Source organism: Rhamphochromis sp. 'chilingali', assembly GCF_963969265.1.
Source record: "Rhamphochromis sp. 'chilingali' genome assembly, chromosome: 4".
NCBI classification, from domain to species: domain Eukaryota; kingdom Metazoa; phylum Chordata; class Actinopteri; order Cichliformes; family Cichlidae; genus Rhamphochromis; species Rhamphochromis sp. 'chilingali'.
The window spans coordinates 28,269,254-28,413,432 of NC_137948.1; the positions used below are offsets into that span (position 1 = coordinate 28,269,254).

Below are 144,179 nucleotides of genomic sequence, written 5' to 3' on the forward strand. Positions count from 1 at the left end.
GTGGCCAAATAGACAATCGGGTACATTCTTAAAAGGAAGGAATGCACCAGCCTGCTCAGCAACACCGAAAGGCCTAAAAGACCACAGAAGACAATTAAAGTGGAGGAGTGCTGAATTCTTTCCTTAGTTAAAAAAAATTCATTCACCACAAGACAACACTTGTAAGGAGTTGAGTCATAATATTGCAAAACTCAACAAATTAAGAGATGTCCTTATGAATGTAAATAGAGAGGGTTTACAACAACCACTGGTGACAATTATCACCAGGAAGGCCAGATGTCTGAAAATATCTAAAAGAGGCTTTGCAGTTCTGGGTGGAAATAAATCTATGGGCAGATGAAACCAAGATGAACGTTTACCAGAATGACTGGAAGAGAAAAGTATGGAGAAATAAAGGAACACTCGTGTTTATTAATGACCTGACTGCTGATAGACGGGATCCTCCAGGACAAAATGCCCTGATGTTGTCAGGCATGGATAGAACCAGGTAGGGGTGAAACTACTGAGTATTATCTTGAATTACTGCAAGGATTTACATCAAAAATGATGAGGCTGCCACAAATTTTTTTCATTTTTATTTTTGGTTTGCCTGAGAATTCGGCCTATTCCTAACACATTACACTGTCCATATCAGTATAGGTATCCAGCATGATTTGAGATCTGAAGTTTTTAATGTGTTCCTTTAATTTTCTTTGAGTAGTGTTTGCCCAATTCCTGACTTTTTTTTGGCACCTGTCACATTTTTCAGAGCAAACAAATTTTAATATTATAGGAAAATAACATGCAAAATAAGAAAATGTCGTTTTTAAATGATGATTTCATTTATTAAAGGAGAAAAGCTATCGAAACCTACCTGACCCTTTCTAAAAACGTGATTGCCCTGTAACCTTAATAACTGTTTGTGCTACCTTTGGTAGCAAGAACTGCAATCAGCTATTTGCAATAACTGACAGCGAGCAGTAATGGCCTTTTTAAAGTCGCGCAAAAGAATTTCAATCAGATGCCAGTACAGGTTTTGGAGTGGGAACGCTTTGAGGTGTTTGGGTTTTTGTTTGTTTGTTTTCTGGAGCCCTTTGTCCTTAAGTAGCAAAGCAGCTCCAGACCATCACACTATCACCACCATGTTTGACTGTGGGTGGTGTTATTTTTATGAAATGCTGTGTTAGTTTCACATTAGATGTAGCGGGACTCAAGCCTCAAGCAAAAAAGTGCAGAAAAAAGTAGTCCACAGAATATTTCCCCAAATGTCTTGGGAATCATCAAGGTGTTTTTCTGGTAAATGGTGATCTATCACATGGATGCCATTTTTGTTTATTCTCTTTCTTATTGCTGAATCATGAACTCTGACCTGAACTGAGGTGAGGCCAGCAGTTCTTTAGATGTTCTGGTTCTTTTGTGACCTGATGAGTTGTTGATGCGCTCTTGGAGTGATTTTGGTCCTGGGAAGGCTCGCCAACGTTACAAGTTTTCTCCATTTGTGGAAAATGATCTCACCGTGGTTTAGTGGAATCTGAAAGTCTTAAATGGCTATGTTGGGGGAGGGAAATTACTTTTTATATCATACAACACAGTGAATCTAATCACTGCAGCTAGAAATTATTACTTTAGGTTCAGTTATGCCATATTTATTTATACTATTAGTTTCAGGTATCAAAGTTAAGATAAAGCATTTTAATCACTGTCGATTGTAAATGTATAATTCACTTGTTTGTGGGAGCAGTTTCAGTAAAGTGCATTTGTGCTCAAGACAGTTTTATCTGGCCCCGGGTCTCAAGTTGCGGTGGTTCAGTTTTTCTCACCTACAGGCAAATCTGGAGAAATCCTGCATATTTAAACTCAAGGCATCGTAAAAGCGGATCTTTTACTGTTGTTTCAGGTTAGCTCTTGTTATGATATTCTGAAAAAACTGGAACGAGTTTGCCAAGAATGTGTCAAAAAATGGGTTTGGTAATCTTTGGTGCTATGAATATTCTTGCAACGGATGAGCCAAAACTAAACAATGAAACCAATTCCACAGCACAGAATACAAAGTGGTCTTTATTTTGCGTGAAAGACAGTTCATCAACCTTACATCACAGCTGCTTACAAAATCACGATTTTACAAAAAAGCCAAATTGAGAAGTGCGTGTCAAACATGCAACGATGAATTATTTTAACAGCGTAAGTGACACATACAGCTGGCTTGCTGTACATAAACAATTGCATTCTCATGATTTGTCACATGTAAAAACAGCATCAATGTGCAATCAAACTGTGCTTCATCTCTTATGAATTAGTTGATATTCATGGTGACATGAGTTTTGCAGAAGAACTTTTACTCAGTTTGCTTGTGGTTATTAAGAAAATTGCATCACTGAAGTACAAAATGTCTTTAGTAAATTTGCATTTCATTATTAATTATTAATTTTTAAAAAAAGCCACCATGAATGTTTCTTTAAGGCTGCAACCAAAAGCTTTTTTCCATCAATATTCAATATTTCTTTTACTGGCTCATTGTTTGTGGAAAAAGGCACATCACTGATCCCTGAAGCCAAAGTGAACATATTCAAAGATCATGTTTGGTCTGACCAAACCTCTTAAGTTTACGGGGAAAGGATGGTACTACACTTTGTGTCTACACAAGATAAAAAAACAAAGTGAAAGTATCACCTGTCTGAACAAATCCATCTTTGTAGTTCCGGTTGTCTGGCAAATTAAACTAACCACATCCTGAAATGTCTAACACTTTGCACCGTGGACTGCCTATGAGGTTAATCGGCCCAGTCAAGAAGCCATGAAAAGAGTAGTGAAATAAAAAAGTTCAAGTATGTCTAACGTGTTAAAATATGGCTCAAAAGACAGCATTGTGCGGATTGCTGAGCACTTCCCATGCAGGCTATTAAACCTGTTTCCCCATCAAAGATTTTCACAAGCAAGAGAAAGAAATAGACCTTTAGAAAAGAAAAAAAAACCCCAGAAAATTAAAAATGTAATTCTGAGCTTTCTAACCCACATACATTTAACTTACAGGATGCTCTTGAATTTGCTACATAATAATTTACCCACCAGGTTCAGGTGGTGCTTTCATTCAGGCTTTGCACAACGCATCAGGTACCGATCCAGTGAATGACATCACTCACACAACAATGGAGACAAATACAAATGTAAATAGAGACGAAAACAAAAAAGACAGACCATCTTCGTGCTTAGACACTTAAGTTACAATAGGCTCCTCATGTATGAGATATTGTTGCTGGTGGACAATCAGCCCGTCTATGGTTTCATGATTACACAAACGCAGAAGGTCAAACTTCCTATCAAACTGACTCACAACAGTGTTCCCTGAAATGTGCAGTGTAAACAGCAAAAAGGCGTCTACGTGTAACACACTCAGCCCGGAAATTCAAGCTGTTATTACTTGTAGACATCTGTAGGTTTTATGTCATGTTGGTATGTGAAAAATAACCTTCCTTTTGGTTAAAGGGCCTGCTGCTGGGGTAAAAGTGAATGCCAGACTTAAATAACTACTCAACACTGAATAAACTTAATAATGCCAAGGTGGTGAAGCATCACTGACATTTGCATCGTGTCTGCCCTCCAAGCAATATGAACGTTAGAAGAGATATTGAGTTGCAAAGTGTACATTTAAATAAAAAAAAAAAAATTCTAGCACTCCCAAAGCCTTTCTTCTAGTTTTCTGACATTAACGAGAAAAATACATCTCTTTGGTCAGCATCGACACAATACAGGGGATTTGTTTCTTTGCATGAAACCCCGGAGAATTGGAGGCAGACTCAAACTCTACTGCCACCTTGTGGTTCACTCGGGTCATGATGTGCAGGATCTCCAGTTCTTTTCCGTACTTGCTGATCATGTCGCACACCGACTGGATGAACCAGGACCCAGTCTGAGTATTCCTCCATGAGTAGTAACCTGTGTGTAGATGAGTCATGGAATATGCTTTGTTCAAATACAATATTTCTTAAAGGAAACAATATGCAAGCATGCAAAAACACAGACAAGAAAAAGGAAAGGCCCTTATTTTAACCTGGGGCAGTGGAGAAGGCGTAGAGGAAGTCTGCTTCCACAGGGATCTTAACACCATCAGTTCCGCTGTCTGTTTCAATGCCTGGATCCAGATTTGTACCTCTGCAAGCCTATTCAATGTCAACACATGCACAAAAAAAGAAGCAGTGTTCGTTTACAGGTTTGCAGGTTAGAGGAAGTGGACTAGAAGAGAAACCACCACGGTACCTGGATGAAGAAGAGCTTGGGTTTTCCCGCCAGTGATTTACAGCGATCGCCTCGAAAAAGTGAAGTTAGGTGTTTGAGCGCTACTGAGCCGTCCGTGCCGAAGAACAAGTCTTCATCCCCGTGACTCAAAAGAATGCAGACAAAAGAGGCCGAGTTGCTGTGATCTTCCTTGGATGCTTAAAAAAACAAAGAGATGGATAAATGAATACACGTATAGCTGATACATAACAAAAGCATGTGAAAAGAGTCAGTAGCATGAGGCTTATTTTTAATTTTACGAGTAGCAGTGGGAGGTTTAAATCATTCTCACCAGCAGTTAAAACGTTCATTATCTGATCAACTGTCTGGTCATTGTACAGCTTCACATGATAACCTAAATTTTTAAATACTCTCATGGCGTTGCCTGCATCCACGTCAGTACCGTTTCGCTGATTCATGCCTGGAACACACAAAACCACAATTCTGGTTACTTCAACATGAAAACCATGTGCAAGACAAATCAACATTTCCTCCTTCTGAGTGTACAAACAAACAAACAATATAAATGGAGCGCATTTTGATTTAGCTTTTCCACACGACAGCCGGGCATGAGAAACCTGACTGGATGTAGCAGGAGGGAGGTGTACTGCAGCTAAACAGCAGCATCTTCAATTTCTTCTTTTAACACGCTTCTAAGTGTTGTACAAAACCACATTATCGGTCCGTTTTATATTGGATTCTGTTGGTACAAGGGTTTTTTTGCCACTGGCAGGTCAGCATTAGCAGCATGTGCTGTTCGGTGTGCTAGACTCAAGCGAAGCAGGAGCGAGTCTGCATGGATCTACCCAATGACTTTGGTGTTAACAGGCGCACCTATTCTTACTAATGCATGATCTCCGCCCATCTTGAGCAGCAATGAGCCAGAAAATAACAAAACCTACACAGCTGTAAAGAAACGAGAAAAAAAAAAAGACTGCTTTACAGTCACACTGTCAGGGCTTATTCGTCATGAGGCACCTGAACAGAAAAAGAGCTTTGTTATTGTTCAGGTAACTCCTGCTCCTTTCCGCTAACTAAACGACGAAGTACAGGATCAACCACTACTGATGTTTACTTGACTCGACGTGTTTGCTCTGAGAACATCGAGATGCATGTTGAATACGCAGTCGTGTGTGCCCTTTTAGTCCTGCCAGACAAGTTTTCAAAAACACAAATCTGATGGAATATTAAGACCATCACAGGACGTTTGTAAAGACAGATGTAGAAGCTGACTGAGACTGGGGGGTTTGGGGGCACTTCTGATTTTTAGAGGGCAAAAAAAAAGAAAAAAAAGAGATATTCCCATTTCAGTAGATACAAATAACACATGGCTATACTGACAAAGATAAATGAAAAGCTGCCATTTGATGTTTATTTTGATGTTTATTCATTGCTATCACGTAAGGGACCTGAGACCTGTATATCCATCAGTATAGTCAGGTGTACATCTTGGGCTTTCTGGCTTTCTTTTCAAAATGATGGGCAAAACTTTGATTCAGTGTCCTCTATGGTTGGCAATAGGAGTTACTAATTCCTGAGTACTTCACTTTTGCTCAGAATTGTAGGAGATTCAGACTTATCGCAGTGTGAGGGATGAGATATTAGAGCAAGATGAAAGGTCAGAGAAGGACACACCAGCTTTCGAGGAGCCTGAACTCGAGCGCAATGATGGCACCAACCATCCGTTACAGTTTTAGGGCTCTGAACAATTTCAGAGAACATAATCAGCTAAAAGTTTGATTTCTTAAACTATTTAATATGTGCCGATTAATGATATATTTGCTAGAAGTGCATTAAAATGTATTGTTCCTTTCTCTGTCATTTACATTCCAACCCCACTGAAATGAGGTTAAACCTTTTTTCTTTGTTAAAACAAGAACATGAAAACAGGACAACACAGCCCACAACCACCAAGCCTGGAGGCCCTCTGATTACCTCAAACAGTAAAACAGCAAACAGGTTTTTGGAGAGACAAAAAAGAAAAAGTTAGAGAACACAAACCAGAGGGAAAGGTTAATCTCTGAAAGTAAATGGAAAAAAAGCCAGTATCACGCAACCAGTATAATCATCTGAGCCTCAGAAAATGATAAAGAACTCTGTGCCAACACCCAAAAGCAACAATATTTAAAACAACTTCATTCCTAATAAAATCTACATTTTGAATATTCTCAAACAAAATACTCCACAGCAAATGTTGAACAGGAAGAGGAACTGATCAGTGCCAGTCATCTTATAGATCACACCCATGCCTTGCGTGCCTGATCATACTTTGAGTCATGTGTCTGAACTTGCTGATGAGCCAGCTGACAGTAAAATGTGCTGGCAGCTCCCAAAACCTACTGTCATCAAATGCAAGGATACTTAACACGTAAACTGCAACAGATCCAACCAGAACATCTAATAAACCTGCAGTAAATGGAGGAAATAGGAATCCACAGCATTAAGGTTAAACCTTCCACACCTATAAACTCTCAAAAGGTGTAGAAGTGAGATGAATCACCTGGTTTCTGTCCTACATAGAGAATAGAGGAGAAGAGAAGCCACACTTTAGCACTGCCTCCACAGTGTGGGCCATTACTGCATAGAGTTCAAGCCTCAACGCAGTGATGCGACACGTTACCAAGGGAGAGCTTAGCATTGCAAATAAGCCCTAACAAACACTTGTCAACAGGCAGATGAAACGTGAGCCTTTAGCCTCAACACACACTCATACAACAAGGTGGCATCACCTCACATTTAATACTCAAAGAAGTCCCCTCCTCCAGCTTTCTACCATGCACACCCCTGTGTCAAAGGCGTCTAGTAAAAATGGGGGGCTGGATGTATTGTCATTAGAAACACTAGTATGGGAATGACATGGGCATATTTGACACCTAATTAAAGTTTTAACAAAGAAAATTTGAGACAATGGATCCATTACCCAAAGTTAACCTTTACCATTAGTCTGGATTCACTTCCCTATGTAAATAGTTAACTCGGTGCACCACCCATACCTGTTTTTATTTACTAAGCATGAAGAAAACAAAGCAAATACATTTTCTAATGTGTTAATACAGCAACTGGTTTCAACAGTTGTGCAAACATTGTCCTCTATATCAGCTTTGGTCTCTGTATCACTAGTTTATTACTTCACGTAAGGGCCCTAACTTGGCTGAACAACAAAGTGCAACAAGAGCAAAACTGAGCTAATAAATAACCTGTAACCCACATAGTGGTTGCTTTTTTGTCCAGATCCATAAAATATCTTGCACTGAACTGGTTGTAATATAAATTGCTAAAGCCCTGAACTCCAGCAGCGCAATTCCCGCACACACATCCCAACACTTTAACACGTTTTAAGACCTTCATGTCAAATGTACAGCCATACTGGAGTGGTTTATGCATTCTCTTAGGAAGGGAAAGGTCACTGGTTTGATTCCAGTCGAAGACACAAATCCCTTCGGGGTTGCGTCAAGTGTAAAAACTCTGCCAAATCAAACATGCGGAGCTCCCTGCTAAAGTCACCCTTTGTGACAAGGGAGCTCTAGGTCAATTTTTATGTCTAAAGTGCATAATGGAGTTCAGTAGATCCAAGTTAAATTATGAACTGTATGCATGCAGCAGAACCCTGATGAGCTCTTTTGCATGCATAGTTCCAAAATTAAAGCCTTAATTTCTTCACCCAACTCATCTATATTATGCAGTGCTGGTCAAATCATCGCACATTTCACCTAAAGAGAAATGGATCATCAGTTTGTCTAATGTTACACACGTTAAATGTCACAGACCTGCTGTATATACCAAGTGTAGCTCTACAGCTTCTCACATATGTGACATTTTATCACCTTTCGATTTGCGCTTGAAACTGAATCAGGAAGATTAATTTTAGATGTTACTTACAGCTGTTTCGTTTCGAGTTTAAATTTCAGAAACTAACAGACCGCCCAAATGCTCACCTGTACTCCTGTCAAAGTTCTTGTTGTTGATGATGATACACTGGCCAATTCTGGGGAAATCGAGGCGGTATCTGAAGCTGTGTGACTGGGGCTTGGCATCCACGTCCATGGGGACAGAAGCAGACGAAGAGCCCGCTGATCTGACGGACAAGCCAACATTTAGTTTAGAAGTTTAATGTGTGATTAGAAACTCAGCAAATAATGCACGTCAGAGAGATGCTGCTGTAAATAAAGAAAGAAGCATGCAAAGATTGGACTACAGTTGCAGCTCCGTTATATCAAACGATCAAATAGCACAATGTTAAAGTACAGCAGAGCGTTAATACAGCAATAAAAAAGGAGGAGAAGAAGAAGAAGAAGAAGAAGACAAAACGAGCGGCTGTGATCTTTGAGGTCAAGGACGACAAACGGTTTCACTCTTACCATGAACCGTCAACAGGATATGAACACAATAGATCGCAACACATAAAGATTGCTAACTAGCTTAATCCAGTGACTCACTGTTTTCCGTTGCCTGGCTTTGCGTCTGTATCGTCCACTCCAGGTCCGGATCCGTTTTCCGACATTTTTCACAGGCAAGTAATTAAACGCTAACCAAACAAATTCACGCTCTCTATGTGACAAAGAGAAGGCCTCAAAAATGCCCAGTCGTGCTCTGGCAGCGGATGTTCTCCCTTTACTGCTGCTGTGTGGTCCTGAGGGACTCTCTGCTGACTGGTAAACAAAAGATGCTGATGTCACTCAGAGATGCGCTCGTTTTACGTTCAGGGGCGTGCCGAGACGAGAACAGCTACAAACGTCCACGAAACGACTTCTCCAGACGCAAACAACATACGTTTGATCACTGAATTTAACTAACAATCGACCCAAGGCGTTTCACAATAACAGAAATATAATTTAATTCGGGTTCTTACATTTTATTTTTATTTTAACTCGTGTAATACAATCACTGGCTACTTTGTTGAGTACACCCATTCAACCACAATTTTACATAAATATCAGCCAATCACATGGTAGATGCATTCGAGCGTAGACACCAGAGATGTCAATCTCATTTTATATCGTGGGCCACATCCAGCCCACTATGATCTAAACTCAATCAGACCGTCAGTGTAAAAACGTTTAGTTACACATTTACGGTGCAAATTAGTTTTTCTATGCCAAAGTTTTTCATCTTTAGTAACTGAAAAGAAATCTATCAGCACATTCTCGGGGTTTACATTGTAAATGTGTAAAGTTACAGAAACATTTTGGTAGCTTGCTGTCCCGTATTTATGAAATAAATCTTTTTATGTTAATTCATATAAAATGTTTTTTCTTGTGGACCCATTTTAAATGAAAATATTGCAAATACATTTCAGAAACTGCTGACTTACTGGGATTTTTCCAAGCAGTCATCTTTAGGGCTTACAGAGAGCCCAATCCAAGAAAGAACCTTTGAAATGTGGTGAAACAGATTTGAATCACTGGATGCGCAGCCAACTCATCTGCAGCAACTGTGTGATGTTATCATGTCAATATGGTCCACAATGTCACCTCTAAAGGAATGTTTCCAGCACCTTGCTGAATCTATGCCACAAGTAATTAATGCACCTCTAAAGGCAAAAGGACCCAACCCTGTATGAGTAAGGTGTCCCTAATATAGTGTCCAGTGTGTGAACATTTGAAAGTATAGTTTCATCTTTAAAATGAATTAAACCTTTGCACATCCAGGAGTACTTGTTTATAAAAGACCCAAGTTCCACCTTTAACTAGACGTGGAGCTTATTTACACAGACACTACATTATTAAATGTTGGTATGTTGTTTTCAAGGGGTACAGCAATTCAAACAGGTTGAAATAAAAAGTAGTCATCTGCTTTGAAATTACACATATACATTATATTAGTAAAACCGCTTTGTTGAGAGTTGATAAAATTAATACCAAAGATAAGCAGTTCATCTCAATTCAGACTTTAATCCAGCCACAATCTCTAAAACAGGGGTGCTCAATCCCAGTCCTCGAGAGCTACTGTCCTGCAGCTTTTAGATGCATCCTTGTTCCGACACAGCTGAATCAAATGAATGGCTTGTTATCAGGCCTTTTCCAAACTTGATGGCATGCTGAAGAGGTAATCAAACATTTGATTCAGCTGTGTTGGAGTAGGGATGCATCTAAAAGCTGCAGGACAGTAGCTCTCGAGGACTGGGATTGAGCACCCCTGCTCTAAAACAATCCTTTTAAAAACTCCATCAAAAGGACAGAAAAAGGTGAAAAGTTTCCTTAGAATTGTAATTCATTTCATATTTTATTGAACATGGTTTAGGAAAAGTTTCCAGAACAAGCTCACACAAATATCTCAATAGCCAACATCAAAATCTGACCAACTGAGCTTTGGACAGTTGTAGACGAGGACAGTCAGAAAAAAAGGAGGTAAAAAAAAAAAAAAAAAACCACACTAGCTGGAACAAAGTGATGAAACTGGTGGAAACCGACAGAAAAAAAAAAACTAGAAACATAAAGATGAAATGACAGAACCACACAATTCAAACGAACACAGAAACAGAAATGTTACATGTAATAAAAACAACAGAGGACACAAATCTGTACACCTATTCTATAAAGAAGTGTTTTTAAATAGCTCGCAGAGCCTCGGTGAAGATGACGGTGGCAGAACACAAATAAAGACGAATATTTCAAACTGAAAGCTAACTTGGTTGCTAAAGAGCTACATGTTGTAACACGGTGCCCTCGATTCAGAAAATGAAACTATGTTCATATGGAGTAAACAATGATAATGAAACACAAAAAACCCCAAAACAAAACTTTAAAAGTGCATCACTCTTTTTATATTCTTCATCAACACAACTACTTATGATCACAGTTATTTCACTATTTGGTGTATTCACACGGAAATCATTTTCTAGCGCTGTTTTTGTCATCTTTGTTGGTAGAGCTTATTTTAAGTACACTTTAATATGACATTGATTAAAACTTTCTATCACCTGCACAGTCCACCACCTCGAGACAAACAACAGCAAAGACCGAGACAAAAGTCGGTTTGTGCAGCTTTAGTGTTCTTGCTCAACGCTACCCCCGCATTTCAATTTGTGCCTCTTGTAGGAGCAGAGGCACTGTTATTGCTATTTTAAAAAAACAAAAAAGAAAATCTAAACTCACAGCACACAAATATTTGTAATCAAGATTAAAGCTATGCTCGCCAAGTCTGAAGTTAACCACAAAGGCCAAACCACTCGCTTCAAATGCCCTCAGTTTGCAAATCCTCGAGTTAGCAGTAAACTCCACGCAGCGCCGTGACAACTCAGCGCACAGATCTGCTGATTTAAATTTAGTCACAAACTCACGTGGATGGCCTCGACATCTACTGTGAAACCAGGAGTGAAACTTTTAAAGCTAAATTAGAAAAATACATCTGAAATTTATCAGCTTTGAGAAGTGGGGCAGTTTTCCCCAATGCAAATGTCACAAACGCAAATGTCATAGCTGTTGTTTCAATTCTTGAGCAAAGACGCCCCCCCCCCCAAAAAAGAGTGTTTTCTGAGGTTAAGTGACTGTGACCACAGACAACCTAAAAATGCATCTGCAACAGTAACTGCCATTTCAGTAGTACTCTACTACTCCTGTAGTATGAAATGAACGATGTATGAAGCCATATTCAGGTTTTATATGAGTAACTCCACCAATAAGCGGGACAGCACAGTTATAATAAATACTTCTGGATCTTTGCGGTGTACTTACAGGGCATAGGAGGAGTATTAGAATGGGGGAAAATAAGACAGTTCAAACCATTTTTTTAAAAGTCTTAGTATATAGCTATATTATACCTCCATAGTTGTTGTTTCAGGGGTTGAAGCAGCACCACAAATCACTATAAATCCAAAGGCAAATTCTGCATTAGAGGCCGACTGATATATCAGCTATTTGCCGATTTGTCAGTATTGGCATTTAGAATGACCTATAAATGAGAATGAAATGCAGAACACAGAAACACAAGGAATATTCTGATTGTTGATGTTACGCTTTGTCCACTTCCCTGTTGGCTACACTGTGTTTGAAACACAACAGAAACACAACCAGATGCTCTGAGCATAGTCAGGCAGAGCGTAAACGAGTAGATAAATAAATACATGTAACAAATGTTAAGGAAATGTGTTTATGTGCCCAAAAAGAAAATTAAAAGGTCACTGTGTCAAATTTAGGCCAGTATATCAGTCTTAGAAATCCTATATCAGTCTGGCTCTGTATCTCTGTATCGAATGTATGTTCATTTATCTCCAAAATGCCAAAAGCTAAGCTTGTGGCCTGAAAATGGTAACGTGGATATTACTGTGGGAATTATAAAAGGATGCGATTTAACTTTGACTTGCTGTGGTTTTGTGCTGAGGAGGCTTTGGAGTATTTGGAAAACAAACAGGAATGTGGCAGAAAAACATACATTAATCATGTTAGGTAGTACCTCAACCTATCAGAGCAAGCCTTTCATATCGAAAGGTACCATCTGGGTCAATAACCCTTCCAACAATAGCACATCCAAAGAAACTGCAGAATGACATTTTCAGAAAGAGCTGCTGCAAACTGCAACCTGAAGGCTGGATCAGAAAACCCTGGACTGGGAAGAAGCTGTGGACCAAAACCAAGCTAAACTTCAGGGTTTGAGAGGCAGTGGGAGGAACACCAACCAGCTGCAGGGTGACTACAATGCCACACAGGCAATCGTGTGTACTTAAACGCGAAGTCCAGCCGACCTTGATCCTGCTGAACGGAGGGGCTGAAGGAGGTTGGTCAGATGACGGGCTAGGCTGATGTCAAACTGGATTTCCTAATTAATGTGATAGGAAAAAGGGGTCCCTCTAACGATCGTGTCATTTGTACACCTCAGTGGGGAAATTGTTCAGCTGTGCTCAGAAGACGTCAGGGCACATATCCCAGTTCCCTTGCTCCTTAGCTTCCCAGTAACCCCCCTTGTAGATGTGCAACGTTTCTCCGGACACAGGATCATCTATCTTCTCAAACCACAGTGCTTGGTAGGTGTCTGGTTGGGCACCTATTGAAAAAGAAAAGAACGTTTCAATTTAGAAGCTACAGTAAAGGTTAACCCGCCCCCACTCAGCCAGGATTACATATCATGCTTAAATTAAGCCGATATGCATTCAGAGTTCTGCCCATGAGAAACAAATAAATGTTAGCATTACCTTGATCTTCAGATGCATCCTATACAAACAAAATGCAGGGGGCTCTTTCTGTATAACCACTTGGAGAGGACCAGGCTCACAAATAACACACTAGCTGCTTCAGAGTCAGAGGATGCTGGTCAATCACAGACAAACTGCCACTCTACAATGTTGTGAGGCCTCTACAGCTGTATACAGCTACTCTAAGAGGGTCTAAGAGATGGGACAACAGTCGAAATGAATGTTACTTGCTTTTGGCTGGAGCTCCATAAGGGCCTTCCCTGCCTTCCACTAAGAGAGCAAATTGTAAAGAGGAAAATGGTGGAAGTTGGATGTTTTTCTGGTCATTAGGATTCAACTACATTACTAGAAAATGTGATATACTGGTGCTATGCATTAAATCATGATCAGAATACTTGCTTATATAAGGGAAGAGTGACGGTCCATAAGGGGCTATTAAAAGAAAAAGAAAAACAAAAAAAGGATGATTCTTCTTTGGAAGTTGAGACATAACAGAACTGCTGTGATTTGAAAATGACAGTGAGTGAAAACGAAATGGACTACTTGCATGCAACAGGTGTATGAGGGGGGGAATCCTCAGTGTCAGCTGAGCAAAACCCAGCACAAACATAAAGACACATCCAAAATCCACATAAAAAAGATTTCTTCAAATTTTAAAAGTGCCATGTGTCGCATCTAAGGCATTATTTTCTGCTCAAAAATTTAACAAAAGCCCAACAGACTAATCGTAACAAAGAAATAAGTTGATTTGTGTAATAAACTGATTGTGCTTTAAGAACTGATAGGTCATTTAGATTTGACCTGATTAGGTGGTTCTATAGAGGGTTAGATTATAGATCTTCTCTTTGCTGGTCTAAAATGTGAACATGAGTTAACAATGAGTGAAAATCTCTTTACACTTATAGTTTTGTTCATTATAACCAGGAAGTGAAAATCACTGGAACATCCAAAATGACACATATGAGCTGTGAAGTCACTGATAGCAGCAAACGCACCCAGCAACCACCCCGTGGACATAAACGGTACTTGCTCAGTAAAAAAGCCACACAAAGCACCTTTAAAAGTACACTTTGTATAAAACTGTAAAATGATACTTGCTTTCATCAGAAATCTCACTTGAAGCAGGAGCAGGCTCTTTTGCATCAGCTAAATGAAACAGAAAGGAACGGGGGAGGGGGGGGGGGGACATATTAATATAAATAAGCTGTTATTAAGAGAGGAGGATGCTGAGCACCTTAATACTGAACGCACAAACATTTCGTGTGTGCACTTTTGATTGTGCGGTCTGAAGTTCACACCAAAGGTGAGAAGAGACTAAGCTGAGTACTTGCTTTTCAAAGGCGAGTCATTGATCGAAGCCTCAGTGACAGCTTAGCATTAAGAGAGGAGGGGGGGTAAAAAAAAGGAAAGACAAGAAACACCAAGACAGACAAAAATGGATAAAAGATGAATGGACACAACATCAGACAGAAATATAAGACAAATACAAACAAAACAAAACAAAAAAAATCAAACCCATGCTAAACACAAACTCGCTCTCCGTCGTCCTACCTTCCTCAGGTGAGCTGGCTGCTTTCACAGCTTCTCTCTCTCTTTCTCGACGGGTGCTGCGTTGTTTTTCTTCTAGACGCTGTTTCTCTGCGTTGGCCTCGTCCCAGTGGCCTTCCTCCATTAACCGCTGGTCAGGTCGCCGCCGACTGTCTGTTGGCGCAACTCCCTCTTCGGGTTCATTGAGAGTCAGAGCCAAAGAGGAGAAGTAGTACATGTTCTCTGCTCCCTCCCTGCAAATTCAACAATATAAAAACATTAAAAGTAAAGAGCAGCAGTATTTACAACAGCTCCGCTCCAAATGTTTGAGAACACGTTCACACTTCTGAACGTCGCCAGGCTTTAAGACTAAAACACTTACGGTAACGGGTTCTTTCTCCAGATTTCTTTGGCTTTGAGTGTCTGATAGACAGTCCTCTGTTTGCCTTCAGTGCCATTTTCACCTTTACTGCTCTGCATAATTTTGGAAAACTCCATTTTCTCATCCCACGTTCCTGACAGGACATAATGCGCTTTTCCATCCTTATCTGTTACTACTCCTGTTACCTAGAAGGAGACATTAATTAATTAAGATATGTTAATTGCAGGCTGTAGAGGAGAGAAAATAATAAAACCATTGCCATTAAAGGCTTCCTATAAGTTTCCTGGGAAAATGACGGCTCATATGCAGAAGGAAAGAGGATGAGGATGACTCAACAGAATCAACTTATGTACTAGTGGATGTAATAACATCATCTTGAAAGGAAAATACTGCCTGAGGAAACCTCACTCAAATTATCTTATTTAAACAAACACAAAAAAAGAAAAAGGAAAAAAAGGAGCCAACCTTTCTCGGTACATCTCTGGAGAAATAACTGTAGGGAGCGAACTTGAGGTGGCAGCGATCTCCTGTCTTGTGGTTCACCACATCTATCTCTCCCGACTGGCACAGGACAAAATAAAGAAAGAAAATGTTCTGCGTGTTTTGTTCTCTAGCAGATTAAAATCAAAACATCATATGAAAACATCTAATGTTTTCATAATGTTTAAGCTAAAACATTTTGGCATTACCTGATCGATCCACAATTTCCCAACAATAATGTTGTGAACTGTTGTGGTCACTTTTTTCCAAGAATAGTGATTGTTGCTCTTTTCAAATATACACTGAATAGAACCTGGAGAGAGAAAAGGGAATGATGTTGCAAGTGATGGAAACGTATCCCATATATCCCATGAACTAAAGTGAAAAAATGAAATTCTACACTGAAATAGTGAATTACAGTAGTGTAAGACAGACGGTGTTCACTGGATAAAAACATCAGGCTTAGCAGGTGTATTGTTCTCGCATGCTGTGTCTTTGTTTGCAGCTATACAAACACACACACGCACTCACCCAAAGGCATGATAGAGAGATATTTCCCTCTAAACTTGCTGGCTAGTGTTATCTCCTGTCTGAGGGTCCAGCCCTTTTCAGAGAAGGCGTGGTGGGCTGCGGCAGGTGGGTGGTGACTGACCTAAGAAGAGGTAACAAAGAGAGAGAAGAGTCAGGAAGCTTAACATATGGTCACTGTAGTTATACAATGGCTTTGAGTGCATTAAGAAAACAAACATGACTAGGACAAAATACTACATGAGTAAATAAAGCATGTTTGCAATGGAAACAGGTAAAACCTGAATCAAAACGATTATAATTTGTGAAAAAACAATGCAATGTAGACCATTTCTGTGTTTTACAATGTGTGTTGTTTTTTTTTTAACTACCTGTTCACAAAGAGAGCGATAACCGCACTCTCTGTGCCGATCGAGCTCAAAGGTTTCTCCGAGCAGAGGGTTGAAGGGCTTTCCTGTGCGGTGGACTGTGGTGGAGTAGGAAGACACTGTGAAGGCTGCCACATAACACATCTGCTCTAGAGAGCTATGACTCTTTGCAGCCTTATCAAGGAGTTCGTAGTACTCCAGGTCTTCAGACAGACGTTGCAACATTGACAGGGGCTCATTAAAATTCACCTAAAAATTCACAGAGACACATCTCATCACTTCTGATTATTTTTAAATGGAAAAGTCACATTGACGCTGTTGTGTGCACAGATTTCTTACAGGCATCGGTATTTTTGAGAGCTCCTTTCCAATACAATTCTTCATGATGCTCCACAGATTGAGGTAATAGTTTGGTTTGTCCGGGATACGAGTTCGCCTTTGCCTAACTGGCTCCAGCTCCAGCGGCTGTGGAGACTCTGGGTTTGATGCCAAAGAAAGTTCATCAAACTGATGGAAGATAAAGAAAATATCAGCAGGAGTTAGGTGGCTTTGATATGGTAATGCAGTTAATACAAAAATAATTAGATATAAAAATTTAACGCACATTTACCGACTGATCATCCGTCCCAGTCTCACTGCTGATCCCACTGATGTTGCTGCCAGATCTCCTGTAGAAGAGGATAAGAGTCAAGTATAAAACAAAACACATGTGGAGGAAAAGAAACGTCTGACAATAGAAAATATCAGTTTGTACCTGTGATATTTGGGGTCAGCGGGGACAGTAATAAACTCTGCTGGCTCCTCCATAGCATCAAAGAACTCATTGTCATCATCCTCGTCACTGGCATCGGCTTTCCCTGAAACACCCCCTGAAATGAAGAAAGAGTTGGAAGACTGAATAACTTAACGGTTCGACAGACCTCAGCAGATCGGTAACGAAGGTGGCAGAGTAAGAATTTCCGATGATGAAAAGACTCTCACCTTTGTTTCCTAAGGCAGGATTACTGAATGAAGGGGGGAGAACTGTTGCTCCTCTGAAAGCTCTTTCTAGGTGGTTGTGCTGTTTGGCTAGCTGCTCCAGAGTCTCCTCCAGACGTATCCTCTGTTCTCTTTCAGTCTGTAAGGCCTTCTGCCAGCGCTTACTGTGGCTCTGAGCCATGGAAAGGAAGTCTCTACATGCCTAGAGGATCACGCAAAAAAATAGACATCATCAGTAACACACTCAGGGGGAGAGCTGTTTGCTCAACTTTTATTAACGCTTGATTGACTTACGTTGATCATGGCATTGGATGTGATTCGGAACAGCGTGGCTCTCTCTGTGACTTGTTTGACCTTTTCTCCCATGTCCACTGCGACACGAAGTCCTTCAAGTTCTGATAAAGACCTAAAATTGTGAAATAAAGATTTTAATGGGTAAGCGTAATTAAAAAAAAAAAAAAAAAGATTAGTTAATGGATAATAGTCTGTTAGTAAGTACTACCTTTGGAGAGCAGACCCATGCTTGACAATGAGATCATTGCAGGTGGCAAGATCCTCCACTTTGCTGTTAAGTGTGCGTAATGTAGACTGGATTTCTGTGTTACGGCAGTCTCCACCCTGTCCTGAGTTTGGCGAGACTGCAGGGAAATCGTCACCTGAGTCATCTAAGGAAGAAAACAGAGAGTGTCATTAGTCAACACAAACACAATTCAGTGAAAGAGTTTGCTTCTGGGTGCTTTGTAAGCTTTCTCTATGGAGTCCCCTGCATTGTCCTCTGGTAAGAGTCCCTCTTACCAGATTCCGCCTGCATTTGGACAGCCTTCGCCTTTGCAAGTTCCAAAGCAGTGATCCATCGCTGGCGCTCTACTTCGGAGCTGGCCTTCAGGTGATAGGTCTGTGCCCCTCCATTAGAAATCACAAAATTGCACGAATCTTCCACAGCAATGTTGGCTGTGGCCAAGTTAATGGTGCCTCTGCATGTGTGACCCATCTCAGCCTGAGTCCTGAAGACAGAGACGACAACAGCAGTCAAATCTGCAGTTTGCAAATCACTTACATTTATAGATGTGTACTGCTCAGATGGCTTTGTGGTGTTATTGTGGTTCTGTTGCTGTCCTGTAAAAAGGCCTTTATTACAAGGCATACTTATAATAAAATTTTAATGCATGGATCCTCTTTAAGCTATACTTTTGCAATTTCTTTTTGAGCTTGGAATAGAGTAAATTCATTGCAAATTATTATAGCTTCAGTATTCTTCATATAACTTACCTGTAGTAAGAGAGCAAGCCATTGCTGAGAACAAACCAGCGTCTTTGGTAACCTTTTATGTAGTTTGTCCATTTGAAGAGCCAACCCTTGTATGTGTCTCCAGGGGTCGGAGTAGGGGACTTTGGCTCTGACATCACAACAGCCTGTGCTTTCACTGAGTGATGTTACAGGCTGTGGAGAGAAAAACATTTACAGGTGCATTACTGTAAAGTTTGTGTCATGCACATCACATTTGATACATGATGTGCATGATACAAGCTCACTATAAAGACATCACACTTACAGTAAATCAAGACACATTGTAACTACATCCTAAAGTTTATACCATCTTATAACCATATAATTCATCAATCTTTGGCTATATAAGACACAATGCGTTACGGGTAACGGAAGCAGATTCAACCTGCGCCACTAAGATCGGCTGCAATCACTTATGTTTATGTTTACCGAGTCATCAGAATTAAACCTACATAGCCACGCTTGTCAAAGGTAAAAAAAAATATGACTCAACACTGGCACTAGCTCTGGCTCCGTGAAACTTTTAGGCTTGTCGTGGCACCTTCCAGTGAAAACAAAACGAGCTGAGGGACGCTGACACGACTCCAATAACCTGCTTCGCTACAGTTTTATCGCGTTTGAAGGAAACTAATAAACATCCAGAAAACACAGCTCAGCGCCGATAACAGTGAGCTCAACCGTTCCCTTGGTCTCGTAGGATTACATGGAAGTGTCAAATTAACAGCATGGATACTGATAGTGAACTTACCCCGATTACCACATCAAAGCTACTTAAAACTCTGCCCGCTGTCACTAAGCTTGCGGTTAGCTAAACAACAGGAAGCTTTGGAAAAGCTGACACGCCGCAGACGTTGACAATTATCGTTTTAAACCGTGCAGCCCTCTCACTATGCATCCATCCGATGCATAACTTAATGTAATATAGCTGCAAGACTCACCGATGGGCGGGCATATCGAGCTTGATGATGCGACGTTAGCTCGCTAGTTTTTGCTTCGCTAACCACTTTGCTACAGGTTGTGCAACAAAATAGGGTTCGACCAGCATCTAAACCGTGCGCTTTAGTTCCGCCAGTCAATCTAAACGCCTCTCGGCAGTTGATGTAAATGGTTGTACGCCCTGTGAAGATCCAGATATTGTTTTCTTATTTTCAATGTAATACAATCCATCAAGCCTTTATTTGTCACATGCAATGTTACACATACATGTTACCTGCAGTGAAAATGAAAAAAAAAAAAAAAAAACGACTCAAAGTTATTTGGTAAGACTCTATAGTTGAAAATTAACCATCCCATAAATTATCTTCACTACTTAATAACTTAAAAAACAACAACAACAACAACAAAACGGTTTGCTGACGTTTTTGATCATGAGAAAAAACTTTATTTATCCCTTGTTTGAAAAATAATTTTATCACATAATGCAAAAAATAATTACTATTATACTATAATTGTCGTAGTGTATGAATGTCTGTATCTATGTATACTATCTTTGCTATTGTAGAATTCTCCCATACGTTTCAGTTCAGGGGTCTTTGTCTCTCTAATAATGTCTGTGGTTCTCCACAGACAAAAAAGAAGCAGGCTATATCAGTGTAAAGAAAACATGCTTAATGTCCATACTCATTCTCATACTAATTCAAAGAAGGTATGTATATTTATAAATACCTTTACATCTGAATCAACTGGCTATGCCCCATTAGTATTGTTCTGGTTTACAGTGTAAAGCAATATGAATGGTATTATGCATGTAAAATAAGTTCATTTATCTACTTTTCCTTTAAAAAAAAATCCAAACTACATTGTTGTATGTATAGCATGACTTTCAGCCCAGTTTATATGAGAACTTACAGATTATGTATTAACGTATAACTAAGAGTTTAGTCCTCCAGGTTGGAGCCTTTTTTGCTTTCAGAACTACTTTAATTCTTTGTAGCATAGATTGAGCAAAGTGCTTAAAACATTCCTCAGAGTTTGGTCCATATTGACATGACCGCATCTTCATTGCTGCAGATCCACTTTGTGAATCTCCTACTACACCACTATTCCAAAGATGTGATCTTGCATCTAGATCACAGTAGATCAGCATTTTCTGAAGTACTCATGCCAGCCCGTCTTGTACCAACACCAGTGCCACTGAAATCACCCTTCATCCTTATTCTGGTGCTCATTTTCAAATTCAGGAAGTTATCTTAAGTATGTCTACACCATCTGATTGGTTTATTAGACATTTTTTATTAACAAGTATTTGAAAAGAAGTGGCCAGTGAGTTTATATTGTTATATTTTGGGTAATTAGTCAATGTGTGCACCCATAATGCACTTATGTTTGCATTAATTCCTGTCATGTAGTTTCCATTAAAAATATTGAAATTAAATGCACCTGCTATATTTGCCAGGGCACAATTACAGACCCTACTCAAACAGCTTTCATGAAACTAAAAGGCATTTTAAACACACAGTGCTCAATTCAATATATCCAGGTTTTTATATAGCACTAGTTCACAGGTACAGTAATCTTTTTTGTGGTAAAGTAAATAACCTACAATATTAGAGAAATAATTTTGTTGTTTTATGACTTAATATAGCTGTGATCTGAATTAATCATGTAAATTCCAAACACAAGGAAAAACCAAACACTTCCTCTGAATTGTACTGATTTTATTGAACAATTCTTCAACACAACAATGCAGCTTCTATAAACTAGGACATTAAATCGTAGACATTAATTAAAAGATGTGTATGTGTGTGGTGTATTTTATCTATGTACTTGAATGTTTCTACGTTAATTATACACAATTATAATACACTTATTTCATGCTTATTTAGTAATGGTGTTTGCATTCATACTCTTTCCACTCCCACTAAGCACAATATATGGCGTTTTCTGGGATTTTTGCTTCTCCTGCAGTAAAGCCACAGTTCCCAGAGGAGTATCGCTGCTGCTCATCTTCTTCAGCAACGCCTCTTCCTCCAGCTTTTTCATCCTCCTCTCGGTCTTCATTTTTCCAGACCCCTTTCCATGGAATCGATGGGAGAGCTGCCTAAAAGCTTCTTTTGGAGTGAGTTTCCGCCCAGACTCGTCCACGTACTCAATCTTGACGTCAGGCTTGTAGCCATCCTTCTCCTTGAAGTCTTGCGTGAAGCCTCTGTATTCTTCCCTGCGGCTGTACTTGTCATCAAAGCCCATCTTGTCCTCGATGCAGTAGTCGCCATTGGGCAGGGCACCCTTTGGCGCTTTGACACGTGCTACTTTCTGCATTTGAGTCTCCAACAGACCCTTATTTTTGCACAGCAACAGGGCAGCAGCGAGGCCGGAGTTGACGATGGGCTCCTCGTCCAAAATGGTGGCAGAGGCTGTGGCGAAATCTGGTTGTTTTTGTTCCTCATCCAGGTTAACTGTGCTCCATCCAACATTCTCATCCATGTCAGAGTCTGAACCTCCAGCATCATCTTTTTCCTCCTCCTGTTCAAAGTCCATAATGTCTTCCTGGTCCTCTCTGTTGCCTGACAGTCCGTATGTTGGGATATCACCCAGGGTTCTGCAAAACTCTGAGGTAGCATTGAAAACAATGTTGTTCTTCTTGTCAGGATCGTCTTCATTGTCATCTTTAACAAGCTTCTTAACCTGCTCTGCCACCTTCGCCCCAGAGTCTTTCAGGAGCTGCATTTGCTTCAGCTTCCTCTGCTTCTCCAACTGCTTCTGCAGCTCCTGCTCTGCCTCATCCTCCTCAATTACAGCTGGCTCAGGAGGGGTAAATTCCTCATCGTCGCTTATGTCCATTTCTGCCATCCTGATGTCGTCAGACAGTAGGGGGATTTCATGCGTCACCACCTTCTCCTCTTTCTTTACTTCTTGGTCTTCATCATCCTCCTGTTTGCGGCCTCGGCCACGTGTCCTGGAGCCAAAGTCAGAGCTGCGGGTGTCATCGAGGTGAAGGTCATCTGCAGTGGATGTCTTCTCCTTCTTCCTGATCTTCTTCACTCTACGTTTTGTCTTTTTAAAGCCCACCATTTCCTGTGGTGTGTAGTACTCCGAGGCGATAGAGAGCGCAGGCATTTCCAAGGACTGGGCCTGATTTCGCAGCATTTCTTTCATGGCCTGGAGCTCGCGCTCTCGCTCTCCATCTGCAAAACCACCTGTATTCAACCGGAAGCTCTTTTTCTTCTCACCTTCAATTTCCTCATCATACTTTGACAGAACAGAGCGAGATTTAAATGAAACCATGTCGTCAACGCTCTCCTCTTCTTCGTAAGGTTTGTAATCTGGCTTTTTCTTTTTTAATTCCACATTCTTTTCTGCCTTTTCCTTGTCCACCAGTCCCACATTTACCAGCACATCTTCCTCCTCTTCCAAAACACCTTTGTCTTCAAGGGTCAGGATGACAGTCTGGCCCTCAGAGAAAGACTCTACTTTGTGCTGCACTATGAGTCCCTTTAAATCTCGAGATGTGTACGCATCCTGTTTAATCTGAGCAAATTCCTCCTCTACCAGATTGCTGACACCAAACTCTTCATCCATCTCTTCCAGAAGTTTGGCTCTTTTTTCTGCCATTTCTTTTTCTTTTGCCAGCTTTCTGCTTCTCTCGACCCAGGAGGATGTGTCATCCAGCCAGTCATCCTCAGCTAGGGTTTTGACTTTCCCCAGTTTCTGATTGAGTATGCGTTTTTCCTTCAAAGCTGCAAGCTTCTCTCTCATCTCTTTCTGCTGCTGGATGACCACGGGGTTGATGGTCTCTGCAACCATGGGTTCCTCTTTGGTCCCAAGCTCTTTCTTGTTCTCATTCAGTTCCAGAGGCTTCAGACCCAACTTTGCCCTGAGTTTGTTTGTTTCCTCGATGCTGAGAGATGCATCTCCGCTCGCAGATTGAGGCTGCACTTCAGTATTGCTTTCCTCATATCCCGCATCTACTTTCTCCTTCTTCACTCGTGGTTCCCCGCTGCTCCTTTCACCCTTCCCACGGCTCTCCCGTCTGCCTCTTTCCCTGGACCTGGAGCGCTTTCTTTTCTCCTTGTCTCGGTCCGAAGTGTCTCTGTCGCGCTCCTTGTGGCGATGTTTCTTATGTTCACGACGGCGCTCCTCTGTGTCCTTATCGCGGCTCTTTTCCTTATGTTTCTTAGACGAACCCATCGTTTATCTGAAAATTACAACAACAACAATAAAAAATGCAAGCAGTGAAAAATAAAACCGCTAGCTTTGACAATTTTAAGATTTGATTGATGACGGGAAAGCGGTTAGCTTTCCCTTGCTAACTAGCTTACATAAGCTATGAAAACTAAGTCATTAACCGAAGCCACAACTTACGTAGTTTGAAGGCAAAGATTGAAATTTGCGTTCAAAATCCAATCTCGGTAAGGGACTAGAATGGTCGGCTGTATGTTTTCTTCAGGCCAGTGTAAATAACCTCACACCACGTTCGTGTAAGTTTAAGAACAAAAAACAGCGTACGACAGTGTTGCTGTTTCCTGAAAACGCACTTCCTGCGATCGTCAGCCAGAGGCTGACGCCGCCTGCCGTGCGGGAGTGTATATGTTATGTCACGCTAGGGATGCGTCTCGGAAACGTTGCTAATAATTAAATGGATTTCACCGGACGAAGAGAGAATCTGTGAAGCTCTTTCTGGCGTATATGAAGAACAACGACGGGCAACAACATCTCTGTCCGTTTCTGGCTCTGAACGGTGACACCACCGTTTCTTATCTTGGAACGTAAGCTAGCTACCTTAGCAAGTGCAGTCCTAACAAAATGACCAAAAGCCATCACTTAACATGATACGTTTTGGTACAGCTACGTTGATGCTAATGTGCGGTGGCACAGAAGTTATTCAGACCTTAAGTTATCCACATAAATGACCGAATTCGCAGCTTTTAAGTGTATTTCAGCTGTCGTTACGCGAGATATTTGTGAGACCGAACTTTTACCTATACATTTAAAGTTAGCTGCACTGCGAGCAGCTGCTACGGCGAGCCTGGGAGCTGGTTAGTACTAGCCAGCTCCATCGGCAAGCTTGACAACTTTAGCCACTCGCTAGCAACACTAGTTTTCTCATTCTTTTGTAGACCAGCGTAAACGTTAAACACCGGGTTAGCTGGTACGGGTTAGTCGGGGTTGCCATGGCGATTGCGGGACGGAACTAGGTCACAAGTGTTGTGCTAGTGAAGTTTAGCAAATATGATGTGTACGCTGATACTAGGGTTTGTGTTTATAGCCAACACCAGCTGCTGCAATACTCGTCGCTGGACTTCTTGTTGGTAATATTATAAATTCTCCTGCGGAGTACAGGAATGAAGCTCGCGCTAGAAGCCGCCGCGCGCTGGGGGGAGTATGTCATAGCTTAGCTTTCCCCGGGAATCCGAGCGGGCCACATACAATAACCAAACGGTAGCTAGCGCTCAGAGACAGGGTACCGAAACAGACGGCACGTTTATGTGATCAGCGCAGAGGTACTGATGCTTTCGAGCTTTAAAATAAAGCCGCTAATTAAACTCTGTTGGTAAGAACTGATGCATATTTAGCTTTACCGTTAACTGTGACTGTCCATCATGTGAAGCGTTGATGAAGTTTTATTCAGAGCCTGTTTAATCAACCGTACGTTGTTATTAATAGCTAAATACGATTAGCCAAGTGACCTTAGTCATAAAGTTAAATTATGAACAAGGTCAAGTTCGTTTTAATGAGATGCGTAATGCCCTGTCTGTCATTGAAGAAATTGATTTAATTCAGTCCGTGGTTCAGTGTGGTGTCTTTCTGTTGTGGATTCCAGCAAGCTTTTAAGAAGCGTTTGCTTAACCACACGGGGTGTCATTTTGATATAGTTGTGTGTTACTTTTTTTGCTTACTTATTTTGAGTGCTTTTTCTGTGCTGACCAGTATGACAATTTTTGTGAATTTCAGCAAGCTGTAGGAGGGTAGCATGGCAACTGGAGGTACACCTTTTGATGACAGTGCAGAAGAGCTGCACAACTGGACTGTAAGCAATTGCAGTCTTGAAGATAGGCTGAACAACATGGTAAGGGCTGGCCCAATGCTGAATGTCAGAATGGTAGAAGCCCCATAATTTCATTGTACATGTACAATGACAATAAAGGACTTTTCTCTTTTTGAAGTACAGCTCATTATCTTTTTTTTCTACCAAGTGATATAAACGCTATGGTAACTCCCATTTATAGCCGTCTATCCTACTTTCTTTTGTATGCTATTTACACTGTGTATTTTAGTTTTGTTTTGATAGTATTATGTAATTAATTGTCAATCAATTTCCCTACGGGATTAATAAAGCTTCTCTCATTCTGATTCTGATCAGTTTCATGTCCATTTTGGAACTATGTTAAACTGCACTCTCCTTTAAAATAAATACATTTCATTGATTTTACCTTGAATAATAATTAACCTCAAATGTTGTTTTTTGTGTGTGCTTTCCTAAGGATTGGGGTGTACAGCAGAAGAAAGCCAACCGATCATCAGAGAAAAACAAGAAAAAGCTGTCAGCTGCGGTGGTGGAAAGCCGCCTCACTAATGATATTTCGCCAGAGTCCACTCCTGGGGCAGGTCGCAGGAGAGCACGCACTCCTCATTCCTTCCCCCATATGAAGTACACGACCCAAATGTCTGTACCGGACCAGGCTGAACTAGACAAACTCCGGCAGAGGATCAATTTTACAGACCTGGATGAGGTAAAATGCTTTGCTTTTTGTTAATGGGTATTACTGTGATAGATTACTAAAAAGTGGCTTGCATGACTTACTGTTAGTGATATGACACCTATGTCCCGTCTCAGGTGGTGGTGTTGTATAAAAATGTTGACTGGCTTCATTTGTTGCTTTTGATTTCTGTTCAAAGAGCTGTTGTGCAGTAACACAATACAGAATTCATAATCTGACAGTGTTTCCTGTGACTGGATGAATATGGCTGCTGTCTTTTAGGAAAAACAATTACAGGAATGCACATGCATGCCACAGGAATCGAGTAAGGCTTACAAGTCATACTGGCTCATGAGAGCAGGTTGCAGACATATCATTGGTATAAATTTCAACTGGGAAATGACACAAAAAAATGTTATAGCTTGGCTACCAGAGTCAGGGACAGTTTATTTTTCAGCTTCGGGTGTCCCAGCCTTCGCATTTCTTTGTTTCACTTAAAAAATTTGGTTGCTTTTGTTGCCGGTTGGGAACAAAAATATTCAGTAGTCAGATTCATTAAAACATCAGGTTTATTAACTAATTTATATGGTAATGATCTCAGAAGTCCCAGTATCTGTCAGGCTACACTTATCATACCGTCAAACTAAAAAGTTAGTGATTAAATCTGCTGTGGCACTTCAGCAGTCGCTGCGGGAAGTGATAGCAGAATATTTTTCATAGTTTGATACAGAGTTGTTTGACTGACCTTGTTCTGTTGCACCAGTGTGGGTGGCAGAATGACAGAGCGGCACACAAGCGTGGGAGATGAATTTGGGGATTGTAAATGGAGAAAGCAAAAGAGAAGATTGTTAATATATAACTATTTGTTTGGCTCTTCATTAGTGGAGAAAGCTAGAAGTTGAGGAGAGTGTTTAAAAAAAAAAAAAAAAAAGGCAGTTAGATAAATATATAAATAAAATTACATACCTTTACAATATTCATTTATCCTTTGTCAGATGTTTGCTTTAAAGAAACAAAATTCTGAACATTTACTTCACTTGCAGTTTGTGAAATAAAAAAATAAAAAATACCCAAAACTTTGAGTGGTGATTTGTCTGATTTGTGATGACTTTTCTTACTCAGAGGAGCATCGGCAGTGACTCCCAGGGGCGCGTCACAGCTGCCAACAACCAGCGCCAGTTAGCTGTCGAGAACAAGAAGCCCTATAACTTCCTACCTCTGCATGTAAACACTAACAAAAGCAAGGAGCTGCTCCCCCCCTCCTCCTCTGCCCCGGCTACTCCAGTGATCACCAAGGAAACTAAGAAGCAGAGCCAAGGACTCAGAGACACATTAACTCCTGTCGTTCCTACGAAGGAACCTCCGAGGCTCGGTCATGGCAGCACAGACAGATTGCCCTCGTCGCACAGGGAACATGGCAGAGGAGAGCCGAGAATAGACAGCAGCCAGGTAATGTTTTGTTGTTACTAATTTGATCTGTTGTTTGATGTCCGCTTGATGTCTTGGAGTTTTGATGATTGAGTGGAGAGCAGTTTGCAGACATATCAATCCATTAAGTAGATAGGAATTTTAATGATTGAAAACTCTGACCAGCCTATGGTGCTATGAGGAAAATAAGACTTTTTAAAGCAGTTAGAGGAGATCTATTTGGGAACTTGAATCTTTAACAGTGTGTTAAACATGTTTGCACATCATTGAAACCTTGTATTGATCAAAACAGGACAAAAATGACATGTGAAGTATTGAAACTGCTAACTTGCTTGTTATTTTTAAATGCAACACTATGTTTGAAGTGGATGCAACCAATATCATTTGAATAATTCATAAGTTGGAAAAACTTCAGCAAAAAAAACTTTGGAACATCTAAAAATAAGTTAATATCAGTTTGCAGTGGCTGAGTGGATGCTTAGTTGCTATGAATGCCTACTTTAAAAGTTTAAGAATGTTACTCAATGTAAAATTGCAAAAAAGGGGTTATATTGTTATCTGTGGTATATAATATTAACATTCAGATGCTGCAAAGAAATGTTTGCAAGCAAGGAACAAGGCCTAAAACTAGCTACACGTGGTGAATAGCAATTATAGTTAGTTTATGGGGCAGGTACAAGACCTCCAGCAAAGACAGAGTGTGGACTGTTGAAGTGTTGCAGGTAAATGGCACTTACCAAAAACACACACATTTATGTTTATAGTTAATTTGACTGAGATGCAATGAAAATTTTTGATCTTTTCTTGATATTTATATTTTATGCAAGTGAAATAACCTATCCATACATATATGTGTCGTCGTCCGTGTGTTACTGCACTCAACTCTGAGAAACGAGAACTAGGATGAAAGTGAGGGAGAGCCAGTGCAGCTGAAACGAGGCTGTATTTAGGGCACTTTATAAATATGCCACCCTCTGTGCCCAGTGTTTCCGCCCAACCCCCTTTCTTGCCCTTGTTTAGCCCAGTCTGAGCCTTCCTTACAGATGCTTGCTCACCTATCCTACAGTCTTTCTCAGTCTACTCTTTATTTTCAATCTGAAACCCACACCCTTACACCACCCTCCTCTTTTTCTTTGGTCTCAGGTGGTGAGCAAATTGGTACAGATCCGCGAGTATATCAGTAAGGCCAGCTCCATGCGGGATGACCTGGTGGAAAAAAATGACGTGCCGGCCAACGTGGAGCGTCTTTCTCATCTCATCGACCACCTCAAGGAGCAGGAGAAGTCCTATTTACGGTTCCTGCAGAAAATGCTGGTAAATTTGATATTTGTTTCTCCAGCTCCACCCGAATATCTTTTAGAATCTGCTTCATGCTTTTAACATCATTTGGAAATTATTAATTTTATTTATTTATTTATTTATTTATTTATTTATTTATTTATTTATTTTCTTTTACAAATTTGGCTTCTTCATAACTACAGTAGTTTGTTGTCTTTGGGCTATTCCACACGCTATTTAATAAATAGTTTAATCATATTTTAAGCTATAATATGCTATAAAAACTGTAACTACCATTTTTTATTGTTCTGTGATTTTTTTTTATTATTATTAATTTTTTGTGTAGTTTTATTTAATATTTTCTCTGAGAAATTAAAATTTCTAGAAAGATACATTTTAGTCTTAAGCCTTGTAGTCTACCAATTAATTATCATCACCATCTATTGCAGTCGAGAGGGAGTATATAGGCATGCCAGTTCTTGATTTTATCCTTTTTTACAATCACTGATTGTTCTCTCTGCTGCTTTTATAGGCACAGGAGAATGAGGAAGATGATGTGGGGACGCTGGACTCTGCAGTTGGCTCAGGTTCAGTGGCAGAGAGCACTTCTCTTAACACAGAAGTTCGATCTTCAGATGCTTCAAATGCAACAGTATGTACAGCTGTTATATACATATGTGCAGTACGTACACACTCTGTTTTGTCTTTGAGTTCTGTGATGAGAAAATGGAAACTAAACATTTTGTCCCTCCTCTGGCTTTTATCTTGTCTTATTTATTTCTTCTAACCTTCTTGTTCAGTAGCAGTACAGTATTGTTAACATGGCTTTTGGTAAAATAATGCTGACTGTCTGTGGGTTTGCATTGTTAGGGAGGAAGGCCAGAAGCCATGCGTGCTGACCAGAAAGAAGAATTGGAGAATCTGCGTAAGCAGCACGAGTTGCTGAAGAAGATGCTGGAGCAGCAGGAGCAGCTCAGGGCCCTGCAGGGCCGACAGGAAGCTCTAATGGCCATGCAGTACAGTGCAGAGCAGGCACTCGCTGTGATTGAAGACACTGGTGAGATATACAGTAAAAAGTGACAGGCATAATCACTGTGTACAGACTATTAGTGTGTAGGGTTAGAATGATCATTCACATCACATCGTTGTGTAAATTGGTCTTAGAGGAAAAATTTAAAACGATTTGTCTCACAAACGGTCGGTTATGCATTCCTGACATCTTAGATGGAATATTCTCAGGAAATATTTATTCAGCAGAGCTAATGTATTTACAAACATTAATCAGTATTCTCTGGTAAAGGTGTTAAGAGTTGAAATTTATATTCAGTGACTGACACAAATAAATCTGTTTTTTTTTTTTCTTTTTTTTTTTTTCTCTTAATTTCTTTGTTGTTATTAGTTGTCACAGAAACCACAGGCAGCGTTTCTGGTCTGAGCATCACCTCAGAACTCAATGATGAGTTAAACGATTTGATCCAGCGGTTCCACAACCAGCTTCATGACTCTCAGGTATGGTAGAAACTGTAAATTTACTCTCTCATGTCCATAAATCATATGATTTTATCCCCTCTGTTTGAGCCATCAGTCTACAGACTTTAGATTTACATTAGATTCATATCAGTTCCATCAGAGCCAGTCATGTCAGACTATTTGTTTAGTACGGTCTGGGAGTAAATCTGTAATGCTGGTGTGAATGGCGTTAGTCTGCCACTCATTTGACAACCCATGTCAAATCTTGAAAAATCCTCCCTGTAGACTAAAGCGGTGCCAGATAACCGGCGTCAGGCAGAGAGTCTTTCCCTCTCCAGAGAGGTGTGCTGGTCTAGGACTCCGCAGCCTGTTGGCCCCCCTCAACACAGGCCGCTCCTCCACTCTGCCTCTGGCCCACACACTGGTCTAGACACTGGAGCAACAGCTGCCAGCGCCAAACTCACCAAACTCCAGGAACTTCAAGACAAAAAGCAGACCATGGACAAGATCCTGCAGGAGCTGCATTCACTCAGAGACCAGACACTCAATAATAACTCACGTATGAGTATTTTTAAGGCATTCTTTTCAACCATTACATGGCTTTTATTCTTCTAAAGTTGTTGATGAATTGCGTGTGGATTCACTTAGGTCGCGGCTTGTCAGCACAGTACAGTCTGAGTATGGGGGGATCTTCAGAGTTTCCATCCACTCTGACCTCTGGGGCCTCAGCCTCAACTTCCTTTCATCCTTCAATTACACAACAGCAGGACAGCTCCAACTCAGCAGATAAGCTCAGGTGCGTACGCAAACAAAGACACAGCTTGAATAGGCAGGTCAAATATCAACAGCAGGTTGCTGTACAGGGAGTGGGGATATAGTATAACATTGACGTCACAAAACCTTCCACACGGCCTCCTGTTGACAAGTTTCATCCTTTTCTAAAGTGCTCTTGAACAAGACACTAGACCTCCTCGTTTATGGCAGTCTTTATTTTCTTTTTTCTATACTTTAGCCTTTGAAAAGGAAGAGAAATGTGAAAATATTTTCCTGGCCTGTCACTTAATTTTTAATGATTAAACCTAGCATATACTCACATTTCATTCACTTCCTGCAGGAAGCTGAAGGAGGTCCACAAGCGCTTGAATGAACTGCGAGAGTTGGTCCAGTACTACGAGCAGACTTCTGATATGATGGTAGACGCAGTAAATGAAAACGTGAAAGATGACGATGATGAGGAGGAGGACGAGGAAGATGAGACGGAGGATGGCTCGATGTTTGAGGCCATGTTTGACTCGGAGCAGGAGAACCGCCAGCCTGTAACTAACATCAGGTGGGTAACTTAATGAATAAAATGTTTTTTGAATTTCTTAATCTTTGTTAACAAGTTCAGTATCTTTTGTTAAAATGGTTATTATTGTCACTGGTTCCAAGTTGCAATATGATAGCATTAGTAATTAGGTGATTGTGTGTAAGTAATTCTACACCGCAACGGTCACTGCACCTTATCTGTTTAGGAACCCACAGCGCGGTGGGAACTGGGCAGACCTGAACAGCCTGACCAACGGGCGCAGCCCCAGGAGTGGCGCCACAAACAACCGGGACGGCAGGCTCAACACTGAATGTGAGATCAACAACCGGTCAGCAGCAAACCTTCGAAGCCTCAACATCCCCTCAGCTATAGGTACACACTGCACAGACTGACACACACTTGATGGTGTTAGTGTTATTTTATAAATAAGAATATGTGAGTTGAATAACAGAGTTAGTCATAATAGGCTTATATAAGCTTATACTGCACTTAATTTTTTAATTTTAGTTTCAGTCCAAGACGGTGTAGTTGGAGTACGGCACCTGAATTACATAACAGATTGAGCTAGCCACTAGGGAAAATATGACATGGGAAGGACTTGCGGGGCTATCTACCATTTGGGGTTTAAACTTTCAAAATAAAAGCAACAAGGTTGACTGCTGCTAAACTGCTGTAGAAAAAATTGTAAAAATTGCTCACCAACCATTCTCTCAGACTGTAGTACAGTCTGAGAGTAAGTTTGTAATGCTGGTGTGAAAGTCTGCCGCTTGTTTGACAACCCATGTCAAATCTTGTCAAATCCTTCCTGTAGACTAAAGCGGTGCCAGATAACCGGCGTCAGGCTGCAGAAAAATTTGTAAAAATTAGGCACCAAGCATTCGTGAGAGTCTTTAACCCTCTCAGGCTAAAATTAAACTTTTTGTTGCTAATGCACAACCAAGTCCTGCAGTGGTACTTCTGAGTAAAAAAAAAACCAACTCATAAAATATGTATGTGGGGTAATCAGGTTGTTAGTTTTTAACTGTTGCAAATCAGCAACGCCTGCCTCGAGAGGGTTAAAATACCTGATGGCATGTCCAAATAAAATCCTATGTATGAGAAACTCATTATATGTGTTGTCTTCTGCTGTGTTTTGACCATTGTATAAAATAATGTTAACCTTCATTTTTTATTTCTTTGACTTGAACAGCCACTTAAAGTCAAAGTCAGACCAATGTTTTGTCTTGTTTTTCTGTGATCTGTAAGTGATACTCCTGTAACTTTGCTTTGATTTAGACTGCCAGTACAACAGAGACATCCCCTATAATTTGTTGAAGGATGAAGATGGTCTTGATAATGAGCGAGGGGCGCAGGCTGTGGCTCCAGACAGCGAGGCATCGGAGTCTAGTCGGAGGAGCAGCCTTGGGAATGAAGCTGGTTTTGGTCAGAAGGTCCATCGACAGACTGCGAAGCAAAAACTGTGGCAGCTGCAGGAGCTGGTGGCCATGGTTCAAGTGAGAAAGATGAGAGAACAATGCTCAAAGTTCTGTGGTCATGAGTTGGGTGTAGCTTAACAAAGTAAAAAGATTTTTTTAAAATCCAAACTACCTGTAAACAGCAAAGACACTCCAGATTAAACTGTCATTAAATAAACCCAGCAACAACCACTGTAAACCATCATGAGGCTCTGATTCTGTAAATGTGTGTAAAATTAATCATTTTATCCCACTACTGAGGAATCTGTTGCTTACATGCACTTTATTGGTACTTATGGGACTTATGTTTAGGTTCACTATTGAAATACGAAGCGACTTAACAGATTACAGAGTGTTCCAAGCTTTAAATGCTAACCCTACCAGCTGTAGCTGAACCACTGATACTGTGCCAAAGCTTTTAGGTGGAATTCAGTAAGAGTACTTAGACATGAGTAGACATGTAGAAATGTTTTGGATTTTTGGAGACAAATTCAACAACCATTACTTTTACTTATGTTTTAAATAAACATAAGACATTAGTTTGTTGGAATATGAGAAAACAAAAATGAAAAAACAAACACACCTGCAACTGCAAGAAAAATAGGAAAAGACTCTTAAAGACGCTTAAAGCAGTCAGTTGAACTGTTCCCTTAGATCATAAACGACTGACTATTTTAGTGAAGAAGCACTGATCCAATCTGTGTGTATCCAGAGTGATGACACAGATGGAACAACAGCTAATGAGGATGAAGCTTTACGCCAGCAGCCAAATAACACCAGGGCTTCTGTGCCGGGGACATTAGGAGCAGGATCAAAACAGAGTCCCAGAGAAATTACCCTCTCCAGCAAAGCCAGGTACAGAACTGTAAAAATATTCTTTTTGAAAACCCTTTATTTGACTTTGAAGTTGCATCACATCAGTCCCACCTTATTCTTCTGACAGAGAAAAGCTGTATGAGGAGAAGCTACGTCAGCAGAAGCAGGAGCTGAAGATGCTTCATGAAGAGCGTCAGAAGCTCATTGAAATCCAAGGCAAGATCCAGGACTTGCAGTGGGCTTGCCCTGACCTTCAGGTACTTGACTCATATTAATACACATACATGCAGCTATATGTAGGACTGGTGGCAAAGGGAACAGTCTCAGTGTATAAAAACTGACATGTTAATGCTTTAAGAATGTAGTAAGTAATGCTTTTTATTTCTGATTCTTAGTACTTGAAATTGAATTTTGTGGATTCAGTTCATGTCCACCTGTGTTGTTGTTTACACACAAGTGACTGGAGGCAGCTCAGTTATGGCAAAGCCAACCAATGGCACAAACAAACTTGAAATTTCTAAAAATAACTAAGAAAAATGTACATAACATAAGGTTAGTAGATAAAGTTTGTAACATTAAAACATTGATCTCTTGTTTATACTCATACTTCAGAAGTCTTTTTTTTTTTTTGCTTTGTTATATGACAAATTGAATTTTAATCCAGTGTAACTGTAACCACAGATTTTATTCCAACACAGTTGGCCATGTCATGTTGCCATTGTGCTTAGAAGTCAGGTGTTACGAGCTGTTTTCAGATGTAAACAGTATTTCTGCTGGTTTTCCTTCCAGTCATCTGTGTCCAGCACGGTGAGTCAGCAGGGTTTGCTGAGGAAGGTTCCACTTGCAGTTTCCACTCCTGCAACCGCCCCGGCTCCTCCATCGTCTGGAGCCAAAACAAACTCAGCCGTACTCAAAGCCACAGCCCCAGAAGCAGCTACTTCTTCAGTCACTGACAACGAGGTGACAGACTCCACCATAGACGACAAAACACCTGCTAGCTAACTATTTAAACCAACTCTTGTGATATATCAAACACACTTTACACTTTGAGAATAATCCACATCCACTGATCGTTTCTGTTCTTGCTTTGAAATGGCAGCTTTGGTCAGAAATGCGTCGCCATCAAATTTTGCGCGAAGAACTGAGACAGCGAAGAAAGCACTTAGAGTCATTGATGGCTGAACACCAGAGGCGTAGTGGTCTTGGAGACTCTGCCTGCCAGATTGAAGATGAAGAGGGCATCGCTACACCCTCACAGCCTGTCAGCAGGGATGAAAGGTAGGAGAGATTCTGTTCTAGGGGTCTGTCTCATGAGGAGATAATTTTTTTGAAGATGAATAGCAGCGAAAGTGTGTAACGCATGCTCTCTTTTTCGGATGCAGAGCATTTCCTCTGCTAGGTTGTCATTTGTCATTGTTTCACAAACGTTTTGAACCATTGTTCATGATTTGTTATTAGAACAATGGCCACCTGGGGTTCCTCTCCATGCCACCTGGATGATGACGATGATGATGACGACGATGATGATGAGGAGGAGGAATATCGCTCTGAGATGGGCGCAGAGGAAGAAGAAGAGCAGGAAGAATGTACAGATAGCACCTCTGATGATGACATTCATCTCTACTCACCAAGCAGGAACCTGTGCTCCTACAGTAACAGGAAGAATCAAGGAAGGTCAGACAAAGTGGCAAAGGAAGGATTTATGTCACTGTGTAGTGATCAATAATTTACATGCTTTTTTTTTTTTTGTGTCTGCAGCAATCTGAAGCCTCCGGCAGCCTTTTCCAGTGACAGTGGTGGGCTTCTTCATAACAAGACTAAGGCCAAGCAGCAGTCAAGAAGTTTGAACCAGTCTGGAAGCCAGCAGGGGGGCACACGGCGACAAGAAAACCTGCGCTGGGCCTCGGAGCTCTCCTTCACAGAGGGCTCGTATCACTGGCAGGAACAGGTCAGCCAGCTACAGAGACAGTTGGACTACAGCACCAGCATGTGTCAGACACTCCTGCAGGACCAGCAGGTTAGTGCACTCGGCACATACATGCACAGATGCTGAAATGCTCTTTGGTTGAAGTTTGTGTCCAGTGTTTGGATTAAAACCGCTGTCAACAAGTGAAAAGCATTCTTTTTGTGTCTCACCTGTTTCCACAGACACTATCATACATGCTACAAACTCTGCTGACAGGTCAGTACAGCATGTTGCCCAACAACCTGTCATCACCACAGGTTCAGCTCATCATGCACCAGTTACACCAGTGCTACACCCAGCTGGCCTGGCAACAGAACAATATCCAGAGGTGATAACAGCAACTTCAATATGTATTTTTCACTTTATGTCTATGAAGTACAGAAACTACATGATGTCACTTTTCTTTCAGACTAAAGCAGGTCCTCAATGACCTTCTTCATCAGCAGCAGCCTATGCCTTCCTCTTCATCAGCAGGTTGGCAAACCCAGAAGCAGGGATCATCCCAGGAATCCAGCTCCGGCCCTCCAGCCTCTCCTGGTTTCTTCCTCCCCTTCTCCTCTACCCTGCATCCTTCAGCCAACAACATGACATCCCCGTTTCCTCCCAGTATGATATGAAAATTTATCAGCTTTTGAGTTTAATTCTCTAAATAATTTTTGAATTTTTGTGTAATAGAAACAACAGAGAGGGCAAATATTTTTGAGTCTGAAAAGAGAGGAAGTTTGCAAGCAAGCAAGGAAGCAATTTATTTATATAGCACTTTCAGAACAACTCCCAGCTGAACACAAAGTGCTGTACACTTGACATGCCAGAAATGATACACTTAACAAGTAAAAAATAAATAAATAAAAATAAGATGATAATTAAAATGACATTTAAAATAATAAAATTAGCACAAATAGCAAAAAAATAAAATAGTATAAAATGATAATTAGAATTACATTTAAAACAATAAAATCAGGGTCATACTGTGTCATATGCCAAGGAGGAAAAATGGGTTTCAAGACTTGTTTTTAAAGTGGACAGTGAAGGGGCCAAGTTTGCATAAGGATTTTCACTTTTTAACCAGAATTATTGATTATGATGTACTATAAAAGCCAAATTTTACACTTGGCCAGAAATCCTATTTTCCACTCTAAAATTAAAAGTATAACCTACAGTGACTGCTCTGGCATAAACACTATTGAAAAAATGTTATTATTGGTGTGAATTACACATTTTCAATCGGTGCATTTGATTTAGAAATGGTTAATATATTCAAAGGGGACCTTCAGTAGGTGTGAAATGTAAAAAAATCTCACTGTCTGACTTAATTGCCTAATTGCCATCTTAATCTAAGTTGTTTTTTTTTTCTTTCTGTCTGAAGGCTTTAATTTATATCCCCTGTTCCCTGGTTCCATGAGTGACTTTCCTCAAGGTGCAGTAGGTCAGGCTACTCCTGAACATCAGAAGCAGCAGTCAGATCCCAACACTTCAATCAAAACAGAATACTTGAGTTTCCCTCCACCGCTGCAGCGTTCTCCTCTTAACACTTCTACAGAGAGAGGGTATGTCAATCAATGTTGCCTGAAAACTCATTTGTGTTTCTTTATGGAACATTATTATCAATACCTTCTTTTTTTCCCTGCCTTAGGGCGGCAGGTTGGCTTAACACCTCCTACTCAAACAATATCACTCGCCATCAACTGTCTAACGCTGAGGCCCGAGAGTCTCCCTCCTCCTCTCCCATTTTTGCCAACCACCAATCAAGACATCGTGACTTTGACAAGGGGTCGCAGGAAAGCTTAAGCAGCATGCCCGAGCCGGTCGATCCCACCACCATAACAAAGACTTTTAAAACCGGGCGCAAGGCCTCCGCACAAGCCAACCTGGCCTCCCGAAGCAAGACTCCCAAAAGCCGCCGCAGGAGGAGCAAAGGGCAGGGCAAGAACAGTGAAGGTATTAAAAGTGGAATGCTGCACCCTGCTGAGAGGCCAATTGAATATTTTATGCAGGAAGCTCCTTTTAAAAGCTGTTGAATTCAGTTCCATTGTATTGTGAGTTTATCTTCAGGGGCATTTTTCTGCATTTCCTTACCTAAGTGTCAAATTATTGATATGAGAAACATTATCAGTATGTGTCTTTTCATTTGTTGGTGGCTCCCTCAGGTCATGAGAGCGACAGTGTTGGCAGCACTGCAGACTCTGTCCAGGAGAGTGCAGACACGTGCCACCAGAAGGAGCACAATCAGAGTCTTTTAGACAAACTTACTCAAGAAAAGCTGGACAGCAAGGCTAAGCTTGGGAGCAAACGGAACGACCTCTCCTCTGGTATGGCTGAAGCTGCTTGTAGTAAAATCAATGCACCCTCCTTTTCCTCTGTTATTTCTGTGTGTGTGTGTGTTTTCTTTTATTTATGATCCACATTATTTTATTGTAGAATGTTTATTCTTTCTCTTTCATAATAACACCCTGTCTTTTTATTTTAATATATATGTAATTGACTTGGCACATTCTTCATGACCACAGATTTCATTTTAATTTTGGGTTAATTTCCTTTTTTTTTTTTTTTGTCAATTTTAATTTATCTTACTCACAGCCTATGCTTGGAGAACACCCTTCCTCTCTAACAGAATTGCATGCACTGAAGCACCAGGTAAAGTCACCATGCAGATCTTAGCATTACTTAACTATCCCATGCATGGGCTTTTTTGTTTTCTTCTCCTTTTTGGCTTAACTAAACATGTGTGCAGGATAAATCTTTAGCTGTGAAAATAGTCAGTAGTTTTTTGTATGGTATTTTCTGTTGTTTGTGGCAGTTTGCAAATATCTGTCTGTAATGGTGTCACATCTTTAAATTTCAGATGCAAGCAGTGACTTCTCACTGTTTGAAACGCTGAGGGAGACCATTTACTCTGAAGTAGCTACTTTGATATCCCAGAATGAGTCCCGGCCACACTTTCTCATTGAGCTCTTCCACGAACTGCAGCTGCTCAACACGGACTACTTGCGCCAGAGGGCACTGTATTCCCTACAGGTAGGCTCAAAATTTTCACAACATGTTCAACTGCTGTTTAAATCCAATGTCCTGGGTTCACATAATAAGATTTTTGGGTGATTTTTATTTTTTTTATTTTTTATTTTTTTCCCATCTGGCTGGAAAGAGGATTCGGTGTGAGAATGTGGCACTGAACATCTGTAAATACAGTCTGTCAAGTATTAAAGATAACTTTGATCACTGACTTGATTTTTACAATCGTCTGAAAATATCTGGGAACACCTCTTTGAAAGAGGTTTGAAAGTATCTCTGCTTTTTGTTGAGACTAGAGCTACAGCTGACGATGGCTACAGATCATCCATCCATCCATCCGCTTCCGCTTATCCTTTTCAGGGTCGCGGGGGGCACTGGAGCCTATCCCAGCTGTCATAGGGCGAGAGGCAGGGTACACCCTGGACAGGTCGCCAGTCTGTCGCAGGGCTAACACACAGGGACAGACAACCATTCGCACTTACATTCACTCGCACATTCACACCTAGTGACAATTTGGATTATCCAATTAACCTATCCCCACAAGCTGCATGTCTTTGGACGGTGGGAGGAAGCCGGAGTACCCGGAGGGAACCCACGCAGACACGGGGAGAACATGCAAACTCCACACAGAAAGACCCCGGCCTGATGTTGGAATTGAACTCAGGACCTTCTTGCTGTGCGGCAACAGTGCTAACCACCGTGCCAGCGTGCTGCCTGGCTACAGATCATTTAAAAAACAAAAAAACTAATTTTGAAAAAACATGGCTACAGATCATATTTTTCAAAATTAGTTTTTTTTATTTTTTCTTTATTTTTTTAAATTTTAATCATGTGATTTTGGCTTCTGATGATTATGAAACTGAAATAATGGAAATAAAACTTTTTTTTCACTGTAATAATTCATGTATAGTGAGTCTAGGCTGTCAGTCTGTGGTTGACCTTAGCTGTCAGCATGTGTCCAAGTCTATTTACTCTAGAGGAGGCTGTAAAACTTGTTGTGAAAGGAGTCTGATATGAGTTGATGAGCCAGTGAAGCTCACTTCTGTCAGATAAGTGATACTGAGGCGATTTGTTGAGGAGATCCTGAACTTTTCTGTAAGTAAGCATTGCTGTTTTGATGCAGTAAGCCTGTGTTAGCTGCTGGTAGCCAGGGTTAGTGAAATTTTCTTTGAAGAGGAACTAACATTGTTTGACTTTGTGGCCAGTCTCTAGCCACATGCATAAAAGGAAGTTAAGTTCAAGAGTTGCATGAAGTTGGTTAAATGTATCCTGTCAATTGAGCAAGATTACAGTATTAACTCAAATAAAGGTGAGGGGTGAATATTTTTTATTTTTACTGGAATTTGGGCTGTCTTCCTCTCTTTTTCCTGACTGCTGTCTAGTTCAGCGCTGTAGCTCTTTGCCATGGCAGGTACAGTGACATATGCACACAAAACAGTAGCAATGGTGGACAAGATAAAGAAATCATGCCGGGTGGGATGTTAACTTAGGGTTGTGTGTGTGTGTGTGTGTGTGTTTGTTAGTGCTTCAGTTTTTGTTTTTGCTGATGGGCTTCCTTTTTCATGGACTCTCTCTAGCTTGTGTCTTTGGATGCACTGTAATGTTTATATGTCTGTGACATGACATGGGCAGATAGACACTGAAACACTTGATCTAACAGTTATGATACCCTCTCTGTGTGTTTCTTACAGGACATAGTAAGCAGGCATCTAGCCGAGAGGAGTGCAACCGAAGACCAGATGCCCCGTCTTGGTCCTGCAGTTTGGGCTGCCGGCTCTCAGTCTGAGCTCACACCCAGCGAGAGCCTGACTACCAGTGATGCAGTAAGAGAAACATTATTGCTTCCCAGCATGGCATTCTCACACTTTTTTTTTCTTCCTCCTTTCTCTTGCTTCCATGTCGCTTTGGTCCTTCTGAAGCCTTTCATCCCTCATTGTCATCCTTCCCCTTCGCTTTCTTTCTTACATTTCATTATACCTTTCTTTAATTTCTCTCTCGGCCTCATCTCCTTTCATCCCACCTCGTCTTGTCTCCTTTCATCACTCCATGTCCCTCTTTATTTTCTGACTTTAATTTTCCCTCCCCGATCTTCATTGTCTTTGAGTTTAACTTGACGGCACGCGTCAGAAGTATTTTTTCAAAAAAGGAAAAAGAGAAAGGAAAAAAATTACCCTGTTCTGCCTGTGCGTCTGTTGCCAGATCAGACATGTGGTCTTTGTTCTTCTCCAGGGTCCCCAGAGTTGTACTAATTGGGAGCCAAGGCTTTTGTCTGTCTAAATAATGGCTTCGTTCAGGAGTGATGGATGAAATGTCTAATTTTCCATGCTAAAAAAATGGCGACCACAGCGTATGTGCCTCAAATCTGAATTATTTTTTCAGGAGGTGGTGGAGAAAAATCTGAGGATCACGCAAGACACAATGAAGAAGAGGGATGATGCAGAATCTGTGGACAACGACAGCACCATGTCAACCTCCTCCAACCTGGAACCTTTTGCTAATGATGACCTGGGTATATATAAATGTATTTGGGGAAAATTTATTTTTTTAAAGTTCCACTTGGAGGTATTCATCTGAAACGTTTTTCCTTTTGCCTTGAACTACAAATCTGGTACCTCCTCTTGCTTTTTTCCCCCGCTGGGCTTGTTAGTGCTGGTTTTGGTAAACCAATCAGTTTACACGTCAGGATCAATAAGTAAACAACAGGACTTTTTGGCAATGTAAAACTTTGACTTGTTGGCCTGCTATCATAACTTGAGAGCAAGGCTGCCATACATTGTTTGATCCCATGGTGTAAACCTGTTTACAGATACAAAACAATCTATTATTCAGTTCTTTTTCTCTTGCTTCACTGATTGTAAAATGTTTGGTGTGTCCCCCCCCTTTTTTTCCTCCTTTCCCTCTCCTTTCTGTGCGGCTCTGACAGGCAACACGGTGATTCATTTAGATAAAGCTCTGGCAAGGATTAGGGAATATGAGCGCATGAAGCTTAAAGCTGAGTTTAACCCCTGCAGCGCCAGCACTGCAGGTGCAGGCACTTCTGACGTCTCAAATGCTGAACGTCCTTCTGCTAACCCTGCTGAGCACCTCGAAGGTACCTAATCACAAGACCCTGCATGTGTACAACGAAGGCCTGTGGCTGGCTGATTGTGGTCTTTCTTATGGCTGTTTATTATAAATAGATGGCGTTTTGAATTAATATATATATTTCTCTGTGATCAGGAGCTGCAGGAGGCGAAGTGCACTGCCCTCAGATCGACACCCAGCAGTTGGATCGTCAGATCAAAGCCATCATGACAGAAGTCATTCCCTTCCTTAAGGTAGGATAAACCACAGACAGTGAATAGAGTTTGCTAATATTCAAGTGACGTGAATTTTCTGTGCTTAACAGAAGCAAAACACATTGTGGTTTATTAGTAATTGCTTATTAAACTTTCAACTAAATGTGTATTGAACAAATTAGCCTTTAAGTGGCACCTATTAACCTTTTCAATATTTTCTGTCCTATATACTTTTGAAATGTCAGATGATTATGTTAAACTCTTCCCAGTTTTCAAAAATGTACATGGTTGCAAGAAAGAAGCTCTAAACCCTCAGTTTTAGATTTTCTTGTTTTTCCAGTCTTTAATAAGGTGTGTCTTTCAGGTGTATAGCATTGAGCACAGAGGCTGAACTGAGGGTTTGCACCAAATATAAGAGAAACAGGGATTAATTTCAAATGACTCATGCGAAGTCCAAGAATAAAATGTGGAGTTGGAAATGAGAATGATAGCTGTCCACACACTGCTCTAATGTGCGTTCGGTTGTCAGTAAAGTTCGCGCTTCTGAGCAGTTACTGAAGACTAAAATGACTCGTCACTGTCCGTCTTTCTTCTCACAGGAGAACATGGACGAGGTGTGCTCCGTCCAGCTCTTGACTTCTGTCCGGCGCATGGTCCTCACTCTCACCCAGCAAAACGACGAGAGCAAAGAGTTTGTCCGTTTTTTCCACAGACAGCTGGGAGGCATACTGCAGGTAGGACCGATGCCAGCCTTGCTCTAAATTTGCCTCAACAAGCGCAGTTGGATCACATGAAAAGTTGCCTGTCTGACGGTTCACTCTTTGTTTTTCTTCCAGGACTCTCTCAGTAAATTTGTCGGCCGTACTCTGAAGGATTGCGGGGAGGACCTGCTCGTGGAGATTTCAGAGATCCTCTTCAATGAACTGGCCTTCTTCAGGCTCATGCAGGATTTGGACAACAGCAGCGGCACCGCTTTGGCAGCCAAACACAAACATAAGAACAGGGCTGAGCAGCATAGTAAAGCCAAACACAGTCAGAAGGTTACATCTTTTGTTTTCTTTCTCCAAGCATTTGTAATGCAATGTTAGCTTGAATGATCCTAATTTTAATGCTGTGTTTATTTATTCCTCCGTATTAGAATAATACAGCCGGTGGCGGCAATAAATCTCTTTCTCCAGCATACACAGATGAAGACAAGGTAGGTAATCTTCACACCGATGACTGTTTTATTGGGTGAAACTGTCAGTAATTAATCTTTGTAACAACAATGTCTCTCACTGTCTTCCAGGACCAAGATGAGGCTGAGCAGGGAAGTGCCTCTGCTTCCCAGGAGCTTTACCTGCAGACGCAGATGAAGAACAGTAGGAGCAGTGAGGCTTCGGAGGCTGAAGAGGATAATGAGGATGAAGAAGGTGGACGGGAAGTGCCTCTGTCAATCAGTGAGTGAAAAGTGGAGTAAGAAAAGGCGGTTCTTGTGAATAACTTTAGGTCCTCAGGCTAAAAATGTTCAGTGAACAGAATTCAGCCCTTTGCTTTAATTTGCAAACAGCAAATTATGTTACTTGTCAGGCAGGTTGTTTCTGAGGTGATAAGAGTCTAAATATTTAAAAATGCAAACAAAAAAAACATTCAAATTATGATCCTGTGATTTGAAATCGTTGATAACCACTCTGATAGGAACTTTACATTAAAGGTTTCTTTCAGCCTCACTTTCTTGCTCTTTACTCGGTTTTGTAGTATTTATGACACAAAATTGGCAACTTTTTCTCGTGATGTCTGATCACGCCTCAGTTTTGACTTAATAACTGCAGCCCTCGAACTGTGACGGCCTGAGTTATCCCCGCATGACCCAACGATGCTCCGAAAATCTTCTTGTCGTGTTAAGAAAGTTCCGCTTTCTTCTCCTTCTTTTCTTCCACCCCACAGGTGGAGTTTGAGGTCAGGTAACTGACCACAAGAGTCAGCACTTCTTGGTCTTCTTTGATCTTCAAGTAGTAGTTTACCTTTTAGGTGTATGTGTACTCATTATCATGCAGTGTGGTACAAACCAGAGGGGGAGCACATCTCTGGAAAATTGAGTGTCTCTGCTCGCTGGCTGAAGTGGAGTCGTTTCAGTGCAGCTGTCTAATTCTGATGCCGTGTTTTCTGCAATTACAAAGCTGCTCAATAAACACCATTATTCTAAAAAACTTTAATCGCAGCCACGTCTCTAACAGGTAAACAGAGGCTGCATGTTAAATGAGCTGCTGTTTAGTAGATCTGAAAGGCTGCTTCAGTAAAAGGTATACAAGTTGAAAGATATCTGACCCTGAGTACAGAATAATAAAAGGTATCTGCAGTGTGATTGGTGCCCTTGAAATGGTGCAAATATTTCAATTACTCTTTATCTGTAATCATAATTTATTGCGTTTAAATGTTTTTGAATCTTCAAATGTTCTTACAGTTTTAAACCCAAAGGTCATTATCTTTTTTCTTTTTAAAGGTTTTTTTAAGCACATACTTTTGGGATTTTACGCCTTTATTCAAGAACAAACAGTAAAAACGACCTGGAAAATGGCCAACCAGCTGGGAATCAAAACAGAGAATCGCTGCTCACTTAAACCTGCACCCCGACCACTTTGCCGTTTCATTTTCACTTTTTTTTTTGCTTTTCAGGTCTCTCCAAAGCAGAGACGCAGGCGCTGACTAACTATGGCAGTGGGGAGGATGAGAACGAAGAGGAGGAAATCGAGGAGTTTGAAGCAGGACCTGTAGACGTCCAAACATCCTTACAGGCTTCTGCAGACGGACAGGCGGAGCAGGAGAGCACAGCCACGGTCAGCCATGGAGATGTGTGCAACAGCTGTAGCTTACATTATTAAGCAGCTTCTTCTTAGTCTGACTGTGTAATTGTGTTGTACTCCAGGGTACAGCAGCCAGCGAAGCCGAAGAGATAAGAACTGAACAGAGGAGCTCGGAGAATGACGACGGTGAGGCCTTTTCTACGTATTCAGCAGCGGAATTCGATCCCGGCCAGTGCGCGATAGTAAACTTGTCAGGAATATTTTGGGGCTCTCTTTGCACACTCACAAACTTTGTCTTGCAGAAATCGTGAGGTCAGTTGAGACTGTGGATTCTGGAGTGGAGGAGCATGAGAGGGTGGAGTGCCAGAGCCCCGAGGAGGAGAGCAAAGCTGGGGCTTCTGCTGTTGCCTCAGAGAGGGAGTCCACCATGTACCAAGGTCAGGATGTCACCAAGGAGGCAACGACCACAAGCAGCCCAGACACAGACTCGCCCGTCATGATCAGCGTGGATGCAAGTCCAAATATGACCTATATGTGACTTTTTTCCCCTTCCTGTTGTAGAAATAATGTCAAACCTTAATTTGCTGCTTTTTTTTTTTTTTTCTGGGTCTATGCTCAGGAGGTGGGATCTGGTAACGCGAGCCAAAAGTCTGATGAGGACGACTTTGTTAAGGTGGACGACTTACCGCTACAGCTCACAGTCATGTGTGAGGTGCGTAAAGGACTAACAGTAAAAAAACAAAACAAAAACGCTCAGTTAAAATGCAAACTGCAAGCATTTTAAAAGCCGAGGCATGACCCCCACCCCCGTGGCAAAAGGTGTCTGATTGTACAATGTGTCTGTGTGCTGTAAACATCAGGAGGAGCTGCAGAAGAGGATCGTGGAGGAGCAGCAGAATAACAACCTGTCGGTAGAGATCCTCAACGGGAACACTGAATTGCTGACTGGGCTGGTGGGAAACGCGCAGGCACTGAAGGAACCAGGTATGGATTACAGTCTCTGTCAGTCAAGATCGCAGTTTTGTTTGTGCGGATGTCACACATTTCGCCAAAAGCAAAGCCGCCGTCTCTCGGCAGACATCCACAGACCCGAGCAGCTTTTAAGTCGATACATAAACAAACTGTGAAGCTTTTTTTTGTGACAGCAAATTGTACCCTTTTTTTTTTGCTCTTTTATTTTTCAGAAACCGCTGCTGCCCAGGATGCTTAAAGAATTATACAGATGTTTTGTTTGTTTGTTTTTTAGCAACACTATACTTTAAAACCCTAAAACCTGTTCTGGTTGTAGGATTGTTAACTCTTAATCTGATAGTTTAAAGTTGCAAATCATTTGCGACTCTCTAACAAACACATGTGCAACAGATAATACTAAGACTTGTACTCCTATACAACAACACTTTTGGGTTAATTTTATCCCTGAATATTTAATGTGATTTATGGATAATCTGGAGTGGAGAATTTTCTTCTATGCTCTGGATCACAACAGTTAATCCTCTGCTTGAATCGCTATAGTGCTGATGCTCCTGTTCAGATCCGCCTTAGATTTTTTTTTTCTCCCATGGTTCTGGGATCAGTTCGATATCAGTTGTGATGTTTTGGTTTTTTTTGTTTGTTTTGGTTTTTTTAATGTTTTATTTGTCTTGCTCTGGCCTTACTGTTACTGTACATCTCACCTTTTCTGAAGTTGGTTCCTATTTACAAAGAGATGACAGCTGACTTCAGCTAAATGTTTCTTTAGCTTGAACACACCTTTAAGCTCCAACTCAGCTTCTGTCCCTTCACACTCCTCTTTATATACTGTTTCAGTTAATGGTTAGTCTTTCCATGTATTTAAAATGTTGGCTACAGTAATGAGTTTTAATTAATAAAATGCTGGAACTTTCAAACATGGTTTTGTCATGTGGTTACTACATATATCATAATGATAAATCTCCATTACTGCTCATTGATTGTTTGCTCTTCTTCTTGATACCACTAAATTTGAATGAACTGTCACCTACATAGTTTACTGAACAAATATAATTATATCTAAAAATATGTATGTATATATCGCTTTATAAAGTGGTCGGTGAATGTAGGTAAATATAAGGTATGCCACTTCAACTGGTTAGTAACATAAATATCTACTTAGCCGACTAAAAAACATGAAGTGGATTTATTGGAGGAAAAAAAAAATAGATCAAAGGCACAGTTCACCCAGTCATACAGAAATATTGTTTCTCTGGCCTGTTTTAGTTTATTCGTGCAGATTGTTTGAGCATGAATTGTCCAGTTCAGGATGTCTGCCTTCTCTGAAATACTGAGCTGTATTATTCTGCAGGAGGTGGTCTGCATCTATGGATGGAAGGCTTGTGCTCATGAAAGTGTGACAGGATGTAATAATATAATGAGCTGAGCTGTTGCCCATCTAGTCTTTTATTTTTCCTGGTTGGTGGATTTAGACAAGACAAAACAGTCCTGCCTGAAATGGCTTTTTTTTTTAATTTTTAAATTTGGTTTGTTGCATTAAGAACTAAGGGCCCTCTAATTCAGTTATAGTCAGAAGCAACGTTTATAGCCAGTATCTCCAAGAGTGGGAAGTTAACATCAAAACCATTTCGATGGATAAGTAGCACTAGAGGTTGGACTGTCCTTTAAATTAAAAGCAGAGCATTCATTATTAGAATTCTTTTAATAGTCATAATTTAAAACAGTGAAAAAGGAAGTAGTTCAGTACCGATGCACATTTGTCATTGTCAGTGTGTAACATGTCAGTCATGTGGTGGCAGATCATTAAGTTCCTCTAACTTAACTGTTATTGACGTATTTGACAAGAGTGAGCTGGAATTGACACATTTAACAAATAAACTGACATTTTGGTTGTGTTACACACACACACACACACACACACACACACGTTTCCTAAGCCCACACAGAGATCAACTTATAGACTTGTCCTAAAATACAAATAATTACAGTGGAAAAACAAAATGAGGCACGTTTCTCTTTTATATTAGAAGAGGAAAAAAAGGATTTGGGATTCTCAGAGTTGAAAGTATTACTAAACTGCTTGCAAAACAAATGCTGGAGTGACATGAAACTGGATCAGGTGACTGGTTGCTGTACAAAAGCTTAGTTTTATCCAAAGGATCAGTTGAGTGTCTCTGTGCCAGGAAGCACTTCCAAACTGATCAGGATTCAGTGTCTAGAGGATCACCACGGCATGCATGGGTTTGGGCAGTCCCTGATGTAGGACTCCAGCTTGCCTTCAGAGACCTGCATCAGTGTCGTGTATGTGGTCAACTGGAAAGAAAGTAAATCGAGGAGGAGAAAGTAGTTACAGCCGATCAAAGTACAGTAGTCTTTAATTTTATAAGTCCTGGCAATCATAAAATGCTCACCTTATTCAGCACTGGTTTGGTTGACAGCACATCATACATTGTCTTCACTGAGATGTTCTATTTAAATAAAACAAAAGAAATGATCAAAAGGTGATAAGAGACTCAGACCTAAAGCCAGGTTTCTGACAGAATTCTGTCAGTTCTGGACAGGAAGTGGGCGTCTTCAGTACTCACAGCCTGTGTGGTCTGATTCATGCACTTCATGCCTGGAGTCCTGCGGTCATCCAGGAAGAAAGGGTCCTTCCAGTGGTCGTAGTTTGTCTCCAGGACGTACCACCGGCCCAGCTTCAGATCAATCCTGAGGAACAAGTTGGTCAAACTTCAGTGTGTGACGTGCAATAACAGCAAGTAACTGGACTGTTTACCATCTGACCTCAGCTGCTAGTTAAGCAACAAATCATGAGAGCATGAGGAAAGCAGCATCACTGACTCATGATCCAGTACTTTTGCTGTGTGTTGGATTTTAGCGCCTTAAGCCGTGTACAAACAGGAAGCGATACGCTTGTCACGCATTGCTTTAAAGCTGCCAGCCCGTTGCTTGCAGATCAGGATCTGGGTACCTCAGTGACCCTCTAATGTATTTATCAGTTATATCGATCAATGGTATTATCAATTCTTACTGGTAGTCTCTTTAGTCGCTTGCCTGAAGGTTTACAAGTAACCAAAATAATCACTTTCTATGGTCTCTAGCTACCAAATCGCCACAGATCTACACTGAGATTTTTGCAGGACCTCATGAGGGTGATCTATCATCCCTTTATCCAAGAATACAAGGTTCTGTGTTGTTCAACACACATTTAATATTAAGTGGCCTTGATCTAGGCAGCAGTACTTACTCCAAGATATCAATGCTGAGCAGCCTAGACCTGGTGATGATGCAGCCCTGTCCTGTGCTGTTTCCTCCAAGGATGAAATAGGCTGGAGCGAGCAGCTTGGTCTGAGCCAGACGACTTTTAGCTTCCTCGTAGCTGGAGAGGGAAAAAATAAAAATATTGTTCGCAGAAACCGATTCACCAAAGAAACTACAATGCGCTTTAACTCAGTTCTTATGTTGTAGTGAAACTTTCTTTCCAATGAAAGAATTTTATTTTCTAATCATTTTAATATGATTTCTTTCAATGATTTATAATCTGATATTCTTATGCTTTATTTTTCAAAAACTCAAAAGGAGAGATCATCGCTAAAAAACAAAAAACAAACAAACAAATTTATTACTAACAATGCCATCGAAATCCCTAAGATGTATCAAACAGTGGATGCACTGCGTACCAAATAACAGCAAAACTTAATCTTCTACTTAAATTTACTTTTGTCTTGTTATAGTCGGGCACTGCAGCGTTTCACTGCCTCCCACTTCTACACATTAACACGAAAAGGCACACTGTCACACTGTCTTGGTGCTCATTAGTGGCCAAAAAACTGCTTTAAGTATCAAAGAATACCTGGTTGCATTTTCTAGGACTGATCGAGTGAGAAAGCTCATCCACATCCCATCTCTTTGTCCCAAGATCCACTCCAGGATTCCTGCATGAGAGCAGATCAACACGTTGACAAACAATGACAAAACATCTGATCTTGAGCACGTGTAGAACCCCAAAAGCTCACCAATGTATCCTCCGTCGAGGCTGAAGCGCTCGTTCATAGTCAGGGTGAAGATGTTCTGCAAGAGAAACTTTCCTTTTAATCTTCTGTACTTCCACAACTACAAAGAGCATAGGCAACTCTGCTGCCTTAAATAATGTTTTATGCCGATTGAGTCCTCAGATGTGCTACTAAATGACTCACAGGCTTGATGCCGGTGAGCATGCCAACATAACCGGCAAAGTTTGTCGACTTGAAGACTGTCTGGTTGTTTCTCTTGAAGTCGAGGTTGACCACGAGAGGCTTCAGCCTCTCGCTAATGATCCACGACTTGTTCTTCACGTCCCAGCTTTGAAGAAGAACACACTTTTAACCTGTCTGAGGCAAGACTTGGCTTAAAATTTGAAACCTGTGAAACTGATAAACTTACCCCATAAATAGACCAAAGTCTAAGTTTCTGCCATGAATGAGGTTACCTGAAAAAAGCCAAAGCCCAACAGTGTATCAGTTAATTATTAAAAAAAATAAAAATCACTTCACTGACTCCAAAAATCAGCCCACTTACCCTTTTCGTCTTCTGCAACAATCGACGTGCACACGGTGAACACCTCGTAGAAGATGTTAAACAAGACGACTTCACCTAAGAATGACGAAAACAGAGATTATTTGGATTTCCTTTTTCGCTTACTAGAGAGTTGACTACTTTACTTCAATTCATTTATTTACCAAGAGGAGCCCCTGAAGCAGCTGCGATTCCTCTGATTTCTTCATTGAACGGGCTTGGAAGTGTGTCCACCATTAAAGGCTGTGAAACATTGCAAAGGATTCAATCAGAAACACTTGAGATGAAGTTTAAAAAAAAAAAAAAAAGTATATATCAAGGAAGTGGGAGAAGAGAAGACAGCACTCACCAGTGCAATGTCGACCATCTCTATCAGCTTTCCGCTCGGCACTAAAGCGTCAGCCAGCTCTTTGATGGCTTCTATCATGTTGACCAGCTGAAGAGAATAAGATCACGATTTTAATGCGCTTTTTTTTCTGGGACTTGGAGCATTATTGCGAAGTGTTTTCCAATGACTCTTACATCTGTTTTTTTGTCAGTAATCACAGCCGACCATCTCTTGCTGGGCGGTAAGTCGAGGTCCACTGTGTACCAGCTCACGGCTCCTTTGAACCTGATTAGAAAGCAAAAGATTTAAAAACGACACTACTCCCCTGCTTTTAGTGGTAAGCCTCCATTCACAGCATTATTGTTCATTGCAGCTAAGTGAGTTCTAATACATTACTGACTTGGTTAAGAAATAATAAAGTGAGTGCAAAACTAGTCGAAGATATGATGACATAAATGATAAATGGCTGGATAAAACTACTTCTTTCGGTTAGAAAGAAGTAGTTTTTTTGCCCCGTCTCCCTCCCCTCACTCCAAACCGGTAATGGAAGATGGCCTCCCCTCCCTGAGCCTGGTTCTGCCAAAGGTTTCTTCCTGTTAAAATGGAGTTTTTCCTTCCCACTTTCATTAAGTGCTTGCCTAAAGGTTGATTGTTAGAATTAAAGCACCTTTAGGTGACTGCAGTTGTGACTTGGCGCTGCATAAATATTAGTGAATTGAATTGTCTTTTTAAATTCCTGGGTGGGGGAGTGCAGACATCTAAGGGGGTCCTCATCAAAACTTGTTAAGCCTGATTACTGAAGAATGGTGGCAAAGAATAAATCTTACACTTCCCTTATAGCCGAGAGATCTTTAAAACTCTGTGGATAAAGTTTAAAAGGTGAAGTATCCGATGCATATGTGTTGTCCTGATCCCTGCTATCTATATTCATTATTGGCAGTTTTAGCTTTAGTGTACAGTTAAGACACACACACAAAAAGGGAAGAAAGCTCGCCCAGAGCTCACTTAGGGCCAATGGCAGTAATAAAATTGCATAAAGAAATAATACAAAGTATTGTCAACGGATACATGTGCGGCTAACAAATTTACGAGGAGTAAGTGAAAGCAGCAGAGCTCATTACGAAGCAGGGCTGTTATCAAACACAGCAGTGACTCAGCTACCAGGCGAATCACGGAGTTTCTGTAACAACTCTAAAACATTAAACATGACAGCTACACAATAATGTGACATACGTGGGGCCTTTCGGTGGATACATGTCCGTCCGACAGTCTTCTGTGTACTGCAAACACACGAAAGTAACAGCAGTAAATAAGCGGGAGAGAAGGTCACTGTCTCTTATGGTTCAAACATCACTGAAAACAATGCAGTCAGACAACAGTCGAGCTTTGATAACACGGCGTGTTAGTGTGGTTAGAGAAATCTTGCTTACCGGAGGCACAAACTGTGTCCATACGACACAGAACGAAGCCGCTAAAACGAGAAGCACACCGGGACCCATTTCAGAAGATCTCCCTCAAACCGCTTTCTAATGTCCAGCTCGGTTTGTTGTTTCGTTAAGTTTACTGCGGAAGTTCCTGCTGTTTATCCCATGACGGCGAACTGACTTTTGCACAGCCGAGGGGAAACAGGAAGAGCTCGAGAATGTATTAAACGCCCTTTCCATTAATAAATGCAGGGAAACACGCATCCCACACGTCTTCTGAGTGGATAAAACAGCACAATTAAAATGGCTTTTGGTTGCCAAGCGAGAGACGTGAACAAAGCAATTACAGAATAATTAAAGTGTTATAAAACACCCCCCAGATGACAGGACAATGGTTGTTTCCATACGGAAGCGAAAAAGGACACCTGTGATGATTTGCATTTATCTTTCTCATGTGACAGCCAGTTATACACTAATATATATGTATATATTAAAAAAATCCCATTACTTTCCTGATTACTTATTTTCAAAAGTATTTAGTTACTTTATTACTTTGTTACTTTCTAAAAACATGATGCACAACCTGAAAACGTTATATAGCAATAGACCTTTCAGCCCAATTCTATTTTTTCCTGCATAATCCATTATATACAATTAAATCAAATGAAAAAGTTTTTTTAAAACTTGTTTCATTAGTTTGAATCTTTTAACTTTTTTGCATCAAGTAAAAATGAAATTATATGAAACATTCTCTGACTTGAAGAAATGTTTTTAACATTTAAACCTATTTTCTCCATATTCCAGCATACAAAATAAAATATTTTTACATAGCAAAACATAAAGTCAAAGATTCAGGACCACTAAGTACTGTTGCTCTTAAGTCTATTTTCACCTGCAATAGTAATCCCTTACTTTTACAAATTACTTGGAAAAAGTAATCAGATTACAGTAACTGGTCATAAGTGGCTGTCACATGAGAAAAATAAATGCAAATCATCACGTGTCCTTTTTCACTTCCGTATAAAAACAACCCTTGACCACGTATATGTATGTATACATATGTGTATATATATATATCTAGCTATACATATATATATGGTCATGTCCTATTTATAAGAAAATTACCTTATGTGGCTTCTTCAACATTTAGTTACTTCATTGCCAGTGTAAACAGGAATCAAAGACGTTTGACAAGCCTGTATTTTTCCTTTGAGGCAGAGCTCTTGTGGTCAGTGTGCATTTTCTGTAAAGGTTGTGCAACAGTGGAGCTCTATACAAACTAGTATTAGACAGCAGACCATCTACAGCTTTTAAACACAGTTTAAAAGATGTTTGATTGATAATCACTTTTGTCTCCATTGATTTTATCCTTCTATGGTTTGTTTTTTTATGTCTGTTATTTCGCTTTCTTTTCATTTTTGTAATGCTGACAGTTTTTTTCCTAAAGGTTCTTTATAATTCTGACTACAGGTAGGGACTATGGACAACAATTAGGTTGTGGCTAACTCAACAAGTGAGGATACATTTAAGAAAATATCTGTTCACCCCCCATGTCTAACTATGGGGGGTGAACTGAAATGAATACACATCCTAAAACAGTGAGATCACCAGCACTGCCCTGATACAAAAGAAGTATTTTGTAACTGATTGTATTCATTTTATAACTCATTCTAGACTAGGTTTCATTCACACAGATATTTTGCAGGTGAAAACGTGTAATATCTATGCCCCCATAATCCTGTGCCCAGTGTGCCCATTTAGTAATGCATCAATAGGCCAAAAGGATAAATGCCTGCAGTGGAGGGTAAAACACATGCTGAGTTGTGTAAGTGAATTCACTACCTCTTTTGAGTTGCATTCATGTACCCTTATTGTATAAAATCATTGCAAATACTGAAGCACACAGAGTACTGTCAAACTAAGTTATAGATTAACGAATTAGGTATTGCTGCCTTTCATTAAAGCTTAGTTAAACATCAGCCTGTAGTTAATTTCCCACTAAATAATCTTCATAGTTCACATATCAAATACCACTATACAGGCCATTTGATTCCTATCAAAGGTTGCAAAAGCATTCCACAAACATTAGACACAATTTTTCTCCAGAGCAAAGCAAAGCAAAGAATCTCACAAAGATGAACATGGCTGTAAAAAAGGACACAAAACAAAATAAAGTTTAAAAGTTTATTCAAAATACATAAAACACTCACAGTCATAATCCGATGTCATATGATCAAATCTATAAAATGCATTCATTTACAAAGGCATGACAGCAATCCACATTCTTCACTTGCAGTACCTGTCTGCTTTCATTTTGCTTCGCCTGCAATAAAAAAAAAAAAAAAGGACATCTTATATTCAGGGTTAATCAGTGCAAATAATACGTGTATTAATTCCATGATTAGAATAACTTGAATTTAAAAACTGCTCTAAATGGTAACTACAGAGAACTGATTTGTGTAAGACTTTATATACTATAAGAGTAGATAAAGATTATGCCAACACAACAGGATAAAACCTCCGAAAATTTCACTGTGTAAAAAAACTAAATCAGAAAAGAAACAAAAATATATATACCCTTCAGTTTTTTTCTAAACCCTTGAATCCCACTTGAATTTTTCAACTGAGATTTTTTCCAAAGCAAATCTTCATTTAGAGATGTAAAACTGCTATCAGCTTTATCTTTGAAAGGGAATCACAAACAGAAGTGAAGTGCAGGAATAAAGTGGATTTTGAATGCACACATGCTGATCTTGAATGCCACCTTTTCATTGCTTTGTATTACACAGTGTGTGAACACACAGGCCTCTGCAGTACCTGAGTGCTTTCTTTTTACACAAAACACTCCTCTGGCACTTTGAATTTAATAACTTCAGGTAGAAACACTCATTTGGGAAAGAAAATCCCTTAACAGAGAGCGCTCATTAAAAGAAGCGTAAGTGGCTGACAGTAAGGATATAATACACTTATTTTCACACCTGTCGAGCAAAGCTTCGTGAAATTTTCCATCCGTCCTGGCTTTCTTTAGGACAGTGGCGTCGCCCTCATTAACCCTGAGCCTTCGATCTTGAAAACTCTGAAACTTCTTCCTGTAAGACACACACACACACACACACACACACACACACACACACACACACACACACACACACACACACACACACACACACACACACACACACAGAGAAATGTTCAATGACATCAAGGCTTCATAAGCAGCTAAAACCTTAAAAAATAATTCCAAATAATGCTCTCAAGTATTATCTAAATGTTGACAGTGGCACCTAAACAGCAAAAGGCTGAGTGGTTAAGCCTACCAGCTGCCACCAGCGACCACACATACAGTGCTCTTATTTAAATACTCAGCTGCCGGAAGCGTTGAAGTGGGTAGTTGGATTTCCCCTTTAATTAATACATGTTGCTGTGCATCTGAATAAGCTTCACCTGAATATCATAAAGTCCCTGGAAAAAAGCTTAAAATAATCCCTCATTTTAATATAAGCCACCTTAACAACATACTTAAATATCTCAGACAAAACCTTCATAAACAAGCGCGGCAGTGTGTCGGAAAACTCTCCGATATTTACTTTCTCTCCCATTCTGCCTGCATTTTGCCGTTCCCAAGGCACACTCCATCCTGAAAAGCATTTCAGATGCTAAACACTACATCAAGACACAGGCTCAAGGGCAGCCATTATCAACATGTCAGCAAGATGAGTCCATTTCCCCCGCATTCATCTAAAACAAATAATAGTGGCCAACGAAAGCCAAAGCATGCCAAGTAAAAAAACTAACAAAAACACAGCTTCAGACATATTGCCCGGAACTTAATAGGCCACAGACAGGCTGTATATAAAACACTTGAAGCATTGGAAGCGAAAATGCGCCGCTGCCTGCCTTCTCATCACGCTTTTACAGCAGACCATCAATTGTGCCTTTAAAGGCATTGGATTGATGAGGCAGATCCTTTAGGCGTGATCTTCTTCACACCCAGGCAAGTGTTTTTGCTGTTCAAATCTTGTCAGTAGAGACTGACACTTTAAGATAATTGTGAGGATAAAGAAATTACTGTTTGTTTTCTTTTATTTTCCTCCCTGGTTTTGGGGAGGCAGATGGTGCTCGGTTGAAACTGTAAAATGTCAAATTATTGCAAAATATTCAATTTAATTACTGATAGGAAGCATCAAGTGCTTGTAAGACAAATTCTATTAGCAGTATGAATTTTTTACAAAGAAAGTGTATCAAAGCAGAGTTTATGATTTACAGAAAATGGGACGGAAAAAGGTGATGATCATTTTGAAGCTGATGGTTGGTCCAGGATCGGGTTGTCTAGGCAACCCTCTGAATGTATTTACTACTCTGCCATATGGCAATCACCAGTATCCTGTGCTAAAGTTTATCTTGAGAGCTCCTAACGTCTGGTTGCTAGTGTGTTTCCACAGTAGTGACATCATCACCAAGCCGAAGGCAGTGGTTTTCTATGATCTCTGATCGTGACCTCGACACGAATCGTTTCCTGTGTGGATGCAGAGATTAACCCAACGGGCATTAAGCTTTGGCCTTTTCTAACATAACGATTTTAAATTGGGCATTTTTCAGTCTTCTAACCTCTGAAACCGAAGCATCATGTGTAGATGCAGCTCACTGTTTGGAACATCGAGAAGTTGTGACCAGCAGTGTGGTCGGGGTTCAGATGATTTACTTACGCTGAAATATTACAAATGATATGTCATATAAAAGAAGTGTTATCCCTCTTTTCCACTAGTACCTACTCGGCTCAATCTGGTTTTGGTTGTTTTCCATTACAACTGAGAGCCACCTCAATGTGTGTCAGGTCGCCGTAGCAACATGGCCAAAAGTCTTTTGATGTCATTTGTATGCGACACAAACACAACAAAACAATGAAGAACGTTGAGGCGATGGTACATCTGCTGCTCCGTCTACAGCTTTTAGTCAGACTCAAAGACACGGTGTTGGTTTTCATGCTGCTGTTTCCCTTGTTGTTGGGTTTCAAAAAGTTGCTTTCACAACAGTGATGCCACTGGCTGGCCAATCAGTGGCATGTGACTCCACTCACTTGGAAACCCAGTAAAGTAGGTACTAAAAAAGTACCTGGTACCTCTTAATGAATGCCTTTAAATGTAATGTTTTTATGACGTTGTAAACACTGGAGGTTAAACGTTGTTTTTTGAGCAGCTTATCGATGAGACCTCATACTGACTGATACCTATAGCTTTGCTATAGACACAGTATTTCCCTGTCAGATATCCCTCTTTTCCTATCATTTTAACCATCTTGCAACGCCTCACATAAGCACATCAGCTTATCTGTGTTTCACTGCTTGCTACAAGCCTTTTTTTTTTTTTTTTAAGTAGTGGGCCGTGGTACATGCAGCCGCTTTTTCTGGTTATGGACGTCAATAAATTACAACGTCCTCTTTTTCACAGGCCTATTTTGAAAGAGAACAGAAACGTCTAGTTAAACTTCACATTAAAGGAGAACAAAAGCATCTACTGAACTTAGCAAAGAATAACAGGTAATTATAACATTTACTTATTCTAACTTACGATAACCTTTCTAACGGAGAAGATTCCAAAGAAAATATAAGAGAACTTAACATTTTTCCTTCATTAGTCTTTGTTTGGGCTGCTTACACATTTCATAAGCACCGCTTATAAACAGCAGAGGTTACGTACACATAATTGATCTCGCAGGACTTCACGTTGCCCCTGTCCTCATCTGCAATGTCATCTTTACGCTTGACCTCTCGTTCTGCACAAGTTCGGATCTGTTCTTTGTCCAGTGGGAAAAAAACAAAAAACAAAGAGAAAGAAGAAAGAAAGAGGGAGAGAGAGAAAGAGAGGAGCAGGAGGGAAGTGGTGCGTTACATATCAATACCTTGAACTCCATGAAGTGAGGTCACAACATTTCCCCCTTCCCACTTAACAGTCAGACCCCTACAGAGATTGCATGCTTAAAATCAAAGGATTAACATGCAACCTTGTGGAAGAACACTATTTACACATCACCTTCACCATCTCGCCATCCCCTGCTGTCTTGCTCTTGGCCACAATGTCCCCGTTGTCACTGTAGGAAATGAAACAGCTATTTGCTGCCAGGAAAGCGATTTTACCCTGAAGCAGAACAAAAAGAAAACACAGGAGATGGGGAGAGGGGTGGGGTCGGGTAGATTAGATAGAATTGCAGTGGGATTGGTTGTTGTGACAGGCATGAAAGGTTGCCCAATATTTGATGTAAAAGAGTTTCAAGGTTGTGCTGGGCAGCTTGTTTATAGTTTCAACAAAGCATGAAGGCAAGCAGCACGCTGCAGTGATAAGGTAGATGCTTTCTGCATAATGAGCTAGTTGCTCATAACTTCAGGTAAATGCCATCTCCCATGGGCTTAATGTCAGTCGAGAGGCGTGTTGTATGAATCAGGGCTCTTTGGGGCTGGTTAAACCAAAACAAAACAAAGAAACTAAAACATAAGCGATCCTTTTACACGATGTGACACAACCACAAAATATGCATGTTGTGTTTCAAATACAAATATTTACAAATTTCAAGAATATAAAGTTCTTATTAAAACATTTATCATTCTTCTGCAAGTTTGAAGGTATCCAAAACATATGAAAAAAAGAGAAAACCCAAGTAAATATATTCAAATGTCTTATCAGACCACTAATTGTTTAGTCAATTATCTTACTTGTGTCGGTGCGATCAGTAGAGCAACTTAGTGTTCACAGCATTATCTGATGCTTTAATTTTTATCTTTATTTAGCCTGTTATCTTTGTTTAGATTTCTATCTTCACATGCACATGTTCTCTGCACTTCACTGCACAGTGGTGCTGCTGCTAGCGGGCTAGTAAATGCACTGATTAAATTTGTGCGACTGCCTTTTTAACCAAATCATCTCTTCAGAGTATAAAGTCAGACAGTAAAGGGACTAAAAGGCTGCACACCAATTAAAAGTAAGACGCCAGGGTCCCTCCAGTGTTTGTTGGCAGCCACTTTGATAATGAAGGCAATTAGAAACTATGACATAATCATTATTTTTCTTATTTTAATCCAGTGCCTTTAGCAGTTAAATCTGGCTGGTGTACTCTATCGAGAAGGGTTTGATAAACCCAGTGCAACCATTTACTAGATTTAGTGGAGTGATAGCTTCATTAGCAGAGAATAAAGTATCTAAGGTTTTCTATTCTATGTTTCGGCAGCCTGGCCATCCATATCTATGTGAACCTCGTTCCTTTGAAAACACTGTCCCTTTTATTAAAAAGAGTCTCGTCTAACACGGCAATGAAAAAATAGGAAGTCGGAGAGCATTCAGCCACAAAAGGCAAACAATTGTACAAGTGAAATTGCTTGACGACAACTTGCTAGGGACATTTATTGTATTATATAGCGACGGGTTGGTTTTCGGTTGGATCATCACAAGCTTCCAGGTGGATGTAAATGATACACAAAGGAAGAGGAGGGGTAGTGTGGGTGCTGCACCTGCTTGTTTTGGCCTATTATGCTGATGCTGTAGTGTGAGATCAAGCAACTCTAATTTTCAAAATAAATGTCAGATGTTCAGTCGCGACTTGCAATAATACAAACTGGGTAACTGTGCCAACAGCAAAAACAAAAAGAAAACTAAACAAAAACAAACAAAGGCCGTATCAACTTACTGCTAATGCAATGTGAACGTTCCTGGCAGCTGCAGCATTTAATTGGTGGGTTGAGTTATATTTTGACATAATCACAGAAAATTCAGTAGGTTTCAGGATTTATCACTGTATGGCTGTAGTATTCAGCATGTTTTATATAAGTACAAGATAAAAAAACAATGAGCAGAAGCCACAGCGAGCTGCATTCAGCACGCTGCACACCTCTTCATGAGGTAACAAACTTCTTTCACAGCCCTGCTGCTGGCAGACTCAAATATGCGCAGCATGAGTCTGCCAGAATAACTGAAATTGACATTAATAATAAAATCAATAGTTTTGTGACCTGTGGGATTAAGCCACATTTTCTGTCACCACCAGAAACTACTCAAGCTACCAATCTGGAATCTTGAAAAGATGCGTTTGTTTTCTGCAAAAAAACTCACTGGACTAGAAAGAAACTCAAACAGCAGCTCTGCATGTCATTATTGAACTGGTGGCATACATCGATTAGAAGATTTACTCACATCCTGGAAGACTGGTTCCCATTGTTCCCTGGAGCCAATGGCATCAGAGCGCCCCATCACCACACCCTCAGAGCTGATGCCGAGGTACTTTCCATATCCAGACTTCAAGGCTATCCTGCGACAGCAAAAAAGAAAAAAACCCTAAACAGATTTGTAAAAAAGGCTAATCTAATATTCAAAACACGTTCGCCACAGAATATGTGTTTCTCTGTGAAAAGAATAGTTCAATAACAGTGTATGAATCTGAGATCTATCACTGAAACTTATGCATAAGAAATAGCTCTGTAACAGGCAGCGTATCTTCAAGGATTGATCGCCCATGGGCTGGTAAATTACTTGTGTACATCTTGACAATAGAAACAGATCCTTAATATAAAATGCAGAAATGGGGTAATAAATCTGCTGGTGAGAAGATGAAAAAACAATGTGCAGTTTATCTTTGTATACTCACCGTGTGTCTGAGAGCTTGATGGCAGTAAACTGTTCGGGAGGATCTGGTCCTTCATCATCTGAAACACAAAGCAACATTTGCCTTTTAAAGATTTTACAGGTGTCAGTGGCCCTCTTCAGATTGTTTAAGTGTTATATTATTGCTCTCATTATAATCTTGGCTTTATTCCATTTTTTGAACCCTATACATAGTTTGTCCTAATTCAATATTTAGAGTTTGAACCTTTGAATCTTTGAACCAGCTTCGTATTTTACTTATGTATGTTTTTCATAAATGATGCAGACCCTCTGGTTATGTAGTGCTGTGCTGATCTGGGTGCCTGAGATGAGGCTACTTTCTGACATTTACAATCAGTCAGAGCTTTGAGGAATTCACAGTCCATCATTCAGGTCAACGCCGAGCAGACTCTGAGATGTTAAAGAATGCATTAATGAATAACAGACACTGATTATGTTTGGAATATGTCTGACTGTGACCCAGTGGGGTGGCTAAAAGAACATCCGCATGTTTCCGCTGACCTGTAGGTGACTGAACATTTCTAAAAGGCTGTAACATCCACAGTGTGGCATCAGTGTAGAAATCTCAGTAAAGACGATGAAATCTTTCATCTCCCTCTCGGTGCTCTAGCTTGTGCCCTCTTTTATCTACTGGAAATTGGTGTTTGCGCATGCAGAGGATGAGGACCCACTAAGGGAATTGGGATGTTTCAATCTTCCAGCCATTTTCACAGGTTCTCAATAAATGTGGTCTGAATTAATTGTTAGTAGGGTCTCTGTTCTGGGAGGACTGTGTCAATGAAAAGCGCTTCCTCAGAAGTGCCTGAAGGCAGAAATGGGTGAAAACTCAGAGTTGGCTCTACCCTCCTCCTCAAGTCAACCCCTGTTCAGCCTTTTCAGTCTGGTGTCTGGATTTACTGCGTAAGTAATTACTGCTTTGTGGACTGAAGGCGAATCCAGGAGCCTACGGTAAACCTCACCCCAGATTAGGTTTTTGCTTCTCAAGTTTGCACGAGCATGGAATAAGTAAAAAGCTGCAGACTTTACATCTTCATTTAAAACGACAAAATGAAAAGCAGAACCACTTATATCCTACAGTACACAGTGACCCCCCCTCCGTATAATCCTGCTCTTCAATTATCCTTGCCCATAATCAACATCATGTAGATAAGTATACACATAAAATAGTCTGAAAGTGTTGCAAACAAGAAAATGTTCTGTTTATAAAATTACAGACAATTGAGAAAAAAAAAATCCTCGAGTTAATTATTGTGATTACTATTATGACTGTCAAAGAAAAGCATCCTGAGCTGATACGGAGCTCTTTTGGACTACTGCAGCACTACTGATATATTATGAAACAACAAGCCTAAAAATAACTACAGGGAGTGCAGAATTATTAGGCAAGTTGTATTTTTGAGGAATAATTGTATTATTGAACAACATCCATGTTCTCAATGAACCCAAAAAACTCATTAATATCAAAGCTGAATGTTTTTGGAAGTAGTTTTTAGTTTGTTTTTAGTTTTAGCTATTTTAGGGGGATATCTGTGTGTGCAGGTGACTATTACTGTGCATAATTATTAGGCAACTTATCAAAAAACAAATAAATACCCATTTCAATTATTTATTTTTACCAGTGAAACCAATATAACATCTCCACATTCACAAATATACATTTCTGACATTCAAAAACAAAACAAAAACAAATCAGCGACCAATATAGCCACCTTTCTTTGCAAGGACACTCAAAAGCCTGCCATCCATGGATTCTGTCAGTGTTTTGATCTGTTCACCATCAACATTGCATGCAGCAGCAACCACAGCCTCCCAGACACTGTTCAGAGAGGTGTACTGTTTTCCCTCCTTGTAAATCTCACATTTGATGATGGACCACAGGTTCTCAATGGGGTTCAGATCAGGTGAACAAGGAGGCCATGTCATTAGTTTTTCTTCTTTTATACCCTTTCTTGCCAGCCACGCTGTGGAGTACTTGGACGCGTGTGATGGAGCATTGTCCTGCATGAAAATCATGTTTTTCTTGAAGGATGCAGACTTCTTCCTGTACCACTGCTTGAAGGTGTCTTCCAGAAACTGGCAGTAGGACTGGGAGTTGAGCTTGACTCCATCCTCAACCCGAAAAGGCCCCACAAGCTCATCTTTGATGATACCAGCCCAAACCAGTACTCCACCTCCACCTTGCTGGCGTCTGAGTCGGACTGGAGCTCTCTGCCCTTTACCAATCCAGCCACGGGCCCATCCATCTGGCCCATCAAGACTCACTCTCATTTCATCAGTCCAGAAAACCTTAGAAAAATCAGTCTTGAGATATTTCTTGGCCCAGTCTTGACGTTTCAGCTTGTGTGTCTTGTTCAGTGGTGGTCGTCTTTCAGCCTTTCTTACCTTGGCCATGTCTCTGAGTATTGCACACCTTGTGCTTTTGGGCACTCCAGTGATGTTGCAGCTCTGAAATATGGCCAAACTGGTGGCAAGTGGCATCTTGGCAGCTGCACGCTTGACTTTTCTCAGTTCATGGGCAGTTATTTGGCGCCTTGGTTTTTCCACACGCTTCTTGCGACCCTGTTGACTATTTTGAATGAAACGCTTGATTGTTCGATGATCACGCTTCAAAGCTTTGCAATTTTGAGACTGCTGCATCCCTCTGCAAGATATCTCACTATTTTTGACTTTTCTGAGCCTGTAAAGTCCTTCTTTTGACCCATTTTGCCAAAGGAAAGGACGTTGCCTAATAATTATGCACACCTGATATAGGGTGTTGATGTCATTAGACCACACCCCTTCTCATTACAGAGATGCACATCACCTAATATGCTTAATTGGTAGTAGGCTTTCGAGCCTATAAAGCTTGGAGTAAGACAACATGCATGAAGAGGATGAAGTGGACAAAATACTCATTTACCTAATAATTCTGCACTCCCTGTATGCGCTTTCTTTCTGACACAGAACAATATGATCACTGTTTAATCTGTTAGTACAGAAGTTCCCAAAGTGTGGGGCCCGCCCCCTAGGGGGGCCGCAGAGCCATTGCAGGGGGGGCGCAGTATGAAGAAAAAAAAAAAAAAAAAAGAACGCTTGGACACTGCTAGCATAATGGACAGTGTTTTTGACGGGGCTTCCTTCCACACAAACGCAAAGCAGGAGATGAAGCATCGCCAAATATGTTTCCAAACCAACTTCCTTCCAAACCAAAGACTAGAAAATATGGTGAAGCATATCTTCCCTTTGGCTTCACCTGCACAAGTGCCGAGGTAGATCTCCGCGACAGAAGTGGTTTTCCCTGCATCGAAAGCAGCGCTGGGCTGTTCAAATCACAGACAAACAGTATCATTCTTGATTTTTAGTTCACAAGCACTTGTTGTAATGACTAACTACTCCTGACATTTTGGCGATGTTAGCTCTTTATACAGTAAAGTTACAGTGGGATACAAATAATATCAGGCTGATCCTGCCACGATTTGTTCCCTCGGTTCAAATCACGGACAAACAGTATCCCACAGTTATTTTTTTAAACCCATTTTGCACAGAGAGGCATTTTTTGAAAAAATTTATTGATAGCAATGTTGAATATTATTACACAGGAAAAAAACAACTACACGTAAAATAATTACACCGTGATGCCTCTGCCTTTGTAAATAGAGGGACAGTAACTGCGAGTATTTTGTCTCTATCTGCCATTCTGCAATTCATGTCATGTAAACAATAATGTGGAGCACAGCGTGATGTGAAAAAAGGAACATACCTTTGACGTTGCGAGAGGAACTCCGTATTCCTCGTCCACACGTAAACGCAAAACAGGAGTTTTAAAAAAATCTCAGTTTTCGGTGATTCAAAACGCCGTTTCCGTGTGGACGAAAGGTCAGAACGCACAGAAACAGCTGCGTTTTCAAAAATACCCGTGTAGGTGTGCACGTAGCGTAAAAGAGTTAGTAGTTTATTTTATTACTACCTGTAGTTTATTGCAGTTTACTTGTATTTGCTTAATTGTTTACTAAATGTTTGAGAATTGAGACATTTTTCTTGTAAAACAAAGGGGGCCTAGCAAAAAAAAGGTTGGGAACCACTGTGTTAGTAGATGTACAATTATCATCCGATCATATAAGACCTCAGAGAGAGGGCGATGCAAATTTTTGTGTTAGGAGTAGGGCTGGACGATATGAGGAAAATCTAATATCACGACATTTTTTGGCTATATCACAATGGTTGATCTGATATCCTCGTGTTGGTGTTGTTCCCAGATCATCATACTAAATGTTGTTCCAGGATCAACGTTGCAAGTGACCAATCAGAATATTGTGACGTCATACTTTTGCAACTTCGGGAAAAAGCGGCGTAAAACAAAAAACTGTTCTAAAGCTGCGTGAAACCGCCTCTGTCCGCCGATCAACGGACCATGACCCTAACCCTAACCCTTTAATAAACAGTAAGCAGAATTGATATTGTCCTTGCAACATTGGAATTTCATAAATGCACGAATGGCTTGGCGCGCAAAAGAATAACGTCACAACAATGTGATTGGTCACTTGCAATGTTGAACCTGGAACAACACCAACATGAGGATATCAGATCATCCATATCACAATACACGGTATACAAATGTTATTTTCAACCATATAGTGCCATAGAATTTAGAAGACAAAATAAACTGAGACTGAATGACTACAGACCTGTCGCCTTGACGTCTGTGGTCATGAAATCCTTTGAACGACTGGTGTTAGCCCATCTGAAAAACATTACAGGCCACCAGCTGGACCCTCTGCAGTTTGCCTACCGGGCAAACGGGTCGGTGGATGATGCAGTAAACATGGGGCTGCATTACATCCTGGAACACCTCAACCGCCCGGGAACTTATGCCAGGGTCCTGTTTGTGGACTTTAGTTCGGCTTTTAACACCACTGTGCCTGAACTTCTCCCCTCCAAACTCTCCCAGCTCAGCGTGTCACCAGCTACCTGTCAGTGGATCACCAGCTTCCTGACAGATAGAAAGCAACAAGTGAGGCTGGGGGAGATCACCTCTGAAACTCAGTCCCTCAGTATTGGTCCCCATCAAGGATGTGTCCTCTCACCACTGCTGTTCTCCCTCTACACTAACGACTGCACCTCCAAGAACTCGGCTGTTAAACTCCTAAAGTTTGCAGATGACACCACTGTCATTGGCCTCATTCAGGATGGTGATGAGTCTGCATACTGGCAGGAAGTTGAGCAGCTGGTACTCTGGTGCAGTCAGCACAATCTGGAGCTGAACACTCTTAAAACTGTAGAGATGACAGTGGACTTCAGGAGACATCCCTCAACTCTGCTCCCCCTCACCATATCAGACAGCCCTGTGTCGACTGTGAAGACCTTCAAGTTCCTGGGTACCACCATCTCCCAGGACCTGAAGTGGGAGACCAACATCAACTCCATCCTCAAAAAGACCCAGCAGAGGATGTACTTCCTGAGACAACTGGGGAAGTACAGTCTTCCACAGGAGCTGCTGATCCAGTTCTACACTGAGGTCATTGAGTCTGTCCTGTGCTCCGCCATCACAGTCTGGTATGGTGCAGCCACTAAACAGGACAGGAACAGACTGCAGCGGACTGTACGGGCAGCAGAAAGGATCATCGGCGCCCCCTTGTCCTCCATCCAGGATCTGTACCTCTCAAGAACCAGGAAACGGGCAGGGAAAATCATCGCAGACCCCTCACACCCTGGTCACAGACTTTTTGATCTGCTGCCCTCTGGCAGACGGTACAGAAGCCTGCAGACCAGGACCACCCGACACAGGAACAGTTTCTTTCCCCTTGCCATCTCCCTCCTAAACAGTTGACCTGTCACACTGCTCCCACTGCCAGACTGCAACTGCACCTTATGTACATTCTGTAGTATTCATTCCATTTCTGTATTTTATGTATATAAGTTTAGATTAGTTATTTATAGTTGGTTTACACAGCGTTGTGTATGTATGTGTAATGTGTATATATAGACGTGTGTGTGTGTGTGTGTGTGTGTGTGTGTGTGTGTGTGTGTGTGTGTGTGTGTGTGTGTGTGTGTTTTACATTGCTGTGCTTGAGAGCCACCATCTACCGGAACCAAATTCCTTGTATGTGTCTGCACATATACTTGGCCAATAAACACGATTCTGATTCTGAAAACAAATGAAATTAAGAATGTGCTCCTTCATGCTTCTAACATATAAAATTTTACAATAAACCTCAAATTACAGAAACAAAAGCGTAAACAGTGACTATAAAAACAACTGACGAGGAATAGTCACAGGTACCACAGCTGATTTATTTAACATTTTCTTTGATGTGTGGGGAGACGTGGACATGCCAAGATTAAACAGTCTCATTTTGCAGTGGAAGACTTTTCAGCTGGTGGAATAAATTCATGGTACTGCTACCTTTTGCAGCAATAGTTTTATGGCATGCTTTGTTAATGACTGCATTCTGTCTGTGGTGGGGATGGATTTGTGGCATAATTTGCATAGTTCTGTTTTCTGGTCCATGTGAGACACTTCATAACCAAACCATGTCCATGAACAGAGGTAGCCCCTTGTTTAGAAATAAGGTCCTCGATTTGTTTTGACTGGTCCTTCTGTTTGGAGCTACCTGGTTCTGCTTCATCCCCAGTAGCCATGCTGGTATTCTCTGTGCCTGCATCCATGTAGTGACCATCCAAACGATGAAAAAAATATCGCTGTATACAGTGTATTTTGCCACACCACGAAACAAATGATAGATATAATATGAAACGTGTTTCATATTATGTTTTAATTACGTCATCAGTTATATTTCGTCATATCGCACAGCCCTAGTTAGGGGTGATGAGAGCTCAACTCCACCACGAACATGCAAAGTCAGGAGGTCATATACCATAAATTCAGCGACAGGCTCAGGCTCCCAGTGCAAAGTTCTACTTTAATGACCACATCTGAGGTGCAAATGACCTGAGCTGAGGGGCCTGCCATCACATGTAATCACCTCAAACTCAACTCACCACATTCCGCTTTGTTTGTCCCTTTCCCCAAAGTAAGGAAGGCAAAGGGAATGGACAAAACTTGAATAGGGTGAAACTTCTGGTTCGGACTTCGTACAGTCCCATAAAAAACAAAACAAGACCCAAAACAAAATAAAAAAATAGACACCAGTGAAACCTAAATCACAGTTCCTAGGAGCTGATCTTACAGTTAAATCTACAATAGATCACTTTTTTTCCTTTAGTGACTCAACAGGAACTGTTGTGCCACATCACATAACTTTCCTGTTTTACTCCTAATATAAAAACAACACTGAACACAGCAGGCAGAGTGATGAACACAAAATAAATAACTATGAGCACAAACTAGAAGAATCATGTCATTAAAAATTAAATCCTAGATTCACACACTCCTTTATATAAAAAGAGGAGAATGGAAAGGAGTATCCATGTACATATTCTTTTGTTTATATTAGCATTACCTTAGTGGATCATACTTGATCTACTTGCTAACCTTTCGGTTGTATTAGTTGGCATGCGTTTGGACTGCCAATCATTAGCAACATGGCTAACTGTAATAATAAGCTGCTGTACAGGATTACAAAAGCCTAAGAATATGCTTTTAAACAATGATAATAACATTTCAATAGCATGCTATGGTCATATGAAAACACAAAGCTGGATAACAGTAGGTAGATGTTGTTGCTTACTGACTGAGAAGAAATAATTCCAGCTTGCTGCTTATTTTAAACCACATTAAATTCCAAACCCTCATCCATAATTGCTTAGTACAGGCAGCCTACTGCTAGCCTAGCGCTATCCACTAAGGACTTCCAAGTTTCTTTGCACAATCTGAGTTCAGATTTCATGATAATGTCTGATGTCGCTTAAAACAAACAAATAATAAAAAAAAAAATCTTGAATGAAATTTAGCTCTATGCTGTATAGATACAGCACAGGACACAGACTTCAAATAGTTTTACACTATTTATCAGCTAATAACTTCGACTGTCTCTAGAATAAGCCATGAGCTGCAGAAATAGCTGAACCTTTGAAAAAAACAGAGTTAAATTTTGATGTAACCCCAGTCTCTCCTCTTACCTCTGTGTGGTGAACCAAGTGTGAAGAGACCGGTATCCAGGGCATGGATGTATGACTTGTTCTGCATCTCTATGGCAACTGTTCCTGTAATTTCTCCAAAGCTGCTTACAGACCACCAGCCACCTAGTGAGAAAAAAAGGTCCATGTCAGAGCTTAAATAATGCACGGCACTACTGTGAATTTAAGAGACATTAACAGTAGGGAAGAATATATTCCTTCAGTCATGAATGTATCAAGAATGTTGATGTTTGAATGAGTTTGAACAGACCCCTCTAATTTATTCGTTTTTATATCTGAAAGATCTTAGCTGTTTGTATGCTCAAAGAACACTTACTGCTTAATGGACAAAATACTAATGTAAAATACAGAAGATATACATACCAACAATATCAAGCCTTTCCTCTTCATCTGTGGCTTTTCTTTTCTTATCTTTGTTTTTCTTCTTTTTCCTGTGACATTAATATCAAGATGGAAAAGATCAGCTTCTTAATGAGCACTAGTTAATAGACAAATTAATGTGGGTATATTTTACCCTGCTTGCTAGCTACAAAGTTATATATATATATATATATATATATATATATATATTCCTATGTAAAGAAAATGTTTGTGTCAAGTAAATAGGCAGACTGCTTTAATTTAGTATTTTATTACTTTTTTCACACAAAAAAAATCAAAAATGTCTTAAATTGTACAGTAGCTAAATTTAATTATAAAATAGACCTTGCAATATCCAAGCATTTTCCTTGAAATGCAACTTCCACTCTCTTGGAATAATACCAAATAATATATACTAAATACTAAGCAACACCAAATGAATATTATCATTTATTACTTAATATGGATAAAGGGTTTCAGGACTTCTGTTTCTCCATAAAAGTATTCAGCTCCAGTGAATTTTAACCCAAACTATAGCTTGGAGCTTTCATTTTATGAAGTTATTTATGTTCCTTATAATAAATATGATTTTTTTGCAAACCACATGCTGCATAATGTGGGTTTTTTTTTTCTTTGTAGTTCTTTCTCTCTCACTTACACTTTCTTTAACATTGCTAACAGATTAGTTTATGTTACTCCAGTTAACTTGTGCTTTAGGTAAAGCCTTCAGGTTGGTGGTTTAACATCACGCTTTATCTTTAAATCTTTCTGTTTATTTTGACTGGTAATTATTTCACTTGCAAAGCCCTTTTTTCAAAAACGTTCCTGTCCAACCTTAAAGACTGTAGATATGTTGGTTAACTACGGGCTAAGAGGTAAGTTTCTTCTTTGTAGCATTACTGTTAGCCTAGCCTAGCGTATTAATTAAAGCTAGCAGAGAAAAGAGCACATAATAAGCCCCGAAAAGTAGTTGAGGTGGCATCGGGTAATGCCACAAAGCAAAAATAGCCCTTACCCTTTATTATGACCTTTTAAAACCAGTTTGGTAGATTTTACGTGTGCGTATTCCGCCATGTCTTTAGCTAATGTTAACAGGTAACACAACAAACAAACGCCGTTTCCCGTTCAGAAAAGTACGGTGGCTGCGAAGTAACATTCTGAACCTGACCGTTCAGCTCACATTTCATTCATTTGTAAATCCAAATGAATGAAACATTTCTACCTGCTACTGTAGTAAATAAATACAACTAATCAAAAGTACAAGAATACTAATCATAGAAAAACAAATAAAGTTAAGTACTCTATAGAACAAGGTAGAGTGTCGTCAGAATATAATGTGCAATTAGTACAGCAAATAGCATACTGTTGTAATGGTATGACATTCAAAATTTTTGAATGTTAGTATATAAAATTACATTATTTCACATGAAATATTTTTTTTATTCTGTGCTACATTTGCAAATATACAAATTAGTACAGAAGCATTTTGACAGATAATCACAGTTCAGTAATCAGTCAGAGTAAACTACTTTAGAAACATCATAAAATAACATAATCAAATCTCTCCCAGACTCAAACCACACTAAATAAACTTTGCTCTTTGTCCTTTATTAGGTCATAAATATTTTTTATATGCCATATAATTTTATATACAGTCAGGATCTGAAAAAGTGGCATTTATCTCTTTTTTTTAAAACAAACAAACACACACACACACACACACACACACACACACACACACACACACACACACACACACACACACACACACACACACACACACACACAAAATGTTAAATGGTCTCTGAGTCAAACCCATAAGACCCTTCTCACAAATTCCTAAAAAGACACCAATCAGGGTAGGTGGAGGAGGCGTGGTTGACTGGGTTAGTGCTGCTGACCTCTGGCAGATGTCCTTATGTAACCGTGTATGCTAATGATGCCTCATTAGCAGGAATGACCATGACAGGAAGTAATAAATCATTTGTGGATACTGTCAAGAATTAATGCAATAAAACTCAGCTAGTAAGAACTCGGTAAAAAAAAAAAAAGAAGAGGAAATAACTACACGCAACTTCTGCAACCATCTTAACTCGCACAAAACTTGTTGACTGATGCAATAGTGAGATGGCTGTAATGCCTCAGTGAAACTCCTTGTGTTGCTGTGCTTGAGGAAAAGTTGATTTTGAGTGTGGAAGATTAATCTGTTTAGCAAAAGTCCTGTAAGCTTGAGGGAAGTTGGAAAGTAGGGTTTTCAGAAATCATGAATCAACATTTTACCAAGAACTGAATCCCAGTTGTACTGCTTCTGTCATTTGTCAAATTCAGTAATACTCTGACATCAATCCCTGCTGCTGATGGGATTAAACAGTCATAAGTTGTACTGAGAGAGCTGAGTGATTAAGCTTAGAGTCCTTAAAATGAAGTAAATAAGGACGATGTCAAATGAAATGGTAACACACTAACTGATACTTTAGGACCCGAGCATAAAAGTAACAATAACATCCAGTTGCAGCACGTTGCTGCAACACAAATGTCCCACATATTAATACATAAGAAGATATGTGGGTGGGTTTTTTGTTTTTTTTGTTTTTTGGATAAAAAAAAGAAATCACTGTAAAGCTTGATAAGAGTTTAATATTAAGAAAATCATTTTGGTTGCCAGATTGAAGAACATTCTGGTGGTCATTTTTTAAAGATACATGAATTATCATGTTTTCCATATCAACAGACCATCAAGCTTTTAGTTAGGATTGTTTTTTAATATTTAGGGCAGAGATTTTACTGAGATCTTATTTTTTGGTGAGTATTTGGATTGTCTTGGAGGGCAAGAACAAAAATGTGGTTATGAAAGAAGAGTCCCCCGTTTCCTGACCCGGAAGCAGCGAGAGAGCCACTTCTGTATGACTTTGAGTCATGGAGGGTAAGGTTTAGACTCTTGCCTGTGCATAAACGCCAAACAGCTTTTCAGACCTTTTCTGGCCTTCTTGGAGTGTTTTGGTGAATTTCCTAGAAGGGGCTCTGCCTGAGGACTCCATAGCTCCTTGGAGACTTCAGCACTCACATGAACATGTGAAAATCGTCGTTATAATATAGGATCAAACGAATCAGTCACAGTCATACAATCTAAGACTGGTCCGCAACCATCTGGAAACCTCCGATCATGAGCATTCCCCAACTAGTTGTGGGTGGCCACTGGAGGTTGATGGCAGTTGCTGGGAAAATGACTGCTCGTTTCCAAATCATGCAGGTTGCAGGCCAGTGGTCATATAAAAAAGATTATTTTGCTTCTTAGTTGGCAAGACTTCATCTAGTGCGCAGTGTCCACCCTTGCCCAGCCATAGACACTTCCCTGCTTTAAAGGTTGTTTAAAGCAAAATCCATGTTCCAATTCTGTAATTGCCTCTCAAGTATGGCTTTTAGCTGTTAGTAGAGAAGACTGGCATTTTAACTCTGAACAAGTGGAAGTCTAAGTGCACTTGGTTTTCATTCAAAACATTTAATTGACTAAACATAAATTGGCTTATACCACAAAACAGTCACAGAAAATGTAGGATTGCGGTCACAGAGTAGCTGATTAAAGATTTTTTGCTGCAGACCACACTTGTTTGCAACCAAACTTTGTCCCCCCAAAAAATCTTAATCAATATTATCAAAAGGCTCATTGGTCACCCATCTGTTGTCTGTATATTTATTGCTTCAGACATACATGACAATATCATGGCTTGGAAGTTGATGGCATGCTTTGCTATCAACAAGACAAGATTGAAAATCCTCAAACTCCTGAATATGTACAGTAAGATGATGCAACTAATTTAAAGATAAACTTTACAACAAACATCAGTCTAAATCTTTGATGTTCATCTGGTGAAGGATGACTTAATTCAGACACATTTCTGTGTCCTTATGTGTCTTTCGTGTCCTTGTTAAAGGGCCTTTTGTCTAACAAGTCTGCTTGCTCCATTAGCTGCCTTTCAACTGTGAAAAGACACATTCATCATCCTTTATGCACTGTACAAAACTAACACTGCTGACATGGACATTTACTTTTTATTTAAGGCTACCTATTTTATTCTGTTTAGTTAATTAGTTAATGGTTTAGCACTTTGATCTAAACAGAAAGTGGAAGTAGTCTTGTGAAAATTTGCACGAATATGTTCACTATGAGAACCTGATTGCATGAATAGATTTTCACCCCAGTGATGCAGTTAATGTGAATACCTAATCAGTCAATCACATGGCAGCAAATCGGTGTATTTAGGCATGTAGACATGGTCAGGATGACCTGCTGAAGTTCAAACCGAGCAGCACAATGGGGGAAGAAAGGCGATTTAAATAAACGTGCCATAGTTGTTGGTGTCAGATGGTTCGAGTACTTCAGAAACTGCTGATCTGCTGATAATTTCTCACACTACCATCTCTAGACTTTATACAGAGTCATCTAAAAAAAGAAAGGAAAAAATATCCTGTGAGCAGCAGTTCTCTGAGTTACTGTTCCCTACCCTGCTGGTAGGAAGGCAAAAGTAACTTAAGTAACTACTTGCTAACACCAAAGTATGCAGAAGCATCTCTGATCATGCAACAGAGCAGCAGAAGACCACACCCTGTGCCACTCCTGTCAGCTAAGAACAGGCAATTAGGCTATAGTTCACATGGGCTAAACAACACTGGACAATAGAAGACAGGAAAAATGTTGCCTGGTCTGATGAGTCTTCATGTCTCCTGTGACATTTAGATGGTATGGTCATAATTTGGCATAACCAGCATGCAAACATGGATCCATCCTGCCTTGTATGAATGGTCCAGGCTGCTTGTGGTGTAATGGTGTAAGGGATATTTTCTGGGCATGCTTTGGGCCCAACTGAGCATCATTTAAAACACCACTGGCTACCTGAGTAATGTTCATCCTTTAATAACGACAGTGAACCCATCCTCCGAGGACAACACACCAAGTTGCAAGGCTCAGAGGATCTCAAACTGGTGTCTTGAACACTGTACTCAGGGCTGGATTAATCATTCTGGACACATCTGCAGGGGCTTACCACAGTTGGGGTCCCATCCATTAGTCTATTTAATTTAATTTAAACATTTTTGACAAATGAAAAAAGGCAAATCTATTTACTCTCACATCAATTATTTTTTAAGCACTCATTCAGTTGTGGGACTGTGAAAAAGCACAACAGATGGAGTGGAGTGGTACTGGCAAGCACCACTGAAAGGAAGGAAAGGAGGACGTAGAGACAGGGATGAGACAAGAACGTGTGTGTGTGTGTGTGTGTGTGTGTGTGAACTTAAATGAGATATATTATTATTCCTTTACAAAGACTTTTTCTATTTCATATTTGACAATTTAAAGATTTTAGTGGAACAGTGCACTGCCTTGACCACTTTTTTTCAGTAAGTTAAAGTGCGCCATAAAAAGTCTCTATAAAACCATTCTGTTTACACATACTTGTATGAGATGTATGACTACTGAGAAAAGAAAAGCCTGACCATAAAAACAACCAAACCAAACATTTGTGCCCAGAGGTCTGTAAACCGATAATCCAGGCATGGCCTCCACAGTCACACATGTGCAGACATTTGCATCGTGTACGTGTAGCAGACAAGTCTGCAGCAACTATGTGATGCTATCATGTCAATATGGACTAAAATCTCTGAGGAATGTTTTCAGCACCTTGTTGGAGGCCACGAAGAATGAATGCAGTTCTGAAGGCAAGGGGCTCCAACCTAGTCTCAGCAAGGTGTATACCTAATACTAGGTTGGAGCCCATTGCCTTCAGAACTGCATTCATTCTTCGTGGCCTGACAACATATATTAATCATCTCCAGATGATGAATCCTAATTACAGCATCACAGATCCAATTTATATAAGCGAAGGATAATAATGAAATTTAAAGCCTTAAATATGCACTGAGACTCTGGTGAATAATGATATGATGATTTTATCACATAACAAACAGATGTACTGAACAAATTTTTACATTTGCTTTTTTTAAGGATTGCAGTCCAGATGTTTACCAAGCAGTACAGATGATGAATTAATTTGCTATTTATGGTGATTTTCATCAGAAATGCATTCATTAATTACTCACATTTATTACCAGTATACTTATATATAAAAATAATCTTAATATGGGAAGAACTGGCACAAAATGTGCTTTAGATATTGTTGGTGTCCCCCACATTTTCTCAGCTACAAAGGCATATATATATATATATATATAATGTGGACATCAGGCACCATTGCTTGGCATCACATATAAACAAGTGCCTTATTTCAATTCTTCTTCCACCTTTTCTCATTCTTCTCATGTATAACCTTTGCTCGGTTTCCCTTCTTTTCCCCCTTTCAGCTGTTTTTCTCCCAAAACTTATGAAGTCACTCCTACCTTCCACCTCACCTCTGTCACTCCCTTCCCCTGATCCCCCTCCTCTCGTCCTACATCTGCCACATTTAATCCTCCAGCGGGGGATTCAGGTGATAGAAGGTTAAGTTGCTGACAGTGTGTAGTAGGTGTTTTCATAAGTGGCAGCGTGCTGTTACATCACACTGTGGCCGCACTCTCACTCCGTCAATGTCACCGCTCCTTCACGACGCGTTTCCTCGGCGCGTGTTTGTGCAGACTGCCAGAGTTTATGATGTGGACGACATCTGAGGGAGAGAGACGGATGAGGATGTGTCAAGTGGCTCGGTGGCCCGAGGCTGCTTAGTTAAAAATGTTGTAATGGTGTAATTTTCTGAGAGTGACTCCAGGGAGGAGAGCGATGTGCTAGACAGGGGGAGAATTTAAACGTATGGCCTCTTTAAGCCATTTAATGCATACTTATTGTGACTCTATATTTCACTGAAATTGATGACAGCATTTTGGTAGGATGCGAAAAAGGACATAAAGGTCGATGTCAGACTGTAATTAATGACAGTTTTTAAACCGCATACATCATCCCTTTACAGCAGTTTTTTAAATAAAATATCAATACAGCCAGGCTTTACTTGACTAAAATTACCTGTCACGTGGTAATTATGGGATGGAATGCCATGTCTCAAGTTGTGATTGAACACAGAGTGAGAAGGAAATTGGCCTAACATGCATATTTATTCTCGTATTACCAAATGAAGGATGCAAAAAAAGCCCATTTATCAACAAAAGACACACAATTAAAAAGATTAACTCACACAGTGGAGGGAAGGCTATTTATCCTCACATGAATTCAGCGCCTGCCTTAATACTTTTCATGCTGGACTGGCCTGTGGTATTACTTGACTTCATGGGGCTTTGGGTCTGGAAATTGACTACAGTCTACAGTCATTTAGAGGTCTTATGGCAATTTCGCTGGAGGTTATGGAAGAGAGGAGTTCAGCGAATGGATAAACACCTGTGACATTTCCTTTCAGCGGAATGTTCAAGGTAACTGTTTCCACACTGGGTATTTTTTTCTTTTTTGCTCCTCTATTGCTAGATTTTTAACGCCTCCTCTGAGTGGAAATCCGTCTATGTTATGCCGTTTCGTTTCTTTAATCCTCAATACACACATTTGCTTTTGCTGGGACTTAATTTAGCACGTAGGGGCTTCGGGACATGATTAAATCACAGTACGCTTAAACAGCGCCAAAAGCGGCTTTGAATGTCAATTTTGTCAACATAAATGTACTCTAAACACGATGGTGAATATTAAATTATGCAGAGTTTGATCTTTGGGAAGACAAAAGTCTGTAAGACATAAACAATCCTGTTATCAGTGACCTCTTAAAAACATATGCTGCTCTTCAAGGTTATAGAGGGGGGAAAGAGATAGGTGCTTTTTACAGCCTCTTGGTCTTGAGAAATGCTTTCAGTGTTCCTTTAAAAAAAAAAAAAAAAAAAAAAAAGCTCTGACGTCTAATTATAAACTTCCAGAAAAAGCCACTGAAAATAAACTTCTTGGTTTAATGTTTTTCTTTCTTTCCTTCCAGAAATAACACTGCAGAACTGTCAATGACAGCTCCTTTTTTTGTTGCTCTGAATGGTTAGCTGTCCACGGCCCTGCTCTACTGGCTCACGCCTTCTTATTCTTGCTTCACAGAGCCACATATCCATGTTTCACTCCTGTCACCATCACCGCTGCCACCTCCCCTCCCCAGCTTTCCCCGCTCTGTGCTCACCGTCTACACATCCTTTCAACCTCATCTTCACACACCTTGAGATTGCCTTCCATCAGCTGTGAATGTTAAAAGAGACTAATTTATGACCTAACCCGGGTCCCTCTGCATCAGCACCGAGGAAAGGCAGTCGGTCCGGGCTGCAAGAATGACTCATCTGCTCTCGTTGTTCTGAGTGCTGTCACTAGGTGGCAGCATACACACATGCACCCAGCGCCTCTCTCTCTCCCACACACACAATACTGTTTGCCTCATTTGACAATGAGAATTTCAGGCAGCATCCCATAATGAATCAAAATGAGATATTTTTGAGTAATATATATATGTATGATTGTGGTGAATAGAAAAGGCATTGTTTAAGACACACCCCACAAAGTATGTTGAGCTTTTAGCTAAAAATCAGTTATCAAGAATTAGTCTAAGAACAATTCATTTGCAGAGGGTGTAAAGAAAAAAAAGCAAAAGGATAGTGCTCATTAAAGTATGCTATCGCATGCTGGAGTTTTGGGGAGTTTAGCGCACAAGAATCCAGCTGCATGATAGCAAATAAATTGCCTTATTTACACTCTCCACGGGTGGTATATTCTCTCCGCCTAATTATTCCACTGCTCTTAAACTAATTGCCCCCCCCCCCCCTGCTATGAAATAAACTGTGCCAAAGATTTTTGGAGCACTTGAACAGAACGTGAATGTTGTTTCATGTCACATGTTTCACCTCCAGCCTGGTGCTCTCCTCAGTCACATTTGCCACATTACTCACTGAGAGGCTTTTTGACTCGAAGCTGCACAACCACAGAGCATGGCTGCATAATTCACAGCCTTGTGTATTTTTAAACTCATCCTTACATTCATAATGCAGAGAAATTTGAATCATGTGACAGTGACACGCTGTTAATCTTTTAGCCTCCGTATCGTGTCTGTGTAGGCTTTGAATCACTGCTAGTTAACGAATACATGGGACACACACACACACACACACACACACACACACACACACACACACACACACACACACACACACACACACACACACACTTCTAACGAAAAGAACACTGGCTTACATTCATGGAGACTTACTCCAACCCTAACCATGACTACTACTTTCCTAATACCCAGATTGGTCTACAGTAATATGTCCCATAATACAATACAAAGTCAGATTTATAAACCTCTGTTCGTTTCCTTCTAAATCTCCACAGGCACAGATGGCCTTGCTCCCTCTCTTGTCTTTCTAACCGAAAGGACTTACTCGATTTGACATCACCTGCTACCAGCTGGCACGTATCCTTTCACCAGCTTTGAATCTGGTCCACCACCCCCCAAACAGGCCAGTGCAGAGGAAATGTGATTTTCATCATCCCGCACAATTAGCGAGATTTAAAGACGTTTTGTGTCACTGATTGAAAACACCTTCCATTGTTGCTGTAAACAGCGCACAGCGGAGTGAAATCAGGTCGGACATGAATCACCGGCTAGATCTGAACCAGGTTTGAACCCGCGGTCTCACAAGCATATGGTAATCAGGCAGTAATGAACTGTTGTCTGCGGTGTGCGCTGCGAGGTATTCATCCTAACATATTGTAACCGGTCTGTTCGTACCGTGGTGGCATTTGTACTTCACGACACACGTGCACACGCACGTCCCACTCTGCCCCGCTCTCTGGACAGTGAATTATAATTGTAACAAATCGAGCTGAATCGCGCAGGAAAGGGCAGGGTGGCTGTGTCAGCTTGCATCACTCTTTGGAAATGTCACCATTCGTGAGTAAATCTGTCTCAGAGTCACCGCAGAACTTCTTGTAAGTCTCGTAGCCTCACAGTAATATTTTAAACTCACGTGATTTATTTAAACACTCGCGGCGTGTCTGAGGGAAAATCATAAGCAGTGTGAATACAGTTTTGATTTAGAGACGTTAATATAGTAACCGTTTCCCGACACAGTGTCCCCTGGAGCAAGGATGAGGGATTTATGGCCATCACTGGAGTTGAATGACATTCACATATTTAAAGAAGCTGAAAATAACACTTGAAACCAAAACAAAAAGTGAATGTCATATTTATCATTTTAAATGCAGCTGTGAGAACAACTGTGTATTTATTGCTATGATTATTTATTTAATTATTGTTAGAGAAACCAGTGTGATCTAATGCCAGGCAAAACAACTATAGCTGAGGGAAGCTCATGGTTAGGAGACAGGATGTAAATCTCAGCCTGTAATGTAAGCACCTTCTTTTACCACCCATTATTTCACAATGCCTTTAGTTTTCCCTTAGAGTGTGTGAATGCCACACTGCATCCTGCATTGTCGCTGAATATTACCAGTGAAAGTGAGTTGCTGATGCAAATTAGCTGCATAATAACACATTGTCATGTGAGGGATTCAAGCCGCCATTAAAAGGGAATTCGAGAGCATTCATTCAGAGACACCTATTTCCGAACTGTGCACATTCAGAAATGTCAGAACAGGTGAAGCTGGCGGTGGTTTGCATCTTACTCATTCCCCGCAGTTTCCTTTTAATGCATTATATCAGTCACATAAGTGCCTTTTATAGAAGGAATTTGTGCCATATAAATGAACTTGGCAAGCCTCTCCTTACTTTAGAGACTCGGTCTTTAATCATGAATTAAGCTCGAAGCGTTCTTTGGTTAAATCAAGGCTCCTGCGTGTTTGTTAAAGAGGACTGAAGTATTGGGCAATGTGATGTTGATCCCTGCAATCAAACCCACTGCTGTTAGAAAATAATCAGCTACACGGACACAGTTCAAGTGGAAAATCAATGTGAAATTCCTTGCTGATTTCTTGAACTTATTAACCACGACTCTGTGTGCCAGCCGATGAGTGCTCACCGTGATAAAGACTCAAATCACTGCAAGAATGAAATATTACTTTTTGTTTTGTGTGCTTCTCCAGTACAGCAGTATTTTGAAAATCGTGATGCATGCTTTCCTGTGTGCTTTCTGCTGCAGTTTGCTTAGCTCTGTGCTACAGTACGGCTCAATAAAGAGCTGACATACTGATACTGTATTGGCAACCAGTCTTTTTCTTGTTGCCCCATCTTAATACCATAGAAATTGTGTTAGGATTATGCATAAAGCGCTTTTTAGACACAGATTTGCATGTTTGGATTAGTAAAGCCTTGTAATGGAGGCTTGCAGAAAGCTACCATCTTGTTCTGACACATATTGAAACAGTGTGAGGCTGCTTTTCCTTTTAACTACCAGACGTATTCATCTGTCCGTCTGCCAACTCAGATAATTTCTGAGGAGAATTTTGTTCACTTGCTTATAAACACAGGAAGGCGAGGGAAGAGTCTCCCATTTTTAATTATCAACCTCGGTAACCAATCTCCTTGCCTCTACAATATCTTTTGAACAACCACTACATCAAATGGGCTCATTTGCATTTGAGGCGTTGAGAAAATTGAGCGAGCGATGCATGATATTCTGTATGTATGCACCCTTTAGTGACACCCAACCAGATTTCAATATACTGCAAACACAAAATTTACACAAATATATGGAAGAAAATACAAATCGCGTTGATTATCTCGTGTGTTAAAATCAGCTTGCCACAGACTTGACAGAGGAAATACAGGCTACCTGTTAGGATTAAGTTTTGCATTTAAACAGTTTTTTTTTCAGCCACTGGAAGGCACAGCTGTCAAAGTCACAGATCCCAGCGACACCAAATGGAAAGTTCCAGGATTTCTCATCGCTGCACCTTCTTTCCCTCAATCCATCTCACTTAGATTTAGCCGAGATAATGTGATGTGCCTTTAACCATAACTCATGCCTGAATCCAGCTGCTAAGGCACAAATTATATGTACAATAGATATAACCAAAAGTTAATGACGTATGAGAATATCAGCCAGGCTTGTGTTTATTGCAGTTAGTGAAAGAAGCATTTCTGCTTTTGACATCAGTGCATATTGCCTGCTGACAAAGCCCTAATGTGCCTGTTATCTGTCAGAAAAGAATTAAAAATAAAACAAGGCGACCATTAGCTTAGCAGAGATTTTTATAACATATACTACACATTTTTATATCCATGTATCATGATTCAAATGACCAAGGCTGACATCTGATGCAACTGCAGGTAACATAAGCTGCAGGTGCTGAACTGTGAACCTGAAACAGTGGTAGCAGGTATGAAGAGTGGCCGCTCACTAAAAAATGAGAGGTTACATCTGGAAAGTTTTGCGTTCTGTTGGCAGATACACCAACTGACTCTTTTTGGACACAATGTGCACATACTCATGATACTGTTGTTATGGTGTGTATACTATTCACACTTCCGGCATGCAGTGAGTAATATTAACATTCATTTGTCCACAGCTCACTGTCCACTTCAGAAATCTTTCACATTTCTTCCGCTTCTTAGCTCTCTCTCACTCTTTTTTGTTTTTGTCTCCACTTACTGAAGGACAGGACAACTCCGCAATGCCACACTTCCCTCATCAGCTGTTTGCTAGCCTTGTCTGTGTGGTTTTTCCACTCATGCCACCTGTTGAAGATTAATTTAAACATACAGAAAAAGCCTCCATAAGAATTAAGAGGGCAAGAACCAACCAGGTGCTGCAAATCAAATGGAACTGATTAATTGAGCAGTGTGAGCACCTTTGTCAAAGCAGAAATGTTGCCAGTCAGTAAGTTCATGACAGTACAGTTAGATAAAGACTGTACATATGGCTTGTTTGTTGCCGTATCCAGGCCATGTTCTTCTCTCTAAGAAGAACATGACAGCCTGGGTTAGGTTCGCAAAAAACAAGAACACAACACTGGAAAAGACTTCTGGAACAATGTCTTTTAGACAGACAGGACTAAAGTGGGGATGTGTGGTCATAATAAACAATGTTATACGCATACCAACTATTAGGCACGGTGGTGGACGGGTGATGGCAGTTACCAGACCTGGGCACCTTGCAGTCATTGAGTTGACCATGAAACCTCTGAATATTAAAGTATTTTCGAGTCAAATGTGAGGCCGTGTGTCTGACAGCCAAACGGTCAAAACTGATTCATGCAAGAGGACAATGATCCCAAGCACACCAGCGGTGGGACTTTAAGAGAGCTGTGTGTAAATAAATGGATGCAAACCTCAGTGAATGGAAGCAGCGCTGTAAAAACGAGTGAGTCAAAATTGCTCCACAACAAGAAATGTATTAGTGTTTTTATAAGGCACTCATTCAGTGGAATGATGAGGTATACCTAGCTACTCATAGGTTTGCATAGAGGCCTATGAAAACCTGAATATCCACAAAACTGAACAAAAAGCATCTAAAGCGACACATGGAGTTAAGCTGAACTTTACTGTCTGGTCACAGCTTCCTGCAGTCTAATTTTTAATATTGATTTATTGTTAAAAAAAGACAATCTAAATTGCAGCTTTAACTTATAGGATATATCCCACACCGGGGTAAAAGTGTGAGATAGATAAGATGTTCTCCATGAGGCAACTGTGCTAAAGTCCCTCTGATGCTGGTCAAGACACTACAGTAACCACTTTAAGACACCACATATTGATGTCTTCATTTTAATAAATGTAAATAATAAATTATATGTCAAAGATGACAGGATAGGTTGGTGTAGCGTTTGTAGTTGTCAAAAACATAACTCCAATCCTCCGTGCCCATCAAAAAAAGTTTCATAGAGAAATGACCCAGAGGTGTTGTTTCCAGCCTGAAGAGAGACTTGCAAATTCAAATGTAGTTTGGATGTGTGATGCCTACTGTGGTTCAGAGCATCTCTGTGGGTGCCAGACACAGCACATTTGTATTCCTCTCAGCAAAACAAATGCAGTGATGGCTGTGGGAATTTTGGTGCTGTGTGTAACCTCGGAAAACATGAATAATGCGTCTACCGCTTTTAGGAGAAGAGACGAAACAACCAGAAGCTTTATGATCGTAAACGATATTCAAATAGAAATAATAATGAATATTTTAATGAGCATTAAAAGTACACACTGATATACGGGAACACATACATACACAATTATTTCATCATGAATCCCCTGCTATTTCATGCTATTACAAAATCTAAATACCACGAGTTTCTTCATTCAGCCAATAAACAGATACATATTAAAAAGCCAACAGAGTGAATAAAATGAGCTCTGAGAGTTTCCCACGGAACAATTAACCTTCCCGACAGGTGGTGTGATATTACCGTATGAGCTATAGTCGCTTTGCTAACATTCACAACAATGGCAGAACATCTAAGCATGTGCACATTAGATGAGTAGTGGGGAGCAATAACAGGTTGACAGAAAGCAGAGGTGCTCACAGCCATATGGTTCCGTTTACACGAATCCCCTCAGCAGCGTGATGTCATTATACAGCAGCATCACGGAGGAAGCAGGTTCACTCTGAAAGAGTCGTGCCTGAACCTCTATTCATCGATTCTTGAAGCGCGTTCGCAGTATTGGCAGGTAAGACAAATCCAAGCCAAATTAGTTTATCAACTCATTGATGGTTTAGGCGAGAAACCAAACCACACACACATACACGCAGAAGCTGAACACATCCATCAGAAACCCAACACTTCGACCTGGTCTTCTCCCCTGGCAGCAGCAGCATGGGTTATTTAGACAAACCAATATAAGCCTCCATACATACACATTCATGAATATTCTGGTCAGGTCCGAACCAGTGGACAGTCAGGACCTTGCTCAGAGGACGCCCAGGAGGTCACAGAGGAGCCAATCAAGTCTTAGCGTGAGGGTCACCGGTGATTATGATGCAGGGGCATAGTTCTCATTACAATCCGCTAAGGCGAGACAGCATGACATGGGCCACAGCTTGGTTACTCATTCCTTACAGTTTCCTGCTCTTTATGCCTTGAAACCTGGTTTAAAAAGAAAAAAATATCACAATGTAGGAAAGTGTAGCCAAGCAGGCGTTAAAATGAAATGGGTCACGCCTGGGAATGATTTCCTTTCTTTTTTTTCTTGCATAAGTGATTTCAAAGCACTCCCTTTAACTCTATCAGAACTAAACAACAGTGAGGAGTCACAAATGAATCTATCAATCCATTTTTGTAAACATTTTTTAAGTATAGATAGTGATTCAAGAAGTTAGGAGCTGTTTACAGTCTCTTTTTTTTAACTGAGTAAACACAAATAAACATTTTTACGATTTTATGCATATTATGGCAAATAAAAAAAGAAAGATAAAATACAAGTTAAAAAGTGGTGATTTGGACAGAGTCAGGTTATTTTTCGCCCCAGTTTCTCCAGCAAGCAGCAAACTCCTGGGAAGAAGAAGAATGAAGCTTAAATGGCAAAAAACTGCAGTTCCTCAAATGTCTACCTGAGGCTGGCTCCAAAAGTGAGTGAATCCCCAAAGACCCAGTGTTAAAATGCCCACCTATACAGAAAAAATAAATGACACATAATAATAAATGGCACTTTCCCTGCTGGGACTGCTGTAGAGGGAGAAATGTATTTTTATAAGTACCAATTCCTATTGTATTAATGCTTAAATGCACCAATTATTATGTATGGGTGGTTTTACAGAGAGCTGGCTGATAGAGCTGGCTGAGTAATATTTCTGCTCATTCGAGTCTCTAAACTGCATCTTTTCAACTGTGTTTGTGGCATTGGTGCTTTTTGAAAGTTTTTTTTTTTTTAAACATGGTTCACTGTGTCATTAATGCTGACAACCTACTCAGGAAGACGCTGTATTTGAATGTTCCTAAGCATTGCTTAGCAGATATCTGTGCCTGTCTAATGCATCCATACAGTTGATGGATCCAGCCGGCTAACCAAAGTCACTAGCACTGGCTGAAAATTCGAACCTGCCAACCCAGTTTGGCTACTTTTTAGGATATTGTCCATCATGATGTTGCAATTACACATGCAAACAGTGGAGATTCACATTCGACACTGGATTTGTTCCAGTGCTCGTGTGGTCTGAGCAGGATGGTGTCCACCTTGCATCGAGCTCGTAATGCAGCTGAACAGTTGGGAAACAGTGCACATGTATTGTACAACTATATCTTGATGAGGAAAAAAAAAGAAGAGTTTTTTGTCTTTTTGTCCAGACTTTTTTGAAGAGTTTTTATTCAGCATGATTTATGTTACTGTGAAGTTTTCATCTGTTAGTGACCATGAAAATTACAATTATGCCTCCATCTCCATTATTTAGATAATCTGGTCTTGTTTCAAGATAGCTGCTTATTTTGTTACAAGACTTGCTGCTAGACAGGCTTTAGCTACATTTGTCTCTTACACACAATCAGTGATTTTTTTTTTCAAATTTTCATCCTAAGCCAAGTTATTCCTTGCTATAACCTTCAAAACAAAAGTGGTATTATCGTCTGCATTTTAGACGTGTGACAATCATGGCAACAATGTAGAATTAATAAAATCCCAGTCACATAGAGACTGGTTTTAGACCATCATGCTAAAGCCCCAATCATGCAGACCTAGAGACTGATACTTCTTTTGCTCATTGACTGTCATCATTGCTGAGCGATGCAATCTCTTCAACTGCTGAACATTTGCTGTCTACCTGTTTTACTTTGCTTCTACCTTCTTTTTTTTGTATGTCTAAATAACTGAATAATTTTTGACATTTATCACAACAAAATATTCTGTTCAAGTGTCAAAATAAACACCAACTAAACCATTAACAAGCATTAGATCAATGCCAGCACAGCCAATACATTTATCAGCGAATTTTCAAAGTACATATCATCAGTTCTGTCATCATGTGATAAAAAGCTGGAAAATTTCTCACATTACTGATCATATTGCTCCTGTTAGAACTATAAATGCACGTTCCACGTAAAGCTTCCTGGAGAAAAACAGCGACAAGGTAACGATGTACAAATAATTAGTCACCAGAGATGGGCAGTAACATGTTACTTGTAACGCGTTACTGTAATCTGATTACTTTTTTCAAGTAACGAGTAAAGTAAGGGATTACTATTGCAAAAACGGTAATTACTGCGTTACTAAAACCGTGATTTTTTGCGAGAATCTCTCACGACAGTGACTGACGCGAGTGCGCCGTTAGTGACAACAGCTGTGTGCAGATCAACAATGGATCACATATCGATTGTGGGAGAGAGTATGAGCGTGCAGCGTTTAAAGCGTGGAAGTACTGACCTTACTTTGAGTTTGATTCCATAAAAAGTGACAAAAACATTATTGTCCGTTGTGCGTGGGAAGAAAACTTCTTTTTACAGCGAAAAACCCCCCAAAACTTCTAAGCAAGCACCGAGTAGCTACGACATAATGGGAAATTCACAGAGAAACTCGCGGATTCTTCCACTGACCGCGGCACACCTGCACCAGGGTAAACCTCCGCCTACCCCACTCCTGCTTTACAGGTGAAAATAGAGCAACAGGACTGCTGAGTCTTTGACTTTATTTATTTCCTGCTGTGTTTTACTTGCATCTATTTGAAAGAGTGAGTGTAAACACAAAAATATTTTATTTTATGTGCTGGAATGTGCAGAAAATAGGTTTAAATGTTAAACTAATTTATTCAAGTCAGAGAATGTTGCAGATAATTAAATTTTTGCTTGATGCATAAAGTTAAAAGATTAAAATTAATAAAACAAGTTAAAAAAAGAGACTTTTCCATTTGATTACATTTTGTATGATGGATTATGTAGAAAAAGTAGAATTGGGCTGAAAGATCTATCGCTTTATCACCTATTCAGGTTGTAAATCATGTTTTTAAAAGTAACTAAGTAATTAATTACTTTTGAAAATAAGTAATCAGTAAAGTAACAGATTACTTTTTGGGGAAGTAATCAGTAATTAGTTACTGATTACTTTTTTCAAGTAACTTGACCAACACTGTTAGTCACACACTTGAGAAAAGAGAAAATAGCTTTGAAATCTATAAAAAGACACTTAATTTTTATAATAATAAAATAGCCATACAATCCTACATCTCTCTAACTGATTAACATTAATCAGTCTAATAATGGTTTTCTATTTTTACCTATACTTAATCCCTCCAAAACTGTACCAAATGAATTTCTTTAAAGAAAAAAAATGTAATGAAATTGCATTTCTCTTCCGGAAAAGAGTTTCTAGTATTGGAGAAAATATATATTTTTGTAATTTATCTAGCTAATCACAATCTTATCAAATGACTGCCATGACCTCAGTGTCAGCCTTCTCAGCTGTGAATTCTAAAGACTTTATTCATCATATAAAGAGTAGGTTCAATATCACCTGATCCGCCCTATAACTATAAGCTTTATTAAAAAGGAAAGTTTTAAATCTACAAGTAAGGAAATCCCTGAAAGTTTCACCTGAATGTAGTATTTTCTGAAAAGGCTACATCACTCTCTGTATTGACCTGGGAGCCCATAATTACTTTTTATTAGTTCATAAAGCTCTCAGTGGTTTGGCCCTTCAGTGCATTACTGATAGGCTCAGTATCTATAATCCAACTAGAACTCTCATCAGATGCAGCTCTTTTAACTGTCTCCAGAATTAGGTCTAAAGTGTGCTGAGGGTGCTTTCAGTTACTGCTGTCCTGTTTTTTGGTACAAGCTGCCTGCTGACCTGAGATCAATTACATATGAAATCTAAAAAAACTCAAAACTGTTTCATTCTCACAGAAATACACAGACATGTGTATGTCAACTTGTGTGTCTGTGTGTTCTACCTCTTTGTAATCTTTTTTTTTTTTTTTTTTTGCTGTATTCATTATAAAGTCATTGTAAAATAATTTATTTATTTCTGTGTTAGGCACATTGAGTTTGAGTATAATGAATTGTGCTGTATGAATAAAATTGCCACAGAGATTGGTGTGTGACCCCCTGGTATTGCTAGGAAAAGAAATTTACATTTCCCAAGCGGTTGGATAAAACCTCCTTGTGATTGTTTGGGTTGCTAGCATGCATCAGTCATTCATAGCTTACATGGAGGTCACTGACTTGTCTGCAAGGTACTCTCATAAAGTGCCAGGTGCTCTCTGAGCTTTAGTGAAACTGTGAAAAGCATGAAACAAAGCAGAAATAGAAACTGTTGCCTGCTGAGGCATAGCTTTAATTTGGAAGGTGAACCTTCTTCACCTCCAGTTTACTCAAACTTCTGCAAGTGTCAAGTAGTAGTTACTATTTGCAAACATGAACAACTACAAGCAACAGGGATGTTTCATATTTTACTGTCTTTACTTAAATCGCATCCTGATTTTTAAACTCTATCTCGGACTTTGTCTCAGAGAGGAGACACATATATTTTAGTCAGAACATTTATCGTTTGTCGGCACCTCTCTCATCCATTACCAAGCGCAAAATAGCTCATTTATCATTTGTGAATGAATTAGCAACCAGGCTCCAGATGTCCTCTGCCTCTTCATGTCTTGTCTTGACTCCCACCTGTCTCTCTTGAACCTTCTCAGTATGCTAGCGGTGCTGCACTGACTGGCAAGGCATTAGATGTACACAGATGAAGGATGGGAGAAGGAAGAAAGAAGACAACGAGACGGTGACTGTGTAAGTAAGGAGAGAAGACAGAGATTAAGTATAAAAGTGTTTGGAGTAAAGCACTCGAGAGAGATGGCTGAGGACAGACGGAGCTGAGAGACATCGAGTCTGAGGGAGGAGGAGAAGAAAAGAAAGTTTTACATAAGTAAGTGAATGAATAAGAGCATGTGCACTCAAGTGTGCATGAAGTATCTCCCCTGTTCTCTCCATTGTTTGGTATTATCCTTCAAAGAGCCAGTTAGACTTCCAGCCAGTCTTTTATCAACACGAGGCTGGACTGCACCTTTCACTTGAAGAACCAAAGTTAGGTCAAAAGTAACTGCGACCGCGTCCACTCAAGAAGCTAAAAATCAAACCAGTACAATGTAATAAATCTGAGCCGTAACCTACTGAAAATAATCCTTACAAATAAATATACATTTATCTTCATTATTTAACTTTAAATTCTTTTTTTCTTTTTTAAGGATTTGTTTCAGTATTGATATATTTCTGGCCACGACAAAGCTATCCATCTTTCTGGGTAAGATGAAGGTACTCAGGAGGCTAACTGTTATACATGTAGGTTCAGAAGTTTTTGGACAACAATGCAATCTTTCTAACTGCCTCTATACACAGTGGATTTTAAAACAAACACCAAGTCTAAACCCTTAGATTTAATTCAAGGGGTTTAAAAAAGGTATACCAGAATACTGCAAGAATAGCTTTTAATATCCATCCATCCATCTTCTACTTATCTGGGACCAGGTTGCAGGGATAGCAGCCCAAGCAGAGAAACCCAGACCTCCCTCTCCCTAGCCACCTCTTCCAGTTTATCTAAGGGAACACCTTGGATAACATTCCCAGGCTAGCCAAGAGATATAATCTCCCCAGAGTGTCCTGGACCTACTCCTAGGTCTTTGCCTGGCAGGACTTAACTCGAACACCTTGCTTGAGGAGACATCGAGGAGAAGTGTTAGTCAGACAGGCAAACCACCTCAACTGTCTCCTTTCCCTGCCAACATAACAATCAAAGAAAGGATTTGTTGCCCGGACACTGAACTGTGTGCTGTTGGACTCAGGCCGTATTATTTACCCAGGGAATTCTCTCACGTCATCTTGGTGGCTGTCTATGTTCCCCCCCTCTGCTAACCCCACAGCTGCATGTGACACTATCCACTCTGCCATAGCTCGGCTACAGACTCAGCACCCGAGTGCCTTTATTGTGATCTCGGGTGACTTCAACCATGTATCACTGGACAATACACTACCAACATTCAAACAATATGTGGACTGTCCCACCAGGGGAGAGAAAAATTTAGACTTACTGTATGCTAACGTCAAGGATGCATACAGCTCCTCCTCCCTCCCCCCACTTGGTAGGTCAGATCATAACCTGATTCACCTCACCCCCCGCTATGTGCCAATTGTGAGGAGGGAACCTGTGACCACCAGGACTGTTAGGAGGTGGTCAGAGGAGGCAATAGCGGAACTACAGGGCTGTTTCGAGGTGACCGACTGGGAAACACTCTGTGAGCCTCACGCCGAGGACATCAATGGGCTTACTGAGTGTATCACAGACTACATAACTTTCTGCACCGACTCCATTGTTCCAGCTCAGACTGTTCATTGTTACCCAAATAACAAGCCGTGGGTGACTAAGGACATCAAAGCCCTCCTCAACAACAAGAAGAGGGCTTTCAGAGGGGGCAACAAAGAGGAGGTGAGGAAGATCCAGGTGTTACTAAAGGACAAGATCAGAGAGGCTAAGGACAATTACAGGAGGAAGCTGGAGTGGAAACTCCAGCAGAACAGCATGAGAGAGGTGTGGAGGGGCATGAAGACCATCACTGGATTCAGGCCAACCAACAGCAGGGGAGCTGAGGGAGGTGCGAATAGAGCCGACGAGTTGAATCTGTTTTTCAATAGATTCGACACCACAGTGTCTGCTCCCACCCCCACAACCTCACCTGCAGTCAGCCTGGAATCCAGAGCCACACCACTGTGCCAGCCTCTCTCTTCACATGTTGCCTCCTGTGAGATTCCTGACACCCCTCCCCCACCCATCACCTTCACTCAATACCAGGTTGAGATGCAAATGAGGAGACTTCACTCAGGCAAGTCTGCTGGACCAGACGGAGTGAGTCCCCTTGTCCTCAAGACCTGTGCCCCCCAGCTGTGTGGAGTCTTTCATAAACTGTTTATGCTGAGTCTGAGTCTGCAGAGGGTCCCGGTGATGTGGAAGACATCATGCCTCGTCCCTGTACCAAAGACGCCTCGTCCCAGTGGCCCCCAGGATTACAGGCCCGTGGCACTGACCTCCCACATCATGAAGACCCTGGAAAGGCTCATCCTGGACCAGCTGCGACCCATAGTAAGACCACACCTGGATCCCCTTCAGTTCGCTTATCAGCCTCGTCTCGGAACAGAGGACGCCATCATCTACCTGCTCAATCGTGTCTACACCCATCTGGACCAGCCGGCGAGCACTGTGAGGGTCATGTTTTTTGACTTTCCCAGTGCTTTCAACACCATCAGGCCGACCCTCCTGGGTGATAAGTTAGCAGCGATGCAGGTGGATGCTTCTCTGGTGTCCTGGATTGTTGATTACCTGACAGGAAGACCACAATATGTACGTCTCCCACAGTGTGTGTCTGACAAGGTGATCAGCAACACAGGGGCACCACAGGGGACTGTCCTCTCCCCCTTCCTCTTCACCCTCTACACCACAGACTTCAGCCACTGCACAGAGACCTGCCATCTTCAGAAGTTTTCTGATGACTCTGCGGTGGTTGGATGCATCAGCAGGGATGATGAGACAGAGTACCGGGCTGTGGTCGACTCCTTTGTCACGTGGTGTGAGCAGAATCATCTGCAGCTCAACGTGGCAAAGACCAAGGAACTGATCGTGGACTTCAGGAAGACCAGGAAACACTTGACCCCTGTTTCAATCCAGGGGGTCAGTGTTGACATTGTGGAGGACTATAAATACCTTGGAGTACACATTGACAATAAACTGGACTGGGCTAAAAACACCACAGCACTTTACAGGAAGGGCCAGAGTCGTCTCTATTTTTTGAGGCGACTGAGGTCCTTCAACATATGCCGGAAAATGCTGAGGATTTTCTATGAGTCTGTTGTGGCCAGTGCGATCCTCTATGCTGTTGCATGCTGGGGGAGCAGGCTGAGGGTCGCAGATGCCAACAGACTTAATAAACTGATCCGTAAGGCCAGCAATGTTGTGGGGATGGAGCTGGACTCCCTCAAGGTGGTGTCGGAGAGGCGGATGCTGTCCAAGATAAAGACAATGTTGGATAACACCTCCCACCCACTCCATGACATGTTGGTCAGTCACAGGAGCTCGTTCAGTGAGAGACTGAGATTACTGAAAAGCACCACTGAACGACACAGGAAATCATTCCTGCCTGTGGCCATCTCCCTGTACAACGCATCCACTTAACACACTGTTTGCTGCTACAGCTACACATGTTTCTTTTCCAACTATTTATTTATAAGTGACTTATGTATGTATGTATGTATATATATGTATATATTGTACTATTCTTAGTTAGCGTATTGTCTGTCTTGTCTTAATGTTGGTTTAAAATGGAGCACTGTAACAAAAAATAATTTCCCCCAGGGATCAATAAAGTATTCTGATTCTGATTCTGATTCATTGCGGAGGAGTAGTGGGTCTATTGTGAGCCTCTTTCGAATAGCTGAACTCCTCACCCTGTCTCTAAGGGAGAGCCCAGCTACCCTTTAGAGAAAGCTCATTTCTGTTGCTTGTATCCACCGTCTTGTTCCTTTGGTCACTGTCAAAACTTGGGTAGTGACCAAAAGACCAAGTATCTAGGAAAGATTGACAGCTTTCCTAGATACTTGGACTCCTCCTTTTGGGGCAGCAACTTGTCCCTGACCTGGACCGTTTTCTGTCTGAGGACCACAACCTCAGACTTGGAGGTGGTAATTCTCATACCTGCTTCTTCAAACTGCAACCTGCTCCAATGTGAGCTGGAGGCCACCACCTGATGAAGATAACAGCACCACCTCATCTGCAAAAAGTAGAGATACGATTCTGATTTCACCAAGGTGGAAGCCTTCAACCATTTGGCTACACCTACGGTCCCACTATGTCCACAGTTGAAGTCAGCAGTGCCCCCCACACACAATGCACTGTGTGAATAGGGCACTACTTTCTCCTCCTTAGTAGCCCGATGGTTTGCCAGAATCACTTCAAGGCAGTCCAAAAGTCTTTTTCCATGGTTGGCACCCCTTGCAATGCCGTTGAAGTTCTGAACTGTGAAGCGCTGTCTAAGCAGAGAGTGCAACCCTGTGCATGTCTCAATTCATGCTGCTTTTTTTTTTCTCTATCTCTTTCATTGATTTATTTTGGTTTCTCAGCCTTCACTTCCACTGACATCTCTTAAGGCCCCATTCCACACTTTTGTCTGCTTAATTTGTTATGGAATAATTAAGGACATGGCCTCACCTACAAAAGAAATGATCGGTTGATTATTTTTGAAAATTGGGATACTTTTGTTAAACCCCTTGAATTAAAGCTAGAAGTCTGCACTTTAATCAGATCTTGATTGCTTGATTTTAAAATCCAAAGAACTTGGGTAGAGGCAAAATTACAAAAAAGTGTAACTTTCCTCACAGAACTAAAACACCAAATCGGGACTTAAAAATGACAAAATCTCTATTTCGGTATCACCTCAGTGATTGCTTTCACATGAACGCTGTTGACATTTTAATAAAAAGTAATGACAAGTGTAACTTTGTCAGGATAGGAAACCATGAAATATTTAAAGTTGTGTGTAAACATTAAAATGTGAAAACTTTCAGCTGAAAATATATTTAGCTTTTCATCTGAAGCACAAGGTGTCTATGACGTGCTGAACACGTCATAGACACCTCAGCTTCACTACTGGAACTTCAACATTATGCACTCCACACTGTATATAAATGCCACTTGTTTTGCACATATTCAACTCTGTATATTTTATATATTTTATTATTATTATTATTATTATTATTATTATTATTATTATTATTATTATTATTATTTTATTTTTTTACTATTTAATTTGTAAAAATGTGTATACACACACACACACACACACACACACACACACACACACACACACACACACAGGAAAATATTTAGTATACACATCCAGAAATGCATACACTATTATATATTGTACATATATTTATTAGTTTCAGGTTGGCCATTCTTGTATTTTGCTCGTTTGTGTTGTTGTGTTTGCACATCTCTGTTGCTTGTGGGGCTCGCACACAAGAATTTCACTCGCATGTGCTGTGCCAGTGTGCCTGCACATGTGATGTGACAATAAAAAGTGATTTGATTTGTGATTTGACAAGGGGAAAAACCCCCCCATATAAGTATTTGAGGCACTTGGTTGAGTGTAAGGCCAGGATGGAGAGTATGAACTAGTAAACAACACAAAGCGAGAATGTTTGAATGTATCATTCCTTTAGGCAAACGCTGAAGTTGTGTTAAATTACCTCCTCCTACAGATACACACTTGAACACACTCCACAGTCAGAGAGAAAACTATGTGTTGCAGGTGTACCTATTAGGGAGCAACACTAACTGAACAAGCACTTCATTTTGAGTGTTCCTAGGGGACCGAATAAGACTGGCATTGTTAAGAGATGCAGCATAATTGATGACTGCTAAGAGTTTGTTGTGGTGTTCTGTGATGTGACTGTACCTGTATCAAAATGCTATGACAGTCGACTCCCTGTAGAGAAAGGCCACTCAGTATTTCTCTCAACAAAACAAAACCTCGCTTTGTTATTTTCCTTCCCTGCTGGCTGAATTTACCAAAGAAAACATTCCCTTGTCTGTGTTTTCTTTTTTCTCTGATACCTATTCTCTAGACAGAATAGAAAATGCCAATGGGGGAATATCGAGCCTGATAACAGACTATGACAGTGCTGCCTTAGCGAGGTGTGAGTGACAGTAGAGAGGAGGCGAGTGTGTAGGAGGTAGATTTAATCATGTTGTGAATCTGGTATGCAGAACAATCATACAGAAACAGAGTGAATAAATCTAAGTCTTTGATGGGGCCAAATCATCTCAAAACATTTGCTCTGCGGGTTTTGCAGAGATGCTAAAGAGGGCCAGACCTAAAGGAGCGAGACAACGCATAACCGCTGAGTGTGGGAGAAGCAAGGGCAAGGAGGTGATGAAGACGAGCGCTGCCTGTAGTGGGATTGAGTTTACGTCCGTCTTTTGTACTTCTTCATAATTTGATATGTTACCATAGGCTAACAGGCCCCGTGCACCCAAAGAATTAGCCAGTCTCTCAGAGCTTTTCAGAAAGTGTGAAAATAACTGGATGACACATAAAAAAAGCATCCATCATGGCTCATTATTTGATCACTCAGTCCATCTGCTCATGCCCTGTAGACAGCTGACTGATATAATTAATAGTCATTAAGTCCATCCACAGAAAATGACTGAGAGGATGAGGCACAAAGAAATGCTGAGTTTATTCTAGTACAAAGCAGATAAGTGTACCCGCCCCTGTAAATGTTATTTGCTTAAACAATTTATTCTTGGCAGAGGTCTCTCTGCAGGGAAAAAAAGAAGTTATCCCTCTTGGGTTTTTACCTTGAGGGAAGCATTCGCAACTAGCATCACCAATGCCAGATCACTAACTGAACAACTTTGGGCAAGTGCTAAAAAGCTCCAAATCCGCAGAGGCCATGCTGTGGGAATAAAGGAATATTTTTGTAATTTTGTATTTTTTTTTTTTTTTTTTTTTCCCCCCAAAGAGTCCCTTGGAGAGTTTTGTTTTTCTCAGTCAATGTGTAGCTATCCCATCCAACTTCTTTTTTTTGAGAGGCTTGTGTAACGTTATTTGAAACAGAGACCAAAGGTAAAAAAAATAAAACGTAAAAATAAAAAAAATCTATATATATATATATAAATAGATATAGATAAAAAAATACATGTATATTCCTTCTTGTAATCAATCCAGGCAGTGCACAGGTTGGTCAGCCTAGTCTTGCAGTCTTGGCTGACTGCTCGGCCTACCAGTAGCTGGTGTTTTGTGCCTCTGGTACTCTTGCCCATCCCTTTCTGTGCCCCGCTCGTGTATTGACCCATGTGCCTGTTTATCTTAGCCCCTATGATGCCCAGTGTTGGTCAAGTTACTTGAAAAAAGTAATCAGTAACTAATTACTGATTACTTCCCCCAAAAAGTAATCCCGTTACTTTACTGATCACTTATTTTCAAAAGTAATTAATTACTTAGTTACTTTTTAAAAACACTATTTACAACCTGAATAGGTGATAAAGCGATAGATCTTTCAGCCCAATTCTACTTTTTCTGCATAATCCATCATACAAAATGTAATCAAATGGAAAAGTCTCTTTTTAAAACTTGTTTTATCAGTTTTAATCTTTTAACTTTATGCATCAAGCAAAAATTAAATTATATGCACCATTCTCTGACTTGAAGAAATTAGTTTAACATTTAAACCTATTTTCTGCACATTCCAGCACATAAAATAAAATAATTTTTGTGTTTACACTCACTCTTTCAAATAGATGCAAGTAAAACACAGCAGAAAATAAATAAAGTCAAAGACTAGCGGTCCTGTTGTTCTATTTTCACCTGTAAAGCAGGAGTTGTCACAATACGGCTGTGTGCAGGCAAGAGTAGGACCCAAACGCAAACTCACAGAGTCAAAAGGTAAACTCAAAAAACACAGCTTTATTGCTGGCGTGAAGTGGGACACGAAAAACAATACAAAGTAAACTAAACTGGGAAAACTAAAGCACAAGGAGCCACAGGGAAAAAAAATCACACAGCTATGAGGGAGGACGCAACACTGACAAAGAGAAACATGGGGCTTAAATACACTGAGGGATAACGAGGGGGAATGAGCCACAGGAGGAGAGCACAGCTGAGAGTAATTAAGCAGGACGAGGCAAGGGAAGCAAAACTAGAAACATTAACATAGAACATACTGAAAGTAAAACAGGAAACACACTGACGGAACTCAAGACATGTGAACTTAACAGACTGGGGGAGACAGAACATAGGGATCTGAAACATGGAACAGAAAGGCACAGTAGATCAACATGAACATAACAACGCCACAGGGGAAGAGTAAAACTGAATGCAGGAACACAGGACCTCTTTCAAAATAAAATGGGAAACCTAATGAAACGCAAACATGACAACATAACACAGACATGAAGCACGTGAAGGACAAGGGAGACTTAACGAGGTTGGATACACAAATGAACTCCTAATGAACAAAATAAACTCAAACTTAAAACGCTGGGTCAAAAGACCCAGGATCATGACAGAGCCCCCCCTTCAAGGGCGGATTCCAGACGCCCAAAACCATGAACAAAGAAAAGAAGCAACAAGAAAACAAACATGAAACAAAATCAACACAACCCACCCAGGGCGGGCGGCGGGGGTCCAGGATGGAGGGCCAGAAACAAAACAAAGAATCCGAAGCACTCAGTCCAAACACAAGGGCTTAAGAGTCCGAGACCCTGTCTCAGGAGGGCGACCATGATCTCGGCAGAAAAGGAGTTCATGGCGGAGTAGTTCAGGTGGCCGACCTGGAGGCCGATGGCACAGTAGTCCATAGTTCAAGGGTTCAGGGGGCCGGCCATGTGGAAGGTGGCGAAGCAAGCATGGCTGGCCATACTCTGGTGGCTTGGCTCGTGGCCGGCGGCAACATGGACGAGACCTGTCGGGTGGCTTGGCTCGTGGCCGGCGGCGACGTGGGCGGGTACGAACACCGTCGGGCGGCTTGGCAGGTGGTCGACGGCGTGAACAAGAATTGGCTGGTGGTCGACGGCGTGGACGATAATCCTTGGATGGTTTGGTTGGTTTCCGTCGACAGGCTGTCCTGACAGGCTCCGGAAACAGCCGTGCTGGACCTGGACGTGGCTTGGCAGGTGAGACAAGCAGAGGTGTGGCGTCGACCTCTGGCTGGGCCGTGGCAGGACCAGGCGAGGCAGGACCAGATAATGGCGCTGCAGGCGACGGCGTGGATGGATGCTGGACGGGCTTGGCTGAACCTCCAGCTGGCGCAACAGGACCAGGCGAGGCAGGGCCACCAGGCGAGGCTGAAGACTCTGAGGCTGAAGACTCTGAGGCTGGACCAGGCGAGGCTGAAGACTCTGAGGCTGGACCAGGCGAGGCTGAAGACTCTGAGGCTGGACCAGGCGAGGCTGAAGACTCTGAGGCTGAAGACTCTGAGGCTGGACCAGGCGAGGCTGAAGACTCTGAGGCTGAAGACTCTGAGGCTGAAGACTCTGAGGCTGAAGACTCTGAGGCTGAAGACTCTGAGGCTGAAGACTCTGAGGCTGAAGACTCTGAGGCTGAAGACTCTGAGGCTGGACCAGGCGAGGCTGAAGACTCTGATGAAGCTGGACCAGGTGACGATGTGGACGGAGACACGGAGGCCGCAGCTAGCGTGGATGAAGACACATCAGCTGCAAACGGGGATGAGGCTGCTGGTGGAGCAGCTGGTGACTGAACGGGCCCCTCGGACCCTCCAGTGGAGACAGGAAGCTGAACGGGCTCCTCGGGCCCCCCAGCTGACGTGGCATGAGGCCGGACGGGCTACCCGGGCCCTCCAGCCGACGTGGCATGAGGCCGGACGGGCTCCTCGGGCCCTCCAGCCGACGTGGCATGAGGCTGGTGCGGTTCTCCTGAACCCCCAGCTGACGTGGCAAGAGGCTGGACGGGCTCCTCGGGCCCTCCAGCTGAAACAGGCGGCGGCGTGGGAGCCACGGAGTGCTGAGCAGACTGTTGAGCGGTTGGTTGTGCAGATGATTGGGCTAACTCCGAGCCTACAGAACACAAGGACAGGGGCTGGATAGGCTCGCCTGAGCCTTCAGCGGACACAGGAATGGGTGCAGGCAACCGCCGGACACGAGCCGCTCCCACCCGAGGAGTAGGTACGGGTACGGAGGTAGGCTGTGTCCTGGCTGGCCTCACCCTGGGAGCCGGGACAGGTGGTGGAGAGCGGCGCTCAGGAGTGGTCACAGGCGTAGGTAGGTTTGCAAAGGCCGTTTCTGAATAAGCTGACTGATGAGCAGCAAAGTCCAGGGGTGAAGCCACACCCAAAACAGTCACTTGAGGTGCAGGTTGAACTTGGTCTGACTCTAAAACATGGTGAGTGTGTTTGAACATGGCTGGCTGTGGAACACAAAATTCAACTTGATTCATGAGCTCAGTGGCATCAAGTCCAAGTCTTCTAGCCAGTTTAACTATGGTAGGAGGCACTCTGTTACTATTTACACCTCCCAGCTGAGGCACAGAAAAAAATAACTCCCTGAGATACTGGCAGAGCATTACGTAGAATCTCAGATACAGGATTGGAATCATGAAGGTTCGGAGGAGCTGGTTGAAAAACTAAAGTGTTCATAGGAGCAGCATGACTAACTGTGGATGAAATGGCAGAAGGATTGGAATCAGAATGTGGCAAACAGTCACTTTTACTCGTGAAAGTGGTCTGCTCAGCTGCTGTGGAACGATGGCGGCGTGAACGCCGTTTTCTCCGGGAAGGAGGGGGAGGAGACGTGCCAGCCCGCGAATCCTCCAGCGGACCGGGCTGAACCTCCTCCGAGTCTTCATAGTGGAGAGGCCGATCTGGGCAGACGTGTACGGTGGAAACGAGGAAGTCCTGGATGAGAGGGTTTAGCGCGCCAAATAGCCAGGGAAGTCCAGAAACCATCCTCTGTAGACGGATAGCTAACTCCTCCTGGTATTCTTCAAAGGGCAGCGCAAACCATTCCTGGCATAGAAACTCCACCGCATAGATCATGTCCTCCCGGAGCTCAGCGGAGGGATTATGAGTTGCTGGGTCCATTGTCTGGTTGCGTCCTTCTGTCACAATACGGCTGTGTGCAGGCAAGAGTAGGACCCAAACGCAAACTCACAGAGTCAAAAGGTAAACTCAAAAAACACAGCTTTATTGCTGGCGTGAAGTGGGACACGAAAAACAATACAAAGTAAACTAAACTGGGAAAACTAAAGCACAAGGAGCCACAGGGAAAAATCACACAGCTATGAGGGAGGACGCAACACTGACAAAGAGAAACATGGGGCTTAAATACACTGAGGGATAACGAGGGGGAATGAGCCACAGGAGGAGAGCACAGCTGAGAGTAATTAAGCAGGACGAGGCAAGGGAAGCAAAACTAGAAACATTAACATAGAACATACTGAAAGTAAAACAGGAAACACACTGACGGAACTCAAGACATGTGAACTTAACAGACTGGGGGAGACAGAACATAGGGATCTGAAACATGGAACAGAAAGGCACAGTAGATCAACATGAACATAACAACGCCACAGGGGAAGAGTAAAACTGAATGCAGGAACACAGGACCTCTTTCAAAATAAAATGGGAAACCTAATGAAACGCAAACATGACAACATAACACAGACATGAAGCACATGAAGGACAAGGGAGACTTAACGGGGTTGGATACACAAATGAACTCCTAATGAACAAAATAAACTCAAACTTAAAACGCTGGGTCAAAAGACCCAGGATCATGACAGGAGTGGGGTTAGGCGGAGGTTTACCCTGATGCAGGTGTGCCGCAGCGGTCAGTGGAAGAATCTGCGAGTTTCTCTGTGAGTTTCCCATTCCGTCATTGCGCACGAGCTTGTTTAGGGTTTTTTTCGGTGTAAAAAGAAGTTTTCTTCCCACGCACAACGGATGTTAATGTTTTTGTCACTTTTTATGGACTCAAACTTAAAATAAGGTCATTACTTCCACGCTTTAAACGCTGCACGCTCATACTCTCTCCCGCACTTGATATATGATCCATTGTTGATCTGCACACAGCTGTTGTCACTAACGGCGCACTCGCTTACGTCACTGTCATGAGACATTCTCGCAAAAAAAAATCACGGTTTTAGTAACGCAGTAACGCAGCCTTCCTACGGAAAAGTAACGGTAATCTAATTACCGTTTTTGCAATAGTAATCCCTTACTTTACTCGTTACTTGAAAAAAGTAATGAGATTACAGTAACGCGTTACTGCCCATCTCTGATGATGCCTGATAGGAGCTTCCACGTGGTGCTGAGGCAGGTTATTGGTCGGTAGTTGGACAGGACCGGTCCCTTCTGGGGGTCCCTGAGGATCAGGACTGTCCAGCCTTTGGCTTTGGTTAGCCATTCTGGGTGTCTCTCGTCAACTAGCAGCTGGTTCTTTTGTGCTGCCAGGCGCTTGTGGAGTGCAGTCAGCTTCTTCAGCCAGCAAGCGTGAACCATGTGTGAGTACAAGAAAACAATTATTAGAATACAATGTGTTAAATTTGCTTAGATGAGACGGTCCAGCAGTAGATCAGAGGAATAGGGAAGGATTTGTCTGTGTTTTAGTTTGGCTTAGCTGTAGGCCTGATAGTGTGTGTAATTGTTTAGAGGGAAAGGAATTTATTGACACTGGGGGTCTGCTGTCATGAAATGAGACAGGAAGCTACAGTAGGGAATGCGATGCTGATGCTTTAACCTGAATTTAATAAACGCTCATAATTGTTATAAACTTAGAAGTAGGTTTACAGGAGACTCTCCACCCTAAATGTAAATGTAAGACAACAAGAGGCCAATGGTCCAGTGGATGCAGAGTGGGGGTCTCAGTGTTTGTAATATGTTAACTCTGTTTTGTATGTTGTCTAAAGGAATTTGGTGTAGATTGAGTGAGGAGATTACTTTTATGACCGGCAGGAAGTCACGTACACAGAGACACACACACACAGTGCTTTACGACGCACCCACACCTACATGCACACTCACTCACGTGCACTCACACAGACACTGTCCATATGTACATAGCGCTGCAGAACTGTACCCCCCCAGCATGTTTACACTGAGTAGGAGATGCTCTGTATCTCATTGTACGACTGTATAGTGACAATAAAGTCATTCTATTCTATACACACGTGTGCGCGCACACAGGCACTCACGTGCTCGTGCATACACACACAGACACAGAGTTTGCAGTACACCATCGGGGTTTTAGGATGGGGTCGCTTCTATAAAGATGACTGAAACAAACAAAGGAGTGGAAGATCTGGAGAGGGACACCGGCCTTGCACATCTCCCCTTCTAGAAGATGCATGCTTAACAAGATGAATAAAGGTTTTTGTGAAAATGACTACTGAGTCCGGTGCCGTCTCTGGATGCCCGAGGAATAAAAAAGGGTGAAACTGATTTTGTAACACATTTCAGGGCCTGGTGCTGTCCAATTCTTCATACTGGAGACCCTTTCTTGGATGTCTGCCACTGTGATGCTTACTCGATCTATCTATCAATCTATATACAGACTGTCTATTGTAAAAATCTGTCAGCTTACAACCTGAAGCGATAGTACATAAAGTATTATGTAAGCTCTCAGTTTTATACTTAATTTCATAGAAAATTCTGTGTTTTCTTTTAATTTTGCTGTCATATGACATGAACAAAAGACAACCCACATTACATTACCTAATGGAGGTGAGAATGAGCAACATTACAGGTTTAGGAAAGTCTTGACTTTATTACTCCACCTGGCAAAACCAGGTGAGATAAACAAGCTGCAGGTGTGGAAGCAATGGGTACAGATTCTCATCCCTCATCACACCCAACTGGAACAAAGCTACTTCGGGCTAATCCCCTGTTCACAAAGGGACAGTAGGATAGTAGAGGTGGGCGGATTGATCCAAATATTGATAGTATCAATACCAATGCTAATATTGGATCAGTATTCGATCAATACTAAGGCAATTGGACTTTAGCAGATTTTATTTATTTATTTATTTTTACTGGATGCCCTTCCTCATACAACCTCAAAGCATTTTGTGTCTCTTCTCAGATTTGAATGAGATCTTTTGCTTGTTACACTATTATGTAAATCACTACACTATGGAGTCACTAACTGCACCATATTAACAAACTGCCAAATAAATCAAACCTAAAGCACCGGGCAGGTATTTTGGCATAAAAGAAAACACACTCAGTAGGTGACACGTTTGCAAATGTATGACACAGCCTTTAACCTGCCATCTCTCTAGTACAAAGACTGTGTGATGTCTGATTGTGGGAATTTCCACCAATTTGCACTAATGTGACAAAAGCGCAGGTAATAGTCCTGTCAGTTCACAGCTAGCAAGTGGTTGTCCTATTTCCTGTCTGCTGCCTGTTTTACTCATGCAGCACCCTCATCTAAAGGAAACAAAGCCTTTCCTGAAGTGAAAATATGGCTAATATGAACTATCTCTTACTACAAGCTAGAAAGAACAACTTCTGACCTTTTCTGATCCTGATTCTTCAGGCCTCGTTTGATGCCTCCCCCCCATAGCAACTGTTAACCTTATTTAAATAATAAAAATAAAAACATTTTACGGAATAGAAAAATTGTTTGTTTATCATGAACATGACCACAGCCCTTTCTTACATGAAAATAAAAAAATATGAAGCATGAAAACACACACACACACACACACACACACACACACACACACACACACACACACACACACACACACACACACACACACACACACACACACACACACACTAACTCTGCAGCTCATGACAGAAAGTCAAACACAGTCCAAGTGGAAAGAGATTATGGCAGTTACAATATGATCTAAACAAATGGACCAAAACACAATGTAATGACTTCCAGTGCACAGAGTAAGATTAATGGAGTAGTTTAGAGAAGTGAAGTGACTAATCTCCACACACAGCAGTATTTCTCTTAATTAAAATAGGTGTTCATAAAAAAAAAAGAAGAAGAGCACATTCAGTAGCTTAATGATAGGCAAAAGAGCGATAATTAGTGGCACACAGCACATGCCACTCTGATTTATCACCAGAATCTGTTCACCCTTTGACATCTGTATGTATGACAGGTTTAACAGCGTCCTGTTGTGGATGTAAAACAATTTGATCCTTATTCCACGCGCATCCAAGTTTATTCTAGTATTTTGCATTTAATTAATTTCAGAAGGATCTCATTGATTGCTTTTATGTTTGACAACAGACTTTTAAGAAAGACAGAAATATTGCATTGTAACATTGTTTTACTGGTAGTGTGTTCTCCCAGACAAGATTAAAGGCTGCAGAAATAAATCCACCGGTACATGCGCCTTCAAATCACCAAATAAACAAACACAAATTATTGGCTAATTTGTTATTTTAAGTTATTTTGTTTTGTGCTTTGCAAAGTAATAATTATGGTTTATTAATTAGTTTGTCAAATTTTTTGAATTAAGTGTGATTTGTTTATTTTTATTGAGCTGATTTATTGCACAATTGAAATAGACACTCACCGGACACTTCTTAGGCAGTAGTGGTAATGGTCCCTTTTAATGGTCCCTTTATGAGCACAAGGTACCATCTTCTGATGGCTGCTTCCAGCATTATAACAGGGCATGTCACAAAGCATAGATCATCTAAAACTGGTTTCTTGGACATGACAGTGAGTTCAGTGTACTCAGATTGCCTTCACAGTCAAAAGATCTCAGTCCAGTAGAGCACCCTTGGGATTTGGTGGAACAAAGATAGTCATCTGCAGCAACTGTGCAATGCTATCATGTCACTTTACACCAAAATACACCAGTTTGTATTCCTATAGGGCACAGTGGCTAACTGTGCCCTGTTGGAACCCTGTACTTATTAAACAGTATAACTTCTTTCACCATTCGTCCCATGCTCCACTTCATATAAGTTTAAGAACTAGTAGGAACACCAAGTAAATCGCATGTACTGATTCATTCATTCATTCAAAAAAAATAAAATAAAATTACAATGTAGGTTCAAGGAAAATACTGTGAGTAGATGCTGGGAAATTAAGCTATAAATGGTATGTTGTATCACCCTAAAATATTTAGTAGTGATACATCTCGTTTGAAATACTTTGTTAACAAAGGTTATATTCCCTGTTAGAAGTTTTCTCTTCCTGTTTAGAGATCTCTCTAAAGGGTTATGCTAAATGGAGCCTTTTTTGGAGCGTCCTGAGCTGATCCCTTGGCTGACCTCTGGGTCTCTGCTCATGCGTATCTCATTTGTGTCCATGAAAGCCCCAAAGGCCTATTGGGGCTCTTATCTAATTTAGCAAGATAAGACTGAATTCTGGTTGTTCCTTTTTAGACTAAAGGTGAAAGAGTTGTGCTCACTTCATCTGGAAGGGGCAGGCGGGCTGAAGAAATGATGATGACCACAAATACTCTCTGTTGAAGGGCAGCTTTCAGAACTGGATGATTATTAGTCCTGCCAATACGTCTATTCAGGCTTTTCTACCTTGGTACCAAGATGTAATAAATGTTACTGCTTAGACATCTGACTCTCCTGAAATGAAAGTGAAAACCTGGTCTCAAAAAGATTTTCCAAAGTAATGTGCTTTGGTGGTATTAATACAGGCCTAACTGGAACAGGCTAAAACTGGAGGATGCCCTCAGTGGGAGCTACAGCTTTCATGTTTCATCTTAGCCACTTGATGTTTATATTTCATCATTCAAATTCTTTATCATAGATATCCAGAAAATACCAACTAGGTGTTTTAACTGCTCTGTATATTCCCACAGCTCTCTCTAACATGAGTCCTGTTTGTAAAATATGCTGGGTGACAGATTTGCTCACAACTCCCTGCCTTTGTCTGAGTGTGTAGGTTGTGCAGCAGGACCCCTGATGGTTGATGAGTTCAGTCGTTGCTTCAAAGACCCGTCTTACCTCTGAGCAGATTGCTATCACAGCCTGCCGCAGTGAAAAATGTCACCTCAGTTGTCTCATAGGATGTTACCCATTTCCACAGTCATTGATTTTGTAAATGAAACTATTGGAATACATCTCAGTGACAGAATCAAACAGAGCTAATAGCAAATACAAAACATCTTGCCAAGGACAAGAAGCAATATTGCGCAGTGTGTGAAACAAACATGCACAGGTAAGTCTGTGTTACAAAAAAAATCACAATTCTTCATGATAGTGTACAAAAACTACAATAAAGGTTGACTATAACGGTCATCCAAACTAATGCGGTTGGCCCCACAAATGTGCATCCAAGTGGTTTTCTTATCCATTTTCTCATTCACACATTATTTACCATCCCATCGGTCTCATTTGCATTATAATGATTAGACTGTGTGCATGCAAAATAGCTTTTTAAAAATGGTTTAATAGTTCTAAATATATTCATGAGATTCCCGGGAGAGTTGTGCAGACCTGTCAGAGTGGAAAGCCATTGGTAGCACCAATAAAATGACTGCAAAAACCTTCCCACAGTGTAAACCTAAAGAATACACCATTCAGTCAATGTTATAATGATACTATAACACAGAGCTGTGCAGTTTCAGTATGTCCACACTCATATCAGATACAAAAAACCCCACAGAGGTTTCTGTGCTGAGTGCTGTACTTGTACGTTTATTCATACGGCCAAGTTTACATGAAACTATTCAATTCAATTCAATTCAATTTTATTTATATAGCGCCAAATCACAACATAAGTCGCCTCAAGGCGCTTCATAGATACAGAGAAAAACCCAACAATCATATGACCCCCTATGAGCAAGCACTTTGGCGACAGTGGGAAGGAAAAACTCCCTTTTAACAGGAAGAAACCTCCGGCAGAACCAGGCTCAGGGAGGGGTGGCCATCTGCTGCGACCGGTTGGGGTGAGAGAAGGAAGACAGGATAAAAGACATGCTGTGGAAGAGAGACAGAGGTTAATAACAGATATGATTCAATGCAGAGAGGTCTGTTAATACATAGTGAGCGAGAAAGGTGACTGGAAAGGAAAAACTCAATGCATCATGGGAATCCCCCGGCAGCCTACGTCTATTGCAGCATAACTAAGGGAGGATTCAGGGTCACCTGGTCCAGCCCTAACTATATGCTTTAGCAAAAAGGAAAGTTTTAAGCCTAATCTTAAAAGTAGAGATAGTGTCTGTCTCCAGAATCCAAACTGGAAGCTGGTTCCACAGAAGAGGGGCCTGAAAACTGAAGGCTCTCCCTCCCATTCTACTTTAAATACTCTAGGAACAACAAGTAGGCCTGCAGAGCGAGAGCGAAGTGCTCTAATAGGGTGATATGGTACTACAAGGTCCTTAAGATAAGATGGGGCCTGATTATTTAAGACCTTGTATGTGAGGAGCAGGATTTTGAATTCAATTCTGGATTTAACAGGAAGCCAATGAAGGGAAGCCAAAACAGGAGAAATATGCTCTCTCTTTCTAGTCCCTGTCAGGACTCTTGCTGCAGCATTTTGGATTAGCTGAAGGCTTTTCAGTGAGTTTTTTGGACATCCTGATAATAATGAATTACAGTAGTCCAGCCTGGAAGTAATAAATGCATGAACTAGTTTTTCAGCGTCACTCTGAGACAGGATATTTCTAATTTTAGAGATGTTGCGCAAATGGAAGAAATACTACTAACTACAAAATACTATGGCACAGTTCTGGTCGAATATTTAAGTGCATAGTTTCAACCAATTCAGGGTTGCAGGGTGCTGGAGCCTATCCCATCTGTCATAGGGCGAAAGGCAGGGTATACCCTGGACAGGTTGCCAGTCTATCGCAGGGCTAACACATAGACATAGACAACCATTCACACTCACATTCATACGTATGGGCAATTTAGACTTTCCACTTAATCTATCCCCACTAACTGCATGTCTTTGGACTGTGGGAGGAAGCCGGTGTACCCGGAGAGAACTTAAGCAAACACAGGGATAACATGCAAACTCCACACAGAAAGACCCTGATGGTGGAACTGGACTCAGGACCTTCTTGCAGTGAGGCAACGGGGCTAACCACTGTGCCACCGTGCTGCCCGTATAGTTTTTTAATGAATTTAAAAACAAGAATAGGGTGCACAAGTTTGAATTTAGTTTGGGTTTTCTCTAATTCATGTGGGGCTTAAAGCATACATATAGTGTTCTTTAGGAAGTTGCACCTTGATTCTTTTCAGTAGCCATCAACAAATGTCTGGTATAATTTTGGGATATTTTACTGCTCTTCTTGGCCGAATTAGCAAAGTTGATTTAAAATGGTTGGTTTTCCTTTCATTAAGTTGGCTTTTAAGCAAAGTCCGCAGATTTTCAATAGAGCTCAGCAGTTATAGAAGCTTAATGTTAGCCTGCTGTATCCATTCCAAAACTAGTTCTGATATTAATTTACAATCATTGTCATGTAAGAATATCCTATCGTGTCAACAATCTAGCTGTTGATTTGAGGGGAAGTTTAAGATTTGGAGATGGTCCTCCTCTTTCATTGTTCCATCCACTTTGTGCAACTGGCAGCAAAACAGCCCCAAGCATGATGCTACCACCACCATGCTTGACAGTCGGTACAGTGTTCTCCGGTTTGAAAGCCTCATCTTTACTCCTTCAAACATACCTCTTATCACTGTGCCCAATAGCTCGATCTTGGTGTCATCTGACCGTAACACTGGGCAGCTGCAAATTTCAGTTAAACTTCAAGGACTCAATTTGGGAGCAGTAGCAATTTAAAACTGGCTGATCTGTGGACAGCGACACTGGTGTTCCAGCAGTTTCCACTCCATAGCAGGCTTGAGCCTTAGTGGTTCCTGGTTTGTTCCTGAATATCTTAACCAATTTCGTTTCATCTAAGGGTGACAGTCTTCTTCCAGACCTTGGCAAAGTGGTGATATCCAAATAATTTGTATTTGTGTACAACCGTTTGAACTTGTGTACAATTATTAAAGATGTATGCTGTACAATCATTCCACCATGGAAAAAGGATAGTTAAAAAACACACTGAATTACCATAACATTCATACCCAATTTTAGTGTATGTTGACCAGACCACAAATATGTTAACCCACTTTCTAGTATAGCATATATTTATAGTGTAAAATACTGAAAGATCAGCATGTCCCTCAGTTGTTATATAGATTCCAGAGAAGCTGTTACGTCTTCAATCCAGTCTATATTAATTTGTTTCATCATTAAACAAGAAGAGATGAGCTGGACCTGGGGCCTGCTTATAATGACATAAAGCTTTGATCATACCATTGTCTTCCATTAGGTAGGCTGTAAAGCTTTCAGAGAGGAATAACAGAACACTAACCAGATGCCAAGGTCGGACAATAGAGAGCACTGACGTGGCCGGTGTACCTTATCATATGTTAACAATGTCCTTTATGTAACCTAAATGATTCCCTAAATGATTCCCTCTCTGACCTACATACTTCATGTGGTTCCTTATTTTGTGCCTGTATTTATGTTTTCCTCCTGGAAACATCTTTTTTGCGAGACATAAGCTTGAAGACAATGAGCTGGTTCACGTTTTGGGGGGAATTTCAATTAGTGAACTATGGTGCTTTGAGCAGAATGCTAAGATAACCATGCTAACTTAGCCCATTAGTATGGTTAAAAGACTAAAGGAGACATTTCCTGATCTGACACCAGTGAGACGAACTATATCACAGATGTTAAGATAGTTAAAGATAGTTACAGTAGCTCTGCTCCTCTGCCCATATCATGATTACTTTGAAGTTTCATTATTTTTGAGTCACTTGCTGAAATAATTGACTCCAAGTCTTTAATTCCATCATGTTGACACAGGTATAATTTCACCATGTTCATTTCCACATTTAAGTTTAGTATGTTAAAATTTGATAGTAAATGCTAAGCATGAATATAAAGCTGGGGCTTATGAAAATGTTGCTGTTTTTTAAAAAAAATGTCCAGAGATTTGGTCACAAATCGGATTATTAATCAGAGTTTGACCCGGTGATATCACTAGATTAAGAGGCAGAGGCTTTAAGCTGCTATTTTTAATAGCAATACAGTAGCTGGCATTCATCATGGATTTCAAAAACCACAGAAAAGACGTTAAAACAATCAAACAGTTCTGAAGCATTTATGACAAGTGTCGGACAGATCTGGCCTCATGATTTCAGTGTATATGGTTCTGATAATGCCCTTTCATGTTAGATGAATATGACTATTTTTTTTATCATTTCTTTTTCTTTTCTTTCTTTCTTTTTTAACCTGCAGCTGCAACCAGCTCTTCTTTGAAGAGTTTCAAGTGAGCTGCTGTAATTCCAAAGTCCCTTCAAAGTCATGCACTCCAAGGAAGAAGCAGCAAAACTTTAGCATGGTGTTCAACTTGAGCTGAGCTGGAAGTTAAGTGGAGCATACAATCTGCTTCAAAAACGGCCTGAAGAGGTATGAATTAAAGGAGAGGGACAGAGGACGAAAGCGGTGGTATTTAATTCACCCGGCACTTCTTAATTGGATTTTTCTTTGATGTCCAATACCAGTCACCATGGGATGGGAAGAATGGGCTTCTCTTAAGGGAGATTTATTTTATAGGCGGTTAAGTGTTCCATATTTCCTTATTAACTGGAGACTGGAAGTGCAATTACTTCAAGAGACAACATTGAAAACATCTGAAGTCTTTGGTCTTTACACCATATTTGAGCACGTCTCTTTTTTCAGGCTTTATGCAATATTTGGCTATCTAATTTTCAAGTGGCTTGGAACAGTAAGTGGGGCTGCAGAGAATATTATCTGTCAACTGTGAGGATATCACTGGAGATATGGTGCCTGTGTCAGCTCTTGCAAAAACAATTTGTTTGACTGAGATTCTCAAATCCCACTTACTGCTTAGCTACTCCAGAAATGTTTGGCAGGATTGTAAAACCCAGAGAAATGTTGATGGCAATGCTGAAACCAATTAATTTACCATTCAGGTCTTCAGCAGTTTGTCCCTGACTTGTTAATAAAAAGAGACAACACGTTTTAAAGTGCTGATAAATTTATCAGCTGGGCAAATGGCACATCTAGGGTATGTGCGTTACAATACTGGATCATGGGAAATGTATTATCGTAAACTACACGATACCAGGAATTGTGGTGTTTTGTTTAAGGAATTTTCATAATGCTGCTTATAAAAATAGTCCTTTTTCCTGTTTTTATTCCTCCTTCATGAACAGATTCGGTGATTATTAAGCTAGTCAGTACATGTAAAAGTGCAAAGGAAATCATCCTAAAGCCTAATAAAAATAATAAGGGTATTGTATGCACATTTATGATGAATTTAGTGTTTTTCGGCTGATTTGTGCACACAAAGCAGTAGCATACCCAGAGAACCAACGCAACACATTACTGTTTCTCTTCTATGAAGCATGACGCGCGCTGTATCTGTCACTCACCTCGAGAGATGGTCACAGATTCTAACTCGTCTCACGAGGGAGACATTTTTAAAACACTGTGGTAGTCGGTGTGGTTTTAGTTCAGCTGCAGGAAAAAAAAGGTGATGCACACTGGCTCAGGGAGCAGTGCCAGGTGGAGTTGATTGGCACAGCTGGTGTGCACTGGTTAATCAGCTTCTCCTTTCTTATGCAGAAGCATGCTGGGACCTGGTGGCCACACACATGCACACACACTCTTTAGCTGCACCAGCAGCAACTGTAATGCTGTCTGTGGGCCACATTTGCAAATAAGGTTCTTTTGTTGTCATCATAGGTGTTTTATAGCACTATTCAATCACAGCATTTTTGACTTACCAACCGTGTGTATGAGTGTGTGCTTTGGGGGGGTGCGGGAGTTGGAGGATAAATATTAAGGCAGCATGGTTAACAAACAGCAGCATCTGTTACACATTTGAATGTTTCTTTCCAACCGTGAAAAGGTCGACAGTGAGCTAGGATCTATTTTTCGTGGAGTAAGTCATCATTTGGCCTCAGATTTAGACCAATAACATTTTAGTGATCTGTAATTGACTCATTTGACTAACCTAACCAAAAGATGTGTCTGTGTGTGTGTGTATTTATATCCTTGTGGGGACATGTCATTGACATAATGCTTTTCCTAGCCGCTTACCCTAACCATCAAAAATGAATGCCTAACCCTAAACCTAACCATAACCTAAGTGTAACCCTGACAATAAAACCACATTTTGAATCTCAAAAATGCTTTCAAATTCTTGGGTACCAGGAATTTGGTCCCCACAAGGGTTATTGGTCCCCAAAAGTATACCAAACTTCTAATTTTTGTTCCCCCGAAAATGTTAGTACACGTACATGTGTGTGTTTATGTGTGTGTGTAATATGTACACTTTAGAAATGTACTGGGTTACGTTGCCATGGGAACTTATGCTGTAACCCATTCTAGATTCGATTCATACAGACCAATATATTCTCTGGAAAAAAACCCCATCCCCATTCTTGGAAGATCCCTACACCTCTGTGTGCGGATAGCAGGAGGTGTACAGTTTCTTTTAAAGCTTTTATTCCCTTTTTTCCATCTTGATTTGAAACTATTTTAATACAATTTTGTTGTTCTATGAGCATTATGAATTTAAAACAAAGCAGCTATTTGTACTTGCTGGCCTCATATCAAATTTGCATGTTGACAGCCTATTATTTTTTTTTTAATATGAATTCTTGCTTAGAGCAATTAGAGCAGTTATATGGGCAGAAATCTGTGCCATCAGAAACTGAATTTGAATGAGTTCAATTTGAATTTGAATTGCTCAGATTGAATCTGAATTGTAACTTGAATAAATGCTTTTGAAAACTGAATTTGAATTAGTCTAATTTGAAATTGAATTTATGGTTTGAAAATGATCATCACTAAATTGAAATTGAATTTTATATTTTGAAAATGAATTGATTTGCTTTGAAACTGCATTTTATCCTTTAAAAATTCAGCTCTCGAATAATTTCAGATTCACTTCTCACCATTCAGTTTCAGTTCTACAATTCAATTTCAGTTCCAAAATTCAGTTTTTTGGAACTTACATCCGGTTCCGGTTCAAGCGCAGATTAATAGAACTACGTTTTACTAGCGGACCGAAAGTGTTACTGATTACTGATGGGAATCTACGGCGTCTTGAGCTGAATTAAGACTTCAGAAGTCATTCGTCATGTCGAATGACCAGCAGATAAACTCTCAGGTTGGTAATAAATGTATTACATGTATAAGAACAAGCCTCAAGTTAACAAATGATAGCCGTATAGTAACTTTTATGCTTATTGCAGCTGCTAGCTAAAAACGCTAATTTAGCGTAGTTTGCCCTGGATTCAGCTTTGACAAACAAACATGATCGACTGTTTCTAGTAGAATTCCAAAGTTGTCATCTTGGACCCTGTCAGAGTACCCCCTCTGTATGCTTGCAGAGACCCCTACAGTAGGGAAACATGCAAAACGGTGCCCAAACCTTTGTATTTTAGCTTTATTTATGTCTTACACAGCATCCCAACTCTTTAGCTAACTTAATAACTTTAGCTAAAGTGAATAGTTAGTCTAATTCATTAGTGCAGCATTACTGGGTCACCTCTGTTTGAAGTGATATACAACTATCAGTGTTTAACTACCATAATAATTCTTAGGGTACTGAGTGCATGCTTAATTAGATTTTTTTTTTTAAAGCATACTGCTCCATTACTATGTTTGACAGGCTGAAGTTGTCGGGTCACCTCCTAAATCGACCATCTTTTACAGGTGTTTTGTGCCAGAAATGGAGTGTCCACTGAAGACTGAAGATACTGAATCTCTACGCCTTGCCATTGATCCCTCTTGTGCCTTCATCTAGACAAGAGACATTAACTTAACCACTCTCATATGCTCTGTACCTACATCACCTTCCCTGACAGTCGTAGCTTGGCTCATCTGAGGGTGAAATTATAAGAATGTGTTATTTTGCAAAGTGCTCTCTAGGGTTCCTAAATAAAATATGGCATTGAGGTCATTTCTTTTGAATTAATCCCTTCTTCTGAAATATAAGAACCTCTCCTGGTTTTAATGGCACTTTGGATTTCCTTACTTTCTGTTCCACTTCCAAACCCAAATAGATGCGACAAGCTGACACAGTAACATGGAAGAGGGAAAGAAGTTGGAAAGGACTACTACAAATAAACCCAATGCCTAACAATGAAAAATATAAAATAAGAACAATAATAATAATAAAGATAAAAGATGAAGTAACAAGTTTTTAGTTTTGTTTATTCCAAATGATCATCCAGATGTCTGTGACATGTGATGACAAACACCATAATGGAAGGCCTTAGTCATCACATGCTTAAACTCATCATATATTTTTGCATATGCTGAACAGGCAGTCAGACATGCTGTAACTGTGGGGTAGAAAACTGCATGAACACTATACGGCAGGGGTCTCAAACTCCAGTCCTCGAGGGCATGGAAAAGTTGCATGACACTGGCCCTTGAGGACTGGAGTTTGAGACCCCTGTCATATGGAATTTGACAGGTGTGGTTGAACTGCATGAAGACTCTGAAGTTTCTCTTCTCTTCTGGCAGGACAGGAATGTGGCCTTGTCCTGTGAGCCACTGTAAGGATGTACTTAGAGTGGAAATGGACTGTCACCGGCCTCAGGCTCTTCACCCTTTTCAAAGACAAAGCAGTCATTTAGATAAAATATTAGATATTGTTTACCTGTAAATGCACAAAGTAAATTTTGAAATGTAATTATTGTCAAGAGTGAATAAGCACTGATAATGTAATCTACAGCTGTGGCCAAACGTTTAGAGAATGAGAAGTGTTGTTTGCTTATTTACAAAGTTTGCTGTTTAAGTGATAGTTGTATATCATATTATATCACTTAAACAGAGGTGATCCAGTAATGCTGCACTAATGAATTAGACTAACTATTCACGTTAGCTAAAGTTATTAAGTTAGCTAAAGAGTTGGGATGCTGTGTAAGACATAAATAAAGCTAAAATACAAAGGTTTGGACACCGTTTTGCATGTTTCCCTACTGTAGGGGTCTCTGCAAGCATACAGAGGGGGTACTCTGGCAGGGTCCAAGATGACAACTTTGGAATTCTACTAGAAACAGTCGATCATATTTGTTTGTCAAAGCTGAATTCAGGGCAAACTACGCTAAATTAGCGTTTTTAGCTAACAGCTACAATAAGCATAAAAGTTACCTTACGGCTATCATTTGTTAACATGACGCATGTTCTTATACATGTAATACATTTATTACCAACCTGAGAGTTTATCCGCTGGTCATTCGACATGACGAATGACTTCTGAAGTCTTAATTCAGCTCAAGACGCTGTAGATTCCCATCAGTAACACTTTCGGTCCGCTAGTAAAACGTAGTTCTATTAATCTGCGCTTGAACCGGAACCGGATGTAAGTTCCAAAAAACTGAATTTTGGAACTGAAATTGAATTGTAGAACTGAAACTGAATGGTGAGAAGTGAAACTGAAATTATTCGAGAGCTGAATTTTTAAAGGATAAAATGCAGTTTCAAAGCAAATCAATTCATTTTCAAAATATAAAATACAATTTCAATTTAGTGATGATCATTTTCAAACCATAAATTTAATTTCAAATTAGACTAATTCAAATTCAGTTTTCAAAAGCATTTATTCAAGTTACAATTCAGATTCAATCTGAGCAATTCAAATTCAAATTTAACTCATTCAAATTCAGTTTCTGATGGCACAGATTTCTGCCCATACAGTTACTTGCTCTGTGACCAATAAGAACCACCCAGGCTGTAGCTAGAAAAAAAAGTTATTTTAGACAATCATTTAATGAAATTCTTCATTATAACCCATCAGATTCCACTGTGTATTAATAAGAAAGTTGTGATACTGAGTCTGTGTTTTTGCTGGCTTTCTCTCCTGGCTTCAAATAGGTCAAACTTTATTCATAAAGTACATTTTGCCTGGACTTACTGATCCTCACACGTATGTAGAGCACACTTAATGCTAAATACTGTACAGCACTTTTCCTCTCACACACACTCCCGCTGTTACTTGTTTGCAGCAGCTGTGTAGCTTATGTATTATGTGTTTAACCTCTTCACATTTTTCTAATATTACAGTTTTACCTTTGTAAAGTCACTGTATCCATGTTTGTGATTGGTCAGATACTGGCGATGGATCCCTTTCATATGTACAGTGCAAGGGAAACCTTAGTTTAACTAAGCTGGTAATCAGCTTCATATGACCCTTTATCCTGAAGGCAGATGTTAGGATAAGTGATTCCAGATAATAGGAGTTGGAGAAGTGTTCTTCTACCTTCTTTTTGGCTTTTTTGATACCCTTCTTTAGATTAGCCCTGGCTGTACTGTAGGCGTGTGCATCTCCTGACCTAAAGGCAGTGTTGCGGGCCTTCAGGAGGAGACAAACATCCCGGTTCATCCAAGGCTTCTGGTTGGGGTACATGGTGATCCGTTTGTGGTTTTGGAGATGTAATCCAGTACAGATGAGGCGTACCTGTCCAGGTCTGTGTGGGTGAACATATTCCAGTCTATGTTTTTAAATCTGTCCTGGAGCACTGCGTCTGTCCCCTCTGGCCACGCTTTAATTGTCCTCACAGCAGGTTTCACACGTTGGATGAGTGGTGAGAGATGGTCCGATTGTCCAACGTGGGGGAGGGGTGTTGCTTTGTAGGCTCCAGACAGGTAGACAGGTAAAGTCAGAAGAACGAAGATAACAAATAAAATGAACTACAGAGTTAAAATCTCAGTTACAAGGGGAAAAAAGGGCTTCCACTCGAATCAAAACATGTGACTAAATAATTAAAACCCGGGAGTGAATTCTATCTTTTGAAGCAAATACATGTTTATTATTAATTCTGTATATTTTCTCATCCTGTCTCCTGCTGACATAAGCAATGATTTCTCTTTGGAGACTGAATTTGGAAGTAAATCTTACTCATACTGTAGGTCAAATTTTGTGAATGAAAGTGCCCAGGCCACACTTAAAGTATGACATAGGAGGTCCACATTTGGATAATATAACACAATGCTGTCATTGCCACAACATTGTTGAGATAAGAGACAATACATTAAACCCACAATGCCAATATGTCATATGCTGTGGGAGTGTCTGGTCGGGTGTGGTCCAGGTTCCTGTTGTCCGTTCCCTGGGGTGGAGTTGGCCAGCTCATCACCTGCTTACAATTTCCGGGGCTCCATCTAGAGGGTTTTTAAGCCAGCACTGCCTGCTACTCCTCGCCAGTTCGTCCTGCTACCACCCGTGGTAAACTTGGCCTCCTCTGTGCTCAGACTCTGTGTGCCTCGATCGTGGGTTAATGTGTCCTCCGTCTCCTGTATTCTCCAGATTCATCACCCGTCGTACTCACCAGCAGTGCTGGTGCTGTTTCCGTCCCGTTCTCCCGTCTGCCCAGAACCCGAGGACCACACACTCATCTTCTCCTCAGCCTGCCCTCCAGCCCGTACTTCAACCTCCCTGGACACCTTGGAACCTGGACCAGCCTCCCCACACTCTCAACCATCCCTAGAACGCTCCCATGGCAACTCCTTCCCCGCCTAATAGCCGGTATTTTCAAATAAGCCCAAAGACTCTCCACTAGTACCACTCACCTCTGCCCTTTACTTGTTTCCCATTCAGTAAAACCCTTCTCCTGTGTTTGCAGAAGTTCCCGCCCGTGTTCTCCCTGTGTTCTACGTCCGTTTCTCCGCCCTCGGGCCTCCCTCAGTTCCTGCGAATGATTTCTGTTAGACCCAGTCTTGTTTAACTTCCTTTTCCTTTCAATAAATTGTACATAGTTCGAGCAATTGAATCTGCTCTTGAGTCCACTGCATCCTTGTTTGTGACACAATAGGTTTGTTAGTCCACAAACAGCACTGGGGAGACACCTACCCCCTTGTGACATATGATCATATCATATCTTGACCTCGCTACACATAAAAAGCTCTCCAGAGTGAAGTTTGATGTCCTGCAACGAGGGAATATCTGGGTTTTGATATTAAATCAGCTCTAGGAGCGATAATGATATCAGGCAATGAGCCAAACAGAACCATGAGTCACCATGTGGAGTCAGCAAGACCTTACTCTATGTTTTAATGTTTTAATAAATGTGCCACAAGTTCAGAAACAATCATTTAGTAGCTGTATATACCAGTCTGTATACTCTCCTTAAGGGATTTACATAAAAATAAAATGGTTCAAAAGTATTATGAGAATAACTGGGCTGAAGTCGGCTTTTGAAAACATCCCGACATCTTGTAAGGTCTCGGCAGCCGGTGTTATAACCTCAATTAATGGTAATCCTTTTCTTGAAAAGTGCTGCTTGTTGTTGACGCGTATGGAACGCCAGGACTGCCATAATGAATTAATTAAATACACCATTAAATAATTAATTAAATGTGGCAATAATTAATTAAAATTGGAATTAATTAATTAAATAAATAGTTATGACACATGTAATTAATTAATTATTGACACATTTAATTAATTATTTATGTATTTCACATTTTAATTAATTATTGACACATTTAATTAATTAATTATTGACACATTTAATTAATTATTTATGTATTTCACATTTTTAATTATTGACACATTTCATTAATTATTGACACATTTAATTAATTATTTAATGATATATTTATTTATTTCATTTTGGCAGTCCTGACGCCTGGCTCTCATCATGAAATAATTTTATCTGTCAGCCTCACCCATCAAACTCAGGGGGCGGGGTTAACGCTGATCGAGTCAAAACCATCCGGTTGTTCAGTCTGACGTCACTAGCCGTGTCTGGGTCTAAAACTCCGCTGCAGGTCCATATATCAAACGATCACTATGGCATTACTGAGAGTTGAAAAACTGTCTAAAGTCTTTCATCTTTAATAAAATGATCAGCGTTCTGCTCTACCAGGTGTAACAATTGAGTTTAACATCCAGGCATCCATGAAAACGGAATTTATGACATTTAACGGAGTTAGAAGTTAGCAGGGAGTTAGCTCGCTAGCTTCTATCTAAATACAATATAGCATGTCCTGACTGCGGGGTTTTGGAAACAAATTAAAACGTACATCTCTGTTATCACTTCCAGCATAAATGAAGACAGAAAACTAAACAGCAGTGACGTTTGTAGGGTTACTGAAGTTGGGCTAGCTGGTATATAATGATGTGCTACGTGACCGCTAGCGACACAGCTACGTTAGCATAATATAAACAAGCTAACTTTTTTTCCACTCGATAAAAGTTACCGTGAGTGTTCTCGGTGGTCAGGAACAAATGTAATCGCATGGCAGGATGCTGTAAAAGGACCAAACTTCAGCCAGGAGAACAACTGAGATAATCCATCCACAATACGAGGTTAGTCATTCATATACTGCTGCATGGGCTGGGCTGTAGTTACATCCTAAGGTTTTAAAAACTGAGCTTAAATAAATGGTTAGCGATAATAAAAGCCGAGGGAGGTCAACAGTGATCACTGACTGTTTTAGGAGCTTTTTGAGATCAAATAGAAGAAAATACATAACATTAAACATGTTAACAACACAAAAGCCATATTAAACGCAGACTACTTTAGACCCGGAAGTAGGATTCGTCGCGTCATCACTGAACAACCGGATTGCTTTGGCCTGGTGGCCATTGTTTCTAGCACACAACAACCGGCATGTGGAAGCTAACAGAACTGAGCTTTGAAAAACCCTGTTTGTGTGTTACCAAATACCGTTTTAATATTTTTTTTAGCCGAGAATGTAGTGGTTTAATCTTCATGTGTCTGGTCGGTTTGTCAATATACAGCCTCTTTGCAAAAGTGTTTCGATGATTTCGGAGATGTCTGCCCAGTCTCACGGCAAAGCGTGGGATAGACCCGCTCGCCTCGCAAGCAATCCCACCGACAAAGCGCAGGCCCCGGTACACAGCTGTAGTAACCCCCGCTGACTTCTTTTACTGAGGTTATATTTATCGATGTTTTATTTCCTGATTTTCTTATGTGTCCTACGTGTTTCAGTCGCCAATTCTGAATTATAACTAACATTAAAAACATGTTTAAGGAGGAGAGAGAGCAAATAAATCTGTTTAACATCTGATCTTTGGGTTTTTGTTCAGTAATCAGCGTGACCTGTGTATAAACACATAAAAGAGATAACGTTGGTGTTTCCGTCATGTAGTAACTGCTGGCTTTAACTGTACAAAGGTTGTTCGACACTATGAAACACATACAGACTTCATGATGTTCGGCTAATATTTTTATTGTGAATATTAATCATGCTGACCTCGCTCTGTACACCACGCAGCGAGGTCAGCATATCCACGATATCCTCAGCTCCATGAGTTAACACAAAGTTTCCCAGCTGACTATCTAACTGCCAACTATTCCAGAGACGTGAAAATATACAGCATAAAGAAAAGTGTAAGAGACTCAGCAGCAGATTAGAATAACAGTTATACATTTAATAAATCACCAAATGAATCCAAGAAACGAGCAAACCTGTTCCGACAATTTGAGTTTGTATTCCCTCAGCTGCAGACTCGCTGCTGTTTAAATGTTTGAAAAGGAAGATTAGATATAAAAAACGTCAAACATAGACTCAGTCTGCCTTCACATTTGATATGAGGCCAGCACGTATAGTGGCCTCAGCAGGCTATTACTGAAATACACGTGCTATATCATAAACTATGATATAAACAGGGAGGTCCTATTAACATGTTTAGTTTTAAAGGACACCTTCCTGCCTTTAGTCTCATTCATGAGCAGTATTAGTTTTCTTCTAACATCCAGAAGTCTGCACAATGTGTTTCATAGTTTGTAACAAGCCTTTGACAGGTAAACATAACATGACCGAAAAAGCAAAAAAAAAAGAAAAAAAAAGAGAGAGAGTGTTGACATAAGAAGAGAAAATTCTCTCAATTATGGAGACAGACAAATGGTTCATTTATGTTTGATGTGTGTTTATTCCTCCCTAAATATCGTCGGTGAAGTTCGCCATGCATGTCAATTTTCCTGCGCATTTTTATACCTCTGCCAACAGAGAGAGAGAAAAAAATCACATTCTAACAGACAGCTGGTGCTTAGAATACAGTTGAATAACTATTAAAAAACAGATGATATTTAGATGATAGTTCAGTCTAACACATGTGCCAGTGAACCATTAAACGTCTGTGAAACTATGCAGTTATGAAACGTAACTTTAACCTCAGCCAAACCGATTTGCTCAGTTGTAAATAAAACAGCGAAGTAAACGTGACCCGACAGACAGAACCTGAGTGAATGAAGTCCAGCGTTTAACCACTGAGAGCTAAAACTCAGCTGAGGTTTGAAAGCTGTGTGCCGGTGATTGGACATCAGCCGCTGATAAAGCTGTTCGCCTATAAAGTGCTCTGTAAGGAAACGAGCTCCAGCAGCTCTGCGCTCGGGGAAAACACTATATTTACTTATCTTGTGCAGAAAAATGCGCTGACATTGCGTTATATCGAGCACCGGCTGCCCAGTTAAACTGTGACTATCACCAGGTAACTAGGCGTGTTTCTTGAATTAGCAGCAGGTGTTAAACAGCTGACAGATGAGGAGGAGGATGCATGCAGGTAAACTGAGGGTCTGCTGAGCTGATCGCTGGTTTCGTGAGAAAAATGTCAGCTCGTTCTTTATGTTACAGAAGCACAGAGACACAAGACCAGGCGGAAAGAGACGATCGTTCGGTGAAAATGAGAATCTGCGAATGCAACATGTGGAACACGGAGAGTGGAATATGTAAACAAACCGGTTAACGTAACCCCCTCGGTGCACTCTGCATGCTAACTGTTAGCAGAGCTAGTGAAATCTCTGAAAACATCTGAGCACTTTTGCAAGCATGTTCTATGTTGACAACCTGACCAGACATACGTCGCGACATTCGCGGCTAAAACACTGTTAAAAGTGTAGCTGGTGACAGAAAAACGGGGTATTTTAAAACTACACCACCACCATTGCTGCTTGTGATTTGATCTGCATTCTGGGATAACTGGCTGCCCCAAGTCTACACAAGCAATCGATTTTCTAGGATCGACCTGTTTTGACTTACTTTGCACGGCAACCAATCAAATGTTAGAGAAGCTGCATGGGCAGCGTTAACCCCGCCCCCTGAGTTTGATGGGTGAGGCTGACAGATAAAATTATTTCATGACGAGAGCCAGGCGTCAGGACTGCCAAAATGAAATAAATAAATATATCATTAAATAATTAATTAAATGTGTCAATAATTAATTAAATGTGTCAATAATTAATTAAAATGTGAAATACATAAATAATTAATTAAATGTGTCAATAATTAATTAATTACATGTGTCATAACTATTTATTTAATTAATTAATTCCAATTTTAATTAATTATTGCCACATTTAATTAATTATTTAATGGTGTATTTAATTAATTCATTATGGCAGTCCTGGCGTTCCATAGACGCGCACACTATGGCACCTCTCCTTCGACGTTAGTACAGCAAAGCTCACAACGAGTCACCAAAAATCCCAAAATGCACAAAGTGTACCAGTCTTTGCAAAACAGGCAGGAGACAAAACTGAAACTTCTTCGATTGACAACTTGGGGTTTTTAGGCTGCTGCCCAAGACAAATCCCAACTTCTCTGTCAGAGATCCAGTTCTCCTTATCAAAGTCTATATCAGCAGTTTGTGCAATCCCATTCCCCCACACTACCTTTGAGTCCCTTTACCAGAATTTCAGTCGTATTTCATTTATATCTTTTTAACTGAAGCAAAGTTTGTGCAATCCATGTGCTGATCTCTAAAGTCTGTCAAGTGCTGGCTTTCCTGGAAAGGAAATAAGGAGTACTGAAAGCTTAAAAAGAAGATAAGCTGCCAAAATGGATAGGATTCTGGATGAATATGTTCAGAGTCCTGCTGGTATCATCCTTTGCCTTTTGTTGTCAGTTACATTAAATATGGTTAAAAAAAGTGTTCATGAATAGTGCTGACAAAGTTTTTCTTCTGTTTAATGTTAGTTTAAATATGCAGCATTAATCATAATGTATGAAGTTTTGATTTTCTGTTTTTCTTAAACCGACTGATGTTTTAAATAACATACAGTCAACATAACACACATCCAGCTTCAGACAGCGTCGCCTGTCTTTTTTAACTATGCAAGATAAACCCTTGTGGAAACACTCAGTTCTCTGGGACAAATAGTGTAGTTTTAACTAAATGTAAGAAATAACACCCATTATTGACTGGGAATGTTTTTAGAAGGTTAATCAATAAGACTTTGGTGTCTTTTAGTATCACAATATGCATGGTATGTATATTGCCACAAATACTACTACTACTGGTGCAATAATAGTACTGTAATAACGTCATGTCTTGGTGTGGAGGTATTTTGCATAGTACCTAATATATCCTTAGAACACTCCCTACATTTGCTGTTTCATAACCTGAGCAGTGAAGTGATGAGCTACACTTTGGAAGAAAGTAAGCCTGACATTTTGTGAAATAAGCCTCTTGATAGAGTGCTCCGCACTGAGCTGCCTGCCATGGGATTTAAGAAGTTTTAAACTAATACTCTGTCATATATTTCCCACGTCTCACAGTTTTTTCCAGAATGTCTTATATAACACTTAGCATGCACTCGAATTAGTTTTGTTTCTTTATAGTTTGTCCAAGAGTCTTCATTTTCCTATATGCTAACAAGTATTTTAGCAAGGCTTGAGCGTAGGTGGTGATTGCGCCATAGAAATGTTTTGCCAGATGTATTACCTGTTTGTTTAGCAACCTACAGTTTCAGATGAGCAACAGACTAGAAAGGGAAAAAATGACAAAATCTGTTCAGAGAGAGAGAACATGAGCGAGAACATGTCACAGTATTGGGTCTGTCGTAGCAGATGCCAACGAGACCGGATTTTGCATGATGAGCCAGACAGACAAACAGATGGACAAATGGACACATGGAGCGACAAGGTGAAAACACACAAACACGTGCAGTCATGTGTCTCTATCTGAACTTTGTGTAAACCACTAGACCATAAAGCCACTAGTGTGCAATACCCAGAGAAATTGCCCCCAAAATCATCATATCTCAGACTCTACAGGACTGAGTTAGTATGTTAAATGTTAATGTTCGTGACAGTGCAATTAGAAAAAGACTAAACAAGGGTGGCTGATTTTGGAACAGTTTTCAGAAGGAAACCTCTTCTCTCTAAAGAAAACCTGGCAGCATGGCTTAGGTTTGCACAAGATGAGACCAAACTGGAGATATCTGGCACCAATACACAACACAAACAAGCTCGAGTAAGGTGGTGGACGGTCAATGACTTTGGCTTGTTTTGCAGTCACTTTAACCTATTTCTTTTTTTTGGATACAATTAGGACACATTTAATGTCATATTTACAGTAATACTTACTTGTTTAATGGTTTAGGAGCGGTGATCCCAATAACTTATTTTTATCTTCCTAAATGAGATATCATGTGGCTCAACAATCCTGCACCTGGGCACCTTGCTGCCATTGCAGTCAAACTATTTTAGAGTCAAATGTGAAGCCATGTGTCCAACAGCTAAAGCTTGGCAGAATTTGGGTCTTGCAGCCGGACAATGATCCCTGACACAGCAGGAAATCTACAACAGAATGAGTGAAAAAGAAAAGAATTAAAGTGCTGCAGTGACCCAGTCAAAGTCTAAACCTCAACCTGATTGAAATGCTGAGGTGGGACCTTAAGAGAGCTGTGTACAATCATGTGCTGCAATCTAAAATAATTATTAGAAAATGCAGTCACAGTCATTTGCATTATTAGAGCTACTGCCTCGTATCCTCTTATATTGTGCTGGAGTTGTACGGTTAGTTTGCCTTATCCCAGCAGCAGCTGTTGCCTCACTGCTGTGATATGTATAATAACTGTCAAACACTCTGCTGTCTCTACATTTAAATATATTACACAAAAAAATGTTGTAAAATCTGTACAACAAGGAAGAAACCTGTTCAACCTGGTAGCTTGTTATATTCATATCACTCGTTCATGAAGCTGTTATTATGTTGTACTAAGTACAAGACTACATTGGGAATAGACATGAAAAGGTAAAACTAGTATCAGCATTTTTAGCTGGAACTATAGACTTTAAATGAGTATTTTGCAAACACCATTTAAAGTCTGAGTAATTGTTAATCATTTTTGCTCCGCTGCCTGTATAAGTAATGTAGACAGCAATAGTGTTATTAGATCTCTGAACTATAGTATTGTACACTGCATAGCCTTATCTATGATAAATACATTATTAGTGTTGGATTAAAGCTTGGCCAGTTTCAGTGTCGTAAACTTTTACTCACAGTGACTGTCACACGCGGGATGAAGCACGGCATTTGTCAGTTTTCCAGCTGGAATCAAAAAAGAAAAAAAGAAATTGTGAGAAGCAATCAAAGGAGCAATCAGATGATAAACACAGTAAGTGTGTTCGGGCAGAAAATAAGCTATCAACGTGTCCTGCTTTCCACTAAACAAAGAGTAGCAGCTGTCTCCACAATCTTGGGGTTCAACAGCTTTTTGCTACCTTTGCCTCCGAGGGCAAGAGGTAGCCACGGTATCAGTTCGGCAGCTGACAGATATTACTCATCGACGCACCGGTGATCATTTTCCAAATGCAAATATTTTATTGCAAGAAAATAAGGGTGAAATCGTCAACTAATAGCCGATGATTTCATGACTGCATTTTGGCAAGTGTGTTCCCTTTCTTGTTCTCTTGTTTGCCTGCATGTAAACAAAGGTCAGCGTCTACCAATCCTGCATATTCATACATGGACATCTCTTTAAAGAAATTAGTGTCTCGGCAACTGCAATCTAGATCAACAAGAAAGGCTAAAGTGTTTGAAGTCCCACAGCGAGTGAGAATGCAATAACTAGCAACCACGAAACAACTGCAATTTAATCCCATTGGACAATTTTCCACGTCAAAGTCAAAGTATTTGTTTTTTCCACTGACAGGTTTAGATTGTTATTCAAAGGGTCTAACGTTATGGAAAGGATCTCCACAGAGAAATTTCACTCAAAGAGCAATCTCGTGGGAGATGAGTTGTTGCAGGGAAAACAACAGCGGAAACAGTTTGAGAGGGCTGTCTGGGGAAGAGTGCAGTAAAGGTACAGAGTTTGAGTAAAGGGCAGCTTACTGTTGTCTGAAAGGTTAAAAAATATATAAAAAAACAAAAAGCCTCATTGTGGTGGGCCAACACCTTTCATTAGACATTCAGTGTTCTTTATTTCCTGTAATTTGTCATTACAGTGATATGCCTATCTAATAAGAAGCTCAGAACTGCTGTAGATTTGAGTTTGTTAGATAAAATGAAATGTTACGCACTTTGCACGCAGCTTTCTTCAGAAGCAGAAAGCTTGGTTTCAATCTGTCATTTTAATGTCATGAAAAATCTGAAACCTTCAAACATCTGCAACACTGTAAAAAATAAATGAATGCCTAAAAAGAAATAAAAAAAACACAGAGAGACGTTTTTACAGAGCCCGATGTGAAACATCCATTAGCACAACTCATCATACTTGAATTATTCAGTGACTCTAAATGACTTGAAAATAATCTGCTATTATCTATGTCCTCTGCTATATTGCTGGATGCAGCTAAAAGGCATCATTTATTACACCTCATTAAGTACTTCGAACACAAAAGGACATTAAGCTCACCCTAATTCACTTATATTATTCTGTTCCATTGTTAGAAAATTACATTATTTTCCAGTCTTTCTGTTAAAATGCATACACTATTATATATTGTACATATATTTATTAGTTTCAGGTTGGCCATTCTTGTATTTTGCTCGTTTGTGTTGTTGTGTTTGCACATCTCTGTTGCTTGTGGGGCTCGCACACAAGAATTTCACTCGCATGTGCTGTGCCAGTGTGCCTGCACATGTGATGTGACAATAAAAGTGATTTGATTTGATTTGATTTAAAAACCCGAGTTCCCCCTCCACCTCCAACTTCTCATGAAATGCTGTGAAGAGCAGTCCTGCCATGATTCCTGGCACTGAAACCTTGCGCTTAGGTCCTGTAAAAGATTGCACTGCTTCCCACTCGTTTCCTTTCATAGAGAAAATATGTGTTTTGTTGTTTGTGTCAGCAATCTTGCCGCCACTTTACAATGTCTGAGGCCAATTTTCAGGAATTAGTGTTTTCACTAATGAAAGTGAAACACCCCAAAGTAGGCCCTTTGTCCAGACTGGAGTGTTTTGATGGGAGCTTCCGCATAACGTGGCTGATTGAATTTTTGCGGCCTTAGATTTCTCATGTGCACACACAAAGAGACGTAATTAAAATGTTTTCAGCAGATGATGGTGAGTGTCACAATCTTTTACCTTGACAAGCTCCTCACTTCCACAGCACTGAATTTGGCATTACTGATTGTAGAGGATGAGCGTCAATCTTATTTTTTCATCAAATTCACTGAATGTTGAATTGAAATGTTCTATTTACCTGTCATCTGTTGCTCATATCTTATTTGCATATTATTAAAGGAAAACTCCCCCCACTTCTTTCAATATCTGATCCGCTTGTTTTGTTTTTCACATTTTCTTCAAAGAAAAGAAAAAGAAAGTAAGCCCATGCAGCGAGCAGTGCTCTCTCTGCAGTCTTGATGGATTGCTACAGTAAAGATGACTATATTGCTGTGATCATTCATCTTGCCAAATGTGACACATCAGCACAACAGGGTATAACTCAAGTTACATCACCTGCTGTTGACAAAAGACTTGACTTTACCCAAGGGCAAACAGACTATTATCAGCTCCAAGAGCCCAAACATCCACCAATTAAGACACAATAGCTTAAAGCAATGCAGTCATACGCAGCCTAGTTTAATGTCTTCATTTTGAAACTGGGGTTGACATTTAAAGGTTGCTGTTAATTTCACCCACTGTTTAAATCTGTATCCTAAATGGGTAACACATCCCAGGGAATACATATTAATCAAAACACCTTTGTTGAGAAGAGATTGCCGCCCATGGCCAAAACAAGCCAGCAGTGATTCTCAGCAGGATGTTGACTGATATTACTGGTGGAAAATTGAGAGCTTTATGCTCCCAGCCCAAAGTCAACACTGTTTCTTCTATTTACATTTTAATCATGTATGTAAAAATGTAGATGATTTACCAATTCTAGGATTTAAGTCAAGGATTTAAGTTTTATGTGTTTTAAATAAACACCTAATTTAACTGTATATTTATGAGCACTGAAACTTGAAACTAGCACCAAGGCTAGTTTAAAATGAGGAATGAGGAGAGGACTGATGATTCTGGGCAGACAGAGATGCACATTGATGTGAAACAGACACATTTCTCATGACTCTGTGCACTCCTATCAAAAATGAAATACACGTTTTAAGAAGGAATTAGGAAGGTCAGTATAGCAGTCAGGTGATGCTAATCAAATACGCTTGTTTTAGCGATCACCAGCAAGTGTGAGCACCTCTGTAAAAGTAGAAATTTTGGGAGTTTTTGGTGGTCTGGAGCATTTGGGTGTGTTTTAACACAATGCCACAGCTGTCCTAGGACTGAATGGCCCAGCAGATTCATCCCCGTGCTCAGAAAAACTGCCAAAACTCAAGAGCTACATCTCAGACTCTTGCTAAATGTTAAAGTTCTTGAGAGAAAAACAAAATTAGAAAAACACTAAACATGTGGGGCTTGTCTGGAAGAAATGCCAGGAGAAAGTCTCCCCTCTCTAAACAGAACATGGCAGCACAGCTTGGACTGTACATTTGCATCATCTGAATGCTCTGCTATTCAGGTGTTTCTGTGACTTGTACCATCAATTCATGCAGCCATTCATTTTCTTCTGCTTATCCAATTCAAAAGTGCAGGGGGACTGGAGCCTATCCCAGCAGGCACAGGATGAGAGGCAGTATGCATCTTGGACAGGTTGCCAATCCATCACAGGGCTATGTTGTATGCGATTTCTTATTCAGATGATCTTAATAATAGCTGGGACATTTCGAGGTAGGTATGTATCACTGCATTCAGTATACTTGCAAATGCCTGAAAAACTGCTCACAAAACTGTCCATTTTATCAGTATCATCGTCATATATTTTGCAATCTACATGCGAATGAACTTGAAGCTCGTGCACTTACTCACATGCTGTCAGTCTGATCGATGTCTCCGTGCTAACAATGCTCTCATTGTTTTGTGCGTGAATGCTGCCGTTCTTCGCTTGTTGGGATTCAGAGCACATCTTTCAAATGTGGTAGCTGGGTGTGATTCATATCATGCTTTCCGCAGCAGGAAACAGTCCCTTGTATCAGCCATCAGCATGTAAACACAATTTTATTTCTTATCGAGGGTAACTTCTTTGGCAATCAGTGTAATTCTGGCTATATCTGTAGTTCTGTATATGTGTGTGTGTGTGTGGTTTGATAACATTAGACTGCCAAGGGTAAATCTGTGGTGTTGTGTATGCCTGCAGAGCTCAGATTAAACTTGAATTATCAGTGTAGGGACTGCCTGCTGCTTCCTCCTCCTCAATCATAGGGGTTCATCTCTTGGTTGTTATTGCTGTTTTACTCTGTCGAGAAGAAACTGCAGCAGTCAATCTAGTTTCTTTATACAACTAAGAAACATATCACTCTCTATACAGACTTGGTATGTAAGCTATTGTGCCGATCAGCTCATTGGTTCTGTTGTCGTTTGACCCTTGTACCTGTACACAGTTATCTGAATTATCACAACACAGACTGAATGACCAAGCGTGATACTATTCGCAAGAGATTAATCCATCTGCCATCCACTGCCTACATTTTCACTCCAAACTTCTGAAATGTCAGAAAAGTGTTTTAATTTTCCAAAACTTGGAAAAAGATGTGAACTGTGAAACTGTAATTATGAAAACTTCCTAAAAATATATCCTTTACAGCTTTGTAAATTAGTGGTGCTGTAGCATCCAGTGGTTTTTTTTTTTCCTCAACTCTGCCTGATTAGAAAATGATCACCCCTTCCAGGCCATGACAGCAGTGCCATTCTAGTGTATAATTAAAATGGCATCCACCTCTGACTGGGCTATATATTTAGTTAGCCTGCTTTTGTTTGAAGAGTTGAGCTTAAACTCTTCCTCAGAACTCAATGTACTGAAACTTGTGTATACTGGTTATACACACCCTCTGGGCTCTATCCTGGCCATTTGTGGCCACTTCACTTTTCTTTTTTCAACCATTTTCGTTCTGTTAATGCAAGTGGAATGAAACTTCCCTAAGGTGTGTATTTTTTTCAGATTTTTTAATTTTCAACACCAGCTCCTTAATAATATCAATAATATTCACTATACACCAAATTGTTCCTCTTGACTCTATCGTGGCCATTTTTGGCCAAGCAAGCGATTTCATGTAATATTCCGAGTTCCTAGTAGCGGCCTTTGATGGCTTACCACACTCCAATGGACCAAAATAATGAAACAATTTTGACATAGGTTTGATCTTAAGGATCTAATAGTTTGTGTTTGTGCATGACATTGCAGCACAAACATGTATTTGCAAGATGGACTGGAATAAATAATGACGCATCAAACATTACATAGGCTGCAGTGAATTTCTGTGGATGCAGGTTATTGAGCTTTGAGGTTCCCAGTCAAACGTAGCTTTGAAGCACATGTTAAAAGCACTTTTACTCTTGTCTTTTTCATAAAAAGATACCATGCCCAAAATATTAACTCTAGAAACAACAAAAAAAACCAAACCCCAATCACAGGACATTTTGCAGAGTTCAAACCTGCAGCTGCAGCTGCAGCACAAACAACAACAAACACTGTTTGTAAACGTGTCCTGGAGTTTATGCAGGTGCAGACAGAGCTACTGCTGTAAGTCAGCCTAACAGCTTCCAGATCATTTATTCTGACTATATGGCAAGAAGGTCATCACTGCTTCAAGCACTGTCTATATGATCTGGACAGAGAGCAAAGACAGCAAGCAGTCCTCTGCCCTTGAAGAAAATACATCTGCCCAAGATGAAGAAACTTCCTCTCCAGAAGATGAGGAGACAATCTCCAAAGAGGCTGACTGCATCACCACTGATGATGAGTACTAGCCAGGGCCTGGCTCTTTGGGGGAGGATTGGGGTTGGGGGGGCATGGAGGTGGAGGCCGAGCAGCTGATGGAAAAGAACAAAGGAGCATTTTCTGAGACCGAGGAGCCGGCGACTGATTGGATCCCTCATGAAAGGAAAACCATGTGGGTCCCACCACTGAAGAGAGACTGCTCTACAATCCAGTACCCACTGGTATCATACCAGGGGTATGATACCAGTATGCAGTTCCTGTATGCAGTTCCCTGCATACAGAGTGACTTTTTTATAACAAAGGAGATCTTTTAGCTGCTGTGCACCCTTACAAACCTGCACGGGAGGCGAAGGTGTGAGGATTAGAGGATTATAGATGAAGTGGAGATGTGAGCCTAAACCAGAATAAAGCAATACATAGCATGTTGGATGACAACACTGGAAGTTCTCAGGAAGTACGTAGTATACGTATATATGTATGTATGTATGTATATATATATATATATATATATATATATATATATATATATATATATATATATATATTTTTTTTTTTTTTTTTTTTGACGACCCTAAATGGAAGTAGAAAACTGTATTCCCTCAAAGAAAAATTCAAATTTGTGCATAGTGTGGGACAAGTAGTAATAAGTAATAGTGATCCCTGCACCAACTCATTACAAATGTATCCTTTTAGCCGCTAACGGCCCACCTATGTTCAGCACCTAAAGTTCAAAATCTGTCTGAGGTAGTGTACAGATGTGGACAAAGACTTTTTTGCTCTTGTTATTTCAAATTCTCATGAGCCGCGCTGAGGTTGCATCGATCCATTTTGTCCACCTTTCAGTCCCTATTTTCCAAGTTGTAAGGATGACATTCCCTGCTTGACTTTGTAGTCTTTCCGAGTAGAGATGTGCTGTCACTAAGAACGAGTCCAATTTAAATCGTTCAAACACAAAAAACAAAACAAAACAAAAAAACGGAGACATGGCCAATAATTCAGAGGTCTGGCAAAAATGCTTTACACTTCTCTGTGTGAACACATTAGCTCTGTTTTGAGGTACTGTGACAACCAGACAGCTTAGCCGAAACACTGTCTAAAGATGTCTTGTAGTTAATCTTTTCCTCTGCTCAGCGAGACTTAAGACTGGAGCATCAGAAGCAATAATTTTACATCCTCACCTGGCACCTCATTCTGCTGTATTTCACGGATGACAAAATATTGTATAAATAGCTTATGAGATTTGACATGAGGGATCAGTTTCCATTAAGTTGTTAAAGTTTGTAGAGAGTGTGTTTGTTTCACAAACAAAATAGCTTTCGGTTTATTCCTCCGCTGTGCTTCTCTCCTAAGTGTGCTCTCAGGGGAGGAAACATATATATTACATGAAATCTGACCTTGCCTTACTGTCAGGCCTTGCTTTTCAAGCTCCAGCTTCAGAGTGCGTGACAGTCTATAGGTGAATGTCTGTGATGAGCGCTGAGGCAAGAAATCAATGTGTGAAAAATGAAACTGTAATTAGCGTATCAGTCATGCCTTAAATGATACGTGAATGACATGTTGGTGGCCAGGTGGGTTCTACACTGCTAAAAATAAACATTAGTCCCTCAATATTAATGAGCAGCACGTGTTTTCAAGACTATGACCGCATAGCAACTATTCTGTTAGAAAAACAACCAAGGCTTTGATTGATAGCATGTGAGACATGTTAGTTATATTAGGTGTAATCACTATCTAACCTTTTGTGAATATTTGATAAGTACTGAGTTCGTGCAAAGGTGGTCCGCCCTTAGTTGCTGAGATTCTCCCAGAGGACTGAGACTAGGATGCTAACAGCAGGCAGTCCATGTCTGAGCTGATGAAGTCAGACACTCCCTGGGGCTGGATTTTAACCAGAATACACGGGCACACTGCATTTTGTCATAACCAGAAATAGAAACAGAAGCCTGCTGATACTTTAAAAAACAAAAAACCAAAGATCAAGCATTATGATTATTCTAGAGTGACTCATCGAGCAACAAACAAAACAGGCAGTGTTAATGCATTTATCTAAATGTATTCTCTATTATTCTGTCAGTTTCTCGGGCATCTCTGCCTAAGAAGGAAGTGCAGTCACTTTGTGCAAAACGTAATGTATTGTAATTTATTCAAGAAAAAGTTAATAGATTAAAATGTTTATTCTAAAGAGATGGTGCCAAATCAAATCCCCTTTTGAGATACTTTACTGTGTTCGGCGCTCTGTATTGTTTGAGCGTACAATTCAAATGTAAAAAAAGAAAGAAAAAATGGCACCGTGTAAATTTGAAGTGTTTTCATCAGGATTCAAACACCTTTCTCTGTGCGGATGATTTATTAAATCCACAGTATTCTTCAGAATTCAGCTTCAGAATTATGTAAGGCCCATTTCCCACTGGAAATTACACTACTTATAGTTGCATGCAAACAGTTCATGTCAGAGTTGTGATATTCCAGCCACATTATTAACAAATGATAACTGCTGGACCCAGAAATTTGCCAGTGTGCTCCTAATGTCAGTCCCAAGCCCAGATAAAGGGGAAGTGTTGTACCAGGAAGGACATCCATGTAAAATCTTGAGCAAATCAAACATGCGTTTCAAAAATGAGATATCTATAACAGATTGTTAACCAGAATCGGGTTAAAAACGACTGCCTCTGGTGCTGGCAGCCAACAGGATGCCAGTGAAAATGGTGTTTCTGTTGTTCAAAGAAATGAGAAAAGGAAAGGTGGTAGGCATGTTTGAAGGCAGTGAGAGAGAAGGAAAGGTGGAAGTGTAGAGGTAAGATTAAGGACACTAACTATATTGTGTGTGCAGGACACCAGGTGTAAGAGAAGCAAGAGCAGGAATACTGCAGATGGATTCTGACTGTTGGTGTAGATATGAAGTGCAGTAGGAGTAATCTTGAAGGAAGAGTATGTGAATAGGGTTGTGGAGGGAAAGAGAGTGTCATATATGATCAGATAATGTTGAATGTTGTCAGTGTGTATGCCCCACACGTTGCATTTCAATTTGAAATGCAGATGGAAGGGAAAATTATGGAAATCCATGTGGTAAACATACACTTTAAGAGGCAGGAGGAACATTGTGTGATGTGTGAGTGGAGTGGAAGAAGGTGCACCCACGTGGACTGTACTGTATGTTATGCACAAGGTGCAGTTTGAGAGCAATGGGAGTCTGCCATGTGATGTGAGGGGAGAATATAGCTAGGCAGCATCAGATGGTCGTCTGTAGGATGACTCTGGACATCAAGAAGGAAGGATTAGGATAGCTCAGCAAGGATTAAATGGTGGAAGTCGAAGGAGGAAGAATGTTGCTGAGAGTTCAGGGAGGAGTTGAGACAGGCTTTGGCTGGAAGGAAAAGTTACCAGATGACTGGGAAAGCACAGTTATAGCACTGATTGGAGCTGCCAAGAAGCAGTTTGGTGTATCCTCTGGACAGAGGAAAGAAGGTGATAAGACTTGATGGTGGAATAAGAAAATACAGGAAAGTGTTCAAAGGAAGAGGTTAGCAAAGAAAAAGTGGAATAGTCAGGAAGATGAAAGTAAGTAGACAGGAATACTTGGAGACTAGATGTATGGCAAAGAGAGGTGGAAAGAGCAAAGGAAACGGCTTAAAGTGAGCTGTATGGGAGGCTGGACACTAAGAAGGAGAAAAGGACTTGTGTCGGTTGACATATATATATGTATAATATATGTGTGTGTGTGTGTTTGTGTGTGTGTGTACTACATATCAAACTGGAAATCATGTGCAGTATGTGCAGTAGGTGATTAATGATGAAAATGTGCCAACGAGTGCATTCATCAGTACTTTGAGGAGTTGATGAAAGTAGAAAATGAGAGAGAAAGAGACAGAGCAGGATGGATGGAGGAACGTTACGAAATTGTGAAATGCAGAGGAGGAGGAAAGTGAGGGCACTACAGATTTGATGTTTGATTTGGGAGTGCTGATGGAGAAGTATAGAGAAGGTCAGAAAGAGTTGCACTATGTCTTTGTGGCTCTAGAGAAAGCATATGATAGAGTACTGAGAGAGGCTGTGGTGCTATTTGAGGAATTACGGTTAAGTCATTGTAATCTTTAGTGAGAGTAGAGAGCAGGTCTAAGAGAGCCTGGAGAGGTGGAGGTATGCTCTAGAGAGAAGACGAATGTAAGAGAGAGCATATTTCTCCTGTTTTGGCTTCCTTTCATTGGCTTCCTGTTAAATCCAGAATTGAATTCAAAATCCTGCTCCTCACATACAAGGGCTTAAATAATCAGGCCCCATCTTATCTTAATGACCTTGTAGTACCATATCACCCTATTAGAGCACTTCGCTCTCGCTCTGCAGGCCTACTTGTTGTTCCTAGAGTATTTAAAGTAGAATGGGAGGCAGAGCCTTCAGTTTTCAGGCCCCTCTTCTGTGGAACCAGCTTCCAGTTTGGATTCGGGAGACAGACACTATCTCTACTTTCAAGATTAGGCTTAAAACTTTCCTTTTTGCTAAAGCATATAGTTAGGGCTGGACCAGGTGACCCTGAATCCTCCCTTAGTTATGCTGCAATAGACGTAGGCTGCCGGGGGATTCCCATGATGCATTGAGTTTTTCCTTTCCAGTCACCTTTCTCGCTCACTATGTATTAACAGACCTCTCTGCATTGAATCATATCTGTTATTAATCTCTGCCTCTCTTCCACAGCATGTCTTTTATCCTGTCTTCCTTCTCTCACCCCAACCGGTCGCAGCAGATGGCCCCGCCCCTCCCTGAGCCTGGTTCTGCAGGAGGTTTCTTCCTGTTAAAAGGGAGTTTTTCCTTCCCACTGTCGCCAAAGTGCTTGCTCATAGGGGGTCATATGATTGTTGGGTTTTTCTCTGTATCTATGAAGCGCCTTGAGGTGACTTTTGTTGTGATTTGGCGCTATATAAATAAAATTGAATTGAATTAAGTCAGTGGAAAAACAGTCAGAATACATGTGTGTGAATGAGAGCGAAAGGTGAACATGCAAGGACAGGAAATACTGAAGGTAGATGACCTTCAATACTTTGGGTCAACAATTTAAACAATGGACAGTGAAGAAGAGTGTGCAAGCAGGGTGGAGCAAGTGGAGAAGAGTGTCAGGAGTGATTTGTGACAGAAGGATAGCAGCGAGAGTGGAGAAGGTTTACAAGATGGCACTGAGACCTGCTGTGATGTATGGTTTAGAGACAAATGACGAGCAGGATGAGCTGCAGCTGGCAGATGTTAAGGTTTTCATTGAGAGTAATCAGACCCAGGTTAGAAATGAGTACATCAGAGGAACAGTCTATTGAGCAGTTTGGAGACAAATTTAGAGAGACAAGGTTGAGATGGTTTATGTGCAGAAGAAGTATGGTGCTATGGACAAAGCATGATGAATATAGAGCTGCCCAGCAGGAGGACAAAATAAGATACTTTGATGGATAAATGCATTGAATAGAATAGAATAGAATTCAACTTTATTGTCATTGCACATGTGCTGGCAGAACTGAAATTTAGATATCCTATTTTTACAGTAACTGGCCAAATGATTTTGATAGTGACTCATCTCAGCTCAGGGATCCGGGAGGCATCCAAGCTTTAGGAAACCCTGGGGCAAACCTCAAAACAAACTGGAGGAATGATATATTGCATCTGCCATAATAGAGCCTCAGGATGCCCTTTTACTGCTGTTGTACTTTCTCCTTTGTTCATGTGATGCTACTTTTAAGTGCAATCTAGCTCCAGCCCCTCCGTTCGTTCCTTTATAATTCGGTGTCTTGCTGCTGCAACACACATAACCTCTTCTCATCTGAGTGCTTTTCCAGCTACAAACCACCCTTAATTATAATGTAGCCGAGGTCAGACATTAGATCAGTTACTAGTCAAAGTCCTACACATAAAATAGACTTAAATTAGTGCCACATAATATATAATTAGAGCATAATTACTAGGTGGGTTGCAGTATTTTACTGTGACCTGATTTATATTTTGTTGGTATCCTATAGCAACGTGTCATATCCATATTTGTATAGAAATACTTTTTCAGATCTCCAGTTAAACCAATATTTCTATTGAGCGATGGCCATTTTGAACTTCTTGATGAAATAATGACATGGTCTTGTACTGGTCAGTGGTTTGCTTGTTTTAAGGATGGGCTGGACCTGCCTGGGCTCAGGTGGAGTTTCCTGTTCCCATTCTTCAGCCGTCTGATCTCATCAGACTCATCACCTACCTGAATTTAACGACCAGCTTCAGCATCCACACTAATGATCTTCTCCCAGTGCTAACATCCTCATTCTCATTGTTTTCTAGAGACTTCTGTACAGTTGTAAAGCACACATCTTGCAAGACACATCCGCAGTGGCTTCCCCCGTCGTGTCTATTTCATTCTCTCCACAGTTGCCCTCCTGAGCTGCCTGAACAGTTTGGCCTAAACCAAATAAAACTTTTGAGCAGTAAACGGTTAAGTTACTAAATTGCGCTGTTGCCGTTTATGACCTTGCCAAATAATAGCTAACTTGTTGAATTTATTCTATTGGAATAAAGTGAAAGCCATATGAGAGCTGTATGATTGCAGCAGAGCTGGGAGTATTTCCCAGCAAATACACAGTATCAGGTTAGCCTGTCCCCCTTACAGAACTTAAAATATCTGCACAGAGTGACTCACATTTATCACCAACACTTATGCTCGCCTACTGGAGAAATTCCTCAATACACAGCTGGCATGCAGATATTTTCATTTGTATGTGCATGTAATAGTGTTGCAGTGGCATGCATTTTGATAGGTATGGCACAAAGCTCGTTTATGTGTAATGAGTTCATATATTACTTCCCAGTTTAATAGAATTATACATTCACTTACTTGACTATGCCTACCATACAGTCCTTTGAGATGATAAGTGCTGGAGGAAATCAGCACATTGTCACATGGGCTGATGTTTTATTGTTAAAGCTATGAATTATTCATGCATCCTCACCAAGTTTCAAATAGAGACACGAATTGTGTTTTTACTGACAGACAAACAGGGACAGATCCTTTTCTCAAAAGCACACAAATGCCAGTGTAATATAGATCATTTATCTGTTAATTTATGTGCAGGTTTCTTCCCAATTACGTATTCATAGAATCTTGGGGCAGAGTATGCACCTGTGAGAGAAATTTGTATTGATTCTTAAATATATAAATTTTCATTCAGATGAGTGGAACGTGAAGTTTCTGTTGAAAGACTCGTAGTTATGAATTCTAATTGTGCTCGATTCATTCTTGCACGGAGGCTTTCTGTTACGCTGGGAGACACTTTCCTCTTGTGTTGACCACGGTGTGAAATATCCGTTTAGAGGTAAAAATCCGACTTGAGTCATTTTACTGTGCTGAAGGCTCTTCAGTGAAGAATTTAACTTCTGACATGCAGGGACCAGCTTTCACAATTTTCAGTTGGTTAAATCCTCTGTTCTCTAACACATACAGTGTGCAGTTTTATACACAGTCCTACATTTTCAGAGGGTTCAAATCAATCCCGTCCCGTCCTTCTGGTACAAGTTAATCTTGGTTTCATCTGTTCAAAAATCATTTTCAGGACTGTTCAGATTATTTTAAATGTTTTCTAACAAAGTCTAATTGGCCTTCTTGTTCTTGAAGGTAACCAGTGGTTTAACCTTGTTACCTCTTTGTTTCCATTAATTGAACTATATAACGAAATGAACAGTAAATATACACAATACCAATGCTGGTTTTAGTATTGATACTACAGTGATAGGAGGAAAACTTTGTTTTCAAGCCTTTAAGCTCAGTATGCAACTTAACTGTACTGTGTTAAATAAATTATTTTTTTGGGAAATGACAGTGCGCCCCAGGGTGGCAGTGGCTACAATGTAGCTTGCCATCACCAGTGTGTGAATTTGTGTGTGAATGGGTGGATGACTGGTTGTGTAAAGCGCTTTGGGGTCCTTAGAGACTAGTAAAGCGCTATACAAATACAGGCCAAAAAAAATTCTGTCTCTCAGATGGAGAGCTGGGCTTGCTCTGTGCTCACTCCCTTCTGTTGCTGGGCTCCTGCTGTCACACCTGTTGCCACTTACTCATCAGCCACAGTAATTAAGGACATCGGCTTGAGCACCTACTCTCTGCCAGATTGCTGCTGTCCTTGTGGTGGTAATTATACCTTTTTTTGTTTTAATTTTTGGATTCTTTACTCTCTGTACTTGTTCATCTGCATCTATCTTTTTTTTTTTCTTTTTTTTTTTGCCTGTCCCGTTTGGCTCTTTTGCCATCAGAATTGTTGTCTAAAGGCAAAGAAAGATGCCCAACGGATTTACTTTACCAAATTGACCATCCCAGCCTTGCCGTAATGGTCCATTTGATTCACCTTTTATTGTTTATTTTATTTTCACTTACTGAATACGGGACAGACTTGACTGAGGGAAAGAAGGGGAGAAAGAAAGAGGGAAAGAGAAACAGCTGAGAAGAGGGACGGGGGAGAAGGGCAAAAAACAAAAACCAACAGAATGGGCAGAAAAAAAAAATGCATATATCGATCACCTGGATCACCTGCTGAGAAAGAAAAAAGAAAACAAACAGAAGAGAACAAGAGTAATAGAATAAACAACATCACAATGATATATGGGAATATGACAGTAAATACTAAATATTAAACATTATTGTGCAGCACATAAGATCAACAGAACACAGTGTGCTTTGAGGTAGGAGCCAAAAAGGGTGTAGTTTGTGGGTGTGATCACCCGTGTGTACACCTGTGAGCATGGACGCGCTTGTTTTTTTTAAAAGGTTCCTTCATGTAATGATCTGCTAGAGGGGGGGGGGGGGGGGGCACGGCCCCGTCCTCCAGGGCATGAAGCAGGTATGGAGGAGATCAAAACTCCAGACATCCAGAGGCCCCCAGAACACAAGAGACCAAGGAAGACCAACAGAGGGGCAGCCGCGCCACTGTCCCAGAAAGAGCTGAGGAGAGTCCCAGATGAGGGCTCACTCAGCAGCCGCGGAGCAGAAGCCAGGGGGGGTTGCAGTGACGCGCCCGTGAGCTCCACCGGCAGCCAGCTGTGCCTGAGTGACCAAGCCCCAGGCCGAGAGGCCGGGGGCACCCCACCTCCGAAGTGGCCCGAGCGAGCCCCAGGCTCCAGGCCCCGATAAGCGGCCGCCAAGGAGTGAGCCGGTGTGTACCTGGATGCCCATCCCCGGACACAAGGAACCACCAACGCGCCGATGTCTGAGGGAGTCCGCCACTGGCAGGGGAAGTGGTGGTAGGGGGAGATAGGCCTCCAAACCTTGGAGGGCCTGATATGTCCCCAGAGAGGTGGCGTCTGACACCCAACCTGACATATAGACACAGACATACAGGCATACACAAATACAAACATCCATTCCCACCCTCATGCTCTCATATGCACTTACTCCACACTCAACCAACGTGGAGACAGACATAAAGAGACGCTGTACACACGATCACACTCCCCAAGCGTACTCTACAAACCGGGTCTAGGTACCCTTGCCCCTGGAGGGGGGAACTGCACCCAGACCCAGGTGGTGTTACCCTCTTCCCTGCGGTGGGGGGAGGCAGACCGCCCCGACTCCGCAGCAGCAGGGAGGCCCCACACTCCAGACCGCAGTCGGACGGCCAACTCCTCCTCCTAGCCCCCCCACTCCAGCAGGTCGCAGAGAATGGGGGTGAGAGAAGACTCCAAACCTCCCTCCACCCGCTCATTGTAGTGTTGATGCATGTGTGTTCTAAGGTGCATTTAAAATCCAGGAGGGCATGGAGCTACCTGCCAGAGAGCAGCAGGTAAGCGCATAGTCCCTCCTGATAGCCCTCAATGTCTAAGTGTATTTAACATTGAGAGGTGGGCAACGACGCCAGGGGTGGGGTGTACACCCTGATGGTAATTTGGATTCCGTGTACCGTGCCCACCCCCAAGATCCTATATGTATGTGTAATGAGAGTGTGATTAATGTGAATGTCTAAGTTGTGGGATAAAATTGAGGCAGAGGCAGCCAGAAGGGGACAGGGGGGGGGGGTAGCCTCCTCTGCACCCTGGTGACATACCCCTACTCCAAGGTCCTGCATGTGTGGGTGGTTGTGGTGGAGCGGGAAGGGGGAGGCAGCTGGAGATGGGGAGGGAAGGAAGGGAGGGGCAAGTGACCCCTCCCTGGGGCCAGCTCCCCCGCTGACCCCAGTAGGCACCCCCATACTCCGCGACCCACCAGGGAAAGGGGGCCCAGGCCCATCCAGACCGGGGTCCAGTGCAGCAGCGCCTCCCGGCCCCACAGAGCCCGGGACAGTCCACCCAACCCCACCACAGAGAAAACTGCACCCACCCCACCATCCACTCATCTTCCAGACTACATAAGACAATAAACACCCAGGCTGAGATCTTCCTCCACCTCTCCTGTATCTCCCCCTCCTGCAGAGAGAGTTCCTGAAGAGAGGAAAGTTCCTGCAAGATGTGACAATCTCCCCCACCAGTTGAAGAGCCCCCCAGGTGGCTCGATGCACCGGCGGCACCCTGCTCCAGGGCTGGGCCCCATGCACCCACCCGCCCACAACCCCGGCAACACACCAACCAGGACCCAAGCCCCCGAGGCCCGGCCCGGGCCCCAGCCCATCTGCATCTATCTACTCGTAACCACTCACCTGACTTTCAAGCTGGTCATTGTCTGCAACAGAGAAAATTCTTCTCCAACTACTTACCTGGACTCCAAAGTTTGTATTACCTGTGAAGGACGATAGTTCCACTTACCTGTCTGCCCACTGTTCACCACACACTCACCTGCTTAGCGCCTGGAACCCCTGTGGCTTGCCTTCTTACCCCCCTTGGTGCCTGTAGAACTATAATTTAACACTACAGTGTAATATATTGACTGATGGAGAATCCCCTAACGTTTACTAACCTCTGTTCTCCTCTTTGGCAGAATTTCTTACCTGCTCCAGTCCTACTTACCTGTCCGTACACCTGTCGTTGAGCTTTGGCTCTGTGAAAAGATCCTTTTGTGTTTGCAATAAACAATCTGAAAGCTTGCCATCCATCTCTTGGTCCATCTGACAGTTTTGTTTTATAAATAGAATATATATTTTATGTAGCTGGAAGTAGTCTATTAGAACTAACTGTCCATCCACACATCCATTCTCTTCCGCTTATCCTTTTCAGGGTGGGGATATGCTGGAGCCTATCTCTGCTGTCTTAGTACCCTGCCTTTCACAAGGCAGGGTACACCCTGGACAGGTCGCCCGTCTGTCACAGGGTTCTATTAGATCTAATATTTAGATTTTGTTTGATTAAGACAAAAACTTTAAAAACAATGTCCTGCTGTTGCCTTCCCAGATAGCAAGGAAACATTGAAACAATGTTGAGTCAATATCAGGCTGTGTCATTGAATCAACGTTGAAGTGTGACGTTGACCTAACGTCACTCTTGCACCCTTTTTTAATGTTGAAACAACGTCAGGTTTTGATGTTGAATCAATGTTGAAACCTGACATTGATTCAACGTTATATTTTCTAATACTGTTGACATTGAAACAATGTCAGATTCTGATATTGAAACACTGTTGAGCTATGGTGTTGATTTTCCACCTCTTTCGCACAGTTGCTTTTTATTAAAACAACAGTTAAATCATGACTGGAAATCTACCTTTCTTTATAGGTATTTTAACCAATACTAAACTACTGCATGTTTCCATCAATACTTAAACCACCTAAACACATAATTGTACTTATTCCTCAAATTGGACAACCTTTATCGAAAAAAAACAAATGTCTCACAATGTATCATGTCAATATTAATATCCTAAAATAAGAAAGCATTGCATGTGATGTAACAGAGAAAAAAAAATAGGTCAGTAGGCCATGTTTTGTTTGCTAAATACTTTCTTAAAAGACAGTTTCCTATTTACATTTACATGTTTCACAGAAGTTTGTAATTTTTTACTCCGGGATAAGGATGCATGATGTGCGTCCTGCACCACCCAAACGATCTGGGGCGTATCGGAGCCATTTCTGCACTGCTTGTGCAAAGACAAACTCGGACATAGAGTTTTCCCCTAACTGCTGCGTCAGGCCATCTAGGACAAAAATACACACACACACAAACAAAAAAAGTGAATTAGAGCACATGAATAAGCGTTAACTGTCTTCAGCGGGGAGAAAGTATGTAAACTCCTAGGCTGATAAACATGAAAGTCACCAGGCGTAAATCTGCAAACTGCCGCATTTGATTCCCAAAGAGCTATGAGCGGAAAAAGTGATAAGTCTTAGCATGGTGTGCCGTGTATCCTTTAAAACAAAATAAACATGGGGTCCTCAAGCTGTACAAACTACAACCCGTGGACTAAACAAGCCAAAGACCAAAGACTCCATCTCCAGATTAACCGGACATGAAAGTCTTGTTATTAAGAAAGACAAAGTAATATAGCAAAAAAACGGTAAAACTTACCAAATATCCATTTGCAGAGCGCTGTATCTTTAAATGACATTTTTTGCTTTGTCTGGTCCTTGGTTTTTTCCCTGCCCAGTTTAGTACTGAGTCCGCGGCGGACTCGCACCTCCAGTGTGGTCCCTCCAATCAAGGCAAAGCGTCTCACCTATAGACACATTTTAAGAGATGGAATTAGCGTGTCTCATGTCTTAAATGTGTATGCAAGTGCTTGTGTGTTTAATCAACAAGCCGTTGTTATGTATTTAAATCACATCTGACAGCTATTACACTTTATAGTTACAAAGTGTACATAACCTTTATATACTTACCATTGCCTTATTTGCCTCTTGTGATTGAAGAGCTGCCTCTGCATTGTTTAGCTCCTCAATGTTGTGCAAGGGCAAATCCAGAGGCAGTACCCCAGCATCTACCGATTCATTGCAGCAGGGATGGCGGATGGCTCTGACCTCCTCACGGAGTTCGTTAACAGCTCTCGTCAGGTCTGACAGCATAGTTAATAGCTTTTGTGAGGTCGCATCTGTTTAAAAAAACAATTCTAGAAAGATTAATGGCTTAAGCAGTGAGAGGCGAAAAACAAATAAATAATAAAACGCAGTTTACGTGTGGACAAAAGGTGCAAACGCAAGGTAGGTGAGCGTGCAACGTAAAGTTAGGTGAGCGTGCTGAGTAAAGTTAGGTGAACAAACAAAGGAACCCTCAAAGCGTTAGGCT

General features: G+C 40.8%; 6 protein-coding genes across 11 annotated transcripts; 1 reads left to right on the forward strand and 5 right to left on the reverse strand.

Moving 5' to 3' along the window:
• Window positions 1–2,018: 2,018 nt before the first annotated feature.
• On the reverse strand, window positions 2,019–8,902 carry casp3a (caspase 3, apoptosis-related cysteine peptidase a). The gene is made up of 6 exons (XM_080881365.1): window positions 8,688–8,902; window positions 8,187–8,326; window positions 4,544–4,672; window positions 4,234–4,409; window positions 4,028–4,136; window positions 2,019–3,912 (listed from the first exon to the last, which is right to left on the reverse strand). Exons 1-6 carry the CDS (start codon window positions 8,750–8,752, stop codon window positions 3,683–3,685), a joined length of 849 nt encoding a protein of 282 aa, XP_080737491.1. The 5' UTR covers window positions 8,753–8,902; the 3' UTR covers window positions 2,019–3,682.
• Window positions 8,903–10,587: 1,685 nt separating this feature from the next.
• LOC308395151 (oxysterol-binding protein 1-like) lies at window positions 10,588–19,960 on the reverse strand. 2 transcript variants are annotated; one of them, XM_080879850.1, is made up of 18 exons: window positions 19,867–19,960; window positions 18,911–19,081; window positions 18,437–18,645; window positions 18,144–18,306; window positions 17,936–18,047; window positions 17,645–17,843; window positions 17,418–17,532; window positions 17,268–17,331; window positions 17,003–17,170; window positions 16,667–16,912; window positions 16,299–16,419; window positions 15,977–16,080; window positions 15,753–15,848; window positions 15,288–15,472; window positions 14,930–15,159; window positions 14,710–14,748; window positions 14,477–14,524; window positions 10,588–13,230 (listed from the first exon to the last, which is right to left on the reverse strand). In XM_080879850.1, exons 2-18 carry the CDS (start codon window positions 19,042–19,044, stop codon window positions 13,088–13,090), a joined length of 2,376 nt encoding a protein of 791 aa, XP_080735976.1. In that variant the 5' UTR covers window positions 19,045–19,081; window positions 19,867–19,960; the 3' UTR covers window positions 10,588–13,087. The 2 variants fall into 2 exon arrangements, with proteins under 2 accessions (XP_080735976.1, XP_080735977.1); XM_080879851.1 differs by lacking the exons at window positions 14,477–14,524; window positions 14,710–14,748.
• A 1,604-nt stretch (window positions 19,961–21,564) lies between these two features.
• Window positions 21,565–24,388, reverse strand: sart1 (spliceosome associated factor 1, recruiter of U4/U6.U5 tri-snRNP). The gene is made up of 2 exons (XM_080880228.1): window positions 24,230–24,388; window positions 21,565–24,062 (listed from the first exon to the last, which is right to left on the reverse strand). Exon 2 carries the CDS (start codon window positions 24,053–24,055, stop codon window positions 21,746–21,748), a length of 2,310 nt encoding a protein of 769 aa, XP_080736354.1. The 5' UTR covers window positions 24,056–24,062; window positions 24,230–24,388; the 3' UTR covers window positions 21,565–21,745.
• Window positions 24,389–24,442: 54 nt separating this feature from the next.
• On the forward strand, window positions 24,443–47,244 carry pcm1 (pericentriolar material 1). Of its 5 annotated transcripts, none has more exons than XM_080880225.1 (40): window positions 24,443–24,584; window positions 25,820–25,934; window positions 26,350–26,598; window positions 27,688–28,014; window positions 29,137–29,307; window positions 29,804–29,923; window positions 30,142–30,328; window positions 30,671–30,780; window positions 31,027–31,300; window positions 31,390–31,537; window positions 31,856–32,071; window positions 32,256–32,422; window positions 33,326–33,543; window positions 34,217–34,359; window positions 34,448–34,577; window positions 35,110–35,280; window positions 35,420–35,598; window positions 35,779–35,994; window positions 36,079–36,337; window positions 36,469–36,614; window positions 36,696–36,892; window positions 37,653–37,833; window positions 37,920–38,224; window positions 38,434–38,595; window positions 38,864–38,920; window positions 39,129–39,301; window positions 40,987–41,118; window positions 41,675–41,804; window positions 42,219–42,386; window positions 42,515–42,612; window positions 43,173–43,307; window positions 43,410–43,613; window positions 43,712–43,771; window positions 43,862–44,012; window positions 45,229–45,389; window positions 45,479–45,542; window positions 45,659–45,867; window positions 45,976–46,068; window positions 46,217–46,340; window positions 46,541–47,244. In XM_080880225.1, the coding sequence occupies exons 2-40, from the start codon at window positions 25,839–25,841 to the stop codon at window positions 46,564–46,566; spliced, it is 6,357 nt and encodes a 2,118-aa protein (XP_080736351.1). In that variant the 5' UTR covers window positions 24,443–24,584; window positions 25,820–25,838; the 3' UTR covers window positions 46,567–47,244. The 5 variants fall into 5 exon arrangements, with proteins under 5 accessions (XP_080736351.1, XP_080736350.1, XP_080736349.1 ...); XM_080880224.1 differs by having other exon boundaries at window positions 24,452–24,605; XM_080880223.1 differs by having other exon boundaries at window positions 24,457–24,633.
• Window positions 47,245–48,012: 768 nt separating this feature from the next.
• asah1b (N-acylsphingosine amidohydrolase (acid ceramidase) 1b) lies at window positions 48,013–52,809 on the reverse strand. The gene is made up of 14 exons (XM_080881102.1): window positions 52,638–52,809; window positions 52,441–52,487; window positions 51,402–51,492; window positions 51,229–51,315; window positions 51,044–51,122; window positions 50,883–50,957; window positions 50,748–50,793; window positions 50,522–50,666; window positions 50,342–50,396; window positions 50,179–50,260; window positions 49,573–49,704; window positions 48,911–49,034; window positions 48,737–48,793; window positions 48,013–48,638 (listed from the first exon to the last, which is right to left on the reverse strand). The coding sequence occupies exons 1-14, from the start codon at window positions 52,704–52,706 to the stop codon at window positions 48,549–48,551; spliced, it is 1,179 nt and encodes a 392-aa protein (XP_080737228.1). The 5' UTR covers window positions 52,707–52,809; the 3' UTR covers window positions 48,013–48,548.
• Window positions 52,810–54,801: 1,992 nt separating this feature from the next.
• On the reverse strand, window positions 54,802–70,862 carry frg1 (FSHD region gene 1). The gene is made up of 9 exons (XM_080880501.1): window positions 70,728–70,862; window positions 69,716–69,783; window positions 69,335–69,457; window positions 61,260–61,317; window positions 60,809–60,923; window positions 58,661–58,765; window positions 58,328–58,419; window positions 55,610–55,720; window positions 54,802–54,954 (listed from the first exon to the last, which is right to left on the reverse strand). Exons 1-9 carry the CDS (start codon window positions 70,784–70,786, stop codon window positions 54,918–54,920), a joined length of 768 nt encoding a protein of 255 aa, XP_080736627.1. The 5' UTR covers window positions 70,787–70,862; the 3' UTR covers window positions 54,802–54,917.
• Between the last annotated feature and the right edge of the window lie 73,317 nt (window positions 70,863–144,179).

Bases quoted from the DNA above. Each gene is read 5' to 3' on its own strand.
- asah1b (XM_080881102.1), bottom strand. From the start codon at position 52,706: ATGGGTCCCGGTGTGCTTCTCGTTTTAGCGGCTTCGTTCTGTGTCGTA. The intron at 51,316-51,401 runs GTAAGAGTCATT...TATTCTCTTCAG, and splicing joins TTACTGACAAAAAAACAGAT to CTGGTCAACATGATAGAAGC. The intron at 50,667-50,747 runs GTAAGTTTATCA...TCTTCTTCAAAG, and splicing joins GACTTTGGTCTATTTATGGG to CTGGGACGTGAAGAACAAGT.
- LOC308395151 (XM_080879850.1), bottom strand. From the start codon at position 19,044: ATGTCAGAGCCAAAGTCCCCTACTCCGACCCCTGGAGACACATACAAG. The intron at 17,844-17,935 runs GTAAGTCAATCA...GTGATCCTCTAG, and splicing joins CATCCAATGCCATGATCAAC to GCATGTAGAGACTTCCTTTC. The intron at 13,231-14,476 runs GCAAGTATCATT...CTTTTTCAATAG, and splicing joins AAGTGAGATTTCTGATGAAA to GTGCCCAACCAGACACCTAC.
- casp3a (XM_080881365.1), bottom strand. From the start codon at position 8,752: ATGTCGGAAAACGGATCCGGACCTGGAGTGGACGATACAGACGCAAAG. The intron at 8,327-8,687 runs GTGAGTCACTGG...CTTGTCCGTCAG, and splicing joins AAGCCAGGCAACGGAAAACA to ATCAGCGGGCTCTTCGTCTG. The intron at 4,673-8,186 runs GTGAGCATTTGG...TGTGTGTTCCAG, and splicing joins GAACTTTGACAGGAGTACAG to GCATGAATCAGCGAAACGGT.
- sart1 (XM_080880228.1), bottom strand. From the start codon at position 24,055: ATGGGTTCGTCTAAGAAACATAAGGAAAAGAGCCGCGATAAGGACACA.
- pcm1 (XM_080880225.1), top strand. From the start codon at position 25,839: ATGGCAACTGGAGGTACACCTTTTGATGACAGTGCAGAAGAGCTGCAC. The intron at 30,781-31,026 runs GTATGGTAGAAA...TCCTCCCTGTAG, and splicing joins ACCAGCTTCATGACTCTCAG to ACTAAAGCGGTGCCAGATAA. The intron at 35,599-35,778 runs GTAGGAGAGATT...ATTTGTTATTAG, and splicing joins CCTGTCAGCAGGGATGAAAG to AACAATGGCCACCTGGGGTT.
- frg1 (XM_080880501.1), bottom strand. From the start codon at position 70,786: ATGGCGGAATACGCACACGTAAAATCTACCAAACTGGTTTTAAAAGGT. The intron at 58,766-60,808 runs GTGAGTAAATCT...GTTCTGCTTCAG, and splicing joins GGGAACCAGTCTTCCAGGAT to GGTAAAATCGCTTTCCTGGC. The intron at 55,721-58,327 runs GTACGTAACCTC...TGTGTCTTACAG, and splicing joins TCCTGCGAGATCAATTATGT to GAAGAAGTTTCAGAGTTTTC.